At 41.0% G+C, this 144,179-nt stretch overlaps 1 protein-coding gene and 1 long non-coding RNA gene across 2 annotated transcripts; one reads left to right on the top strand and one right to left on the bottom strand.

The window, feature by feature from the left end:
* Window positions 1–59,713: 59,713 nt before the first annotated feature.
* ST6GALNAC5 (ST6 N-acetylgalactosaminide alpha-2,6-sialyltransferase 5) lies at window positions 59,714–138,399 on the top strand. The gene is made up of 5 exons (XM_028733056.2): window positions 59,714–59,993; window positions 61,224–61,508; window positions 122,513–122,922; window positions 130,272–130,379; window positions 136,745–138,399. The coding sequence occupies exons 1-5, from the start codon at window positions 59,979–59,981 to the stop codon at window positions 136,974–136,976; spliced, it is 1,050 nt and encodes a 349-aa protein (XP_028588889.2). The 5' UTR covers window positions 59,714–59,978; the 3' UTR covers window positions 136,977–138,399.
* LOC114598838 (uncharacterized) lies at window positions 123,614–137,117 on the bottom strand. The gene is made up of 5 exons (XR_013392884.1): window positions 137,014–137,117; window positions 135,979–136,043; window positions 132,121–132,218; window positions 127,998–128,092; window positions 123,614–126,294 (listed from the first exon to the last, which is right to left on the bottom strand). It is a non-coding gene; the product is annotated as an uncharacterized LOC114598838 (long non-coding RNA).
* Window positions 138,400–144,179: the final 5,780 nt, after the last annotated feature.

Below are 144,179 nucleotides of genomic sequence, written 5' to 3'. Positions count from 1 at the left end.
GGGAATGAATACTAATAGCACAATATAGTCTTCTGGATAAAATACATGCTCCTTGTTTTCATAGTTCAATACGGTTTTCTCTGTCTACATTCCTTCTGTATATAGCACCAGAATAAACGTCATGGATCCACCTGCTATTTATGTAACAAATTTTAATTACGGAAATGATTTCATGCTGTTGTGGGGGGGAAGGCAACCCTTTACAAACATGGGCAGAGGTTCCTAGGCATGCATAAATGAAAGCATCTTTTTAAAGCCCTTTTATAAAATGTTGGTTTTTGAACATTTTTGTGCTATTCAGGAGTCTAGCTACATTTTCTCTTCTCATCCTGCAGACTGTTTAATAAGAATATACACACTTCCAAATGACACAGCATTCATCTGCTTTATTGAAGGTATGTTTCTGGCTGACCACAAAAGTCTCCAGTCTAAGGCTTAACATGAGTTTTGGGTTACATTTTGCAGTGTTAGGCCTTATAACAAGTCAGACCGTTGCTCCATCTAGCACCATATTGTCTACACTGACTAGCAATAACCCTACAAGATTTCGGACCAAGACTCTCCCAGCCCTACCTGGAGATGGTAGGGATTGGACCTGGGACCTTTTGCATCCAAAGCATGTTACTCAACCACTTTGCCTTTGAGCTTCATAGTAAGGAGAACCTTACAACCACCTACCTCTTTGAGAAAAACATTTTTTGCTGTCTATATTGCAGTCCCCAAGATAGATGCTACCACAACTGGACCAGGGAAGAAGAAAAGAAACCAGTCTGGTGTGTGCCCCTGTGCCTTCAATAGCAGCTTGATCTGCCAAAACACTCCTCTTTGTATACTTGCATTATTTAATCCAGTGGTTCCCAGTTAGCTAAGTACCGTTTTACAAAAGCCATGTCATGGACCCCTACTTTTGGAATGGTTTATATCTCTGTTGTAGTTTTTGTTATATGAATGGGTGGGTTCCATGGACCCCCGTGGGTCACCAATTGGGAACCACTGATCTAATCTGCAACTGAAATCCTACAAATAACAAAGCTACTGGTATTTTTAGAAGAGGGTGGGTGATGGTGCCTCTGGCAATAAGTATTAGAAGGCTGGCCTTGACACAGAGAAGGCCATGCTAGTCCATGTGAGACTGTGCTTGGATGGCCCTAATGCAGGCATGGGGAACCTGTGACCCTCTAGTTCTTAGACTGCAATTCCCATCATCCCACACTCACTCCTGGTCTAATTTATAAGGCCAGGCTGTGTAACTATAATAAATATGAAGTGCTCACTAGAAACATGCTGTACTTGGTTGATTGCTTTCTTTCCTTCATTGTGTTTTTAATATCCTTGCCTGAGTGGAGATTTGAACCCAAGTCTGTTTAGTACAAGGGACGCGGGTGGCGCTGTGGGTTAAACCACAGAGCCTAGGACTTGCTGATCAGAAGGTCGTGGTTCGAATCCCCACGACGGGGTGAGCTCCCGTTGCTCGGTCCCTGCTTCTGCCAACCTAGCAGTTTGAAAGCACAAAGTGCAAATAGATAAATAAGTACCGTTCCAGTGGGAAGGTAAACAGCGTTTCTGTGCGCTGCTCTGGTTCACCAGAAGCGGCTTAATCATGCTGGCCACATGACCCGGAAGCTGTACGCCGGCTCCCTCGGCCAATAAAGCGAGATGAACGATGCAACCCCAGAGTCGGCCACGACTGGACCTAATGGTCAGGGGTCCCTTTACCTTTTACCTTTTTAGTACAAGTCCGCAATGACTAATTGCTATTGGCATGCTGTGTGTGTGTGTGTGTGTGTGTGTGTATCCTTGGTAGAAGAAAATAAATGATGGCATGCTGCTGGGATACTAACTCTTGCAAGAAATATGGTTGTATGTACATTGGAAGATTAAAAGTGCAGCCATTAGAATCAATTTAGTTAATGCACTGGTACCAAGTAAGATTTTTCTTCAGCAACTCCCACTGCTAAGCCCGTTCTGCCTACTCCATGATGGGCTACATCCAGCAACAATTGAGGGTACACATCATGGCATATGCGTATATGTACTGGAAAATGTTGTAATGAAATTATAAACTGCTGTGATAGTTTAGGGTCTAAAGAGCTTCTTTCCTTTGCTTTCAAAAGCACCCTTTAAAAATATTATCATTCTGCAGCAGCATTTTCTCAACTCTTTATCTTGTAAATGCTTTTGGACACACAGACCATGGGATTAATTATATATCGTGAGCAACAATTCATGAATATTTAACACTCTCATTTATTCTTAATGAAGAATTATGCATTTTGACAGTGTTATTTAATGTGTTTTAAGGAAATACTGCTCATTACCTTTCCATTTTTTATTTTAGATTTGTGGAATGGAATCAGAATAATAAGGGGGATAGATGGAGCAGTTATTTTAAATGTCATTGTTCCTCTGTTTGTTTTTCAATATTTCTTTTATTCAAATATCTCCTCATTTGGGGGGGGAAGACAGAGTTATGACGCTTCTGTCTGTTTAAGTCATAACTCAGCGCTATTATATTAAATCATGAATCTTCCAGGCACAGTTAGGCAAATCAGTTTAAATAACAATACAGTTTTGGAGTCTAACTTGGGATTCTGTCCGCTAAAAACAACAACTAAGAACAACAGCCAGCTCTCTCGTTGATGCCTGTATCAGAGAGAGAAATGTCATGGTGGGAGAGAGAAAACGATAGACTAAATTCTAGAACCATGATCATGAATGGCCCAAAGAGATTTCCATGCCAGGGGCAAAGCAAAGGGCAAGATGGCACCCCATCATCCCCATTCATAATCTACCTAGGCTGGCAGTTGAATTTTATTTAATCTCTTCCAGGGCAAAAGCACCACACCTGAAGACAGCAACCTAGCTTCAGGTGCAAAGCAAGTTGTGTGGTGCACAATAGTCTGACTTCCAACAGAGATGAGGAGGGAAGCTCATGAGGAATAGGTGGGAAGGCTATCTGGTATCTGCTGTCTGAAGTGGCTGGCTCACTCTGCCTAATGTTAGGGCCAGTCCTAACAGTGATTACCTAAGTGTCATGGTGAGGAAACACCAGCCAGGATGGTGCACACAAACCACAGATCAAAAGAGCCCCACATTGAAACCATCAGTCAGATTGAAAGTAATATAATTATCTAAATGGAGGTTTGAACTTTGACTCACTTTTAATAGGGTTTCTTTCTAAAGAGATTCTGGCTGAATTAAATTACCTGAGTTCTAAACAATCCTCAGACTGTATCTATGCTTATATCTATGTACAGAAAGAGAAAGAAAGACCTGTGGTGCAGGGAGAATGAGGCAGCTGGCATCCAAAACCAGGAACAGCATTTGAGAGCTTCACATTCAACAGGCAAACTCTGCATTGTAAAGCCTCATGACCTGACCTAAAGAATATCACCAGCCACTGCTACCCAATTGGCATACTGCCTTTTCCTGCTCCACTTGGACACTGCAAAATTAGCCACCAGGCAGCCAGTCTGGTTCCAATTTGTGAAGGCAAACTACTTCCTACATGCAGCTCTACAATTTCAGGGAAAGCGTGTTTGGATCTCAATTATGTTTCCCAGGCTATTTGCTGCTGAAATCGCTGCACTCTGTGCTTCCATTTTGATAAGGAAGGAAAGCAATAATAAAAAAAATCCAATCTTTTACCACTTTTGCCATAGGGGAAATCTTGAATTTGTGGAAGGGGGTGACTGATTATATGCATCACGAAACAAAATGCATAATTAAACAGCAGCAACTCTCTAAACATAATCTACTCTTCTTCTGAGGAGCTGAAAGCACTGATGTTCCACCATCACTAAGTATTAAAAGTTCCTTCTTGCAATCAGCCTGGAAGCTTGCCAGATAAAAAGGTATTTGCTGAACAGACATAAAAGAAACAGCTTAATCTCCCCAGTGCCACACCTCTGTATGAGCCCAGAAAAGGATCTTATAAAAGAATTGCCTGCATATGTATGCAGAGAGCAGTCAATGCTATACTTAGAGGAAAGCATCCCATCTGTCCTACTTGGTGGAAATGTCTTCTCTGTAAGCTTGCAGGAAAACATCAAAGAAAGATTAAACTTGTCTTTTCTCCCCATCACTTTGATGGTTTGAAGTTTGCCTGTGTGTCTTTTCTGCATGCCCTTCTTTAAAAAAAAATTACCGCAAAGAGAATAGCAATGATAAAAGATACTTTTCTGAAAAAGCGAAACAGGGAGCTCCACTGATCTTTTGCTTATAATAAAAGCAAAAAAGCACTATAGTCTCCAAAGAAATAATTTTTAAAACATTTAAAGAGGGCCAGCTGAATTGCATCCTAGAGGAATACACTGGTTCATTCTCACATCCTCTATAATTTTTGGGAAATGCTGGGAGTTCAGGAGATGCTGCAGAAAACAGGCAAGTGCCCCCAGTCTTCAAAAAGGAGGATTCAGGTAACCATAGGATGGACAATCTGACAGTTTCTGGCTAGCATGCCAAAATGGAACAGGATTCTGCAGTAAGTAGTACATTCCTGCTTTCTACATGGATTAATATGTATTTTGACAAAGATGCTAAAACTCTGGAAGATGCTATAATGCAAGCAATTTGTAAGCAACTTGATAACAACAAAGTGACTTCCAGAAGCCAGAATGGATTTGTCAAGAATAAATTCTGCCAGACTAACCTTATCTCTCTTTTCCACTAAGCTAGTAGCTTAGTGGATTGTAGGAATGTTATGGGTGTAATTTATCTTGATTTCATCAAAGCATTTGACAGAGTTCCATGTAATATTTTTGTTAACAAACTCTTTGAATGTGGCTTAGATTAGAATACAATCAAGCAGATTCAAAGTTGGTTATGAAACCCCACCCAATGAATATGCATCAGTGGTTCTGTCTTGGCAATAGTGAAAGTGACCTTGAGATGGCATTTGGTTACAAACATAAGCCAACAGTGTGATGCAGCAGCAAAAACAAAACAAAAAACCACCCCAACCCTAATGCAATTTTAGACTTAATTAATATAACTGTAGTTTTCAAGTAACAAGGAATAATAATTTAGTCCTCACTAGTCAGACACCATCTTGAATTCTGTGTTCAGCTCTTGGTCAGTGCATATTGAGAAAGCAGACACATTGGCTTTGAGGCGAGCAATGAAGATTGCCATGTGTATAGAAAACATATCCTATGAGGAAGTCAGTTTGAAGGAAGTGGATATGTAAAGCCTTAAAAGGAGAAAACTTAGTGTGGACACGATAACACTCCTCAAATACCAGAAAGCCTTATTCCCTACTACATCAAAGCCTACCCTCAAAGGCAAGGACTAGATCTGATGAATTTGCTCTTAATAGTCACAGCTGTTTGATAATGGACATCTAGAGTTTCCCTTATCGGAGGTCTTTAAACAAGGGCTGGACATCTTTCTATTGAAGGTCTGAATTTCCAGGGTCAAGCAGTATTGGACTAAATAGCCTATGAGACCCCCTCCACCTCTGTGCTGTGAAAGAATATCCCTTGAGCTCTGTTGCTTTATTTGTAGTGTTTTGCTGTGTGGTGTTAAATATAAATGTATAATTTATTGTTAACTTGTTTTCATTTGTATACCACCCTTCATCTGTAGATTTCAGAGCAATTCACAACAACATAAATGGTATGTATCACTCAGCATATGGCAAGAGTTTTCAGTGCTTATGCAGCCTCCAATACCCTTGGCATTAACCTACCTGCATTGCAGGGGTTGGGCCAGATGATCCTCAGGGTCCCTTCCAACTCTACAATTTGACATTTCTATTATTCTAACAATTACGACTCCACATCTTTGCCAATCAGAATCTGGCTGAAGATCTTACTTTATTGAACTGGAGACACTGAGTACTTTTTTGGGGGGGGGTAGTTTTCTTTATAAAGATTTGGAAGCTCATGTATTTGTAGCCATGAAAGTCTCCATCTCTAGGGTATTCTTCCCTTAGCTACTAAATTCCATCCTAATTGATGGTTTTTCTTCCCCTCGAGAGGTGTTAATGAAGTTACTAAAATCTCTTAATAAGAAATTGTTTGAGTTAATAAAGGACATAACTGTCCAAGCATTGCCAGATTTTTTTAAAAAATGTTATCCTTAAAAATCTTCTCCCAATGAATTTGATAGATGATTTGTGACCCCGGGGTATGTGGGTGGGTATGCAAAGTTTCTTTGGGTGGCATATTATTGCACAGCTCTCAGGTGAAGCGGACAGCAGCAGAACATGTAACTTTGCAGCTAATTGTAAATTATTTAGATTTGTCGCAGGTTTAATAGGGGCCGAGCATTTTGTAGCTTCTATGAGCTTTTGTTAAAAGAGCTTTTAATTGGGCCACAGCCAAGGGAACTGCAAGTTTACAAGTACATTTTATGTTGCTTAGCGTTGATCCAGATGGCCTGTGTGATATGCCTTCTGCATTAAACATAGGATCTTTCCCCCACAGGAGCCTTAACACCATGATTAACACACAGGCAAGCTCCTTACACCTCCCAGCTTGATAACTACATAAATAAGTGAGATCCATCAGCAATGGATCCATAATCTGATGTCTCAGTTCTGTTACTTCATCAGGAGTAGATCCATGGTCCAGCTGCAATGTCTGCTGCTTCAGCATGCGGTTAGGTAAAGACCTTCAAATATGCTGTAAGCATTAGTCCTGCTATAAGGAGAACTAAGCATACATTCCCAAGAGGAGGACTGCCAGGCATAAGCAGCTTGGCTAGTTACATGCTTTCACCTGTGCTAGCAAGCACTGCCTACATTTCTTTTAAAGCAACAGTACACCACATTAGCAACTCTAGATTATATTACTATAATGGGCTGCACATGGCAGTGCCTTTGAAGCCCAGTCAAAACTGGTTCGTAGTAAGGCACCCAGATGGTTAACAGGCTTATTATAATGAACGTGTTTCACCTGTGCTGAACATTCTGTAGAGGCTTCCAGTTTGTTTCCAGGTGCAAACTGAAGTGCTAATTTAAACCAAGAAATTCCTGAAATGGCTTGGGGCAAGGAAACCTATCTACCTCAGAACCTATCTTCTGGCTGCTCCTAGCATCTGAAGTAAGGTAGGTGGCAAAAAATAATAATAAAATTCATCCAGTCCTAAGGGAAATGAACAACAACAACAGTAGTCGCCGCCCTGTGAGCAATTACCACAGAGGCTTCTGCAGGACCTTGTTGTCCTGAGGGGAGCAAAGAAGCAGTTTTGCCACCTTCTAAACAAACAGTTATTGTAATTAAAACAAAAATGGTGCTTATGACTTTGAAAGTCTTATGAAAGCCACTTCATGAGGTCTGCTGGAAAAGCAGTATATAAATAAACAAATACATTAAAATAAAAGGGTAGAGGCCTTCTCAGCAATAGCCTGTGTCATATATTCCTAAACAAGGTCAACCTGGCTGTTGGCATTCAGATATCAGGTCAATATGGTTCAGCAGTTGAGGTAATTGTATTCTGGTTGTACCACTCTTGTTTGTTTGTTTGTTTGTTTGGTTGGTTGGTTGGTTGGTTGGTTTTATTGTTGCTATTTGGACTGTGCTATTTGCTGCTTCCACAGACAGTGTTAATGGCTGCGAGTTGTATCTAAAATAGTGCTGTGTAACATGTCCTGTCAACACAAGGAAAGTGTTCTTGTGGGAGTGGAGATACTTGCCCTGAGGAGACATGATAGCTAGATACCTCACATTGTTTCATACATTGATTGTAAGTGGTGTTGGATAGACAGAAAAGCTGAATAAACAGTTAGCAAGAGAGCTGCCTGACTAGACATCTTTCTTGTGTATGTTCAGGAAGATATCTAAATCAGGGGAGCAGCAGGAGAAGACTCCTGGTGGAAATTCTGCATCGATGGTCCAGTTGTTATTCAAAATAATGGACTCTGACATTGGTCGATTTTACATATTAGAAATATTTTTAGATCTGTATCTTAGTGATGGCCTAGGGGACCTGTGAATTTCCAATATTGTTGGACTCCAACTCCCAACTTACATAACATGGCCAATAGTCAAAATATGGAAGGCCACAGGTTTTTCCTGTTTCTGCTTTCTCATTGCATCCTTACTTTTCTTTGAGGCGTACATGATGGCATGTATGGGATTCACAGGTCATCTCCTATCTAGTACTGGCAAGATCCATAACTGCTTAGCTTCAGGAAGGCTGTTGTGTCATATGTTTGTGCATAATTATTATTATGAGGGGACCTTAGGCAAAATACTCTCTGGTGTGGGCTTCTTTAGGCTTATCTGGCAGTGGTGGCAATTGCAACACTCTGGTGGCAGAAAAGAGCCACCATTTAAATCTGAATGAGCTTCGATCAAGTGTTACTGTGCCATGCTAAATGCAACCAGGTGAGCCCAGACTGGCTCCCAGTGGGGGTCAATGGGGCCATTGGGGAGACCAATTGACTCCTCCTCCTTATCTTACATGGACATAAGCAAGGAGGGCAGAAAGACAAATTAGGATGCTCCTCTGCAATACACCCACCCACTGATGTCAGACACATAGGACCACCTGCTGCAGGATAGAAACATGCTGGGATTTACTGCAGAAATAGGATGCTACAGCATTCAGGGCAGATTAAAGCTGGCTTTGGGGAAAGTATAACAAATGGTAGTGTTTCATAGGAAACTACAGGATAGAACTAAATAATCACTGATGTGTACATTGATTAAAAAATCAGTGATGGGGGCACACTGGAACCAGAATAATGTGTATATGCCCTATGCCTGGCTTCATATGTGGTTGCCCAGAGGCGTGGAAACTCAAGCAAAATGGAGATCTGGAATGTAATAAACTTTGGTCCCAAATGAGAGCTGGAATAATTCTCCTTGGTTTTATACTTCCCTGTGGGAAGGTGAAGCTCTTCTTCTCAGAACTGGCTACAGAAATAGAGGGAACAGCATCAGGAGCATACTTTGAGTACTCAATTAACATCTGTGCCCCTGCATCCGACAATTAGTCATTGAACTGAAGCCAAGACAAAAGACAACTCTAGTTAGCGTCCATTTTACAAAGTGAAATCTAATTACTCAAATGTATGGAAGTCAATAAAGAATACAACACGTCAGAAAATGTGTAATGAAATATGACCTCCTTGTGCACATTATCCCGATTGTATTCTGTCCCATTGACATGTCAGTGGAAATGCTAATGAAGAACTATAACAAACTTGATAACTGTCATTTTATTTCAAAGGTTCTTTTTGCAAAAGCATGTGGTCTCCCTATACCATTCCTTTTCAGATGTATTCATTCAGGAAATGGCCCTAAAACCTTAGCCAGGGGTGGCACAGGAAACCTAGTCAATGTGGAAAGAGTGAGTGCTTTCCAAATTCTCTAGGTCCAAACACAAACCCCCCAACATCATGGATACATACTGTATCTCAGGTGCCTTCAAGCTAGGAGCCAGATCTGGGAAAACCAGTGTAATTTAGAGAATATTAGGGAATTAATTCATTCCTAACTTTAGTGTTCCTCCGTTTGGTAATTGTGAACTGTTTGGGAATGACATGTTTTCAAGGAAACTAACTTTGGGCTTCATCCAGGGTTTGCAGGCTGTGCCCTAAGAATGTGTGACATGGGACCATTACATTCAAAATTATTTCTGTAAGCAATAATCATGATAGTTTGCAGGTATTATCGTGACTGCAGTGACCAGCATTAGTTGTTTCTTTGAAGGCTTCCAAGTGGTGCAAGCCAATTATGTTCAAAATTATTTCTGTCATTCAAACAAATTAAATGCTTCTGGGTATTTATTATACTGATTGCAGGAACTGGCATAATTTGTTGCTTTGAGGAGCACATGAAATGTTTTGAGCCTTTGGCTTGAGGCATTCTTGATTTCTATTTCTTACTTTTATGGTAAATTTGTGCCCAAATATAGAAAATACTTTTTTATCTTTTGTAGGTTGAGGACAACCTCAGTAGAATTGACTCAGTTGCAGATTCAAACAGGCATTTTCTAAGTACATAACAAATAATTTTTGTTATAATTTTTTAGTGATTAATTATATGGAAATGATTCACCTAGTCATGGAAAATGCTAACAGTTGTCAGGTTTGTGTAAACAAGTAAATATGTACCTTGCTGAAAATACGTCTCAGGAAAATATGCCAATTACATCATACATATATTTTCATTTATTTTATGGTACAAACAAGCTCATGTTGTTGCTTGACTACCAATATTTTCATTAACAAAAGACAAAGGTGATTAGGATTCTTGTCCTATGCACACTTACCTGTGTGTAACCCAATAGGTCTACATATATTGCAACATAGGAGACTATACTCAGAGCTTTCTAAACTGATATTATGAGTAGACAGGGGTATTAGATTGTTTAAATCAGGATAACTTGATCAAAATGCTGGCCAGCTTTCCAAATACATTTTTATAGATTTCAAAAATGTAAATAAGGGTAGCTTGATCAAAATTCTGGCCTGTCTTTCAAAATACATCGTTATGGGTTTTTAAAATGTAAGCATATGTTTTGATTAGGTGCCCATTCGTATTGATTTTTATAAGGGAAAACTACTACCCACATTCTAATACCGACCTCCAAAAATGACACTTAATATCTGGTAGAAATTATTCTAGTATAAGAGTTTGGAGGGTGCAGAATATAAATATTTAAAAGAAGGCATATAACAGTGAACATATACTCTCAAAAGGAGGATACATAGCACAGTGTTATTCTATAGGGTCAAGAAGATAAAAGATTGCATATATTCATCCTGCACAGGGAAGTTTGTACTGTTTCTGAAAGTAAGGAACATGACAAGCAAAACAAGCAAACAAACCCAACAACTTTGAAACTCCCTGAAGTATACTAAACTATCAAAACAATAAGGAGGAATAGGTGGACGTTGTAAAATGACACAGAATGAAAATTTGATTTCATTTGGGTTATTGCCTATTGCATGGCATGGGCTGGGTTGAGATGCACTCAAGGGAAATCCCAATGAGATGTAGCGTTAAGACCACTCCAATCAGCTGCTAAATATCATCAGTGCGACTCAGAGATCCAGCTGACAGAGCATTTATTCTGCCAGTTAAATACTTGATGCTTGAAGAAAGGAGTTGGAAAATTACATTTTGGGTGTCGGTTATATCTCAAGGGAAGGAGCTGTGCTATGAAATGAAAACTCTGTGTTATTAAATAGGAAATTGGCCCTTTGCACTCTGAAATTTTAGGATGTTTATCAAGAGAATCCAGAAGAAGGCTGTGCATGAGGAAGACACACTGAGAGCGACGGGTACTTTGCACACTCCATTGGTCCAGGGAGACTGAGACAAAATTTGTTAAGCCTAGAGAATGATGGAAGGCTCATTTTGCTGGGCTGTATGTCTCCTAAGCACATCCATTTTTCAAAGTGAAAAATGTAGCCTAACCATAACAGGCTTTTAAATTAGTCTGGAGACAAACCTCCTCCTCCTTTTTTTTTTTTTTTACACATGGAACAGTTCTTCTGAAAAATAGAAATCTAGTTCCTCAGCTCAACAAGGTTCCAGTGAAGTGAAACAGGGATTTAGCCAAGCATCTAGGTCTGTATATATTTTTGGAAGCAAGTCCCCCGAAAATTCAATTTGCAAGTGTGCATAAGCAAGAATGCATTGTTTGTACTCTATAAAAATTGGGTATTTACTAGTATTGTTGTTATTATGTTTTATTACCCACCCTTCACCAGCAGGTCCCAGCAGCAATTACGATTCAGAATTAAAGCAGATTAAAATCACAGGAATAGGGTGTACCTGGATTTTATACTATTTTAGGTCACTTTGTTGCTACAGCACCTGATTCTTTATTTCAGAATGATTGTTATTTCGCAATGTGTCTATTTAGAGGCAGATAAGAAGAGAAGCATGGTGGCTATCCAGAATTGCAACAAGGATTTCCAATTGAGTTTTCTGGAAGCCATATTGTTCCACTCTACTTCCTGGTATTAGTTACAGTGCCCACACATTCACTTTATTGCTATCACCTTTGTACTTTGAATGGATTATCATTTTAAAAACAGATGTGTTGTTTTGTAGAAAGCTGAAGAGCAAACACTCTGTAGCCTTTGTATTCAAATTTCATTATTCTGCAGCATGCAGTCTGCAAATAGGCTTTAAAGTCAAGTTTGTTTAAAAAAAACCAACAAAGATGCCAGCTGCAGCTTATCCAGTGGGACATTTTTGCTTGGTGTTTATAGAGATATATATTATTTTCTATATCTCTTTTTAAAGTACATCTACCATTGAAGGAAATCTTCAGTGTGTCTCCTTTCCCTTTTGAAGCCCCCTTCATTATAAACAGAGTGAAGACCGGAATGGGAGTTTATAGCCGCTTTCAACCCTACAATTCTATGTACAGCGGTACCTCGGGATGCGAACGGGATCTGTTCCGGAGCCCCGTTCGCATCCCGAAGCGAACGTAACCCGTGTCCGCGCGTCTGCGCGTGCGAGGGTCACATTTCGGCACTTCTGCGCATGCGTGTGACGTCATTTTGATGGTCTGCACATGCACGCAGCGAAACCCAGAAGTAACGCACTCCATTACTTCCGTGTTGCCGCGGAGCGCAACCCAAATTTGCCTAACCCGAAGCGCATTCATCCCGAGGTATGGCTGTACACTTATCTGCAAGTAAACCCCACCCCACCCCCGTCATTATTATTACATTTGTATGCCACTCTTCTTGCAGGTAGCATTCACAACAGGTTAATTGTGAGCTTAGAATGTGCTACAGTCGGGCACGCCAGCTCCTAGAGGCAGAGGTGTCTTCGGTCCCCTCAATATCAGCTGTTGAGGAGGCTGAGCGTTGGACCTAGTATGGTGCAGTTCAGCAGCTGGCTCCTCCTGAGCACAAGAGAGGAAACCATGCCATGGCACCTCTGGTTAGAGTGACTGGCTCAAAGTTGCTTAGTGAGCTTTATTACTCAGCAGGTATTTGAACCCAGCCTAAGCCTGGCACTATATTCATTAAACCATACTCACACACTTTTCAACCTACACGGTCATGGAAGTCACATGCTATATATGTGTTTTCATCTAAATATTTTCAAACCCAGCAGAGGTGTTTGTGATTATTAATTGCACAGAAATAATTTCAGGGAAAGTCTGATGGTCACCATCAGAGATCATTCTGCAGGTACCACCTCCAATGAGGTGTTAAGATGGCTACACAAGAAATGGTCTTTCCTGTAGTGGCTCCCACCTCTGAAATACTCCCCTTGCAAAGGCATTCCATTGACATCTTTTTGTCACCAGACCAAGACTTTTTTCTACACCCATGTATGTTAGTCTTGATTTCACTCTCCTGTGGTGGCTGGTTTTTATTCAGTCTGCTGTTTTAAGGCGATCAGTTTGGCTATTTGGAGTTTTAATGTGTGGTCACTTTTAGATGACTGTTAGTGTTCAGTTTCAGTACTAACTTGTTTATTATGTAAGCCACCTTTAGACCTTTGGGTATAAAGTGACAGATAATCCAAAGAATGATGATAATGATGGTGGTGGTAGCAGCAGTGGCTGGGTAGGGAGAAAGCACTGGTATTTATGCTGGATCATGCAGCTGAAGCATGACTTATGCAGTTATGACTGTGAAAGGTAATAGTAACGAGCAGGGGATGCAGGTATCAGCAAATTGCATTAATGCAGCAACAGGTTTGAGTAACACATTCAAGGTCAAGAAGGTTTGCATCTTGGAAGCAAGAGAATAGGAAAGCCTTAAAATGCTTACAAGCCAGCTATAAGTGTCACAACTGATGCTTGTTATGAAAATTAATCTGTCTAACTGTGGTCTAGGGAAAGTGCCTTGAGCAACATAAACTATTCCTTTGAACAGCATATCCGTGATACACCAGACAACCTGAGACCTGAGCTTGAACCTTGAAACCAGCTTGTCTCGATAAATGTTTCAGCTCAGCTCTGCTACTGCGCTAGAAGTGGGTGTGACAGCTTCCATTTATCTCTGTTTCTGCAGAGGGAAAGCATTATTCTGAAATATTCAAAAACAGAGAAGTAGAGCAGGCAAGATGAATGCTGATGGATGGAAACTTTGTTGTTGTATATGAATGTTTATTTCCTCCTGATTGTGTAGGCCGGTATGGCTTGTTCTGAAGTGTGTGTGTATGCATGAGCATTGGAAATAAGGCAGTATAAACAGCAGTTGTCATTCATATTCACAAATGCTCTGTGAGTGGACCTTTGGCCTGGCATCTATGGGGAATTTGACAGACACAATCTGCTTCAGTCCCAGCATTGTTCAGAAAAATTGCTATAACACTAATTAATTAACAGCCTTAATAAGTTGATTAAGAATGTCCTGGAGGACTCCTGGTTTTATTAGTCTCCTGTTTTATAGTTAAAACCTTCCCTGTTGCTATATCATAATAACTTCCTAAACATCTCATGCAGTCAACCATAAGAAATTGTTGACCAAGCGTTCATATGAATTCTTATGAATTAGTGCTATTCACATATACAGAGAAGTTGTATTGTCCCAACACAGGGAGTGTTTGTAATTCCAGCACATGCTAGCTGGGAGATGTAATCCAAAATATCTAGGGACACCAGGCTGGTGAAGACTAGTGCAAACCATATATTTTCCTGCAATATTGGTTGTGTCCTTTTAATGAAATTTGGTAACAGTAAAAGTAACCTACTAGAAAGGACTATGGCATTAAAAAAATACACTTTTGGACAATAGGAGACCTGCTCAGTGTATGGGAATAACACTAATTCATATGATTTTTCTTGCTGGCACATGCTACCTGGGGCTGGTGGTACTTGTAGTTCAATACATCTGGGGAGCCATTTTACTTGTTGGAACAATAATGTACAAAGTGCAGGTTTCCAGACAGCCTGTAAGTAAACAGCAAATTTTTTGGAAATGTATTGCTATAACAATCAAGGAAAGGCCCTTGAAGCCAAACCTGGTAATTAGAAGCATAATTGTCTATGAAAATACAGTGGTAACATTGGGTTAAGAACTTAATTCGTTCCGGAGGTCCGTTCTTAACCTAAAACTGTTCTTAACCTGAGGTACCACTTTAGCTAATGGGGCTTCCTGCTGCCGCCATGTGATTTCTGTTCTCATCCTGAAGCAAAGTTCTTAACCCGAGGTACTATTTCTGGGTTAGCGGAGTCTGTAACCTGAAGCCTCTGTAACCCGAGGTACCACTGTAGTGCTTCTGCTCTTGACCATCATGGATATCGATCAATGAAAGAAGTATCCTCCACAGAGTATAGCCATGGCTGTTGCCACCTTTTTTATAATTTATCAGACTAGAGGAAGATTGGCTAGTTTTTCTACAGTTCAGTGGCCAGGGCCATTTCTGCACAAATCCCTTGTGTCTCCTGGATTTCCCCAAATCTGTCCCTATGGTCAGCTGTTCCAGGAGTTTCAAATGGAGATGAATGCTCCTAAAACTCCAGAGTAAAGTTCTGAATGTTCATAATTTTTTCTACTGCTAGAATTCCTTTTCATTCCATGGCTAAATCCTCACTCTTAAAGCATTTTAAAAGTGGGGCTGCGTATAAACACTACTTCAAAGGCAACATTTATTTATCACTAATCTCCCTTAACATGCTTCAACTGCAGGAAACCAGCATATTTGAGGGGTCTGTTGGAATACTTCCTTTCCCTTGAATGCTATAAATCATTCCCTTCGAGTGATGTTTAACTAATACTCTTTATTAGCGATAAATGAGCAGATAGCCAAAACCTGATTGCAGCAGAAATGCTCCCTCTCCCTCTCCCCCCTCCTTTTGACAGTTCTCATTTCAAAGCAGAGAACCCCAGGCTATGTTTATTTACTACTTTGAGCACAAATCTATTCCCAGCAGATGACAATGGAGGCTAACATCCTGCCTTAATGAAAATTTGCATGGCATAGTTTCTTTTCACTTTACCTTATTAATCGCCCTCCTGGATGTTCAGTTTGTTGCTGTTTTCCAATGCACACATCATTACTAATCAAACAGGTTATGCCTCTCAAGTATACTCAGGGCTATGTCTCCAAACAAGTGAGCCTGTGCTGAATGTGTAAAAAGGGCATGCACCCAGCTATAAAATCCAAGTGGTTAGAGTCACATTGGCAGCATAAAGCAAACACAAACCTACCCTGCTTTTAAAAACTGACACAAAGGCAAAATGATCAATTGTCTGGAAGCCACTCTGAGTGTCTGGGGGGAACTCAGTCAGATGGGCGGTGTACAGTTGTTGTTGTTGTTGTTGTTGTTGTTGTTGTTGTTGTCTGTGTTACACATTATGCAGCAACAAACACAGCAAACGCAGATTTGCCATGGTGGCAAATGCCACCATTTAATTGATTGCCAGATCTCACCGTGTTAGCTGCAGGCTGCTACAGACCTACAGGAAGTCCAATGAGATGTGTTATAATGAGGTGAACTGTGGTCTTTCCCTTCCTTGGATTCTGTTTGGGAGAGCACGCATTCTCGCTCAGATCACAACATAAAAAGTCAAAAGTGCAGTATTTTCCTTAAGGTCACAGTTCTCCATTGATTTCAAGATACTTCTGTTATTCTGTGTGTCTCTTAACCCACAATTATGGAATATTAACAGAAATATATCAACTCCTATTCCTCCTCTCATGCCATGCAATGTAACATTTGCACTGCTGCAACAGAGCAATATGCCTCCTCATAGAGAATATTAGTAGCTATTGGTCATGACAGGGAAATAGGATCCCCCCAATCAGAGGTAGTAGGCCTTTGTTTCAAGAAGCTGGTGACAAACAAGGAACATAGGAACATATGGCTGAACGTATCCTTTCAACTCGACAGCTCAGGGAAGTTACATAGCTTTAAAAATCATATAAAATCAACTCCTTTACCGGTTTCCTCCATTACAACACTATTTTGCCCTTGAAAAAGGGACTCCAGGAAGTGCCCAGAGGTGACAATTGCTGAGCTGATTGTTCGCCAAGGAAAGCCTAATCCCACCACCAGACTTGCCTAGGGGTCCAGACATGCAAAGGTAGTTCTGTTGTACTTTGGGTGGTGGGACTTCAGAGGTGTTTGCCTATGCTAATCTTATACCTGGGTCTTGCCCTGACATGTCTGCTTATGCAAATCTTGTACCAAAGACTTGTCTGGACATGTTTGCCAAGGTTGAACTTTCTACCCCTCCCCTTTGGTGACATGTCAGTGATGTAAAGATGATGTATCAATGATTCTGCATGAACTGTATTCTGGGATATTGTGGGAAGTTTTAAAAGTCAATGTCGCCCCATGCTCTGGGTTCTTACTGCTGTTGGAACCTGTTGCACAACAATAAAAGATCTAAGTCTACTGACTGCTGTTTTGCTCCAAATTGCCTGGCTGGAATTTCCTTCTTTTACTGACTGCATGGACCCATGGGGGATTTGTACCCTGATGAGCTGGGCTGTTGAGTAGTCTCCCAACCCAGAATTTTCTTTAACAGAGACAAGGGTCTCTTCTGGAGATGCTGGGAGTTGAACTTGGAATCTTTTGCATGGGAAACAGATGCTCTGACTTTGAGCTACAACATTGCCTTTATGCCTTGCCTGGAGTTTCCAAAGGTATCTTGCAGTTTACTGTTGGAAACAGGATGCTAATTTGGTTGGCCTTGGCTTGATCTAATGAAACATCTATTCTCCTGCCTTCCTCTGAGTTCCTATTTGCTGTCATTGCAAGTCCTAATAGCACACGTCATTCGGATATTTAATGGGCTAAATAAAAATATACTTGGCTCACTAATGTAGGACATCAGTGGGCTTTATAATGGTTTGGGGCTTCTCATTTGTCTTTGCTTGAAATGAGAAACTGAAGCCATTTTATATTTTTGTGGGTCTATCTGAAAATTTCCCTGAACACTGTTTGGTGGCTTCTGCTACTGCTTTTACATCTTTGTTGTCTGTATTTGCTTGTAAATCTTTCCATTTTACAGGCTAGGGATAATTTAAGCCTGAAAAAGAATATCTGAAAATATATTACTTTTAAATAGTAAGATTCATCACATCTAAGCCTCGATGCCCGATCATCAAAAAGACCCGCTTTTATTTCTGAAAAGATCCATTCTGTCAGAGTAAACAGAATGCATTATTCCCCTTTAATAGCCATTTTTAAGCATGCTTCTGTATTACTTTTCTTCCACAGCTGTATTGCAATAAGCCTTAGAGTAATTGCCAGTTCTCTTCTCTAATAGGTTCATTATTCTTTTGCCATAATTGCAGCCATTAAACGACCAATTGTTAAATTTCCACTCCTACATTTACTTAGCACTCCATTTTATAATAGGGTATATCATTACGGTACCCCAGTGGCCACAGCAATTGTTCAAAGCGTTTCTGAAAAGTCAATGAGATCCTTTTGAAATACGTCAGGATTTCTGATTTCCAAGTAATCCGTCTCTACTCTTCCCTCTCCCCTTCTCTGTATAGTTGTCTTTTTTTAGCCTTTCCTAAGATAGCAACTGTATTTAGGCAGTTTTTCTGAAAGCAAAGGAAGCTGACCTATTCAGGAAGATATAATGGTGTGATTCCCATATATCTCAAGCACTAGTTCCTTACCTTTAGGTAATGATTCATACATAACAAGGTGATGGAGCAAAGATTTAGCCAAAGAAATTAACACTTATGGCTTAATGGCTTTTTGAGGGCTTTGATTTATCTTTTCCCATGTTAAATTTGCTGGGCTTTCATCTGCACAGTAAGAGTGATCTAGCTACTGGCATTAGTTACAGTCATGGCAACAAAATGATCCATTTTATGACTCTTGCAATGTTGTTCAAAATTCTGAGACAAGCCAAATCGCTTATGTCAGGATTGGTGCACGTTTGTTGCTTTAGAGTAGTAGATTTTCGAGCATATCAGTAACAGAAATATTTTAAGGAAGGCATAAAGACACTTTAGATGAACATTTTGTTTAGAGCTATTAGCATAGCATTTCTTTGTTTTGCGTTACAGGGAGTGTTTCTCTGTTAGCAACTTCAGCTGTATATAATATATTAGCATTACACTTTTGGGGGGCAAGGCACAGTATCTTATCTGTACACTTGGTGGCTTTGTGGCACATTTCTTGACCTAGCATGTTTACTGTGACTGGGATTTGAGTAGTATTTTGGTCAAAACTTCTGTTATCATTTGCATGTATTATATCTGATGGACTACACCCTCTGTGTAAGCTTTTAAATGGGTTTGATATGATGTGCTATGTTATATCTACATTCTGCTTATTAGTGTGATGACATTTTAGGTTCTAGAATGAATAAAGCTGACCCAACTATTATCAAAGAATAAAAATAAAAGCATGCATGCTCAGGGAATCAAAACAGACAATAGAAGCAGATCCTGTTGCCTCAGAATCCTGATTTGTCATAGGCAACCATTCCCAAGTAAGAGTGTCATGGAAGCCCACAGAGTGAACTCAGTTTCTGTAGTCTGGAAGAACCTACAGCAAGTGTGCCCTCCAGATGTGTACCTTGGGCCCTCCAGATGTGGCTGAACTACAACTCCCATCAGCCCCAGCAAACAAGAGTTGAGATAGATGTTTTGGTGTTCTCTGTGTGTGTCCTCATCTTGTCTCAAAATTGCTTGCTGATCATAGATAGCAAGAAAAAAAGGCAGGCAGGAGAAATCTCATCCCAACTGATGCTGTTACATCAAACAAGTATTTTGTCATGTGGGAAACCTCAGGCTGGCACAGAATAAATCCCGCTCAAAATCATTTTGACACTTTATCCCTCAAATTGCACTGTTTTCATCTTTAAAAGTTATATAGACTGCTTTTCCAGCAAAACGCTTCCCATCTGATAAAGATTAGGCTGAAGTAGCCCTATGCTCCCCCCCCCCCCGTGAATGAGTTAATAGAAATAATATATCTATGGTTCATTTTCTAGTGAATCCTGACCCTTCATAAGTAAAGTGAGGGCATGCCCACATAAAATATGGAGAGTACAAGATCCATCATTATAATGCATTTGTTACGTGAAAGAAAAGGCAGTCAGCCCTTGTCAAATTGCTGAGGTTTGGCTTCAGCAGAAATTATTCTGGGAAGCATAGACTGTGAATATCGTCACATACTTGTTAGAGGAAATTTGGAGGATACAACCTGTCCTCATTGGCAGAGGTGTATAAATTATCCAACTCTCATGTCAAGGTACCGTTTGGCAAACCCATGCAGTAATCATGCTTGCTCATGTCCCTAGAAGTTTGGAATACTTGGGAGCCTGAAAAACCCTCACCCTTTCTTCCATAAAACAGGTTAATAGGGTAGGAGACCTAGAGGTTAAGAAACTGCTTCAGGTGGAAGCTAACACAAAAGAGCCACCAGGAGGGCTACATCTGTCTGCTAACTATTTGCATTCACAAAGCCTGTTAGGCCATTTTCTTCTTAATAGAAAGAATTTACTTTGACCCTGTAGGCTATAATTTCTGGATACTCTGAATAGATTGTTACAAAAGAAGGATGGTTTTAACCCACTTATAAGCATCTGTGTTTCTCAGCTGACTTCTAAAGCTGCAGATAAGATACAGCAGAATTGCTCCAAACTTATACACACACACACAGACACACACACCTGCAGCCACCCCAAGGACGAATGAACAGCTCCTGTCTCTCATCAGAATGCCAAGTGTTAGATTCAATTTTCAAAACTATTCCTCAACCTAAGGGAAAGAGTTGACATGGTAGGTAATAGAATCGCACATTTGGGTGGTTGTAATTTAGATAACTTCCATCATTTCCTTGTGCTATTTATACGTAAAGAAAAACCTTTGCATTTAAAAAATGTCGGGTGACTGGAAACAGCTTACAAACATCAGAAGGAATTAAAAAGCACATTAAACACTCAGCCACAGAGATATGGTCTCTTCCACAAAAGCAGACATGACTGTGGCAAAAGGGATCTATTATTGTTAATATAATTTGCTATTATTATTACACATTCATTTTTATCATTCTTTGGCCCCATTGCATCATGTTGTCTCATGTCTATTTCCATCTTACTTATTCTTTCCTCGCTCTTTTTCTGCTTAGGTTTCCAGCATTCTTTTATCTGCTGCATCCTTTGAAAACACACAACCCTTCTTAGTATCCCATTTCCTTTCTTTCTTTTTCATCCCTTTCTCTGAGTTCATGATATTAAGATTCTTAATCTAGCAAGGCAGTTAACATACTAAGACCATTTAGAAGCCACTGTCCTCCCCCCCCCAAAAAAAACCCACCCATAATGACATGTGAGTATCCAAGGCCCCAAATTATTTGCATATGTTCTTGTGCCGCATCAAATCCACAACATGTCAAGCCCTTGGGTCCAGGTTACCTGAGGGAACACCTTCCCCTGTATTGACCCATTTGGTAAGTTCATCAGAGGAGGCCTTAATGGTCATAACCTGCAGATTATCATTTTCACATACAATCATACTGTGTGGTGTGCAGGCACAGGGGAGAGACGGTAGAATGGCATCTGCTGGCAATGTCCCTGATATCTGTATATTGATTAGAACATCAGCACAGAGCATGCACCCATTACAGACATATGCACAATATGCTCTATATACTGTGAGATTCCAGGCACAGAACTTATACACAGTGGTACCTCAGTTTACGAACTGTCCTGTTTATGAACTATTCGATCTACGAACTCCACAAAACCAGAAGTAGTGTCCTGGTTTGCGAACTCTACCTCGGTCTACGAACAGAAGCCAAATGGTGAAGGGCACTAGGGTGGGAGGCCACATTAGGGAAAGCGGGCCTCAGTTTAAGAACAGATTTGGTTAAAGAATGGACTTCAGAAACGGATTAAGTTCGTAAACCAAGGTACCTGTACAGAATTCTGCAGCTGACATGTGATGGTTCAGGGTAGGGCCAGCAAATACAGCTCTGGCTTTTTCGTCCATGCATTGATTGTATGTGGTTACATTATTGGAACAAGACTTGTGTATAGTCCCAGGTCCTGGGTCATGGCCATAAGGAACGTGTCAAGAACACTTCTGCTCTCTACTTATACTGTCCTGAGTCCCAAGGGGGAGAAATGGGGCATAAATTTAATGAATGAATAAATAAATATAAGCATCACGCAGAAGCATTTTTAGCAGGCTGTTTGGAAGGTAATGTAGTTTTTCTTTGGATCATCCCAGTCACTTCATAGATCAGTCAAAAGTCCAGATTTCTAACATGGATGATACATAACTGGACCCTGGAATCTTTTGTTTAAATTTTTTTTTGTATGCCTTTTTAAAAATCCAACTACACACTTTGTTCACATTAGGATTTTTAGTGAGCAACATTATTTTGAAATCTGATACATACCCTTTTTAAGAGTGATCTGTCTCTGCCAGAGGTGGGGATCCTTTCATCATGTAGATGTCATTAGACTCAAACTCACATCATCCCTAGCCAGCATGGTCAAAGGTCAGGAGGGTGCCTGGTTCCCCATTCTGCTCATTGCCAATCCAACTTAAGGGAGCATGCATTTGCTATATTTCCCAAATAGGTCATAGTGACAGGTGTAAAAAAATACTTTATTTTCTTTCAAAAAAAATTCAGTCAAAATGTCTTCTAGAGTTTCCTTCTTCTGAGTCTTTCATATACTGGAAAATATAATACGAGGGGGCAGGGGAATGAGAATAGATTAAGAGGGTGGAAAACTTTTATTGAGTTAAGGTTTTCAGCTCTGTCCACACTATTACAAAAATATTTAATTGAATCCCTGTGTTTTCTTTAATGTGTCCATTTACATTTCTTTCCTTTCTTTAGCCAGACCTGGATTCCTTATTCTTCTCACGTTTTCCGGTCTTTTAGGATTCAGCACACAGCCGATAGGAGCAGATAGATTTATCAAGAACATTTGATTGTAGGTTCATGAAAGTGGTTCTTAAGAAGAAGCCCTTTTTAGTGCTGATTAGGTCAGCATTAAAACATGAACACTGAAGCAAAGTTTGCTCAAGAAAATGGTGTCTAGGCTTTACTACCAAGAGCAAATGTGTGTTGTCTAAACCTTCCATCGAAAATGTTTTGGGTTGAATCTAGTCTTGCCCTTCTGGGAACAGAAGGGCTCATTGACTTCACTAAAAGAACCCAGATCCAGTGAAGGCTCCCACTGAAGGAAGTGAGGGGGGCAGTTTTCACAAATTCCCCCTCACCATGCAACTCCCAGTGCCATTTTACATGCTGTTGTATGGGCTCCTCTACCTCTCCACAACCAGGAACAGCTTTTTAAGGAGCAATGGGACTACAGGGAAAGGCAAAATTAGAGAATCACCCCCATGCCCACCTTTTTCCAGTGCAAGCAGAATTCCACTGATCACAGGTCTGCATCTAACCCTTTATCTCCAAATAAAGTTAAATGCATCATAAGGTGAGCAGTCCCATTCACAACCAACGCTACCATGCGCAAATAATTTTGGAGGTTCATTTGCATGTTTTGTAGCACCTTTTTTGTCTTGTTCTCCTTCAGCTTCTAAAATTGTCATGGCTCTCTGGAGAAGGTGATGAAATCTGAAGAATTAATATTGCTGATGGTTAACAGCCCAGATAATTTCTAGTTAAATTCATATATCTCCATGGCTTGTCATACTAACACATTCAAAAGGCTAAATGGGTTTTCTATGAGTTACCCATCCAGCATTTGTATCTTGCAGATTATTTGAATGAAAGATGTAGGAGGGCAAAATAGGGAGGTAATTGGTTGGGGGGCGGATCTTTAAGCCAACTGAAAAAAATATGGCAACTATGTGTTAAGTATAATTGTTTTGACTGCACACTGAAATTGAGAATGTCTGTATGTATATTGTTGTTGTTGTTTAGTCGTTTAGTCGTGTCCGACTCTTCGTAACCCCATGGACCAGAGCACACCAGGCACTTCTGTCTTCCACTGCCTCCCGCAGTTTGGTCAAACTCATGCTGGTAGCTTCGAGAACACCATCCAACCATCTCGTCCTCTGTCGTCCCCTTCTCCAACATCAGGGTCTTTTCCAGGGAGTCTTCTCTTCTCATGAGGTGGCCAAAGTATTGGAGCCTCAGCTTCAGGATCTGTCCTTCCAGTGAGCACTCAGGGCTGATTTCCTTAAGAATGGAGAGGTTTGATCTTCTTGCAGTCCATGGGACTCTCAAGAGTCTCCTCCAGCACCATAATTCAAAAGCATCAATTCTTCGGCAATCGGCCTTCTTTATGGTCCAGCTGTCACTTTCATACATCGCTACTTAGTATGTATATTACTAAGAGTTTAACATGGAAATTTCCATTCAAGTTAAAGAAGATCAAGAAAACCTCTCTTAAGTGTTTAACAGGTTGATGATTAACTGTAGATGTTCTCTGCTCTGTCATGTGCCTGAGTTAGATCACATGAAAGAGAATTACCTTCTATGCCTATGTTAATCTATGGGTGTCCATTTTGTGTGAATGAGCAACCAAATGCGAAGGATGTGATAACAGGCTTCTCCTGGAATAATCAGCCTGATTATTCTCCTGGAATAATCAGCCTGGAATGCAAGCTAATGGAGTCTGTGTGTGGAGAGATGGGCCTCTGATTTTTGGTGTGTTAGAATTATTTTGGATTTTGTAAGAAGCTGGGTCTGTGCTGGACATGCACAATATATTGCCTGCAGCTGTTTTGGACATATCGCTATTGCTTTTGTTCTGTTTTGAAGAAAGTTCTGCAAGTAAAGCTTTGAATAACATTTATGGGTCTGGACAACTTCTGGACAACTTTTATTCTAAAAGAACTCTGCTTTTATGCATCCAGTTGCTTCACGCTGAGCAATATATTAATATCTGCAACAACTGCTACCCAGTTAAAAGAAGATAGGAACATAAATAGATCCCTGCAAGATATGACCAAAGATCCAACTTTGTTTTCAATGGAAACAATTCACTTTAAATATCTATCTTTATGCTTTCATAGCAAAATCAGTTGGCTTTGTGTGTGTGGCTCAGATTCCAACATTATGTGGTCACATTGAGTGGGGGAGCAGAACTGTATGTACCTGATACCTAGCATCCATTATAAGAGCCCCCACATATGCAGCTGTTCTAAGTGGGAATAAGCAGGACATGGAGGGCGGACATTGCCATAGCAGAACGTTGACTGGCCTACAAGCAGTCAGGCATATGTAACACAGTTCCCTCCTCAAACACTAATGAAGTGTCTAAATAAGGCTTCTGTTTACCCATGAATCATTATGAAGAGCTTGTCATATCTTTTTACACTGGGCTGATGTGATAAACATAATCATCAACTGTACATTTCATTATTAAGTTTGCGACATAGAATGTTTTAAGTGACCAGCCTCCCAACACGTTTCCAGAACCTGCATGCAGTGTTATTAGAGTTATTGATGGTAGAACTTGTCTCAGTTTTATGAACCTTTACTACTGTGAGTGTTTCATGCTGCAATTATAGTTTTATGTGGAATTCTTATTTAGGTGCATGATTGTTTACCAGTCCCAGTCTTATGCACAGCTAATTTAATGTGCTTTCTTTTGGTTTGTATATGTGAAACAGCGTCAGTTCACTGCAGTTTCACAGCAGGCACAGATAACAGTTGGGTGCTAAAAAAGAGTTGTCTTTTAATCTAAGGATAAATTGGTTTCATAATACGGTTAAAAGCTTTGAATTTGGGAAAGTAATTACAATGCTGTAGAAATTGAAAACATGGCTAGCAGATATAAAGGTACAAATGTTGAAACTCTCAGCAAGGTGCCTGCACATATGTGTACATAAAATATATAATTTTGATAATTTTTGTAAAAAGAATTGGTTTCATGTTGTTGTCATGTCAAATGCCAGGCTATTTTTATCACATCACGCAGTGACTACCACAGTGTAGATACAGCCTATAGAACTGGCAGCTAATTGCACATATTATTTTGTGTGAAATCATTGGTAGTAGCTGAAGCAAATGATTGAACTTTGCCTTTACATCAGGTTTATTCTAGGTGTGCTTAGAAACAGTACCGAATTAGGAAGATCATCAGATTCTCTTCTTTTCTATGTATCATCATCAACATATTGTCAATTGCATTCGTTAGCAAGAAGGGAAAGATACAGAATGCATCTTAATTTTTCCCCATTTCCCATTATGAATTGCTTTTCAATTGGAGTCAGAGAGAGAAAATATTGTCTGTGCTTGCAGTCATACTTTTGACAAATTCTTCTTCTAACTTGTAAGCAGAGCAACTTCGTATTTGGAGAGGATATGAAACTCCACAGTGGGTCTGCCCTTGCTTGTTCCAAAACCATTACAGTGACATTCCTGGCTGTGAATGTGTTTTCACTCCTGCTGTTGTATCTCCCCCCACCCCCAACAGTGAACCAACATATCAACTATAGCTTTAGAGAATAGCATGTATTAAGCTGGTTTACAACACAGGCACAACCATATTAAGCAGCTATTTTATGTATTCCTTACTTTACTATTTCTTTGGCTAGGCCTTGTCTGTCAGGAAAAAAATGTCATTCACTAAATGACAACAGGTTGCTATTTATTTCTCTGTGTCATCCAAAAGCAATCATTCAAAAAAAGAACTAAGATGATCTTCTTAAGGCAAAAATGTTTTCAGAGATGAAAGCTGGCACGGCCAATTTGTTACCACAAAACACAGTGGCAGGGTGGAGGGGAGGCCAAAGCGCTTGACTATTTGGTGAATGGGCTTGTTTTCCTTTTGCATTGTGTATCAATAAAATAATATCTTGTGCAAGCAGGTTTCTTCTCAAGTCTTAGGATTGTGTTGTTGCCCTAGCTTTCTTTGATAACCATCTGCAACAGACGCAAAACTGAAAAAGTGGGGAAATGAAGCAAAAGAGACATTGCACTAATGCTTCAGGGATGTTATCTGTACGGGTCAGTAATCATTGCCTCTGCCTGTTTAAAGAACCAACAGGGCAATACAGAGAGTCTTTGATTCTATTATATTATACAACTAGGAGTATTATGGCTGTAAAGGGAAAGAGTGACAAAAGGTGGACATAGAACAAAAGCCAGCAACTGAAAATCATTCACATTTACCTAACCACATCTGATATACAGTGAAGACCAAAGAAGAAGAAGAAACTAAACTAAAATGCCCTCTCCACCCCCAGTGGTTAAAGATGTGCTTATTTAGCAAATATTTCAATTACTAGGCGCCTCTTTTTTTCCTCTTTTAATTTAATTGGCTTGCTTCTCAAGGCTCCAACAGATGAGAAAAGTTTTCCTTCAGTGCAGCCTGGGAGTCTGCCAAATCCAATATAGCCCAGAGGTGGGGAAGTTGTGCCCCATGAAATGCTGCAGGACTCCAGCTCCCATCACTGCTGACCATTGGCCATGCTGGCTGGAGATGGTGACAAGTTCTCTGTACCTAGAGGGTGACAAATTCCCCACTCCTGAAGTTAATGGTGATTTCTTATCTGCCCTGCACCATGAAGTTCCCAGGCAAATTACAATAATATTACAATACAATATTAAAATCAGTTAAAACCATTTACAATCAGGAGAACAGAGAAGCTCATTCCATATATCTCTATATCTATAGCTTGACCTCACACCCTAAGGCACACTCCTCTATTGTCTCCCGAGACAGATGGATGCCAATACATCTATCCTCTATCTATCCATCTATCCATCTATCTATCTAATCTCTCTCTTTCTCTCTCTCTCTCTCTCTCTCTCTCTCTCTCTCTCTCTCATCTATCTATCTATCTAATCTATCATCTATCTCGGGTATCAAGGCTAGGGTAAAGAGGTGTGTCTTCATCAGCATATGAATGAAGGTGCCAGGCACACTCTATAGAGAGGCAATTCTCTACACTCTATAACCCCTCAACTAGATCTTGTTTTGTTTTTGGTTTTTAGCATATGTAATAGAATTCAAGCTAACATTAAAATATATAGTAGAACAGATTTTATCCAAGGCAAGTGTCATTATTGGTACTAATGGTGCTAATGCCTTCTTCATATATTAGGATGAGGAACAGAATACTCTAATGTATTTTGCACCAGGTATTTTGCCACTTCATTTTGGCTAATAAGTGGATCTTTAGGAGTGGATGGTTAGCGGTCAAATTTCTCTGAATCAGGACCTTTTCTCTTATGAGAGCTGGCATGCTACATTACTAAGGGGTGACTGATAATTTAGCAAGCTGATACCTAATGAGCTTTTAAGTAGTAAGTGATTCGTAAGAAGGAAATGCATAGTCTTCTTTTTGCAAAGTCGTCTCCTCAACCCAGTTATTCCCACATGCCTATAGTGGCCCTTAACACTTGCTGCTAGGCACCAGAAGAGCCATCCACATGAATCTCTGATGAGCCAGGATTTACTTGGTTGACATGTGAAGAAGCCTCAATACTCTTATCATTCCACATCCCCTTTGACCCATATCTGAAGTAGTGTCAGGCAATGCCAGTAAATGCAATCCTTGTTAATTCTGCCATCCTAAAGCAAGGTGAGTGTGTTAAATAAGTTACATAATAATAAGTTTTCCAAAGATGGTGATTTGGTTCTCAAATCACTGAATTGTTCCATATAACGGCCCCTCCAGAGAACCTGTTTATTGAGTAGTCATCCTATTTGTTTACACAGAGGTTAGACTATGTCTGGTCTTTACTCAGTGTTCGTCCTGATATGTTTCCCAGGCAGTTATTTGGCAATGTGCATTCATTCTGATTTGCTTGCAGCTTGTTTATACATCTTCCCATTAATCCATTTCTTTGTCTCGCACATTTCAGTGCATCACGCTGTCGCTTCCCTAGCCACAAAAAGTCCATTACCTTTATTTATGTATTTTAAGAGTTGATTTGTTGCACTAGGGGTCCACTTTAATTGCACAAATCAAAATCTGTAGCATGAGCATGTGGTGTATTCTTCCTGCAAAACAGTGAGGAGTTGGGATACACAATAAACCAAAAAAAGTTGTGTTTTGTTTAAAATTCATTCACTTTGATGAATTATTCCAGGAGTATAGCAAGTGCCTGAATGCAAGCACTATTGAAAAACGGAAATTGAAGTTTCTTGGGCACTTTGTGCCTTTTCTTAAAGTTCCCTGCATGTTTTAGACCTACTTGGAGTCTTTGCCTCAATTTTTGCTGTCTTGTGTTTTGGTGATGGTATATATTTCCGAGTCTATTTTGTTAGCTATTCTGCCTTCTTTCCTTGTTTAAAGCTGAATATTAACATTTTTACAGTAGATTACAGAAGTTTTCTCATCTCTTTCGGTCTGTGTTTTCTGGCACTTTGCAAAAGCTGTGAAGGTTTTGTGTCTGAGTGGTTGAAATATTCAACCACTTAAAAATCTATCATTTATATTTACTGGCACTGACTTTAACTTATGAATTACAAATAAGATTCAATTTTACTGTAGAAATATGCCTTGATAACAATGCAGCTGAGTTACTTGTGGTTGTTATTAAAGTGCTTACAGCAGACAACAAGGATTTTTTATTATTATTATTCTAAACATTGCAGTCTAGTGCAGCTACTCAGAAGTAAGTTCACTGAGCTCTATAGAACTTATACGTAGGTATATATGCAGTGCATATAGATCTAGATCTAGATATATAATTTGATGTGCATTTGAACTCTTTAGGGACTTCTTTTCAAGCAGCCAGTGAAGGATTTCTTCAGAATTCATTTGCTCTGTTGGCCTTACTAAGGACTGAAATAATGTGTTCAGTAGACAGAGATACGAATTCAGGGGAAATGGTGGAAAGGAAATTTATTGGTTTACACATGCACCAAATATTTATCAGTTTTAGTTCTAGTGGAACTCCTCTTATTTGGTGGAGAAACATTCACTTCTCCTCCAAGGGAAACCAGCAAAGGAAGCTTTAAAACAAACGAAGAAGTTACCTCTGTAGATTCTAAACAACAGGTGTTTCACTCTGGCCTTCAAATTGTCTAGAACTGCTCCCCTAAATGTATTTATTTCATTAAATTTACATTTTTATTGATTGGGGGGGGCGACACACACCTCAAAGCAGTTTACAAAAAAAAGATACTGGTACAACAATGAAATTATTACTTTAAAATTTTTACAACCATAATTTAAATTATACAAAAAGTTTAAACTGCAACTTAAAACTCATACAATTTTTCCTAAACATTTAGGTAGGCTTGTCTAAATGTCAATCATTGCTACAATTTCATTTGTTGGCTAAAAGCAATGAAAGGCAGAGATAGCTACTTTCTAGCCAAACAAATGAGCCTGGCAACCCAACCCTCTGATTGGCAGCTGTGGGCCACTGCCACATCCGCAGCTCCTCCACTCTTGCCAGCTAGGGTGGAAGGTGGGGAGAGTAAGGAAAATGCCTCTTTACTGTATCACTTCTCAAGCCGTTGTCACATGTACATGACAGCAGCACAGCTGACTCAAAATCCAGCCCTTCGCCACCCCTGAAATGCCCTTTTTGGAATTTTCACCCGAGTAGCCACCCATTCTTTAGGCAGCTACATTAGGGTGCTCCTCCATGGCAGGGCTGCTTTACCAACTTCCCACAGGATATTAGCAGAGCCAGGGATAACTCTGCTCCATCCAAATCCCCTCCAACTTGTTGGACCACTGTTTTGGTCCAGTAACCTAAGAGGGAGCCAATGCCTTTTCCTGCATCTCTCCTCCTTTCCGCTCACTAAAATTAAGTGTATCTCATAATGTTATCTGTTCTCCTACTTTTTAAAAAAATGAAACCTGGGAAATGAAGGGTTATGGGTGGCCATCCACTAAGTTTTACTCAGAGTAGACACTTTGAAAATTAATGAACGTAAGTAAGTTAAGTCTATTGATCTCAATAGACCTGTGCTGAGTAAAACCACCCATTGGTTCATCCAGAGGGGGGAATTCCCCTTCCCTTCTGGACATTCAAGGCCAGCAGATGTCCCAGTGCTGTAGTCACAAGAAACGTGAACTGGTGTTCATGTTGCCACACTGCAGACTCCTTGATACTGTAGTCACTATTAGCACAGTGCAGACACCACACCTGATTCCTTTAATTAGGCTGTGTTTACAAAAGAAAAAATTCTACAGGTTTACTTGTCATCAGCAGTAGAAAAACTAGGTTCCAAAACATCAGCAGCACATTTCTGTGCCTGAAGTGAAAAGGGAAATTTCCTAACAAACATGTCCAAATCATGCTGCTCCCCAGGCATGGCGCCTGCTGTAAGAGAATATCAAGGAGCAGGTAAAAGTTAAAGTCTCTCCTATAGTAGATGAGAGTTCTCAAGAAAGCATAACAATTTTAAGACCTGGAGACATGGAGAATTCAAAACTGATATTCTAGCAACACTGCTTGCTTATCTTTTGGTTATCAGTGTATTATACAAATGAGACATGCATGGTGTTTTGTGGATTTCGATATTCCTGGATTTGAAATGCAATTTCTTACATATCAGATCTCTAATAGATTGTAATCCTTGTATGTATCTTGATCCTCTCTGCAGCTATGCACCCCAATGGAACTGCACAGATATTAGTAACCTAAGAGGGAACCAATGTCTTTCCCTGCATCTCTCCTCCTTTCTGCTCACTAAAATTAAGTGTATCTCATAATGTTATCTGTCACACTCCCACCATAACATGAGCTGGGATATGGAGTCTAATCTTAAAGATTAAGCTGGGAGGCCTTCATTCAGCAACGTTAATAAGCACAGGCATCGTTTCTCGTTAAACTGGGAGTCGAAACATGCAGTGAAGCACAATTACTTGTCAACAATGAAGATATGAAACACAATGCTTTGGTTAATTTCTCCCCACTCCCCAACCCCACCTGCATTGTTGCCCAACAAGGCTGCCTTTCTAAGACTCCAGGTAAATAGACTGGTATATAGACTGATGACTTGGAAAGCTTCATGCGGCCAAGATGGTATGGCACAAAACTGGTTTGCTGCTATAGTGTGTCCTGGGTGCATCCACAACAATAAAGAGTCTTCTGACATTTAGAGGCTAACATGCAGTTGTAGAGATAGTAGTAGTAGTAGTAATAGTAATAGTAATAGTAATAGTAATAATTTATTATTTTTACCCCACCCATCTGACTGGGTTGCCCTAGCCACTCTGGGTATATATATAAACCAGCATATATATAAACATGACAACTGTAAGCAGTAAGGTGAATTGTAGTTGGCAATCCAGTTGCTAGTCCAGTTGCTAGGAGGAACAGAAGGGTCTCCTTCTGTTCCTCCTCCAGCTTCACAGCTTGCTAGTCAAATGGAAAGTGATGTATGGCTCAAGTTGCCTTTGCAAAAAGAGTAAGGTGGCAATCCTGTCCTCACTTACCTGACAGCAAACCTCATTGGATTCAAGAGGATTTAATCTTGAGTAGATATGGTTAGGATTGTACTGTAAGTTTGGGGAGGGGTCCTCAGTGCTTGACCAAGTCATGTACTGGTTGCGCTCAGATTTGTATCTACATAGTGATTATTGCTACTAGTTTCTGTACACCTACAATTTATCCTTAACAAGAATGTATTTCACACATGTCAATCAATGCCTTGCAAAAGGCCGTTTAAAGCATGACGTTTCTTTTCACCGTTTCGTTTCTTCCTGCCCTCTCATCATATTGAATGTCAATCATTTTTTACGACTACAATTCATTTTTATTCTATTGTTATACTACACATCAAATGTCAGTGATGTAGACCAAGTCAAAATAGTTCCTTGCTACTGTTGCAGAAATGGCCTTCAGCTCCAGAAAATATGAATTTATTAGAGTGATGTATGGGTCAGTTGGTTGCTTTGAATTAGCAATATGGAATGTACAGTACCAATCAGGGCAAAGAATTTCTGATCATGCAAATAACTACGGGAAATTATAAGTGTTTGGCCTAGTATGACTACTAATGTTGAACAGTGTAATCAGACAGTTTTGCTATAGTTCTCCCCCGCGTTAATGCACTTTCTTGAGGAAAGGGGCATTGAGAGGCTTCCTCACTTGTGATATGGAAAGGTTTCCTAGATATAGCTGATTACTTTCCCCTCTTCTTTAACTTTCTGATGAAACATTGGTTCATCTGGTTCAGTATTACCTACAGTGGTCTGGTTCTCATGTTATGGTAAGCCAGACCATGACTTACCATGACCATGCAAATGTTCTGGCTCCTAAAGGAGAGTTCACATTCACTTTGTTTCTCCCTGAGCTTTTCAGGTCAGCACAGGATGGCAGCTAAGCCAAAGTTTTGCTTCGCTTGTTGTCCAAACCATGGACCATGGTTAAGGTCTCTTCTTAACCGTGACCAGTAAACAAAGGTCAAACCTTCACTATGCTGACCTGAAATGCTTGGGGAGGAGCAATGTCACTGGTATTTCAGCCTTGGAAGCCATGCTTGGAGATGCTAAGGACTGAATCTGGAACCTTGCATATAAAGCATGTGATCTACCACTGGGCCACGTCCAGTGGTAACTCTCTCATATGAGGTAACTCTCTCATATGGGCCAGGAGAGTGGTAGAAGAAGGTTACAAACAGTTGGAGAAACACATAGTAGCAGGCTGTAAATATGAAACATTATTTATAGAAATTACAGTTGCATTCTTTCAAATATATTCCCTTTTTCTAGACTCCTAGGTTACACCACATAGCTGAAACAATCCACATCCAGTCACTATTCTTTTTGCTTATTGCATTCTATGCAACTATCTTTCTGCCACAGCACCCAAGGTGATTTACAATTTTAAAGTATTAGACTAAGCAAATGCTGCAAACTATCATCAGGCCAATTCAAGGAGCTGATGGCACTAGTTCCCTGACCTGGGCTTCTGATTTCCCTCAGGATTTTCAGTAGCCACAGGGAAGGTTAAGACAGGGATGTCCCAATGATTATCTTAGGTCACTGAAAATCCATTCAGGAGCTGGTAATTATGTGCTCCCTGGTCTGGCCTTATTGCATGCTTAGATCTTTGGCTGCACATGAATTTGATCACTGGGCATGTCAGTTTTAGGTAAACCTTAAAACTCTCTCCATTCCACCTCCCATTTGTGCACCGTATTGTTTTAAAAAATGTGGTGCCAGTAATGGCAAATGTTTTGGGCAAGAAGGATCAGAAGCACCTCCAATGCCCAAACATCTCCTTGTAGTGATTCCTCCAAATCAGTTTAACTGGGAGGGATACAGTATCTGGAAGTTGAAGAAACTGGAAGGCATGGAAGAAGTGGGCGTCCCAAAAGAGGCTTCAGGGGTATCTTCCCATTTGCTTTGGGTTGTGTGTCTGTCACCATCTCAGAATCAGTGCCGTATGTGCAGGTAGTAATGCCATGCTAGGCACTTGTGAACTTGCAGCAATGCACCTTGGAGATGTACCAAGGAGGCTTCAAGGTATTTTATCCATTCTAGTCTATGGAGCAAAAGGAAAGAAGAGATGGCAACATGTGTTGCAAGGGGTATTACTTTTCTGTTTTGAATCCAACCCAAAAAAAGGGGGGGTGAAATTGGCAGGCACAAATACAGTGGTACCTCGGGTTAAGTACTTAATTCGTTCCGGAGGTCCATTTTTAACCTGGAACTGTTCTTAACCTGAAGCACCACTATAGCCAATGGGGCCTCCTGCTGCTGCCAAGCCGCCGGAGCATGATTTCTGTTCTCATCCTGAAGCAAAGTTCTTAACCTGAGGTACTATTTCTGGGTTAGCGGGAGTCTGTAACCTGAAGTGTCTGTAACCTGAAGCATATGTAACTCAAGGTACCACTGTACCAGCATGAATCCTGTGTGAATACATCTTACACCAGAATTCTCTAGAACATTTTTGTTTCAGGTTACATTGAAAAGAGGATGGAGAGAACAATCGCAGCACTTGCATTAATAAGTATCATGCTTAATATGCTAACAGCATAATTATGCATATGGAAGTCTTTGTATTTTCAATTCCTACAAGGATTTTAATGGAAGGGGGAATTGAGCCCATAAGAGTATAAAATAGCTTATTAGCTTGTTTTTCTGTGCTTTTCCTAGACATAAAAATCCATGCTTAACATTATTAAGAACAGATTTTATCCTAATGGGGGCTAGGAGCGTCTTCATTGCCAGCCTCTTATTTAGACATTTGCTATGTTTCCACCTTACAGAATTGTTAGTAAAAACCTACAAAATGAGACAAACTATATAGGTGGCATTTAGTTCTGCTTTCACATTGGTAATCCTTTAAACAAAAACTAGATCCAAGCAATGCTCCCAATATGATTGCCATTTATTTGTTATCTTTGTTCAAGGTCTACCAAGCAATTTCGAAACCCCATGGTAAGGTAACTAATTAATTTTTGCACACAACATTTTAAATAAGGCACTTATAACAAGTGGTTTGCTGAAAGCCGTTTTGTTTAGCTATTGTATTGTAAAGCCATCAGTGAGCTTCCACTCCACCCCCACCCCCTGAATCAAGCTAATAAAATGTCATCACAAATTTTAAAAGAAAGAGCTGTAACATCTTTTTCAAGGCTGGGTCATTTTAGGCTTTGGGAACGCTTTGAGCACTTAAACCAATCATATTTACCTGCTTAGTTCCCTGAAAAACCATAAGTGTTATCTTGTCTTCCTACGAACAATGAATCGGGTTACTACCAACACTCTACTCTTAGTAGGTGATTGTTCAGTCAGTTGAGTATTAACTCCTTTTATTACTTCATGTTTCATTTACAAGTAATATGCTTTTTGCCACTGCGTAAACGAAGAACAGACAGTTCAATGTTGTTGTCTTGGCAGGAATTTCATTGTGTTTCTTCATACCTACTCTTATGTCTAGTATCAAGGTGTCCTTTGGAAAATGTATCCCAGCACCATTGTGGACTATTGGAATGGAGCGTTAACTGGATTAGTGCATTGGTTGTTAACATTAATGTAGAAGTTTAATAATTTGAATGGAAAATGTAATCATATAGGGGTCACATGGGAAGGTCTGGGGATCAGAGGTGGGGAACATGTTTTGCATGTAGAAGTTCAGTCTCTGGCCTCTCTGAATGTCAGTGTTGCAGTTAGGTAATTTTAGGAGCCAGACTTGGCCATCTTACGAGGTCCTGCTCTTAATGTGGTAATGTGCATTTACTTCAAAGTGTCCTGCTGTATTTAGGGACATTCCTGCTCCTTCTTTCTATGGGGAGCCCTGGATCTCTACCCCACAATCCTTCCCTGATGGCACTACTGCTGTATGCAAAAGAGTCTTGGGTGGCAGGGCTCAGAAACGGAACTGAGTCAATGTAAGGCAACTTAATATTACTCAATAACTCAAAGGGAGGTTCAGCCATGAGTTGACAATGTTGGAATATTCACAATTAATGGGCAAGGTGGGATGAAAGGCTCAGCCAAAAGCAGGAGCCGGAATCTCTGGTTCTCCAGAATCTGTTGGACTCCCATTGCCAATCATCCCCAGCCCACGTGACAGGCGATGGGAACTGCAGTCCAACAACATCTGGAGAGCCACTGATTCCCCGTCCCTGACCTGAAATTCCCCAATTAACTTTCTATACTACCATTAAACAAATGCCAGTACTAATACCTTTATTTAGAGCCTTTAGCTTGCACGTGTTAAAATACAATGTACATTAACAGGCAAAGTATCAGGTTACATTTCTTATGTGTAGGCTAAAAATGCTACGTACTGTAGGCTTCATTTTCATTTAGTGTAGGCAAGTTGATGGCCTTAACTGTGATCCAGAATTCCCATTACTGTATTTTACAGTTCATTTATTGATCCCAATTTCGGATTTAAAAAGCCAAATTGGACATGGAATCTTTATTGCAGCTGCCTTTCCTCTTCACCAGGTTCTTCTCTTACTTCAACAGCTTGTTGAGCTCAAGCAGTGTATAGAGCTCCTTGTTGCAGGCTGGCTGCAACAGTAGGGACTGCAACATTTTGTCACCAGTCCGCGCTTGTCAATTGTATAAGCTGCTTTCTAAAATTGCATCACACAGTAGCATAGCCAAGAAAAAGAATTCTGGGCAGGGCTATACAAATGGAAGCAGGCATCTTCTTTAGGTAAAAAGGGAAAGGTAAAGGGACCCCTGACCATTAGGTCCAGTCGTGACCGACTCTGGGGTTGCGGCGCTCATCTCGCTCTATAGGCCGAGGGAGCCAGCGTTTGTCCGCAGACAGCTTCCAGGTCATGTGGCCAGCATGACTAAGCCGCTTCTGGCAAACCAGAGCAGCGCACGGAAACACTGTTTACCTTCCCGCTGGAGCGGTACCTATTTATCTACTTGCACTTTGACGTGCTTTCAAACTGCTAGGTGGGCAGGAGCCGGGACCGAACAATGGGAGCTCACCCCATCACGGGGATTCGAACCGCCGACCTTCTGATCGGCAAGCCCTAGGCTCTGTGGTTTAACCCACAGCGCCACCCGCATCCCTGCGGGAAAGCATACAGTCAGACAATCCACAATTTTTGATTTATTTATTTTCTACACTGTTTGGTTGTAAAACAAAACAAAACAAAAATGGGGGTCATTTATGCAGGTTTCTGGTTTTGTGGAAATCGGAGGCGTCAAGAAATATAATATGTCTAAGGCCACACTTTGTTCAGTGGAAATAGGTACAAACAAGGCTTCAAAAGAAATTAACCATTGAGGCAGTAGCAGGCCGTGGAAAGTGGAGTAGCAGGAACAAATTGTCTGTTACTTCCAAGTGGTGTGATTTGGAGCCCAGAATCCCCCAGCGTATTAGAGTGTCTCTGTGCCAGGTAAACTGGAATTTACAGGGGGAAAGCATTTAGACTGGTGTTGTTTGAGGGTAACGCCATGTGGACTAAGCACATTAAATAGGAACATAAACAACTGCAAAGCTGATGGTGTTTCTGAAATATTGATTTCCAAAGGGTGAGTGGGCATAGGTGGAGGAAAGCAGCACTCACAAGATCCGTTACCTGACATGAGATTCCCAGAGAGAGGCACCCAACTCCTGAAGATGCTTCAGCCTTCAATTAATTCTGTGCATGCCCACTATTTTGAAACTGCTTCTGTTGATCTCCACAACAGAGAGAGGGGTATTAATTAGCCCCTTTCCTAAATGGAAGTAGGGATGGGGGTGCACCTTCCCAAAGACTAATGAATTACACTTGAGAGGACTCTGGATATCTGCTAACAATTAGCTCCCAATGAAGAAATATCCAGCAGCCATTCTGGTCTATTTGCATGCAATCTCCTGGGCCATTAACAAGCTAGCATCCATTGCAGCATTAATAATCCCTACAGTGCAGTATCTTTCTTAATCAGTAGGTGGAGTGGGACAGTGTTCTGGATAGATACTGCCGGTAGACTCTGTTTAGAATGTGAGATGCCACTATGTCGCTTCCATCTGTATTGCAATAAAATTCTGCTGGCATCTGTTTTCTATTCCTGAAATGGATGCTTTACCAATCACATTAGGAAGACGATAATGATCACAATATACAATCAAGACATTTTTTTTATTTAAAAAAATGCCTCTACATCTCCAAGCATGGCTTTTCCACCAATGAGTGAAAGAAAATAGGGCCACAGCATTCTTAAATCATGCTCTGATATTGTTTATGATCGATTGTAATTACTGGAAAGAGTAGGGGTTGTATACTTTTACAGCTACAAATTATTTTAAGTTAGTGAACATTTTAAAAACCCTGTAAATACAAATTAATGAAACAGAAAGCCAAATACTATACATAACTTCCCTCAGTTGTGCATCCCATTCGCTAGAAGGGAAAGGAAAAGAATGGGATCAATAAATGCTTTTAAAATAGGATGAATTAGAAAAGTGGTGAAGTATTTAGCCCAGATCAAATCACCACCTGTGGATGTACATGGGGGACTTTTAGGTTCCTGAATGCCTTAATCCTTTTAACTTCCTTCTTGGAAGGTGAGGGAAACCTGGAGACTGGCACTTACGAGGCCCAGTGAGTTGCTTCAGCAGATACCCCCTCTTACCACCAGCACCGCTACCATCAGCATGTGTGTGTGAAAGTGTTTTCAGTAAGTTTTCTGCCACTCAACCTATTATAGTTTTCATTCAAATGCAGTTTTATTACATGGCCATTTACACATTGGGAGATAATTTCATAACGCTGGGAAATAGACCACTCTGTTCTTTCATTCTGCCATCCATATTTTAAACTAGTATTGACATAGTCAGAATTGGATCCTAATCAATCAGTCTGTTGTTCAAGTAATGACTTAAAATGCAAGGTTTGCTCTAATTATCCACCCTTGTGTACTTGCTGCATTATTATCAGATCAGCATGGGTTTATTAAACTAATGTATGTAGTTTTATTCAGGGCTGTTTTCAGCATGTATAGGTCACAGAGTATAAATATCTACCTGCTCAGCCACATCACCATAAAAAGGACATTGACAGGGCTGCCTCAGGTCCCAGCTCACAAGAGACCAACGCCAAGTCCAGTTTATATACAAAGATGTTTATTGAAGTGTATTGTACGCTCCACAGCCGAGGCGCGCAGCCCCACGTCTGTTACGCTTAGATCGCTGAAGTCCCCTCTGAGTCAGTCCCGCCTCTGCACCACTTTAAGAGGCTTGTGCTGCTCCACCTCTTCCTTTCTTTCCTTTTCCGCAGGGTCTTCCTGCCCCCTGGGGTTTCGCCCCTCCTGGATTCCCCTGACGCGGAATCCCCAGACAGCTCTTCCCCCCTCCTGCGTGCTTTGGGACCTGGCTCCTCCTCCGGGCTCCCTGTTCTTCCGCGCGCCTCCACATTTGAACTTGGCGCGTGTTCGCAACCTCTAACCTTCCTCTTGACAGTTACACTACTCCCTGCACTACTCCCCTCCCCTTCCGGGAGGATGTCTTGCTCCGATCTCCCCTCCCTCTCTGCTTTCGGACCTGCTTCCCCTGTCACTCTGGAATCTCCACCCCCTTCACTGCGCTCTGGTGGAGAAGCCGGTCCCGACTCCCAGCCCCCACTTTGGGTTCCCCCGCTGGTCCCCTGCTCCTGACGAGTCCCCCCTGTGACTCCCCTTGGCCTGACCACAGGCACCCCCTTCTGGGAATCCTCCGATTCACTTGAAAGACTCATGGAATCCCTCAAGTCATTGTCATCCTCTTCCTCGCTGCCCTGGGATTCTTCCCCCTTGCTCTCCGTCTCCTCCCTCACCTGTGCCTCTGTCCCTGAACCCCTGACAGACATATATACATATTTTTCATAAAAGTAACCCTCACATTTATGATAAATTCAGTGATGGTAGAATCAAATATTCCTTAGCAGCCTTGTGACTGAAATGTTATGAACCGGCTGTTTCATAGTTCATTTGATAGGAACGTTTGGAATTTCAGATCTGTCCATTTTCATTTCTTTCAGTTTCTCATTTTTCCAGTCTGAAGGTCAGTTCTCAGCATCTCCAGATCAGTTTGTGATTGATTGATTGATTGATTGATTGTGTGACTGCAGTACATTGTTTATTGCTTTCATTTTATGGATCAATGGTCTCGTTAGACAGTAAATTTCATATTAAATTGCTGTTTTAGGGGTTGTTTTTAAAAGTCTGGAACGGATTAATCTCTTTTGCATTACTTTCTATGGGAAAGCATGCTTGGTTTTGGAACACTTTGGTTTTGGAATGGACTTCCAGAACGGATTAAGTTTGAGAGCCAAGGTACCACTGTAGAATGCTTTTTAGGGTGTGTGTTATTGTCACTAATATACAGTATTCATGCTTGAGCATGTTTTGCCCCAGTGTGTGTGTTTTTGCACACATTATTTGGTTGGAGAACTGTGCTGCAAAATTCAGAGAAGTGAGGATTTCAAAGGACAGCTCTGCATTGTTTCAGAAAGTGTTTCCATCAGTGCATTGTTTCAGAATTTCTCCCTCCCCACCCCCATCCCTGTGGAAATGCTTTTTTTTTCTTTTTTCATTTTCAACCACCACCATTTGAAAACCTGGGAAGTGTGCACTAAAACTGCATGTTGAAATTTCTACATGCTTCTCTTTTAACATGCTGCTTTGTAAAGGACTGTGACAGCAATTCTGAACAAACTGTGGAGAAATTAATACTGAACAGTGTGACTGCCTTCTGAGTAAACATACATAGGATTACCTTGTAAATTTGCCTGCCTTAAGTATTGTAACTAGCATTTACTTGGCTACAAATGTTTAGCATTGATAGTAAGTCAGTCCTTAGCACAGTGATGCACAAACGTTTTATAATAATAATAATTATAATTATAAATTACTAAACCCCGCCAATCTGGCTGGGTTTCCCCAGCCACTCTGGGCGGCTCCCAACAAAAGATTAAAAATACATTAAAACATCAGTCATTAAAAACTTCCCTAAACAGGGCTGCCTTCAGATGTCTTCTAAACGTCAGATAGTTGTTTATTTCCACTACTGAGAAGGCGCTCTGCCTGGTTCCCTGTAATTTGGCTTCTCGCAGTGAGGGAACCGCCAGAAGGCCCTTGGCACTAGACCTCAGTGTTCGGGTTAAACGATGGGGGTGGAGACGCTCCTTCAGGTATACTGGGCCGAGGCCATTTAGGGCTTCAAAGGTCAGCACCAACACTTTGAATTGTGCTTGGAAACATACTGAGAGCCAATGTAGGTCTTTCAAGACCAGTGTAATGTGGTCTTGGTTAGTGGATTTACCAAAGTGCCCTTCGCAGCTACAATCAGTTTCTAAACCAAATGTAAGATCTGATCCAGTGGTATAAGCTGGGCAATTGCTGCTGCCACTCTGGGCAACCTGTCCAAGTGATTTCAGAATCTGATCTGAAATACCATTTGTAAATCGTTGCCATGAATATGACGGAGCAAACTAAAAGATCAGAAGTAGCCACTGGCCCTTCCACAACTGAGACTCCTGGTATATACTACAACTTATAGCTAGAAAAGCCCTCTGCTCACCTTCCTCTCCCCATCCATCACCATGCTCCAGGTTAGGGGCAAGGGGAACCTTTGTCCCTCAGGTGTTGCTGAACTACAGCTCCCATCAGCCCCAACAAGCATACCCAATGGTCTAAGGCGAGAGGAGTTCGAGTTCAGCAACATCTGGGGAGCCAAAGGTTCCCCAAACCTGCTCTGGGCAAACTTATAGGAGCAGTGGACAGTCAGAGTGTGTAAGTCAGTTCATCTTATAGTTTGAGATTGTCAGCAGTTTCCATTTATTAGTTTTTAATTGTTTTGCAAAGCTGATCTGCCTTGAAGCACCAGAAGCAATTAACTCACAGCATATGCTAATAGCATGACACTATAGAAAAAGGTTGCAGGAAAACTCAAAAGTTTCCAAAATAATCTCAGCAAGCAGATTGCAAAACAACATCAACATAGACACTGGGCACCCATTGCTGAAGATGATTTCATCACATTGCTTTCATAGCTATAAATTCTTAGAAATAAAGGTGTTCCTGGTGGAACTGCTGACATTCCCTTAAAACCATGGTGGCCTGATCTAATTAAAGCAGGCCAATTGGGTAAAAAGAAATTTGTTGTTCAGCCAAGGCTCATTAAGATAGGTCATGTGGTCCAGTATGCATGGAGACACAGTTATTTAGTGAGTAGCAGATACCATGAAATAATTTCATTAAAATAAGAGGACAGTTTTAGAGCGATGTGCTTTTGAAGTGAAATGTAAGATATTGTTTAAGGTCACAGGCACTTATCTCTACAAGGCCAACTTTTTCCAACCTCCTCTTGTAAAATCTCTGTAAAGATTAAACAGAAATGCTGCCAAAAATAAAAATTTTATTGAGTACACCAGAGTTTGAACCTTCCCAGCACCAGTCCAAAATGTGTGTGTGGGAAATGACAGATGACTTCATATTGCTTGTCAGGACAAAATATGGCTTTCTTTTGTTTAAATCCCACAGTGGATTTTCTGTTGTTCAGAACTGGCAAAGCTGTTGTCATTGTCAGTGTGGCTCCAGCCGGCATTTCCTTGACAGGGTGCATAAATATCTTGAAAGATCAGTTTTGCCCTCTTGCTAATCGTTATGTGCTTGTGTGTTTGACAGTAGAGCAAGGCTGTGTGGGTGGGGATTGAAGCTGCCATTCCCTGTTAAGGTTGATATGGTTGTAACAAGCATGTGACTCAGTTGTTCCTTTCAGCATACTCTTTGTTTTCTGCTCTTCTCTGCTGCCAGCTTTCAGTATCTGAAGGGTGCTCTGAAGAATGACCACTTATTCAGTTCTGCATATAATGCTTTGATGACATGGCCACATGATCGAAACTGCAAGCTGGAACTTTGGGCGTTTTCCAGAAGATCTCAAAAAATAAAATTGATGTGGCTGTCCACACACAAAGTAAACAGACAGAAGCATTTTTAAAATGATTAGCAAGGAAATATGGACATTGTCAGAAAACAAAATAATGTCAGAGACTGGAGACTTGTATGCGCTTCCTCCTCTCTGTGAAACTGCAAGTGAGCCAGGCCTTAAAGCATACCTTCCAACCTTTCTCAGATGAAAATAGGGACATCCTATTCCATACCCTCCCACATTTCTCTGAAGAAAATGGGAATAGGAATTCTTTTGGGGATAACACAGGAAGGATTATCCCCTAAATTATAGGTGTACACCAGGGGTAGGGAACTCCATTTCCTCATGGGCTACCTTTTGAGGGCTAAAGATCTGTGGTGGGCAGGACCAATGATAAGAGTGGGTGAAGCAATGTTACATTTTAGCCACACAAAAACTGGAGGTTTCTACACATGTTTGCTGTGTACACATAGCTTTCCCTACAACCACCATATTCTTATCAGACAGATAAGAGGCATTAACACAATTCAAGGACACATTTCAGCCAAACAAAAGCAGGGTGGCCACTGGGAGAGTGCCAAGGCCCAAATAGGGAGCTACACTTGTCCCTTGAGGCTGAGGTTTCCCACCCTGCTATGCGCTTAAACTCCTACAGGCACACCTAAAAATCACAACGTGTGAAAACTCAATCTAGTAGAGGATTTAGCCTATCTATATTTATGTAACTGGAACACAAAAGAGTTTTGTTAAATGTCACAAGCGTTAGGTTAACCAACATTTTGCCTAGAAGTAGCAGTGGTTCTGACCATTCCTGCATAACTATACCGGGATCTACAGAAGCCTGCAAAGACTTCTATAAAGCAGAACTAAACACTAGAAGAAATCTATAGGAATTTGCATGCCTTGCAATTCAAGATTTGGCTATTTCATTGGGAGCTCTTAGAAAGAGCCAGTTGCAAAGGTTGGCAGATACATGGCATTGCGAGCAAGAGACATAAATAGCAAGAGCTTAGCTGACACATTTTTATTATTCGATTCAGAAATGTGTCACACCTACTTCTACGTCCTATGGAGAGGGAATATGTGCACAAACTGGCAGCATGTACTCATATGTGCAAATTGTATTCTGCATATGCATCAACAGATGTTCAGGAATATATGGGCATTTAAATAGCATTCATTATTGGTCCATTATGCTAAGCTCTTATTAACATAAAGTGAAAACAGAAAAGATGATAAGCAGAGATACACCCTCCCTTGAGGCAATAGCAGGATGCATTTCAGTCAATCACAAGTGGGAAAGTAAGCATTGCTGAGGCACCTTTATATTTTGATCCCCCAGATGCAAGCTCAGAAACTGCCATATATTCGAGTAAAGTTACTTCTGGTTTCATGGAACATTATTTATATGGCAAATAAATAATGGCTAGCCACACTGTTTTTCTTGGGGGAACCTGATATAAAGTGTGAGGGAACAACCCTTAACAATGTGTTGCTTCTTTCTACATATACTTTCTACCCAGTGATCTAATTAGCATTATTTTGGATTTGCTTTGGAAGCATGCCAAGCAAATCATGTTTGCATGCTTTGGGGTGTCATTAAATCAGCTCTACTTTGTCCCCCTGTGTTGAGTTGAAAGTTTTAAAGATTTTTGATAGATACTCAGCATTTCTATACAGAATGTTGTTATTGGTATCCAGAACACCACCATCAATAGGGCGTCTATTGATTTGCATAGGACAGGCATGGCCAAACTTGGCCCTCCAGATGTTTTGCATCTACAATTCCCATCATCCTTGACTACTGGTCCTGTTAGCTAGGGATGATGGGAGTTGTAGTCCCAAAACATCTGGAGGGCCAAGTTTGGCCATGCCTGGCATAGGCCAAAGATAGATAGATAGATGATAGATAGATAGATAGATGATAGATAGATAGATAGATAGATAGATAGATAGATAGATAGATAGATGATAGATATATCTTACACCTTCATATGAAGTATTGATATCAGCGCATTCAAAAACAGGTCTAGTGGGGCTTGAGGAATTGCAGCCTTGGATCTTAAACCCAAGGGTGGGGAACCACTGGCCCTCTAAAAGGCTCCCATTAGACCCAGGCAGCATGAGCAATAATCAAGGGTGATGGGAGTTGTAGTCCAACCATATCTGGAGGCCACAGGTTCCCCATCCCTTTCTCAAACCCTACCAAGGCATTGGTATTGACTTGACAATAGATTGTTCACAATAGGTTTTGGGTTGTTGTGATTTCATGATCTTTCATTAATCTGTAGATTCTTCAGAGCTAACATATGAGTTCAGTTAATTCACTGGCTTGATTTGTGGTGTTGCAATTTAAACGTTGCAGTGAAAAGGCAATATGATGCCTTATTCAACTAAATGGTCAATTGTAGCATCACTTAAGCAAGTTCAAGCAATTTATTGTGATTTATTATGGTTGCAGACCAGTAAAATTCAATACAAAGGTAAGGGACAGAACATTTTAAAACAAATAAAAACAATTATAAATTTTTCTTCTCTCAAAAAGCCAGCAAGTTGTGTGTGTGTTTTTAAATAATCTACATAGAAACACTTTAAGATCCTTTTCAGTCAATCAGATTTCTCAATACTATGAAAGCACACAAATTCAAAATATCATATATATAATATTCATTCTCAAATATAACTCATGACTTTGAAATCGCCTGCATAATTCAGCTTTGTTCTGTAGAGCAAGCAATGCGATCTGACTTTATGCAACATTGGTTGAGACTTCATAGCACAGCTCTTTCCGTTCTTTCGTGTAATTAGATGTAGGGGTAACATACAGTGACTAAGAAAGCACAAGCCAGGCAAGCTGGGATCCTTGAAATGGACTATGTTGTATATGTGAAACAGGTGAAGAAATTGGCTGCAGAGGTTCCAGATTTTGCAACAAAATGATAGCTTATCCTTGCCATAAGTCAAATAGATTGTTAAAATAGAAGAGAGGAGATAGTTGTCAGGATGGGTTAGATCAAAGACTTACTGCAGACGGCAGCAATAAATTGGGAGGGTTATCTCAAGATGCCAGAGATGGCATGTTTCTCAGCCAACCACTGTCCAGAATCGAGCAAAAAGAAAGAGAGAGATGTTTCCTAAAGAGAGATTATAAGGCTAGAAGTCTCCCAACTACCTACCTTCTCACCCACCTACATGTAGCTGTCACTGTAAACCAAGAAAGAGGGTTACCAACAAACAACAACAACCACCCTGGGTCTTTCATGAAAAACTGGTGTTAGCCACAGGGCTCCAGTTAGCACATATCATTTGACATTGTATATACTCATTTATTTATACATCTAAATCACTTGGAGCTGAACCACTAAAACAAACTAGCTGAACAAGAAAACAACAAAAACAAAAGGTTCCACTGCCTCCCACCGCCTACAGCAATATGGATTTGATAGATGACTGCTCTGCTCATTTTCATTCTGAGCTAAGCCTGGCTCTCCAATGCCATCAATATCATCAGTGTTGTTACTGCAACTGCTGACTGAAGTTGATGCAATAACTATTAATTAGGTGACTCTGTCCTTTTGCAAAAGCACAGCCAAGCCTGTGTAGTTTCTCCTGGAGTTTACTTTAAGCCATTGTGGCTTGTAGACGTCTCAGAAGGAACAGAGAAGTTGTGAATCTCCTCCTCCTCCTCGGACTCTCAGCTTTTGATACCATCGCAACCATGGTACCCTTCTGGACTGTCTGTAGGAGATGGGCCTCGGGGGGACTTTTCTGCAGTGCTTCTAGTCTTATCAGGGAGTGTGCCAGAAGATAGTATTTACTGGGAGTTTCTCATCCCCTTGGCTCTTGGACTATGGAGTGCTGGTGGATTTGTCTCCGATGCTATTTCACAATGCTATTTTTGTTAAATCATATATACACTGTGTTGAATTGAGTGTTAGTCAGACTTAGAGTAGTCCCATTGATTTGTTAGGTCTGTTCTAAGTCTGGATCCAACTCATTGGTTTAGGTTTATTAAATTTATTAGACACCTTTATCTTAAAAAAAAAAAGACTCCAAGCTTCTTACAGCAATTCAGTTATCTAAAAGTGAAAAAAATGAACACAACAGCAACATCCACAATACACTAAAAATCAAAACCCACCATTACTAATGAGAAACCACTAGGAATAATCGATTAGCATGATGCCAGTATTTAAAAACCATCCAGTCCCATCACATACTTAAGACTAGAGGAATCCCTTAACCCTGGTATCAAACAGATGATAATGTTGGTGCCAGGAGGAGATCCCTGCTGGGGCTGGCCATGCCCCTTAGCTGATGCATTATCGGGGTGAGTCTGAAGGAACCAATAGGTATGCCCAAGGGCACAAAGTGAGGGAAGGCTGGTTTAGTTGTTTAGCTTTACAGGTGCATTAGCCACATCATTCCTGATTTCTCTTCATCCTTCACCTGCACTTACCCTAGTTTTATTTGCACTTAGCAGCAGCAGAATCTGGGATAGGCCTAACCCAGGCATGGCCAAACTTGGCCCTCCAGATATTTTGGGACTACAACTTCCATCACCCCTAGCTAACAGGACCAGTGGTCAGGGATGATGGGAATTGTAGTCCCAAAACATCTGGAGGGCCAAGTCTGGCTAATACTGTTGGGCCTCTCCCTTGGCTAAAACACCAGGATGAAAAAGTAAAGAACAGACCTTTCTCCACCTGACCTCATTCCTTTTGTTTGTAGTACGTGGCGATGCATTTTAACATTACAGTACACAGTTTTTTTGTTTTTTATAATGGTTTTATTTTATGTGATATATTTTGTGTGTCTCTGTGTGTGTTGTGCTGTGCTCCGGGATTATTTTTAACGAAGAGCAGGCTAGAAATTCTCTCAATAAATATGTGAAAAGAATGTCACCGTTCTTGTAAGGTAGGAGCTATGCCTGCTGTTTTATCTGGCTGCTCCTGACAAGACCAGGTCCGGGGCATTGTGGATGATAAGAATAATTAACTGTACTACATGGGGTGGCAGATAGAGAAAGACTTACAACCAGCCCACAGCTATTTTCCTTCATCTCTAAGATCTTTGATTTGGTACCTCTCTGCACTTTATGCCTTGAAAGTTTTCCTTAAATGTGTCATTATCTCCTGGATAAATGGCTGCATCTCCCAGGGAAAGAGCACTATGAAAATCAGTGGTTTTGTCTTTTAGTGCATTGTGCTGCTGTGGCAGCTCCACTTAATTATCTTGTTGGGAATGGTTTATTTGCAATAGGAAAGAGACCATTGTGGCTGGGCATCCTTGGCCCGACTCCCTCTGAAAATAAAAACAGAAACAATATTGTGTCATTAGTATGCATCCTTGTTCAGAAAACTGTCACTGGTGGAATACATTTATGGGATTTTTTTAAAAAAAAAAATTCCATCATAGTAAAAGAGTAACTGCCATTCAATTCTGCGAAATGCTTTCTCAGCGTCAAAAGATGCTATTACCACTGGGCTGGCATCATCTTTCATCTTAAAGACGACATTAAATAAGCGTAGCAAATTCGTGCAGGCGAACCTTCTGCACTAAACATAAAATAAAACCCCATGTTGTTCAGGATGAATTATTTTAATACTTATGCTTTGGCTCAATTGGCCAATAACTTTTCCAATTGATTAAAACCTACATTTCAAAGGAAAAAGGGGCCTGAAAGACCCATATTCCTATAAGCTTTGGTCTGCTTTGAATATTGTTGTCATCAGCACAGCAATGCAGCTTGGGCAACATCTGTTGGTCAGTACCCGATTTGCATAGTCCAGTGCTATGAAAGCAATGATGAATGTGAATACTTACTTCCAAGGGAAGTATCCTTTGTGGAAACAAAAGGTGAAAGATTTTTGAATTCTGTAGAAATGGGAAAGAGGTTCAATTAAGTTCGCAAAGTTACCTAATTTTCACTTTCTGAAACAAGTCACAGCCATCCTTCAAAATGTGCACCTTCACAGGAAAATGTTGATTAATTTTCATGTGGGTGCTTATTAAATCACAAAGTGACGTGAAAATGTTAGAAGTGAATTTCCCCCACAACTCGCAACTCCCACCATTTTTGCCAAATTGTGCCCTTTGCACCCCACTGAAAGTTTCATATTTAATTTATTGATCATATCCTACTTTCTCATCACGAGGAAGGAAATCACAATGGATGACATCACAAATGATAAGGAGGCTGGGTCCCATCTGCCTCCTCTGTAATTCAACCGCTCTATGTTCCAGTTCCTCCACCTCATGAAGAGGATTGATGGCTAGCTCGATGTACAAAAAGCCCTATGAAATGAAATGCACCAGGGTTTTAAGCATCCCCATCCACCAGACGTTTTGATATGAACAACATGTTAACTGTGCTTTTTGTTACTGTTTTTGGCAGCAGCTGTTATTTTCCCCTTGATTTTTTGCTCTGCTTCTGTTTTCATCTGTTGGTATATTTTGATTAAAATGAGGAGCAGTCTTCAATAAGCTAAGTTTAGACTCAGATATGAATTTCTTAAGGTCAGAAAAAGCTGCAGGTTCTTTGCATTTGGCTCAGGTGACGTATACAGTGCACTCAGTTTTTAGTACACAAACTGTGATTGTTAGCTACTTATAATCTACAAAAAACAACCCAATTACAGGACATAGTAACTGAATCTTCTGCTTAAAATGGGCAGAAAAAGCACTAGATATGTTGAGTGAACTTTGTCCAGTATCTGAGGCAAGTATATTTCTAGGGCTTGATTTGAATATAAATGCTTGACCTACCTTCTCGGGCATAGTTTCTCAAGTGTGGATGATGTTTAGCTACCATATTCCCATTGCAAGAAGTCATATGACTCTGGTAAACACAGAGGATTGTTTTCCAAGCAGAAGTGCTCCATGCTGCAATGTTTTGTCGCAGAGTCCTACCTGTACTAAAAATATTTCCATGCCATCTCTCAAGGTGGCACACAGAAAAGATAAAAGCACCTTAAAATAAAACAACATAAAAATAAGCATGGTGAACAAAACAATGATTCAGCTGAGGGAATGGGACAAACAAAAAACAAAACAAAACAATTACTGCAGTTATTCATATCTTCGGAAATCTGGGGAAGCAGGTGATAGAATTCTTCATAGCATTTAGCAGAATGATAGCAGCTGATTACATGAACACAGCCCTGCCCTTGAAGAGAATATCTGCTGGCATTTCCCAATGTGGCACCTTTTCATCTTTTGACAACCAAGCTGCAAATACAGCACACAACATTGCAGACTGAACCATGTCCACTTAGAATTAAGTTCTGTTGAATTCAATGGAGCTTGTTCCCAGATGAATTGGGTTAGGATTTATAGTTTAAATCCACCTTTCTTTTAAAGGACTCTAGGCTCGGCTATTCCTATTTGAACTACAGTCTCCCTCATCCCAGCACCTCTCTGATTTCTACCCTATACAACACTAAATCCCTTCCACCTGATTTCAGATTTCAGAACCTGACACCACTATGAGATTTTCTTCCTTCCGTGTGTGACAGAAATTACACCGTTCATGCTTAATCCCGTTTTAAATAGTATTTTTGGCCTTCTGGCCTTCTGTGATGATGTCTAAGATCTTTTTTATCCATCACACACCGCTACAACTCTTCCTATCACATACAACGTCCCCTTCGTGATTCACATTCTCTCTCCCTATTTTAGTGTCCTATTTTCTAGTGTTAAAAAATAGCCTTTGTTCAGTAACAGTCGCATATTACAAACACCAAAAAAGAACAGCACACGCCGTTTTTGTCATTTGAAAGCCCTGCAATAATTAATTAATTAAATGTTACCTCCGCATACCTTTTAGTTTAGCTCCTTTGTGCTGACACTCTCCAACACAGCTGGATGGCACTTTATTTTTCCTTTGAGTCTGGCTATTTTGTTTTCTCCCAGTACAGTATTATCTCCTTTATCAAAGTAGCCAGGGAAATGTTGCTGTCTTTGGATAATGCTAAGGAATATCTGTCACAAGGCACTCTTCAATGAAGCCAGAGGAGACCAGGAAGCTTTCAGACACAAGCTGGGCAGATTCCCTGTGGCATAGTCACTATCTATGCCTAGGATGGGGAACCTTTGTGGCCTGGGGGTCATGTCTTTATCTCTCTCCATGCTGTGGACCAGGGGTAGGCAACCTCAGGCCTGTGGGCCAGATGTGGCCCAATCACCTTCTCAATCTGGCCCGCGGATGGTCCGGGAATCAGCGTGTTTTTACATGAGTAGAATGTGTGCTTTTATTTAAAATGCATCTCTGGGTTATTTGTGGGGCATAGGAATTCAGTCATTTTTCTTTTCAAAATATAGTCCAGTCCACCACGTGGTCTGAGGGAATGTGGACTGGCCCACGGCTGAAAAAGGTTGCTGACCCCTGCTGTGGACCAACTTTGACAAGTGGGTGGGACCCACTGATTTCCCTCTATAAGTATTCAACACCTACAGGCATTGGTGTTGATCTTGTTGGTAGTATAATAATAATAATAATAATAATAATAATAATAATAATAATAATAATAAATTATTTATACCCCACCCATCTGGCTGGGTTTCCCCAGCCCCTCTGGGCAGCTTCCAACAAAATATTAAAATGCAATAGTCTATAAAACATTAAAAGCCTTCAGATGTTTTCTAAAAGTCTGGTAGTTGTTTTTCTCTTTGACATCTGGTGGTCACAGTTTTGAGAACGTGTATGTGAAGAAACAAAAAATTAGGAATCTGAAGCCATGGCAGGAGATTTTAGTTCGCTATTTGCCTGCACCTTGACTTCCCATGCAAACTGATATGTACCCATGGATCTCTTAGTTATTGTGTTTTACACCTTGGAGAGATCCAATGCACATGCACATTTCTTTGCACATGTAGACATTTAAATGATTGGGGAACCTGTTGCAGGTGAGCTGAAGATTCATTTCTATCAAGTATTCCCCTAGTCTTGTTATTAAGCATAAAGCCTGGCTCCAATGATGTACCATAACCAGGCTGTACCTGATTGTTACTGATAGAAACAATGCAATATGATACAGTTGTATCCCAAAGTGACTCATTGTCTCCCCTCTGCCTTGCTGATATGGCTCCAAACAGTCCTGCAAGGCTGATGTACATTGTGCTATGTCCACATTTATGCCAACCCTGGGAAATCTACAAGTTTCACATTTTCACTATCTGTGGGATACAAAATAACTGGGTTTGTTTTACTTAATCCTATGCCTCGCATCTCTAATATGAGGAATATATTGCTTTCAGATTATAATTATGGGTGTGGGCTCCTCTGGAGGATCCTGGCATCATTGGCTGTCATTGGGTTGCTCCACTGGTCAAAATCCTCAGTATCTAGTGTGGCGAATGAATGAGAAGGAGAGTTGCTATCTATACATATTACACAGGAACAAGTGTGGGGTTACTCCCTGGACACTGCGGACATCAGCGGCTTACCTCCACACTATCCAGTCTGCAAATGTGTGTTTACACAGTGCTGGCTGCCTCCCCTCCCCCCCCCCACAGCTACTTCCTGATGCTTACAAGGCAAACTTCTGGCTGTTTTGCTTGGTGAAGCATCTTACTGGCCACCACTGACAGCTACAGTACATAGAAGACCTTGAGGCCCGCTCTATCCCATAAAGCTAAATCACGCCCACCCTACAGTATAAGGAGAGTAACTATTGATTCCTTAGCTGCCTATGCCCCTTTACCTCTTGTTTGTGAGAAGAGCAGCAATATACTTTTGGCCAAAATTCAAGAGCAGAGTTATCCAAGAGTTGCACTGCTTTCTGTCACACAGACTCCTCTTGCTTACAAAATAAGTACTCCTGCATGTGTCAAGACAACAAAATAACACCAAGTCCCTCCAAGCCTCAAACACACACAAAACTCAATGACAAAACAAAAACAATTGCTAGGCTGATTTCGAAGCTATTTGATGGGTCTCTGACGTGCCCCTGCTTGGATTTCACAGAAACAAGATCCACTTCTTGTCAGTCTTGTGGTTCAGCCTGTCATCGTAAGTGATGTTTGTGTTTCTGTAAGTAACAGCAGGAGAACTCCCTCTGGGCTATCAACTAATACATAAGGCACCGAAAACTGCACCATAATATATTTTTATCTTTTAGTCCTTTCTCATGGTTTATTAATGCCTTCTTCTATGCATATTAGTTAGATGAGCCTACCCTCTTAATGCTAATTTTATTTCAAGTGCAACATTGTTCTAGAATATTTCTTAGACAAAATAGGGGGGGGGGGGGGACAAAGACAAATGCAGGCCGCAAATCACAATCTGCTACAGACAAAGCACTGTTTACAATCCCTTCTTTTGAACATCCCCATATATTTCTGAAACAGCTGTCCAATAATTTGCAAAAATTGCAACATTTCACTTTGCTTTTATTAATTCTGTAGCATTCCATTAAATTAGCTAATTTTCTAGGTGGAGAATTTATTCCTTTGTCTTCAGCAAATTTACTTAAACTCATACACATACACAAATGCAAATGTCTGTATCTTTGAAATAGTAATAGGAAAAGAATAGGCTTGCCTTCTGCACTACAGTGACATCATTTATTTATATTCAAAATGTTTAAAAAGGAATGCCCTTATCCCAGATGTTTAAAATGCAGAAGATACGACTTTGTTAAACCAGGTCTATGTTTTTGAAAGAGACAAGCAACATGCATATTGTTTATTCATTGGTGGGTTTCTTCTATACTGCTTGAAAATATTTGTTCTCATACCTTTATGTATACCTTTATGTATACTGCCTAGAATAAGGAGAACCCCAGGAAAAGAAATGTACTAAAATGGCCAAGTCAGCAGATCTTATCATGCCTTCCCCCCCTGCATTTTCATTTGCACTTCTTCCTTCTCGGCAATATTTCATTCTTTAGCTGTTTGCTTCTGTCAGAAGTTCAAAGACAGCCCAATTTCATAAAAGGGAGATAGTATTGATTGATCCAGCATATTGCTTCCACCACCCCCTTTTGACCAGTTCTTGATGCACATTCCCAATTTTGAAAAGCATTTCATGAATCAGTGTGCAGTTTTTTAAAAATCTATAGAATGAGCTCATTACCATGCTAGTTGCTGAATATTTTCCACTGGTTGCGTTTGCAATGCAAAGCTGATTTCACTAACCTTTTATCTCTGCAAAAAGGAAAAAAGTTAATCTATAAATAAAATATACAATGTATAGCTCAGTCGGTAGAACATGAGACTGTTAATCTCAGAGTTGTAGGTTTGAGCCCCATATTAGGCAAAAGATTCCTGCATTTGCAGGGGCTGTGGACTAGATGACACTTGTTATCCCTTCCAACTCTTTATAAACTTGTTGTGAGAGGCCCAAGAGTCTTATTGGGATGTGGATTCATAGATTGCAGCCCATAGCCAACTGCACCCCCAGGTTGATAGCATTGGCCAGTATGAGCAGCTCCCTCCATTTGCTGTCTTGAGACACTCTTTCTCCCTGATCTCTCATAGGCAGACTGTGCTCCTCCACTGTCAAAAGTAGAGTGTCTCCTGTCTGTGTTCTGATAAATTCCTTGTAGGTGTAAGCAATAATCTCATAGCTTGTTTTAACTCAGTTCTATGTGACCCCACCCTTTGTCTTTCTGCTTTGCGTCCCCAAAATACCAGTTTATCCCCCCAATCACTAAAAACAATGAAAAAGAGAACAAAATAATACAACAATGCAAAATGCTGCAACTGTGAAGGATTTATCTCCCTCCGTAGTTTGTAGGGGTTTTTTTTTAATGTCATAACAAAATCATCTATAGCTTGGTGATTCCACATCCATTTATCCTCTGATCTTCCCTGTTTTAATGTACATTCAAGTCCCACAGAGAGGGGATGGGGCGGGGTGCGATCCCATCTAGCATAGGAAATTATATTATAAATACAGGTGAGCCAGAGTAATATATGTTGCCCCAGAGTATTAGCACCGTTAAAAAACACAACAACCTGAAAATTAAAAAGTGCCTCACAGAGACGCAAAACAGTTAAACCTCTAAGAGAAAGATGTCATGAAAGGAGGAGAATGAAGCTGAACAGCTGTAGACTCTGCATGGCAATAGCTTGAAGGCATTCTGAACGCAGAGGACAGATGCTGACAGGCTTACTCTGGGAGTATTATGGGGAGAGCATTTGCATGCTCAAAAGTGGAAGCCCTGGTTACTCAACAGGAGTACGGCAAACAAATATGTCCATTTGAGCAACCACAAACAAGGACAGTTTTTTAAATATATAATTCATATCTTGCACAGATAGCGTCCAGATCAAGGTAGCACTCTATTCTGCCTTGGTCAGAATCCCACCTGGGGGTTCTGGGCACCACAGTTTAAGAAGGTTGTTGGAAGCTGGAATGTATTCAGAGGAGGGTGACCAAGATTATCAAGGGTTCTGGAAACTAAGATTTGTAAGGAATGGTTGAGGGCGTTGGTTATGCTTAGCCTGTAGAAGAGAAGACCAAGGGGTGATGTGATATAGTCATTTTCAAATACCTGAAGGCATGTCCCATGTTAGATGGAGTAAGCTTGTTCTTTGCTGCTCCAGAGGGCAGGGCCAGAACAAATGTGCTTAAATTACAAGAAAGAATATTCCCACATTAGGATGGAATTTGTGATGGTAACAGCTGTTCAACAGTGGAATGGACTACTTCAGAAAGTGGTGGACTCTCCCTCATTGGAGGTCTTTAAGCAGAATTTGGATGACCATCTGTCAGCTGTGATTCCTGAGGTGCAAGGGGTTGGCCTACATGACTCTTGGGGTCCCTTCCAACTCTACAATTCTGTGATGATTCTGTTAACACATAGCACCACTGAAACTGCTTTGCTTTGGAAATATTGCAATGGCGTGGTTGAATTTTACAAAACAATTCTGCAATTTTTCAAAAATAAAAACCCCACCACTGATGCATGGTGTGTGGGCTGATATATGGTGATCATTTTCAGATATGGTGGCATTTAGTGCATGCACAGCTATATGTACTATGTGCATAGTATAAAACGCATCACACAGGAACTCGCACAGGAACTCATGTTACATATCCTGTAACAGCCCCAAATTTACACCATTTGTGGACATACATGTAGTGATCATTTTCATCTATGTCTGCTGTGCCATGCTGAAACAGAAGCATCATTATAACCAATTGTGCATGCAGACATGTGTGCAATACCACATGCCTCCATGCCTGAAAATTATCACTATATATTAGTCGGTAACTGGGGTAAATTTGAAGATTCTCTTGAAAACAACATGACTGATCAAGTGTGCCATTGCACTACTGCCTCTCAGAGGCACTGAGGAAGAAAGGCAGCCTGGAGCAGTCACTCTGGAACTTGCAGCAGTTCTGAGGTTAAAGGGGGGGGGGGCAGGAAGATCCCAAGATCACCTTCACTTCAAAAGCAGATCTGATGTTTGGGAGGACAGTGCCTGTTTCTTCTTGTGGTATCAGGGCCATTACTCAGTTTAAAAAACCCAGTTGGGCCCAAGATTCAGGAGTTCTGAAGAGTGATGGATTAGTGTCTCAGAATCGGTCACCCCATCCATCACCACTAGTGTGCCTTCTGTTAGTGCCAAAAAGTCATCCAGACAGTTCTGGGCATTGAGACTTTCTCCCGCTATGACTGTCACCTTAATGTTACCACTGGAGCTGATAAGATCTGGACCCACCTAGTGCCTAAATGACAGACCAGCCAGGAATCCCAATTGCACTTCTCTGATCTCCATGAATGGGATGGATACCAGTGTTGGGAGCGAGCCCAGTCCCTCCACAGGCTTGCACACTCCACCTTTTATCTCCTCCTTGGCACAGTTACAAGGTGGCGGCAGAAGCTTTTGCTTCTGATGTTGATTGATTAGAGTTCAGCATTGCATCCAAAACCTAAACAGTGGTTAATTGTAGCTATGATTTGTTGATGCAAGTCAGATTCATAAATGATGGTGTGAAATTGGTTTGTTCTAACAAACCATAGTTAAGATTAACCACCCTTAGCTGAGTTCAGGTGACACAGCAAGCTTCAGATAATCTCAAACAGAAGCAAAAGCTTATTAACTCCTCCTCTTCCTCTGGATGATGGGGAACCCAGAGAATGCAAGGCCCAGGAGACACTAGACTCATTACCAACATGATAGACTATGGCACCTGTAGTCCTTCATATGTTGTTGGATCCCAACATCTATCACTTCTAGCAAGCCAATGCAGGTAATGGCCTGGGCTGATGGGAATCAGCATCTAGCAGCATCTTGAGGTCCTTAGGCTCCCCATCCCTGAACCTTGGCTTTTCATGACACCTGAAAGCAGCCAATGTGGATCTGTGACATACAGTTCTTAATACAGTAATGGGTAAAATGGCCTAGGATGTCAAGCAAGATTGCTGATCAGAAACTATTTGCATAAGGGATAATGGGTATAAAGCAAGGAGTAATTATTTATGTCTCCCATGCATTTAAAACAAGAAATTACAAGTGCTATGAATCACTTTGCACTGAATCTAGCAAGTTAGTTGAACTCTTATAAAAATGCTTTATTGACTTGTTCCAAACTCAATTAAGTGTTTATGAACTCAGTCTATTCTGCTACTTGCTGCAAATTTAATTATTTTTGTGGAATGTATCTGTTCATTTTTCCATGTAATACATATATGTGCACACCAGTACTGTAAAATAAACAGCTACAGAGCTAAAAAGCTTAATTTTTGTGACTTTAAATTGAAATTAGGTTAACTTGGCTCTTTTCTAATTGGCTTTAAAAATTTCCCTTGATACACTATGTCTACACATAAAAAACCACTGTAGAATTTACATTACACTATCTGTTTGTAACAGCACCTGTCATGGCTGCCAAGGGTTATGTCTATGATCATCATGGCAATCTAATTAAATATATGCGTATCAGACAACTGGACATGATTCAAGGCAAGCTCAACATTAAATTACAAAATTTAGATGGGCCACTTAATCAATAGACTCAGCAACTAGCTCTAGCTATCACCCCAACTCATAAGCTTGATGGCTTGGTTAGACATACTGTGTAACAGATGTCCAACATACATCCATGAGCCTTAATCATAAATATGATGCTTTCATTTTGGCATGGGATATAGGAAAAGTTCCTCAGATGCCAGCAACCTGCTTGCTCATAGCAGGGGGGTGGGGAGTACTTTTAAAATGCATGAGCTGTCTTTTGTAGCCTGTTACAGGAAGACTTGGAAACCACCATTAATTTTGCTTTAAATAATCCATCAAGATGGTCCTTTGTTCTGATAATCTGAGTTTCAAGTGAGACCACATGACAAAGAATTACCAAGACCTGATGAGGTTCTTTTCATATTGCTTCTCCTCTCTATTGGTTCTCTTCAGTTCTAAACCACAAATTGAGTAAATGGCAAAAAAAAAAAAAAACAACCCAGTGCCGACAATCTTCTTTGAAATAAGATAAAATGTGTTTACTACCTGATCGTTTTAGTATTGTACACTTCTGATAATCAGTTTTACTTTCTTCTTTTAAAAAAAATCCTTAAGTGCTACTTTTGCAACAGACTAGTGATTGTATTTGTTCCACCGCTAGTCCATGAGTGAATTAGTAAAGATGAAAAATGGATTTCAGAGACAATTTCAGCCTTGAAAAGATACCATTTGCAACTATGGATAGGTTAGCTTGCTGATACTTTTCTCCTAAATACTGAATAGATATAGGTTAGATGGGAAGATATATATTACAGTGTGATGGTTATGTGCAATTTGGAGAGAATGTGTACATAATTAAGACATGCATATTTATCTAAAGTATCATAGTGTCATTTTAATCACTTCTTAAGAAAACAACTTGAAAGGTGCAAGGAATGTGAGCAAGGAAAGTATGAAATTCAGTTTACTTTACTAAAGTTTTATACCAATGAAATTTGAATCATTAATAAAGAAGAAGAAAAAGCCCCAGGGAAAGAAAATGGGACACATAAAATAAGCAAAACCATTTTATTAATAGAGAAAGCTATAATCTAAAATTAGTACAAAGCAAACATATTAAAGATTATGCTAGGCTATGTGATATGAAAAGCAACCAAATATGCTTTATGAATGACTGGAAGGAAGGTAGGATATGTGATATGGATAACTGGCTCACAGACATAAGACCTAGAAAACATTTAAACTGTAGTTAAATTATCAAGCACTATGAAAAGATAATGGAACTGTTCACAAAAGAGTTGCTTGGAAAACATAACAAAAGCCTAGTGAGAGATAGAGAGACAGAATTAATGGCCAGAAAACTACAGGCACTTAGGTCTTTAAGAGGGAAATGATTAGGTAGAGAATAGTGCTTTAAACAGGAATTTTGAAGAAGATAATTGCTGGTATTATCAGCCTGCAAGTACGCCTTGTATTTTTTAAATATATATATTGGTCAGGAAAGGATCGTTCACTGATCGAATATGCCATTGTAGAGTTTGTGAGTGCAAATTTAGGATTCCTTTTCCCGTCTCCTGGAGCGATCTTTTCCCCTCTCCACAAATCGGAAGAAAGTAGGCACCTGATTTTCACCTAGGGTTAATAAAAGCTAAACGTAAACTGTTAAAATTCTACCTATGCTGAGCCCGAGAAGGGGCTGTGAGCCGGCGCGGCTTAGGACCCAGAAGGCCCCGCCAGGCGGCAGTTGTGTAGATCACTGGGAGACTCTAAAAGGGTCCAGTTTTAATTCTCTCTCTAATCTCTGCAACAGCCGCGCTTCCCACAACAGCTCAAGGTTGGGCTGATCCCGACTGTGGCTTTGGATTTTTTTATCCCCGCTCCCAATCCCCGGCGGAAACCGCATTAACCGGCTCCTTCGCAATGGAAACCCTCGAGGAAAAAGTGGCTTCAGTCGCTCGAGCCTGAGATCGCGGTATCTAAAGGAGAGGGGCACGAAAATGAAGACGCTGATGGTAAGTCAGTTTCGCAGGAACTAAAAATGGTCCCAGATTACTCTCCCCCCCCCCCCCGCCTCCGGTCCTTAGGAACTGTGAAGCGAAACCACCAGACCTGGCTGGGAGTTGTCGGGGGAGACAGACAAGAGAGACCCCAGCCTTCCTTTGGGTCGGGTGATTTCAGCCTCTGTGCAGCTTGCCCTATTTATTTATTATGGGCATTTTTGCTCCATGGGCAATTTTGCAAGGGGGTCCTGGGCTGAAACCTTGTCAAGGAAGAGAAGCAAAGGAACTTCCCGCCTGCCTTATTTTTAAATAGCAAATAGGTTCACATGCCATGATGATGGCTGTTGGTGTTCAGCTGAACCGACTTGCCTTGCAAGGAGGGATCTCGGGCGCTTAGGGCAATAATCACGGGCAGGCACTGCTCTCTCTCCCACCTAAAAAAATGCAAAACGTGGGAGCAGTGGGAATGGCAGCGAAAGGGTAAGCCGGGAAAGTGAGAGGAGGATAAGAGAGAGGGGCTTAGGAAGGCAGGGGTGGGGGTCAAATTCAGGAGGTAGCTGCACTTTTCAAGAGGCTTCTCTGCTTTGGAACTTGCAGGGGCTGGAAATAGACGGTTCCACCCCTCCTCACCCCGGCTTCTTCCGCCACCCCAGAGATTAAAATGGTAGCGCTGAGTGGCACCCGCCCGTTCTCAGCAACCTGCAGGGATCTCTCCATAGAGAGGAGACCCAAGCCCTTCCAGAAGAAGTTAAAACTTGCAAAGGCTACCAAGACGCGGAGCTGCATTCTCCTCACACCCATCCGCATCCCCGCCATAAAAAAAAAAGACAGGGGAAACTTGCAAAAAAGGGCTGCCTCACATGAGTAGACTGGCGCGGGTGTGCAGAGAGAGAGAGAGACGCCGAGCTTTTATTGACAACAATCAGAACTCCTCCAACAGTGGCGGGTTGCAAAGGCGAGGCGGGAAGCGGCGAGGCGCGCGCGGGCGGGCGGGGAAGGAGAGCGGCGGGGAAGCGGGAGACCTGGAGGGGCGGCGACTGAGCCGCGAGGGACCCCGGCGACGGTGAGCCGCCCGCGCGCAACGCCTCCTGGCCGCCGCCGCTGCCGTTTCCCGCTCCGCCATCTCCACCACGTCCGGCCTCGGGCCCCGCAGCGCTCCGCTCGCCGCCTGCCTGGTGGGGAGCGCCCTCTCCCCTGCGCGCGGCGGGTTCTCTCAGCGTGTCTCCTTGTCCCCCTTTTCAGCGCCATGGGCTGGCTGTGTCTTTAGCGCTCACCACCATGTGCACTAGCTTGTTGCTCATGTATGGTAGCATCGGAGGCGGAGGCGCTGGTAGTGGCGGCGGCGGCGGCGGCGGCAGTAGCGGCGACGGAAGCCCGAAAGAGCAAAGTCAACCGCAGCAGCAGCAGCAGCAGGTGGCGGTGACGGCAAGCCAGAAGCCGGAGAGCCCTCAGCAACTGGGCGGCAGCGGGCAGAGGCGCCTCCCCGACCGCCCCTTGGAAGGCTACATCGGGGTCCTGGACCACAAGGTGAGCGCAGGTGGCGAGGTGGGGGGGGGCAGGAGGCGAAGGGCGGACAAGGGCGCCGAAGGGAGAGCTCCTCTGGCTCCTCTGGGGCCCTTGGCTTGGGCCGACTGATGAAAGTTCTCCGGCAAAAAGGGGTGTGTATAGACATTTCTGTTCCATGAACTATGGGGAAATAGCATGGGAGTTAAAGTAAGGTAAAGGGACCCGTGACCATTAGGTCCAGTTGTGACCGACTTTGGGGTTGTGGCGCTCATCTTGCTTTATTGGCCGAGGGAGCCGGCGTACAGCTTCTGGGTCACGTGGCCAGCATGATTAAGCTGCTTCTGGCGAACCAGAGCAGTGTACGGAAACGCCATTCACCTTCCTGCCGGAGTGGTAGCTATTTATCTACTTGCACTTCGACGTGCTTTCAAACTGATAGGTTGGCAGGAGCAGGGACCAAGCAACAGGAGCTCACCCCGTTGCAGGGATTCGAACCTTCAACCTTCTGATCAGCAAGTCCTGGGCTCTGTGGTTTAACCCACAGCGCCACCCACGTCCGGGAATTAAGGAGGCCTGTACAATAAGAGCCACGCTCTTCTCAGAGGCACTGAGAGTGGAGTGCCCCATGGACATATAGCCCTGTGGGATGTTTTTAGGGGTCACGTTGCCATTCAAAAGGCTGCCCTTTATTGCAGGGGCAATCAGTCCAAATTATTCTGTAGATCCCTTTGGATCACTTTCTGTGGGGGGGAAACAAAAAGCAGCAAATACATGTTGTTAACAATAATAATGAATTCATATAGAATCCTATAGAAAGGACCACAAGGGTCATCGAGTCCCACCCTCTGCGATGCAGAGATCTTTTGCCCAACGTGGGGCTCAAAGAGATGAACGTGGGGCTTGAGATGAAGAGGCTTGTGCTGTTCCAGCTGAGCCAGTTTTATTTTATTAATATTGCCTGATGGGATATCTCAGAGCAAACACCACATACTGTCTATTGCTCGTTAAGAGAGAAACGTTTCTTTTTTAAAAAAATATACTTAACATATTTTGAAGAATGAATGGAAAATGTATATAATTAATAAATGTAAAACTCAGTAAAGGATAATAACAGAAAGAGAGAGAGAGAGAGAGGAATGTTTCATTTGTATACAGTGGGTGGTATCCTAACTAAGGCTGCAATCCAAATCCCAAAGGAGGCATTGGATTGCGTGAAGATGTCCCCCCTCTTGTTTCTGCTGGCTCAACTAGCGTCCCATGTGTGGGTAAGCAGAAGGCCTACTGGTGTCTCTGCCAGCAGAGCCCAGCAGAAAGCCCCCAAATGGGCTGGAAATCCCAGCTGGATTCCCAGCTGATTCCACAGCCAGTGCCAACCAGCACAGAGCCTAATTTGGGCCCAATGGCTGTGCCGTCTTCCACTGTTGCCACCATGAGTGGATAAATTCAATGGGTCTGTTCCCTGTATGACTTAGTCAGATACCACCCACTGGTTTCACAACTGGGAAGTGTCTTAACAGTGAGTTCTATTACACTGGGAGCTTTTCCAGACAAAAAAAAATTGGCGTGGCCTAAATTATCAGAATCAAACAGATAAACAGGCTTTAATCACTCCCTTTTGCAGAAGTGTTTTCGTGAAAAGGGCACTACCTTCAGAAAGAATTCCTTCCTTTAAAGTAAGCTCCATCTGCCAGTTTGTAGGTCTACCTATAATGGGCAACTTCTGCTTCTTAGCAGATCAAAGTCTCTAACATTGGTTTTGAAGGCTTTGCAGACCCCACAGAATCAATATTCTCAAGGGCAAAGGAAAGATAGTTGGCTTTTTAAAAATAAAAATAAAAATGGTGCATACAAATTTCAACCTCTCCATTGGGCCTTGGATACATGATACTGATGATGCAATGCTGTGCATGCTTTGTGTGTACTATACAAACCTATTTGCAGAAGTAAAATTTGGTGATGTAGATAAGTTCAGAATGACACTCTTGTCAGTAGTAATATTTGCTACAGAGGATACTTTCAAGACTGATAGTCTCTAATTGCGTTCTGAAGCAAAGGTGACAAAAGTATGGTTTTCTTAATGCAGCAAGAAGTGTGGGAAGAGGTCCCAAATTATTGTGGTGTAATGGGATTTAAATGTATATTGTGTGTGGAAAAACCGGATAAAATATGTGCACACAAGCACATGCCTCCTAGGACTTCACAGTAAATTCTTAGCCTGCAATAAGCTACTATGTCACCAAGAAGGCTTTGAGCCTGCCTTCTCTATTTCTACCTGCAGAGAGCTGGGTGTTGTCATTGCTTTAACACATGGGGGCAGTTCAGACAGGTAGTCTGAAGACCATTCTGTTCCATACAGGAAGAGCAAGTGCTCTTTGTGCACATTTCAGGTGGCTGTGCAGAGTAAATAGGCAAGATTTTACTGTGATTTTGGTAGTAAGCATTGTAGTAATTGTTGTCCTTTGGTTGTTTTTAAAATCATACATCTACTGATAGGAGTTACTTAAAAAGCATGATTAAGCGATACAGGAGATGAAGTATGGATTAATTTGAGATTTAAAAAAATTAATTACTGCACCTTTCTAATATAAGGCTATGGCCCCTGTGTACAGTTCTCTTGAAATAAATGCTTTACAAGTCAACAAAATTTAGGTAAGGGTGCTTCAGGACTGGAGCCCTTCAGCACTGCTGAGGCATTGCTTTTCTATAACTAGCTAGGAGTAGAGCTGAGACATAGGGCTGGAATTCAACATCATCCTATGTGAGTGTCCCATCCGTCAATCCTCCTGCTCCATGCTGTTCTGGGAGTTCTCCCATAACTGCCACAAGCCCATTCTGGCAGGCGCCAGAGGGTGTTGTGGGACGGAGGGGGGTGGGAGAAGCCCCATTGTGCAAGGAGGAGCCCTCATGCAAGATTTGCACAGATAGGACTCATTGGGTGAATCCTGCCCAAAGGTTCCACACACTGCTTAATAGAGTGCTTTATTATCCAGCAATGCCATTCCCAACGGCAACCCAGAAGACTGCTTTCTAATGCCTACTACTCACAAGTAAGTTCTTGTTGTCAGTAAAGCTCAGTTTTCATGCTAATAAACGGTTTTATTGCGCCAGGTTTTTGAGGACTGAGTGACAAATAGCCCCTGGCTTATCACTTGAATGAAGTCCGTCTCAGTTGGTCCCCACGTCGGTTTCTTTTTCCTGTGGTAGAAGAAGTCTTTAATTACTGATTTCTTGTCATTTAAATCATTATTTATTTTTTAATGGTGCCTTTAATAAAGCATTTTAAAAAAGAAAAGAGAACAGAAGAGTAGAAGCCACCACAGGACATTCTGCAATTTACGTTGCAGTCTTAAGCACTCTTACTAGGAAGCTCAATGGGGCTTCCTTCAGAGTATACATAATGAAGTTTATTCTGTTAGAGAGACTATTCAATGAGCAAATCTGAAGCTATTTATTTCAGGAGTCCTCCACCACGCATCAACAGAAAGCAATAAAGCTGGCTGAAGATGCAAAGAGGAAGCATTCAGTGTAAAAGCACAAAATCCCAGAAAGACTTCAAATACTGTGCCTACCTACTGGACAGACTTTCTTACATATGGCATACGGCTATTTAGTTATCCGGTTGCAAGAATTGTGTTCTACCCATAAGCAGGTCTAATAACATCGGGGAAGCAATGGACTAACAATGACAACATGTGAATGCTCTATGAAAAGTGTATAAACAACAACTAGAAATTCCACAGAAGAGAGCAATTTTGGAAATACAGTGTATTTAGGAACAAGGTGTTGAAGGTTGTGTCTGACAGCAGTACTAAAAGATACGTAGAAAACTTTGCAGTTTCTATCACAACTTCACCTGAATTTTTTTTTAACATTGTATTTTCTCTTTCCACGCATCATACATAATTCCTATGGGATCTGTTCATGACTATGTGTCAAAAGTAAACAGCTTCCTCCCTTCCTTTCTTAGTAGGTTCAAACACTATATATAGCCTTGATTTGATGAAAGCAGGGTTGTTCTTTCAAGAAAGAAGTATCAGCGCAATTTTCAGATAATTTAACAAAAACAAAATGAAGTTGACAGCAGTAACAAATACAGAAGATAATGTTGGTCACTTGCAGATAAATACCATGTACAGAACTTGAATGAAAAGACAGTTCAGTATTACTCATAATACATGGAAAAATAAATAAAGGGATCTGGTTCAAGTGACTTGCTTTTTCTAGTTGTAATGAGATATTTCACTACCGACTTAACATTTGGAAACTGGAAGAAGGGAATTTTTTTCTATAGAAATAGTTGAAGGAAAACCTCCAAGTTTTAACTGGTCTGAAGACTTAGAATATGTTGCTTTCAGAGAGCATGATGACTAGCATAATTTAATGGTACCACACTGATATATATATATATATATATATATAGCTCTGTTCCAGTAACAAGAAGCCGAAAGCACCAGCCTGAAGATGACGAGTGAGACCTCGTCGAAACGTCGCCTAGACACCCCAACTTTTACACGGGAAGACACCCGAGGACACCAAAACCTGCATTCCTATACCCGTGAAAATCTACGAAAGCATATATATATATATATATATATACACACACACACACACACACACACACACACACACACACACACATATCTGCATGCATATGCTATATATATCTATATCTCTCTATATATATTTAATGAAGAGTAGTTCTGCAAATAGTTTGAAATCTCCATAGTCTCCAGTACAGAACATACTTGGGGACATAATTACTTTGTATAATTGAAGCAAGAGAGAAAAGGTTATTGCTGTTGTAGAACAAAAATAATAATAATTCTCTTCTATGGAGAACTTTTTGTAACAGATGGAATCTGTTGAGGGTTGCTGCTTCATCTCTTGTGATACAAGATAAGGCCATGAGGGAATGTATCTGGTACTCAATTTAAGCTTTACATCAGTTACTTCTGCTCATTATGTTGGTGTATGTAGTTTTCAAATATCTTTCTTTAAAAAGCCAGGTATGCTTTGTTATCAAGTAAGCCTGCAATCTTTTGTTCACTTTCCTAAGAGTAGCACCCATTGAAAGTTCACAGTCAAAGGGCTTGTGCTGAGCATATAGATAGTAATGGAGCATTTGCTGTTCAATATCCACCAACAGGAGTCTTGGGGTGGAATTCAATGTATCATTAAGCGGGGCTATGCATGAGCAGACCATGGTCTGCTAGTGCAACAGAACTTTCTCCCCTCTGTTCCCCCTAAGTCCCCACCCCCTAAAGTTCCAGGGGTTTCCCCAGAACTTTGGAATAGGAGGCAATCTGGATGGTTAAAGATTACCATTTTTGCTCTGAAAGGTGAAGTAGTTGGATCAGCTGTATGATCCCTTTGTTCTAGAATAGGCTGTCCAAAGGTTTCTATTCTATATAAGACGATGGAGATTACCACTTACCATGAAAGCTTGAAATAACAAGTTTTTACTTTCAAACACATCACAATTTAATCAGAATTAATCTAACATTCTAAAAAGCATTGCATGGAGGGGAACAGGTCAAATAATCAAGTTAGTGATTAAACTATCTTTTGTTTAGCATTAAAAGGTTAACTATGCAATCGTGTGCATGGATATGCAGAAGTAATTCCTTCCCTTCAGTTTCCTGGGACTTACTGTCTAGAAGTGTGCAGAGGACTGGTTAAGTATCCAGTCGCTGCATCCATTTACAGAGGAAATCTGGGGGTTCTTTCATTAATGTAACAGTTCCTCTTGACCAAATAATGCAAGCAAATCATATAGTGTTGGGAAACAGCATTGCTTGAAGGAAGAATCACAACAAACCAGTGATTGGTTTGTGCATGCTCACAAACTCATTTTGGATTCTGCTGTGCGCAGGAAAATAACAATTGGCTTTCTGTATGGATGAACCAATGCACAGTACTGCTGAGAGCTGGGAACAAATCACTACTAGCCTCTATTGACAACTATGATTCAGGATGTGAATGCGCATCCAAGAGAACAGAGAGGCTACCAGATCTTGGATGAGGAGGATCAGTCACCCAGGTGTGAGGAGGCATGCTGCTAAAAAAGATAAGAGAGAATATATATATATATATATATATATATATATATATATATATATATATATATATATGTATATATGTCTACTTCAGATTGATGCTCAGCAGACAAGCCTGAAGGGTCAAATGATACAATAAGCCATTAGTTGTACATATAATCCTTGTGGGTAGTTCTGGTTTCCATAAAGGTCATTGATGTTACCATACAGTTACTCTACAACCTTGAGATTGAAGCCAAATATCTAGATGGACAGGTTCATTTGCATATCACATCAAACTAGCCTTTACCAGTCTGATGCCCCCCAGATGTTTTGGCCTATAACTCCCCCCAAGTTTGCACTACGACTCCCATGCATGAGCTGTAATAAAACATCTGGGCAGTGTCAGGTTGGCAAAGGCTACATTAAACCATAGTTAAAATGAACTCAAGTTTAATGTGAATGAGCAGTGTTCAGTTCACGGTTTATTGCAGAGAAATAAACCACGAGTTTGTTTTGTCCCCAGCAGAGCAGGGAAGAGAAATTTGGAAACTCACATTAAACATCATTCAGATGTTGACTGCGCATGTTGTGTGTGTTCTTTGTTCCCAGCAGCATTAACTATTTCTCTGAGCTTGAAAAATTGCATCACCGGTTCATTTCATTCTGATGATTCTTGTTTAAACTTTCAGTGTGCATTAAGTGATAACATTCTATCTGTATCACAAAGCAGTGGAACAAAGATAGAAAATGGTACCTTTTGCTCCATGCCAGATTGCTAGTTTCTTGCAAGCAGCTGTCAGTCTTGACTTGGCACCAGCTCTGTTTGTAATCCCTTGAAGTACTTTATCCCTTATTGCTACTAACTATGTATCAATTAGCTCAACATGTTGTGCATTTAAAATTCCACATCATTATGTATTTACTGTGGGAAAATATAGGAACTTATTGTCTTATTGAGATACTTTTACTGTGCTTTTTTTGGGAGGGGGATAGTTTGACTATAAAGGTGTGAAGCTTTGCCCCAGCAAAAAAAGCTGCTTTGAATGTGACCAGAAGGCTGGAACTAGGCATGTTGGACAGTTCTTTCACTCTGCAAACAATACGTAATTGATTACATTTCCCCCCATTTCCATTGCATTTCCTTTGTATTGAAATGAATGGGGTGGAATAACACAATGCTAACACGTAATTAATTACATAATTGCGCCACAGTGGACAGTGAGACAAATAATATAGTTTTTTGCAGGAAACAAACTGCATTCGAACAGAAACAGTGCTGCATGTTATGCATACAGAGCAGAATGGAAAGTGATGCCTTCCTACATCCCTGGCTGGAATGCCATATTATTAAGGCCCAGTGATGCGCTTGAGACGGTAAACATACTAAAGAGATGTGCTGTGGTCAGAAATATGCTCACTTCTCTCTGATAGAACTGGGCACATTGGTACCAGTCCATGGAGCAAGCCAGTTTGTGGAATTCAGAGACTCAGAAAGGGAATTCAAGACAAGCAAGGTGGCAGGACGCATAAGTAACAGCAGCAAGATGAAGTAGCGGCCTCAGTTTACTGAGACCTAAGAGCAAGGCTAATCCCTGAGGTTCTACATAATGTAGGGGCTGGTCCCCATTTCTCTTTCTGCTGCTGTGTGGCTAGAATTTAATCTCAAGCACTTGCTGCTAGGGTGGAAAAGTTCCGTACTACTGTCCTCCAGCAGCAATAACTTATTTAATCAAAAAGTGCAGTAGTGCTATATATATGTGAACTTAATCGGCTAGTTACAGCTACTCAGCCTCTGGCCACATCATACATCCCGGGCATAATGCTATCCTACATAAATTCATAATCTTTGATGCGGCTTACTCATCACCCACACCTGCCCACAAGTATGGGAGCATACTAGTCACTAGAATTGTAAAAAGATCAAAAGGTTTAAATTGCCTCAAAAATTGACAACTCTGCAAATGCATCAAAATTGCCCAAAAAATTATTTTGCATGAGTATTAGCTAGGTCTTCTGTCTCTGTGTAGTGCAGATGTCTTTTACTTACTTACACACACACACACACACACACACACAGACACACACACACACACACACACACACAGAGAGACACACTATACCCCCAGTAAGAACTAAAGCATGTTAAGGAGACATAGCTGGCTTTTAATGCGATCAGCTGAAATAGAAATTCCTTCACCCAATAGCATTTTGCTGAACGAAAAATGTGGGCTTTAGCTTTTAGTATCTTTTTGTCACTGGCTTTCTGCTTTAACCTGCCCTACATTGCTCAGTGACACATGCAGATAATGGTGCCCATGAAACAAAGGTGGCATTGATATTAAGGACCATGGTGTATTAATTTAGCTCCTAATTAGTGTAATCAACTCAACTGAGCTTTGGTGCTGATATAAGCTGATGTGACAGCACAAAGGCCACTTTCAAGGTGAGGCTGGATATTGCATTGTCTTTGCTTCTGTCCTACACAGGGTCTCTTCATTTCCTGCTCTTCCTGTTTAATTATGGAATAATTATGGAATGTTCTTATAGAGAACACTATTAAAAATGGCCAACATTCTTCAGCAATCTTGCATACAGCAATCATGTACATTTCTCCTCAGAAGTATGTATGAGTGGATTCAATGAGCTTACTCCCATGTAAGTGGCTACAGGGTTGCAGTCTGTATATTTGGGGGGGGGGGGGGAATCTTCACATTTATGCGTGATACTGTGGCTCAGAGAGAGAGAACTGGGATATCTTTTTAGCAGCACAGTGGAAACCTTTAGGGTAGAAAAAAAATGGGTGTGGGCTGTTCAGCTCTGTGGTGCTTTCACAGCAGCATTGCTGAATAATGCCAAAGGTTGCAGGGCCAGCCCTAACATTAGGCAGAGTGAAGTGCAGTTCATTGCCTCAGGCAGTTGATTTCCAGTGTCATGAAAAGGAAATGAATATATTATAATGTTTTTTTTTTTTTTACTGCCATAGAGAGGGACTTATGATATTTTATGTCTCAAGTGCCAAATGGCTTGACTGGCCTTGATTTGTGATGTGGCAGGGGTGGAGCGAGGACACCATTTTATGCTTAGCCTCAGCCAGCAAAATGTTTTGAGTCAGCCCTAGGAACCTGAAATGTTGCAGCTGTTCAAACGATAGTTTTCTCGACTGTGATTCACAGAAATGCTAATACAGTATGTAATAAAGAGTAAGTGTTACGTGGGGGTTTTTTTTGAAGCAGCATTCTTAATTGCAGTATCAGATTGGGTATTTTTGTGGAAGGGAGAAGGCATCTTCCTATCGATGTTGAGTCAAGGGAAGTTGTAAAGAGAAAATATATAGCAGAAGTGGTAAAGGTGCATTTAATAGACTTTTTTATGCCATCTCCTTTTTGATAAGAAGACTTAACAACGTGACTTAGGAGTTTTGCTCTTCTGAAGGTCCTTTGGAAGCACAAGGGCAGATGGAAGATGTAGTCAAAACAGCTTGATGAAATAGGCTATTTGATAAGAAATAGCCTAGAAGACGGAGAGGATACTGTCTCACAGCAAATTATGAATTGTGAACATGCCTTGCTTATTTCTTATAGACTGTAAAATTTGCCTTGCCAGCCATGTCAAGTAACCTCTGGTTTCCAGTCTGTTCAAGTGTGTTATTAGTACATGTTAGATTTGCTCTGGTTTTAGTACCCATAAAATAAATATTTTTTAACATCCACCCTTTCCCTTATATTAAATTTGAATACATTTTGCCCTTTGGTTACAGGAAGGTCAGGAGTAGATGAAACAGTTGTAATAACACTGGATAGCACATTAGTCCTTGCAGTTCCCTCTAAGGGAAAATAAAATCCAGCAACCGAAGAGCTGTGGAAAACATGTACATCTATATATGAGGCACAGTGTATATAGGGACCTTTAGGGAAAAGTGTTGTACTTGGGAAATTGTTTAGTAAGAAATAATCAGGTATAAAAGGACATAGCGCTTCTGGAGATGGCATTTGTTATCAGGAACATGTTCTCCTCCAGTCCTCCAAATAGTGATAAAACATTTTGCCCTGTTGCTCGCGGCTCCAGAATGTGTTTCTCAACTTGTTTCTCCTTATTTCTCTTCTCCTCTCTTCTGCCTCCCCCTGCCTTCCTACACAACTTTATAATTTCATCGTCTGTGTACAAAACCTCTCTCCTGTTCCGGTGAAATTCACCTCCATTATGTTGCAGGAAAGCACAGGATAGCTTTTTTAAGCCTGTGGCCAGCATTTGCCTTCCTTCTTTTTTTATTATTTTATGCCGGGACTCTTAATGTACCAAGCCAAAAATGTAATCCTCCAGGGATGTGATAAACCTCCAGTTTTTGCTCCCTGTCAGGGGCTGGGATGGGCTATGTTTGGCTTAGTGGATAACAAGTTGCACAGGTCTGTTATAAATACAGACCTTATGAACTTTCCTTATTTCTTCCAAAGCTCCTAGAGTGCACAAGAATTACTTGATTGTCACAAATTGCTGCTGGCCTTTGGCAGTTGCAACTGTATAGTTAAAAGGGATGAAGACTTTGAAGGTGTCTCGAAACTACAACTAACCCAGAATGCAGCAGCTAGACTGGTGACTGGGGAGCAGCTGCCGGGACCATATAACACTGGTCCTAAAGGATCTACTGGCTCCCAGTACATTTCCTAGCACAATTCAAAGTGTTTGTGTTGACTTTTAAAGCTCTAAATGTCCTCACCCCTGTATACCTGAAGGAGCGTCTCCACCTTCATTGTCCAGCCTGGACAATGAGGTCCAGCTCCGAGGGTCTTCTGGTGGTTCCTTCACTGTGAGATGTGAAGCTACAGGGAACAAGGCAGAGGGGCTTCTTGGTAGTGGCACCCTCCCTGTGGAATGCCCTCCCATCAGATCTCAAGCAGATGAACAACTATTTGACTTTTAGAAGACATCTGAAGGCAGCCCAGTACTGGGAAGTTTTTAATGGTTGATATATTATTGCATTTTTAATATTTTGCTGGGGGCCACCCTGAGTAGCAGGGACAACCCAGTCAGATGGAGACATGTTGTTGTTACCAAAAATGCAAGAAATTTCATTTGAAATTGTATGAGTTTTGATTCATTTATTAGTTGACGTGTTTCAATAAAATTGGTATTTCAGAAGGAAAAAAACATGCTTTCTTTGCTTTTAGACAATGCTTGCATATTTCATAACATACATCTTTTCCTGCTTGGCAGGGGGTTGGACTCGATGGCCCTTGTGGTCTCTTCCAACTCTATGATTCTATGATTCTATGATCTTTCTTTAGAAAAACATTTCCCTCCTCTTACAGACAGGATGTTGCTTGCCAATTTTTGCATGTACATGTATTTTAAAAATGAATAAAACAGCTTGCCAATTAATCAGGGCATTCTTATCAGTTTTTCTTAATTAATTAAGCAAACCAATTAATTGCTGCTGCCCTAATGAAAGCATCTTGTTGGATGTGGTGATACGTGGAAGGGACACATGCATTAACCTTCTGATATTTTCAGCTCCTCTTGGTAGCAGCTACAGAGATCATATTTTAGTTTTTGCATGTATTTCACAGGATAGCATTATTGTATTTATTTTCAAATATGACTTCATTTTCTGTGTCTCTTAAGGTTTTGTGTGTGTGTGTGTGTGTGTGTGTGTGTGTGTGTGTGTGTGTGTTATGCATGACTGTATTATGTCTTATTTATGTTACGGTAAGTGAAAAACAGTGTTTTCAAGAATAATTCATACTTTTAACTTTCTCTTGCCATGATAATCTTGGAAAGTCTAACAGATGGGAAGGGAAGATTAATGCCACTTGAAAGCCGCAGATTTAAAGGAGGCTACATTAAACACAGTCTCGGAAGCTCTTAACAGACACTTTTAAAAATTGTTCCATGTGATGAGGTGAAGTCCATGGAAATTGTTTGTCTGGGTTGGGGGGAAGGTGGTAATCTTAGAGAATATTTAAGGTAATGTGTCTGACAAGAGTAATATGAAATTGTGTGTTCCTCTTATATCCTGATACAAAGGTAGTTTTATTTTTTGTGTGAACTCAGAATAATTCTTTTGAAGCAAACTTTACAAAGTAGTATAATTTTTCTTCCTATCCCCTCCCTCACCCCGCCAGCTAAATATTTCCACAATGGATGTAATATTTCCATCTTGGTCTCTAGAGCCATATTTCCCTTGTCTTTAGAAGTAAAAGTATAGAGCATTATATTATACTGTGTATATTAAAGTTGTTCTCCATACGTGGGAAGTTTTATGAACCTTCAGGATAAAGTTAAGCTTCTCTTTCAAGCATGTTACTATGACAAGAGTGTTAATCTTCTACTGTCGCAGCCAGGGCTTGCTGTGGTCTTAGTCTAAGCAGATGTAAGTGCAAATAAATTAAAAGGAATCAGCCTCTCAGATATTTATGTTTTACCTTATTCTAAAGAGCAAAGGATAAAAAGGGGGGTGCTGTACCAGATATCCTCTATAAGAAGGCTGAAGCTTATACTCAGCTGCATCATAAGTGCTTTTATGTCTCTACCTTTGGAAGATGAAACTAAATTTTCAACAACAACAAAATCCATGAAAATGAGATGTACACTTGGGGACAGGAAAATCATAACACATTCTGCTTTTCCCTAATTAAAATTCCATGGAGTTGTCTCCAGTATGTTCGTGTTTTATTACATCAGTAATTACTCTTACTTTTTCCTTCCAAATTGCACATTAAGCCACTAAGGAAGAACGCATTGCAGTTACAGTGAATATTTGAACAACGTGTTATAATATTCACACAACCCTTCCCAAGTTATAGGAGTGGTTTGCATGAAAATGTTAGATATAGAGTTAAAGATTAAGCTTTCAATTTATGGACATAATAGGGCATGATATAGTGAATGTTTGCCTTCCTTAGGCATATGCGTATTGCATATTTAAGGCTCAAGTGAGTAAACATAGCATTCTTACCTGTAATGACCCATTCCATAACTTCAGTGTCTTAAAATTTAATTTTCTTTAAAGATGACACCTACAAATGCACCACCATTTCCCCCCCCCCCTACACTACAATGGAATATCTGAGGAACTGGAGCAGTTCTGACTAACCAGGCCAACAAGTGGACAGCTCCTCTCTCTTCCCACATGAACATATAGAGATGGATCGCCTACATAGGTATAAATTGCAAGGGATTTTAAGGAAGTCACCCAGGTGGTCCCATGCAATTTGCATGTACATGCAAGGTAATTGATGATCCTTTTCTACGTGTACAAGCAGGGACAATGGAGTTCGAGATGGCCTTCTGGGTGGGCAAAGAGGAGCCCTACCCTCAACCTACCTGAAAACTCTAGATTACCTTGAAAATTGTAGTGTATGGTTGGCTGCTTTTATTTTGTTCTAAACTATTGTTTTTCTTGTTGTAACCCTTCCTGGGGCTTTATGCTGAAAGATTGGTAAGGAGAATGATGATGGTGGTGGTGGAAACCTGCATACACAAGAATTTAATTGCTCTGTTGTAGGATCTACCTAAGATTTGCAGCCTTCCAATTCTGCTTGGCTGCAAACTCAATGGCACATGATGGGTGTAATACCTTTTAAGATCTTCCTCCCCTTCTGTTAGCTTATCCTATGGGTTTTCCCAGTGCCCTCTAATGGAGCTTGCACAGGCAGTGAGGGCCAGCCTAGGCTGTTCCTTCAAACTGTCTTATTATTTGTGGCCCACAACCTGGCGTGCTCAGCAACTGGCGCTCTCCACTTCCAATTACGCAAATGTTCTGAAGGCATGCAACCCGCTGCTTGTCGCTCAGTCATTCTCTTTTTACTAATTCTTCCAAGGTTTGACCACAAGGCAGGTGCACAAATGTTAAGGTCACCCTGCAATGTTGGCTGTCTTCAATTTCCCATAGTGCCTCCATTAGCTTTCCTTCCCATGCTATCTGCACTGATAGTTCATGCACGGTTACTTGCTTACAGTCCTGGCCTTTTTGTCACAACGGTAGCACACAGCTGTGGCACTAAATGAGTGGTGTCGGGGTGATAGCCTGCTACCGAGGGAGCATGGAATCCCACCATTTTCATACTTTACACTATTGCTGAGTTGCAACCCTGGAGGTTTACTAAAAGGTCAGTGCTTTCCTTCATAAGCCACTGACCTTTCTTCTTGATTATCTTTGTGAATTGCTGCTGTCTTTGGGTTAATAGAACTTTGTAATCAAGGGCTGAGACTGGGGGCCATGAGTAGAGGTGACAGATTGCTGATGTGTGGTAAACACAGGGAAACAGACAGTGGCATTGACATTATGGAAATGTAAACAATAACAACCCCTCCCTAGGAATACAGAGGAGTGCACCATAGATGGATTCAGCTTTTTTGAGATTTTGCCAGAGATAAATGTAATATCTGCTGGTAAATATCATTGCACAGGGCTTGCCTTAATCTGTCACTCAGCTCAGGGGCAACGCATTTTGTATATTCAGTAAGGCAGGTTTCTTCCTTGAGCTTCATATTTCTATTTCTTTATGGGCCACTGAGAATAGGCAGAGGTATTTTCTTTCCAATATTGTCCTGGTGCAGTAAGTAAGAACAAAGCTAAATTGGATCACTTTTGTGGAACTCTTCTTTGCACGACAATTGTCTATAATGCAGTTAACCCAGTTTAGTCTCAGTACTTGCTTGAAGGAGGTGGCCACATTAAAGCCAAGTGAGAATGGGATATGTACTACGTGTGATGGCTTTCTTATGGAATTGTGGTATTCTAGTATATGGGGGTGGCATGCGCTGCCCCACTTGGCTTGTGCACAGAGTTGCAGTAGTACTGTGGTGTTCATTGGCACTGTATCACAGATGAGTCAGAAGATGTGAGTGGAAAGAAAAGAGTCCTGGTAAAAATTGGGTGAGGATGTCAGAAGCTCTTCCGTTTTTAAATAAACACAGCTTGTTCTTCCATTGTTAACCAACCAAGTGTGCTTAATCTGAACTATGGTTTGTTGTGAAGCTTGTTTCAACAAGCCATAGTCAAAATGAACCATGGTTTAGGGTTCAGGTGTATTGCTGAAGTGTCATTAATAATAATTTTTAAAAATAGTGTTTCCAATTTCCTGCTCACAGTCTTGGAGGGGTGGTGGAGTGTATGAACCTGAGACTTGCTAACCTGAGACTTGATATGGCTATCTCCCATGATTATAAACCATGCTTGATCATCATGCCATAACTGGCCCAACTAATAATAGAGGAGTGGATAACTAAAAGCCAAGTATTAATGAGCCTCCCATCACTTATCGGTCATCATGTAAACATAACCCTGAGAGTGTAAACAAGTTATCCTGGGAAACTCAGAAAATCTTATCTGTAACCACACCTTCTTGCTGGGAAAAACTGCCACAACTGATTTTCTGCCTGCCATGTAACCACTGAACAAGAGTCCTTCCAGACAATCCTATCCATAAAACCTGTTGTTTTCATACAAACAGAATGTAGTAGATTCTGATTCATTTATGTGCAGGCATAAAGTGGCAATTTAATGTATGCATCAGGTGTTGCTAATATTGTTCGTTCTTCCTTTCAGGCCCCATTTTTCAACACTTTCATTCTTTAAGTCCTCAGGATAGATTGAACTTAATAGCCAAATAAATAAATAAAATTCCTAAAGGGTCTGTTGAGAAACAGCAACAAAATGGAATACTATCAGCACCTTCACCTTATGGGAAATTTAACAGCTCCCATGCTGAATACTTATTTCCCTGTCTTAAGCAATTTGCTCAAGCATTTCTCTAAGCTCTCACTGGGGACATGTGCTTGTTGGACCAGCACTGATCACAGGACACAACTCCCGAACAACACTTGGTGATAAGTAGTTGTTGAGAACACAGCAGTAATAAAGCCTTTGTGTTGTTGTAATTGACAAAAACCATTTTGTCTCATTTACAACCCAAATGAAATGAAATTTGAGGGTTTTTTCTTACTGAATATTAGACAAACAGGAAATACTTGTTTTGTAAATATTGCTATTTTGTATTAGCCAATATGCTGCTTATGGTGCCACCCTAAACATGTCTACTTAGAAGTAAGTCCTACTGATGTCAGTAAGTACTTTTTAATATGTGAGCCACGATGCAGAATGCATATTTTCAACCATGTAAAGAGTCCTACAGCAGATTGATAAACACACAAAAGTAGGGAAGGTTGTGAAACACTTGGCACCTAGCTGTAGCACCTAGCTGGTAGACCACATTTGGCTCAGTATGTAGGTGTTTTCCACCATATTACACGGGAGGCAAGCAGCAACACAGGATTGAAAAGGGACTGTGCCCTGCTATTTCATGTTACCTGCTTTCTGGGAATGCCACAAACTTTTGCCTGTGGCCTATGCCACAGCTGGCCCTCCGTGAGCATTCTTGTTACTTCTCCTTCTTAGCTGGTGAACTTACTGACTTGCCAACAGCCATCTAGTGAGTCCATGGCAGACCTGGGATCTGGCCACCCAGTTCCATTTAAGTTAGAGTTGTTTCATTGGCTTTATTCCTGTGCAGCTAAAGATCTCAAATAGTTCTAGTGACTCTGTATTACTGCTGATTCTCCACCACTGTTATAGACCAGGGACATCCAACTCCCAAAAGACTGCAATCTACTCACAGAATAAAAAACTGGCAGTGATCTACGCCTTTTTTTTGGGGGGGGGGGGTCAGATCTAAGTTGTTGAGCTTTTTTTTAGAGGGGGAGGTCAAAAATGTTGAGCTTTCTTTCAGGCGCTGGGATCCTCTTTCCCACACACAAGCGAAAAAGAGACCACGGTTGACCCAAACCTCCCAGGAATCAACCAGTCGATCACAGTCAACCAGCTGGACACCCCTGTTATAGACTGATGTATTGGGAATTCTTTGTTTTATTCCTTCCCCATATAGCCAGTTGGCCATTGATTTTATTAGGAGCTTAGCTAATCCAAATGTACTGGATAGTAGCTATCACTATACAACACTGAACAGTTGCCTGAATTTCCCAACTTAGTGTTAGCTGGGGTTGTTGTTTTTTTGTAACCAGCTGCTGTATTTTCAACCTAGAAGTAGGTTAGGTGAAGCAACCTTGTTAAAGATTGCATTACTTGATACAGCTTTGCTCTTGCAATGATACATTGATCAGGCAAACTCAGGAAGCCAAAATGCAATCCTATACATACAGAATGGGTAACTTCCAGCTCTTGCCCAGATATGGCCTTACCCATGGCTTTCTACCTGGTCCAACTTTCCCTCACATCCACACCCTTCCTCTCTTTCCAAACTTTGTAAGGTAAATATTATTTGTTTTGTATGGAAGCCAGACAATGCAATGTTACAGTTGTTTCTAAATAAGTAAAGGAAACTAAAATTACTTCAGCATAGCTGAAAAAGAGTCATTCTGCCTTAGAAGTGTCGAGAAAGGAACATAAAATAATGTGGCTTTTATCAGATCCTGTAGGCCAGTGTTTCCCAAACCTGGGTCTCCAGCTGTTTTGGACTACAATTCCCATCATCCCTGACTATTGGTTCTGCTAGCTAGCGATGATGGTAGTTGCAGTCCAAAAATAGCTGGAGACCTAAATTTGGAAAACCCTGCTGGTAGGCACTTGTCTGTGACAGCTCAAGCCATAGCGTTCAACTATGTTTTACTCAGAGTCATGTTCATTAATTTCAGCGGAACTACTCTGATTAAAATTTAGTGGAACATCACCTGCAGCAAGCTATCTGCATTGTTATCTTAGCTGTATTTGTTACCATTGCTTTCTTTTTGTTTAGGGGGCTGGGAGCATTTTTGTGTGTGTGGAACAGTCAAAACAGTTTTGGGGACAGAGAATCAGTGATTAGCCAAAACCTCATTATTCCTCTATGCTGTCTTGAAAGGGCAGGTGACACATGCAACAGGAAATCCTTCTCTTTCAAGCAGCCAAGAGAAGCTGAGGAAACAGGCTTTGTCTCCCTAAGAAAAAAAGAATATAATTTAATCACATGATAAGCTAATTAACTGAAGCGCTAAAGTCCTATTGTAGGTAAAGCCATTGTATTTTTAACATGAAGTAAATCCTACGGTTTGCTTTGGCCGAGAAATATACGGTCAAGCTGCAGTTGCCTAAGCTGTGGAACAACTTTTAAAACGCTTTGGGGGGAAATAAGCCCAAAACCCAGCACTTAAAAATGCATTATTGTATGTATACAGATGCTAGAAAGAGGTGTAAAAAGGTAACAACAAAAACAGATACTGTAATTTACTGTAATTTATTTTTATGGCATTTTTAGCATGTGCATATATTTTCATCCTCCTATGCTGATGTGGAGCTTGGAATAGAACACTTCTGTATTATCTTTGATTAACCGGGTCTTTCTTCTTCCTCAGCCTTGTAGAAAACAAAGTTAGACCATCCTTTTCCTCCAACCTCCGGCTGTTTGCGTGGTGTGGCAGCCACATTGTTTTGATGATTTCCCCACTGCAACCACATCAGAGATATTGTGGCATGTGTGGAAACTGCCTGGTCAACACCAAATTTATGCACCCATGTATCTCAGGATCTCAGTGGCACCTTCATAGTCAGGATAATGTTTCAATCGATACCTTATCTCCAGAATCTGGGGGGGGGGGGGAACCGTATTCTTTTCCTCGATGTGCAATCCTCTTCATGGGGCAGTGTTTGTATAGAGGTTCTCAAGCGAAGGGTTTGCGTATTCATGCATTTCAACGCGTTGCGTATTCCCGCATTCCAATGGCCTTTGGGAACTCAGAGCATCTGCTGTGCATGCAGAAGCTCCCAGCTTCAGTCCCTGGAATCTCCAGGTTGGAAAAGCTTCCAGAATGAGATCCCTGAGAGGTGCTGCCAGTCTGAGCTAGATACACAATGGTCTGACTAGTATAAAGCAGCTTCTTACATTCATAGAAGGTTTTATTTTGGTTTGTCTTAAATGAAGATACATGCACTATGTTCATACCATACCTTTTACTGTTATGCCATTTATTTCCTTAACTGGCAATATGCTGAAAATTGTGCATGGAAGAGTTCTAAAAGGTCATCATCTTCATCTTAATTTCAATAATCTTATTTTCACTCCTGGTTAATCATGATAGCAGGTGATGATAGGGCATGATTTACAATGCATATTTGGAAATCAATGCAACATTTTTTTTCCAAAAAGCCAAGCCTGCTTGAATGCAAAGCTTTATTTTAAAAACAAAAACAAAAGATGAAAACAGGAGCCATTTTCCATTAGTATTCATGTCATGCTATATGTATTGCATTGGCTGTTTAATATAATTTATCCGACATGGTACATTGAACCCTGTTGAAATCAATGAGAAATGATGATAGGACCACTTATTGTACACATTTGTTGACATTTAGAGTTTTGAGTTGATGAGTATTATCACTTGATATGCATTCATAATAAACAAAAGATGATTTCTGGGACAGATAGGTGTTTGCCTCCATGTAGTTTGGAACAAAGTTGCAAAGATACTGACAATGGGTAGGGGCTCTGGAGTTGTAAAACCTATTTATGGGGAGCTCAAGAAATGTGTATTTAAAAAGGAACACAATGTGCATGCCAAATATTGGTATATAAACACCTTGCACATAGCTGTAAATGCCTTATTGCTTCTAGTGAATAAAAATTCCTCCTTGCGATCCAGTATAGCCCTTCCACTGCCCTGTGTAGCTGCAACTGATGTGTAGCTCCATTTTGTTGCCCAGAATGGGATATATAGCAGCCAGCTGCCACTACTCTGTTCTGTTTCTTTGTCTCCTGATTGAAAGAAGCTGAGAATGCTCAAGCTTGAGTAGCCATCAATGCCTACTAGTCACAGTGGCTAGGTGCTACCTCTGCTATAGGAGGCAGCATGTCTCTGAATGCCAGTTGCTGGGAATCACAAGTGATGAGAGTGCTGTTGAATTTGGGTCCTGCCTGAAGGCATCCTTTAGGCATTTGGCAGGCCACTGAGAGAGCAAGATGCTGGATTAGATGGGCCCATTGGCTAAACCCAGCAGGCTCTTCTTACGTGTGTTGTGTTTTCTTGAGACTGCTCTCAGCTGTTCAGGTGAGTTTTGGAACCTGGTGCAGGATTCTCTTTCAGACCTTTGTAAGCCAGAATACTATACATAGAATATTTTGTAATCGGAATTGCTTGCCTACAGTCTAGGAAATAGTCTCAGTTCCTGGGAATGTTGATGAGTAGTTTGTGCCTGCACTATTTGACACAGTTTGCTTGTATGGGAAGCTTGCCCGCCACAATTCTCTTGATAAAACTTGGTTTTGTGAATAGGTCTTTAGACTGAAGAAACCAAGAGGAGGACAGAAACATCTCCAGGGGAAGGGAATTCATCCCCCACCACTGGTACCATGTGCTATGTGTATTGGGTTCCGATATCTGACCAGTTGTACAATACAGTGGTACCTCGGGTTAAGTACTTAATTCGTTCCTGAGGTCCGTACTTAACCTGAAGCATCACTTTAGCTAATGGGGCCTGCTGCTGCCGCCGCGCCGCTGGAGCACGATTTCTGTTCTCATCCTGAAGCAAAGTTCTTAACCTGAAGTACTATTTCTGGATTAGCGGAGTCTGTAACCTGAAGCGTATGTAACCTGAAGCATATGTAACCTGAGGTACCACTGTACTATTTATAGATTTGAGTTTTAATGGGCAGCTTAATGAGACCTTCATGAGCTTTTTAAAAGACTTTAAACGTTTTGGTGGAAATAACATTTGCAGCCATTTAAGGGTTCTCAAAACAGCCCAGTTTCACCTCTTACCTTGCAACTGCAGTTTATGGCAAATTTTGTTGCTCTTTACTCTTACTTATATAGCCACATTTTATTCTGTTGGTCCCTGTTCTCTGCATGGATTTAATTTTGTCAGAACCTCTCAGACTGAAATGGATAGAACCACCATAGGGGAGGGCTGTGAGACTCCCACAGACTGGAGTATGTGTTCAAACCAAGAGCAGAAAATTCTCTTCTGTATAACCATAGCTATAAATGACACACTCTCTCCCCTTGGTTCTCACCAAATCAAAGAACTCAGTTGTATACGCCTTTCCCCATCAGTGGGCTCCATATGCCACAGAACCCACCACAATCTGTTCTGGGCCCCAAGAACAAAGACCAGCAGTGAATCTGAGCAGAAGCAACCATTGAAAGGTGGAATAGTGGTAGCATCCATTCCCAGAGCTCTGCTTATGAGGATGAGATCCTGACTTAGGTGCTTCCAGGATGACTCCACTGGTGCAATAAGAAGAGTGAAGCTACACGCTACAAGAACTCTCAGTTTGCCTGGTTGGTGCCGTTGTGACCATCTATAATGCCCAGTACCCTTTTGTGGCAACCCCTCTGGATAGTTCACCTGCTATTTCAGCATTCGTTTTCTAGAAACTGCCTTTCCTCCCCCATTCCTCCCTTCCTTCTCTGTCGCATTCACCAGCTTGACATTTTCATGATTTGTTAGATCACCTGCTTTTGTTTGCACGAAAAGGGATTAGCATTTCCCATCAAGTCAGTGCCATCTTTTCTGTTGTTCTTAAAAAAAATAAATGCTTTGGGGGGGGGGGAGTGAATGTGTCTTTCTATCCTACCCTTTTTATATTTTAGTCAATCTGGGAGTTCAGAATTATGACGGGGTCTTTACAGTAAGCTGGAATGCCAAGCAGCAGGACTATCTGCCTCCACCTCTGGAAAGCGCAAAGATTTCCTCTGGTTAATTGGCCTGTATTACAAAGGTACTTGCAAACTCTTGAGCAAACAAAAACACAAAACTCAACCATTTCAGGTGAAGGCCAACCACAAGCCAGGCACCCCAGGAGGTAAATGAGTTGTTAAACTTTATGAAGGCACACAGCAGGAATTGGGAAAGAGTGCATAGTAACGTAAAGGTTATATTCTCTGGGATCATCTTGCAGTAGTGTCTGGAGTTAGTACTGATCCCTCCTCAGGCACTTTCCTTTTGATAGCCAACCTTTTCTTGCCTGCCATGTTTGCTCTGCTGATGTGCTGGGTGCTTCTTTCATCCCCTTTTGTGTCTTAACCTGTTTTTGATGTAAGGAGGGGAGGGGGAAGGGAAGCTGGAGAATTTCATTCTGCTTCCTCGCACACTTTAGAGAAATGCTTGAATTCGTAGGCAGCTCTTCCTTTCAAAACAACCTAGGATCGTTATCCCTTTCTGAAGTTTCCTCTGTGATTAGCCAATACATGCGCAGACACATTGCAAAGCAATTGTTCTTCATTGGATTTTGAATCTGATTGTTGTGCATTCAGACATACGCTCTGTCCTAAATCTGCATAAGCATGAAGGGAGAGGCAAGATGATTACAGATCTATGTTGTTAAAAACTTCATTGTGCAAGATGCAAACTGTTAGATATATTTTGTTGACAGGGTTGTGTTTTTTTTAAGGATCTCATTAGATTTTAATGAGTGGTTAGAGTCCTTTGCTGAACTACTCCATGGTGGCTTTTTCATGATAACCAGGTGGCTCACTGAAAGAATCTTATCTTAAAACACAGAGCACAATCTAGTTGCTTTCTTCTCCCTGGCTACATAACATACCACTCTGCTCCTCTTTCTGTGTACAAAGAGTTGCCCTTGCAATGCCTCATAGGGTGCAGACTTTATTGTGCTCCTAGTTTTTATTATTTTAAAATGTCAGTTTATTTGGGCATCATCAGAATTTTGGGAACATTTATTATGATAACATAAAGAAGAAAGGCATGGTTATCTCACACTTAAAGCATTAAGAATTAAGATGAACACTTCAAATGAAATATTTTAGAATACTTCAGAAAATTCCTTGTTCCTTGCTGCAGAAATGTTCTATCCTGAAAGCATCCTTAAATATTCTTTCCTAGGTCACAGAACTTAGAGGTGGATGTAGATAATTATTCAAAAAATCAGTTGCACAGCTTTTGTTATTAATACGGAGAAATACATTTTGCAGAGTGTTGGATGAAGTTTTGATTGCTGACACTCTTGGTTTGTTTGCATGCATGTTTGTAAGCTAATATAATGTTTTGGCAAGAGTAATGAATATTTCTGTATGCATATAATTAATTCCATTAAGAATAACACATTTTGCAAATGATACAGAAGATACAGAAAAACTGAGAACACAGTGAATATTATGGTTCCCATTAGCAGGATAAATAGGCAGCCAGTATTTTCTTAGTTTTTCATAAAAGCTAGTAAATAACCTATTTGATAATGGGCCATTCCTCTTTTTGATTAGTATAATCCACCAAGCAGTGATTCAGCGTGAACCCCATTCATTTAATCGGGGCTCACAATGTCAGTGAATTGTGATCTTCAATTTATAATTGTTATTTAGCATTGGGGTAAAAAAAGGTTTTGAATATGTAAAGTGCATTGCTTCCTCTGTTTAGAAATTAAAGGCAGCATAAACAGGAAAGATGCTTATTTCATTTTGAGACAAAATTATTTCTCTGATAAATATTCAGCATTATTTAATGCTTTCTTGACTAACCATGCAATCCTCGCCACGTCTCCTGAAGTAAGTCCTGTTGAATTCCATGGAGTGTGCTTCCAGATAAGTGCAGTTAGGATTACTGCCTTAATCTGATTCCATTTATATGACAGAAATACAAATATTAATCTTTTGTCTTGTAGGCTACATCAGTATGTCTCAATGTGAGGGGTATCCTAGTCCACTTCATTACCCACTCACCAAACTAACTATTGGGAAATTTAAAAATGGCTGTACTTAGATTTCCTTATTTATAGATCAAATTTGCAGGCAAATTAGCCTCTCTATAGTAGATAAATATTGTGGAATTACAGTCAAATGGATCCAGAGTTTCTATCACTTTTAAAGTTTTGGTAACATTTGCAGGTGAGGTCGCCCCTTCTGAGGTTGTTTACTCTGCCTCCTTACCATCTAGCCCGTCTATACCTCCCAGTAAGCACTACTGGTGCTGCTGATGGGAGGTCAGTTTCACAGTGGCACCCCTCCCTGCTGATTGCTCCATGGAGGTAGAATATAGTCTTATCCTCCATGAATTTGTCAAATCCTCTTTTAGGTTACTTAAGTAGATGACCATTTCCTGACGTATGGCAAACCTGTGGTTCTATTACCATTACAATTCTATTTGAAAGTACCGTATTTTTTGCTCTATAAGACTCACTTTTTCCCTCCTAAAAAGTAAGGGGAAATGTGTGTGCATCTTATGGAGAGAATGCAGGCTGTGCAGCTATCACAGAAGCCAGAACAGCAAGAGGGATTGCTGCTTTCACTGCGCAGCGATCCCTCTTACTGTTCTGGCTTCTGAGATTCAGAATTTTTTTTAGTCTTGTTTTCCTCCTCCAAAAGCTAGGTGCGTCTTGTGGTCTGTTGCGTCTTATAGAGCGAAAAATATGGTACGTCCCTCTGAGTTCTATGTAACTTACTCCCAAGTGTTCATAAGACTGAAGCCTAAAAGTTTAATTATTCCTATATTTGTCTTCCAAAGAATAATGCCACATTAAATAATTTACCCCATTGAATTTTGGAGTAAATTGCTTGGGATTTTTAAAACAATGAGAAATGTAAAAACAAATTCCAAGGCCCTATTTATTTCTGCAGTACAACATCCTCCAGTAGAAATGGTGCTGTATACTGGTATACTGGTTTTTTCTTTCCTTTTCTTGACAACAGTGCAGTAGCTATGCATCCCTTTGAGTATTCCTCCACCATGCATAAGGAGGACAGAATGTTGCAAGATGTTGCAAACACTGACCCATAATTGTATTCATTTCCCAGCAGGATGTGCCTTCTCACCATCAGCCATTATTGGCTTCAGTGAATGAACTGACTAGACATTTTTGGACTTGGTTCAAGCAGCACCATCAGTTGCATTGAATAGTTGCCAGCGTGAAGAATGGGCTATGATTAACAAGTAAAGTCCTCTAGTCCCCAAAGATGAGGAAGCATGTGGCTAACCTGGAACATAGAAAATACTCCCTTTGCTTAAAATATTACACATGTGCTTGATTACCTTCCTGGCTTTGGGACTATAATGATGAGTGATGAGCTGTTTGTTTTGCTAGGATAATGTAACCATTGTTCATCATCCCATGGTGAGTGTAGATTGCCTTGATCCACTGCAGAGCAGTTTAAAGGAAGTCCAGGTTTTCCATTGGAACAAGAGACTATTGAGACCATAAACATTCAGGGCCTTTTATTAGTTCTCTTTACACATGGTAAAATACAAAAAAGGTGGGTAATCAATGCCTGAAGCAAGTGAGGGGAGGAAAAATCCCCAGAATTAAAAAAAGCGCTCTCCCTCTTCCTGGCTTTTCTTGTTTTGTACAATAAGAACATCATTTCAAAGTATGCAAATACGCTTAGTATCTTCTGCATAGTAATAATTAATTTGTTTTGATGTGCTGTTGTAAGCTTAGAGAAGAAGGAAATCAATCTATCAAATCCATAGCTGTTCTTTAAACAAACAAAATTGAAGAGTATCCGTATGCACTGATTGAATGAGGGTGGAGAGCACAGAAATTTATTTGAAAGCTGGTTAAAATCTAGTTACTGCAATTCAGCTCCTTGGGCAAAATATCATTGACCTTCCTTTTTCCACAAAATTAATATTGTGATTGCTAGTGAAAAAGGAATGTGTACAGTGCAGTGGACTTAGAGTCAATATGAAAAAGAAGAAATGCTGCTTCTTAGAAACAGCAAAATCAACACAGTAGAGTTTATATACATACCCTTTTGCATCTGCTGCTTTGATGCTTGAACTTGCTTGCACTGTGCAGTAAACAAAAAGAGCATGCCAAGAAATGACATGATTATACAAAAGAAGAAGAGCTAAAGATAACTCTGTAGCATTTTGATAAGAATGGAACAAAATGCCAGTTTGCTAAGAAATCGGATGGGTTTTGGGGGGGAAAGATATCATATTGCGGTAGTTGAGTTAGCTCCAGCCTGCATGAGGTAATTGGGGGGGGGGGACCCTTTTAAGTTAAGATTAAAAAATAAAAAAACTGGTTCTTACTGATTCCTTAGACACACATCTGAAGGAAACACTGGAATTCAGAAAACTGAATTGCTAAGGAGCACCATTATGTCATCTAAAAGCAATCTGGATTGGAGAGGTCTGACAGTCTTGTGCTTTAACAGTTGTAAACTGTGCTTCCCAAAGTGAATTCCCAAAGTGAATGTGCCAGTGAAACTGAAATTTTGCTAGCAGACTATGTGAATCATTTTAAAGAAGTGCAAAGTGTGTGGGGTGTGGGTGTTTAATAGTCTTTATGTTGTCTTATTCTGTCCAGTGCTGTATTCATACCAGCAGATTTCTTCTCGGAACTAATTTTTTGTCCTGTTGGGTTCTTCTTCTATGCATCTGCTGCAGTCAGTGCAGGCAAACAGCAGCACAGGAATTACTGTCATCAGTATTCATGAACAGATTATTAGCAGGAAAATGCTCTAAGCCATGGGTAGGTAGGCAAACTAAGGCCCGGGGGCCAGATCCAGCCTGCAGACGGTCCGGGAATCAGTGTGTTTTTACATGAGTAGAATGTGTCCTTTTATTTAAAATGCATCTCTGGGTTATTTGTGGGGCATAGGAATCTGTTCATATTTTTTTTCAAAATATAGTCTGGCCCCCCACAAGGTATGAGGGACAGTGGACTGGCCCCCTGCTGAAAAAGTTTGCTGACCCCTGCTCTAAGCCTCTACTTGTATGTAGCAGGTTGCAGCATTTCCTCATAGAACTGTTGGCAGAAGGGAAGGCTATCATCACCTCTCTCCAGCAGATCTTCATTTGGGGAAGGATTCCAGCCTGAAACTTTGGTCTCTCCTCCCCTGATAATACAAAATATTGCTGCCTAGAGAATGTGTAGAAAATACGCTCTTGCTTATCTGCAAGCCGCTGTGCTGTGTGAAATGTGAGGTTCCACAGACTTGAGTTCTTAAGTGAGACTTGATCAAGTTGGGGCTCTTCCAATGGCAGTATCTGAAATATGAGGGTCAGTTTATATACCGCTGCCACCAAATGGAGGCAGAATAACATTGTATTGTGAAATGCACAGTGGTGATATTCAGATGGCTCACCATGTGATGACCAGATTAGCAAGTGCACTCTATATGACGGCAATAGACAGGGGCAAGCGGTGTGGAAGTTCCAATGGGTTTCTGTTTCATTATTGGGTAACAGGATAAATTATTCTGTTTGATTCTAAGGAGCGCAGCCAAGCCCGTTTGGACCCTCTATCTCCCTGAGATGACTTTTCAAAACTTGGCCATATTTAACAAGGTAAAACCATGCCTTAGAAGTAGATGCTTTCACAATTTATACCCTTCCTATTTCCAGTCGTTCAAGATGAGCATCCCATGGTTACTCTGATGCCATCTTTGTGTCATGCACATGAAAGCAAATGCATAGTGCAATGATGGCAGACAGATTGTGAACTGTCCATGTACTCAGGAATAAATTTGACCTCTTGCTCAGCCACATATCACCTTGATGCCTTTCCACTTTGTTGGCTGCATTGTTTATCTTTAAAAGTCATGGGAGACTTCACTGGATTGGGTTTTTTTTGGAGCAGGTAAAATAAATGTGGAATATTATAGGCTGCAACTCACTAGGTACTTCTACTTCAAATATCAGATTTTCACCCACAGCTGGTGCCTGTCCCCTAAAAGTAGTGAAGCACTGAGAGTAGATGCAGCTACTGGCCCTGAGCAACATTTTCATCCACAGCTTATAAAAAAAAAAAAAAAACCATCTCTGGGTGAAGATCTGGCAACCCTAATTTCACCTGAAGTGTTTCACTTTAGATGGTATTATGCCCTCAATAGGTCTCACCAAGCTTGAGTGCAAACACTCCAATGTGAATATGCTTGTGGACCACAGTATTAGAGACTTGAAGCATAATTGCAGTAGCACAGTGACTGCACAATGCACAGAAATAATAGGTTCAAATGCATGTTCATTTTTTTAATGAATATTGCGCCTAGATAGTATGCACAAACTTGCCCACTGACACATAACTGATCTCCAGCCACTCACTTTTGGTGGTTGACAAACATACCATAGAATGATAAAATCATAGAGTTGTAGAGTTCGAAAGGACACTAAGGATCATCAAGTCCAACCCACCTACAGTGCAGGAATATGTAGTTGTCCCATATGGGGATCGAACCTTTAACCTTGGCATTATCAGCACCACACTCTAACCAACTGAGCTATCCAGCTGCATCCCAATCTTTCCAAACAAAGAGCTAAGACTGTTTCTATAGAACTGAAATATGTAGGGTTCAACTTGCAGCATACATCACATAATATAGCATTATTCATGTCACAATGTGCTCCTTCTGGGGTAGTTTGTCCACCTTTTGTCCCCATCCTGCACTCAGCTCTCACGTGTGGCTCCTAGAAACTGTCAGCATGCTACAGCAGCCACACCCCAGGAAATGACTTTGAGTGGCCGGCTAAACCAGGTAAGGATAGCCAATGTATCTCAAACCCTTGGTGAGTTAGGGACTTCCTGTGCATGCAAAGACAGACTGGTGGATTGAGAAAACGAGACCAATAGTGGGTCCAACTGCCAAGAAGGAAGTTTCCGCATGTATTGTAGAGGGAAGTGAGGTGCAGATGGGACTCGTCGACCTGGAAAGTAACCTAGCTAGGAGAAGGAAAACTCTGATCCCAGACTTCTGCCTTGCTGATATCTGCAGGAGAAGAAAAGGCTAAGAAGTAAACCCTACACAAATCTGGAGTCGAGTCCTGCAAGCCAAGCTGGTGACAAACGTGTTGCTCTGTTTTCCTTTGGTCTTGTTTTCTGGTCAGCCCACGACCTCCATACACACTGTTCAGGCTTGTACCCCAGGAAGGTCACTTCAGTGCTGCTAACACAACAGTTTTACTGCATCCCCAGAGGCACACTGGTCTCTCGAGACAGATGCCAGCAACATGTATCTATGTAAGCTGTAAAACTTTCCACTCTAAAAAATAATAATCCTTATAGTCCAACACAGTTTGTGCGAAACATTCAGTGTAGTACATTAGGGCTATGACCCTGAAGTAATTGAGTTCTGCCTGAATAATTAATGTAGGGCCAGGGTCATCCATCAATCTTTGTTTTGGTTGTGGTGTGATTCTGTGTGTGTCTGCGTGTGTTTAAGTAAAGCAAAGTGTTTGGAAGGACTTGGCCCAAAATCTGCCTAATAACTTTCAATGAAATTCAAGATTGTCTGTGGTGCTTTACATTAATATCAAGTAATTATCTCAAACTAGGATGAAATAAGGGTCAAGACTGGTTCTAACTAATAAAGATGGAGTGCTTCCTACTTTGTTCAATGTGTTAATGCAAAACTATGTTGGAAAGAAAAGAGGCAGAAATGTACTTTGTAGTAAGTGCTAATATGAATTTTGATTATTGGTTCTTTGGATCTGTAATTTTCTTATGAGTTTCTGCAACCCTGCCCCTAGTGATGCAGCAGTAAAACCGCTAGCACATTTATGAAGCTAAGCAGGGTCTGGTATGGTTTCAAATTGGATAGGGGGTCGTGTGTTGAGTTGCCTTCATTGCAAGGGTTGGACTACATGACCCTCAAGGTACCTTCCAACTCCATGATTTTATTATTTCAAGTTATTCCCATGCTATTTACCGTATTTTTCGCACGATTGGACACACCGGACCATAGGACGCACCTAGTTTTTTGGGGGGGAAATAAAGGAAAAAAAATTTGGGGGGGGGAAATAAAGGAAAAAACTCCTGCAAGGCTCCCCACTCTGCGGGTGTATGCCTGGCGCGAGGGGCGCTCTGCTTCAGGGCGCCCCACCCGCCAGGCAGCAGGCTGCTATCCACAGCGTGGGGAGCCCTGTGGGGAACTCCTGCAAGCCTCCCCACGCTGCGGATGTGTTCCCGAAGCGCCTGGAGCTCTGCTTTCAGGGCGCCCGGCGCTCCGGGAAGCAGGCTGCTATCCGCAGCCTAGACATGGCTAGCGGAGCGCTAATCCCGAAGCCCCAAGCTTCAGGATTAGCGCGGCGCTTCGCTAGCCCTGGGAGAGCCACGCAACGTCGCGGGGTTCTCCCAGGGCTAGCGAGACCTTGCCGGCACCCAGAAGCTTGGGGCGCGCTGAGCTCCACGCGCCCCAAGCTTCGGGATTAGCGCGGCGCTTCGCTAGCCCTGGGAGAGCCACGCAACGTCGCGGGGCTCTCCTAGGGCTAGCGAGACCTTGCCGGCACCCAGAAGCTTGGGGCGCGCTGAGCTCCGCGCGCCCCAAGCTTCGGGATTAATGCAGCGCTCCGCTAGCCGCGGCTAGCGGATAGCTTCCTGAAGCCTGGAGAGCGAGAGGGGTCGGTGCGCACCGACCCCTCTCACTCTCCAGGCTTCAGCGAAAGCCTGCATTCGCTCCATAGGACGCACACACATTTTCCCTTGCTTTTTAGGAGGGAAAAAGTGCGTCCTATGGTGCGAAAAATACGGTAGTTCAGAATGCAAATTTCAAACTGTACCAGTTTGCTTCTTTTGGTGGGTTGTTTTATTATGTTTATGTTCTGCAAGCTTGCACATGGGTGGTAGCCAACCAAGTCATACTGAGTACAGACCCACTGAAATCAGTGGACTTAGCTTAAGTCTGTTGTCTTGAATGGGTCTACTCAGAGTATGACTTAATTGGACAACACCTACTATTTCTGTATCATGTTGAAGTCTTAAATTGGTGATATTTAATATTAATCTCTAAACCTAGCATGGGACTTGAGGTTGGATCCAGAAAACTTTGATCAGAACATAATGGACTTCTATACCTTTCCCACTACAATCTCCACTCCTGAATGCTGGGAGGGGGGTGACTAAAGCAGAACAGGAAAATCAATAGAACTTGGAAGTTGCACAAGAACCTATTTTCTCTTGAGAAAGGCACCTTCAAATTTATTTTATTTTATTTTGAAAGCCTTCTATCATGCCTTAAAAATTTAAAAAAAAAACATTCAAAGTGGCAAACAAGTCCAAACATACAAAAACAACAACAAAAACAACACCCACATCAACCCCAGTTGGAACCATTAATGTCTTAAGAATCAGTCCTTCAATAGGTTAAAAAATATCAACAACAAAGTTTTTGCTAAATCTTACCAAATTTGAGATTTTGCTATTGAGCATTTTCATCGACCTTCAGTATTTATATGAAGCCCAGATGATGAAAATTTGAATGATATGCTAATATTACAAAGGAAAAGTCATCTAAGCAGATCTGGGAAACTAGCCCACTTTGTGAAATAGTGCACACATTCATATCCACTCAGATAAATAAAACTATTAATTGCTAACCAGCCTAGACTTTGATTTCTGGCTCCGAAAGAAGTATGCTGATACATGATTTATCACCCCTTTTGCTTTTGGAATGGCTCTTTAAATTAGTATTCCAATCTAGATGTATTCCATCTCTCCCCCACCCCCTTTCTCAGAATGGATTCTGTAAATCCAAAGGCAAACTATTCCATCCTTTATTTATGTTTCTTTGTTTTATCACATAGCAGTATGCTTTAGAGCCCAGAACTGCATCAAAATAATTCATACAGAAAAGTTTGGTTCAGGGCTGTTTTATTTTCCCAACCGCAGTCTTTTAAAATTGCAGTAGAACAACTGTGAATATTTGTGTGTGTTTTCAGGATGCCTTGTTTAAAGAGGGTGGGAATATAACAGAGAACCTAGCAGCCCACCTTCAGTTCAGAAGCCACATCTCAAGGGCATTTGAAGGGAGAGCAGCAGTCTTAGCTAGAGAGCGTATGTAACGGAGATTAATTTATTGTAGGTACTTTCTTCTGAATACCTTTAAACAAGCAGAGCTTGTGTGTTTTACCGAAACATTTCATCCACTGAAGGGTAACGCAATTCATCCGAACATTTATGAGAGGAAAATAATAACACCCACATCCCAAACAGTGGTTTTTCAATATTTGTGCATTGTGGTTTTTCCAAGTCATACATGCAATATTTAGCATTCTTTGCATTGTATAAGTAAATTGCTAATTTTAACAAGCAGCCATGGGAAGCCGCTAGGTACACTAGTTTAAGGTAATTAAATATGAAACTGAATGATCTGCTGGTTTTCTCTCTGCATTAAAAGTAGCAATTTTGAGACAGCCAAAAACTTGTTAATCCTGCTACTTTTCTCCCATGACTGCACCTGATCACAGCCACTGTTCCTCTCTTTTATTTATTGATTCATTCTGAACGAAGCATTAAGGATCACATACTTGATATGATGCTGCTGCATGTGTAAGTATCGTGAAGGGAACGTAAAGTCTATTTAGAGTGAAGGTATACTAGTCACATGGACTGTCCTTTTCACAGCTCTTTTGCAACTATTGCAAAAATAAAAAAGACCAACAAGGACGCCCTGTTCAGTGGCGGAGCTTCATGCTCCGGCACCAGGGGGCGAAGAGCAAGCAGGGGCATGGCTGGTGCGTGTCTCAGGGGCGTGGTGCACATCCTGGGGGTGTGGCGCCCAGCGCTGGCGGGGGAGGCAGCTGCGCTGTCACCCCACTGGGATAGCGCTGCCGGGGATGGTGCGCTCCCCCCGCTCTCCTCTTCCTTCTCCAGTGGTCCTGTTTTAATTCTGACAAAATCAACCCTTTCAGCTCAGCCCTAGGATTTACTGCTCATATAGTGGTATTTGAAAAGTCTGTCTTGTTTTGTATCTTGAGAGTGTTTTACATTGTAAACCAGGGATTGGTTCCTTCCGTGAGCCGGATCACGTGTGCGATTTCTGGCGCCATGGAAGTAAGTCCCTGTGCCGCGCTGCGCCTGTTTAGCACAGCGCGGGGACTCGCTGAGTGGGCGGCTTGGTTCAGGGTGGACTCGTGGGCCATCTAAACAACCCCTTGTGGCCCATGGGCTTTAGGTTGCTGACCCCTGTTGTAAACATTTCAGTTCATAGAAAGGAAATTCTGCATTCTGAAGGGAGATAAACTTGGAATAACGGCATATATTCTGATTAATGTTCAAAATAACTTGATTATATTAGGTACAAAGTGACCTATCCTAGTCTCTGGCATAACAAACCGAAGCCTATTGGTGCATTTGGAACTGGAACATTTAGTATGAAGGTATAAAATTAAGCCTTTCTTTTTATTCAGGAAGGGAATGTGGTGAACTGTTTCAGCTGAATGTGAATACTCATGAGGAACTCCAACCATCTTCTAGGAATTTCAAGGGAAAGCCTTGGACTTCCTTGGAAAAATTTCACAGATTTTGCACAAGCAGAAAACTCCAAATTCAAATTTGCTCAAGTGTCACTTCAGGCAGAATTTGGTTGTGATCAAACGTAATGACCCTTTCATGGAGATATTGCACATCTTATTCCTTAAATTTCCATACACGTTTTACCCAAGTGTCTCCCTGAGTCACCTTGAATTTAACTTTTGTTAAAGTTTGGTGGTGACTGTATATGTGGAAAAAAAAGTTCTGAAAAAGAAAAAGCCTTTACTTTGTGCCTCTTACAGATTACTAGCAGCCTCACACCTGCTGTCGCTTGGGAATTCTAAGAAACAAAAAAATTGGTGCAATTTTGCAATCAATGCAGTTTTGAAAGGTTCAACCTGCCATCTTGATTCCAAATGACATCCAATCAGACTAAAACTTGCGGCTTGATCTCAGGAATCGTTGTGCAAAGTTTGGTTATGATATCTTAAGAAGTGTCCAAATGGACGGCAAGCAGATCAACAACTTTCCAAAATATACTGTAGTTCCTGATGTGTATATTTGATGTGTTTGTTAAAATGTTTGTTTATGTTTACAAAAAAGAAAGAAAGAAAGAAAGAAAGATGTGAAGCTTGCTCAGAGTTCATTTACCTGTGGGTTCAGTGACAGGCATGATCATTTTCTTTACCCTGTTTTCTCTTTTGCTATTTCAAATTTCACTCATGGGATTTTGTGAACAGTTTCTAAAAACCTTTATTGCATCCAGTCTCCCAGAATTTCACTTGCAAACTGGCAGCTTGTGTCATTTCTTTGGTTGCCACCAATGGCAGATGGAGCTTGCGGGTATACGGAGATGGTATGAAAATTGGATTTGAACAATTGCTGCTGGTTATTGGACGAGCTCCAGTGGGTTGTACTGTGAAGGAGTTTGGATCTTACTGGTTAATTGATAGAAGCAATTGTATCAACGCTGCATACTAGTAGTTATGCAGCAAGTGCTTAACTTAATAATAATACCAAGTTAGCATGTAGCGTTGAACAAGCCTACAGTTAAATCTCTCGGCTTTTTCTTTCCTTTCCTTTTTGGATGGCGTTTTTAAATTGCTTTCTAAAAATTACCTTCTGTCGATTAAGGTCTGCCTATGCATTTAAAACTGTAGTGGTGAGCAGAAAAGGAGAAAAAGGATGAACTGCTTAAGGATTTGAGTTTTTGCCTTTCACTTTGATAATTGTAATATTTGACAACTCCTACTAATTATGGTTTTCTTTTTGGTTTGTTTTTGTTTTTCATTTATTTGACTTGTGCTTGTCTTTTGGCTTAGTCCTTTCATAATTTGCCCCTTACAGTGCTAAATATCTGTGTTCATTTTGTATTCTTTGTTTATATTTTTATGTGTTTTAATGAAATGAGTGAGAATGACAAATTGTATACAAATATGTGTGCAGTCTTACTGTCTTCTAGTACATTTTATTTGAAGAGCTGTCTGATTTAAGAAGACCTATAAGAAGGGAGAGCAGAGGCCTTAGGATAGCAGACTAAGCAGGCACACAGGTCACATGCTTGTTTAAATTACAGTTACTATCTGTAAACTTGCATCTAGATATAAATTCACCCTCTTTTGACCTTTTTGTGTGTGATGTATTTTAGCTTTCTTTCTTTCTTTCTTTCTTTCTTTCTTTCTTTCTTTCTTTCTTTCTTTCTTTCTTTTTGCAGTGCATGTGTCCATCCAACCCCATACCAAGCAAAAGCCTCCTTTGATATTTTAGCTCTTTCTATTCAGTGTACAGTGGTACCTCGTGTTAAGAACTTAATTCGTTCTGGATGTCTGTTCTTAACCTGAAACTGTTCTTAACCTGAAGCACCACTTTAGCTAATGGGGCCTCCTGCTGCTGCTGTGCCGCTGCTGCACGATTTCTGATAGAATTGCAATTATGTGCTTCAAGGGTTTTGGAATGCAATTAAAAAAATTGTAGGCAAGTGGTCAGCCAGCCTGAAATATTTGGGGCTGATTTTGATTGGGACCATTGTGTATAGGAAAGGGTTAAATACTCTCCTCTCCTCTTACTGCACTCCCCCCCCCCCCAATTGTGATGGCTGAGTGTGGGGCAAAGTGCGCATGTTGGGGGAGAGAAAACAAACAGATACAAAAGTGAGTGAACGAAGTATGGTTATTTCACAGTAAATGCTCAGTGTGGAAGCAGCCTCAGTGTGGCAAACTTGGTTCTTAAGATACTGTCTTGGAGGAAAATAACAGGCTTTTTATCTCCTGTCCTTGACCAATGCAACAGCTCTAAAGTTTAACTCTCCTGAGATCAAGTCTCCCTTCTGTCTCCATTGGGAACCCTAGCAAGTAATTTCCCCAGATAACAGCCAAAAACTCAATTAAACTTAGATTAAAGAACAGAAGGATTTATTGGCTTTTTACGGGGTAGAGCGAGGGAAGGAAAATAAAAGATGGTAGATATTAAACTGCCTAAAGAGGGGAAGCAGACTACCCCATCACTAGCATTCCTCTTTGGCTTATGAAATAATTAGGAGATTTGTAGCTAGTTTACTGCAGAACAGAAAAGGCTTGGCTCTGTCAGAACTGCAAACGGAATGACATGCCTTTGTGAGGCTGTGAATGAGCTAGAGTAACCTAATTCTTTGACCCAAGGGTGTCAAAAATTTTTTTTCTGGGATGCCACACTTTGTTCTGGTTTGCAGCCAGACATCCTTTGGGAAAGAAGACAGGAGCTCAGTGTTTTCATTCTCCATCCTCCTATAAACAACTACAATAATATTGTTATGAGTTGCAGGGTAGGGTTGGGGATAGGCTGTATGCTTGACCCCGCCCCCCTTCTAATTCCTAGCTCCAACATGGATTCAATTCCTAGATAACCCAGCCAGCCCTAGCTGTCAGGGAAGCAAGACCCTCTTCAGGTGTTAATGCTGTGAGCCCCTCCATCATAGGCTCAGGTTATATATGTGTGTGTAAATAAACCATTGGGACGCGGGTGGCGCTGTGGGTAAAAGCCTCAGCGCCTAGGGCTTGCCGATCGAAAGGTCGGCGGTTCGAATCCCCGCGGCGGGGTGCGCTCCCGTTGTTCGGTCCCAGCGCCTGCCAACCTAGCAGTTCGAAAGCACCCCTGGGTGCAAGTAGATAAATAGGGACCGCTTACTAGCGGGAAGGTAAACGGCGTTTCCGTGTGCTGCGCTGGCTCCACTCCAGATGCAGCTTGTCACGCTGGCCACGTGACCCGGAAGTGTCTCTGGACAGCGCTGGCCCCCGGCCTCTTGAGTGAGATGGGCGCACAACCCCAGAGTCTGGCAAGACTGGCCCGTGCGGGCAGGGGTACCTTTACCTTTAAATAAACCATATATCCTAAAGACACCATAGTCTCCACTGTTCCTTATTCTGAAGGAAACACAGAACCTGGGCAAGCTCCTGAAACCCCTGGAATCTCATACTGCTAGGAGATTGGGGGCAGGGGCATACAACAATATCATAATCGACTTCCCACTGTATTCTCTTTATTATCCAAAAGGCTGTATTCTTTATCTTTTTATCTATCTATTGAAATGGGCAAACCAAATAACACAGGGGTCAGCAGAATTATTGAGCAGCTTTAGATCATTTTCCTGTGAGACCACATTCATGTCTTCTGTTATTTTTTTACCATTTTTATTATTATTTTATTACTGTTGCTGTTAAGAATTTATAACCTGTTTTTCATTGATTATATCATTCCACAGCAGGGAGGGAACAATTAAATAAAATAATTATAAAAATATACAGAAAAAATAATATGCAAAAAATAGCAAATCCCTAAAAAGCACTCTAATAAATGCCATAACATATTAAGAAGTCCATCATAAAAGCAAACAAAATTAAACTACACCAAAGACAAGAATTAAAATTTCCAATTTAACCAAATACCTGGGCAAAAAAAAAAAGTGACTGAAACAACCAAATGATTTTTGCAGCAGTTCTATCACCTCTTTAATCCAGGGCAGCCCACTCATTCCCCTTCTGACTCTCGCACAAGGAGGGCTGCATGCAGTGCTAACACACTCTCATTCTACCCAGGCTTTCCTCACCCTGAGTGGCATGAACATGCTTTGTCCACAAGCATCCACAGTGAAAACCTCCCACCCCTTTTGCCACAAAGCCCCCTTGGCCGAATCCAGAACTTCAGCTTTCCTATGCTGAGAGTGTCTTGGTTCTCAGTGACTTCCATGGAGCTCTGTCAAAGAACTTCTTTGTGTCTTTGTTACGTGGCCTTGGTGAGTAATTTTTGCTTAGGAGGCTATTTTAAGTGAGCATTATTAGCCTACCGTTCATGGCCCACGAGAAGGAGTATCATTGTCCATAATGAGCCATAGATTGGACATAAAAGGGGGAGAAAAGGGCATAAGAGGCAAACTTAATGTGTTTGAACGGGTGCATGGGAAGCACAGAAAGAAAACAGGGAGAGGCTCCAGCCCAAATCACTCCTGGCTCTGTCCCACCTCCATGCTGCTGTGCAGCTCCTAAAAAGATTTCCTACAAGGAAATGCTGCCTTCAGGCTGACATAAGTCCCCTACTGTAGATATGTTGGAGTGGTTTTATTGGGGGTTAAACAAGTGTGATATCAAGTGCCCTTTCTGTCCCCTTTCTCTCTTTGCTGCTGATCCTTGATACCAGCCCAAGTGGAGACAATATTAAGCACAATATATTTCAAGAGCCTATTTGCTGGTGTAGCATGTTTTGCTATTATTTAATTATGATTTCATGTTGTTGTTGTTGCAACAGAAGCAATGTAATTGAGGATAAGCACATCTTAAGTGTCATTTATTTTACCTGTATACACACACACACACACACGCTACATTTCACATATTGGAAATCACAATGCCAGGATGCAGTTTCTTATTTTCAGCTGCACCTTCTAAATCACAAAAGGATTTGAATGCCATTGGCTATAACCTATTTTTCCCCTCAGTATATATACATGGATATTTACAGTTACTTTAATAGAATATGTAGTCAGAAAACTGCAAATTAGTGTCCAGCTACTGCAGAGCAGTTTGAATCCCCACGACAGGGTGAGCTCCTGTTGCTCTGTTCCTGCTCCTGCCAACCTAGCAGTTTGAAAGCACAAAGTGCAAGTAGATAAATAGGTACCGCTCCGGCGGGAAGGTAAACCGCGTTTCTGTGCACTTCTCTGGTTCACCAGAAGTGGCTTAGTCATGCTGGCCACATGGCCCGGAAGCTGTACGCCGGCTCCCTCAGTCAGTAAAGCGAGATGAGGGCCGCAACCACAGAGTCATGGGGTCCCTTTACCCTTTACCTTTACTGCAGAGCTTAAGAGTAAAGTTTCTGTAAAGCAATGGAATTGCAATATTCCACTCTTTAAAAAAAAAGGAAGAAGGAAACTCAACTGAATATTTGTGCTCATGTTCTATATTCAGACACAGGTTCAGTTGTGCAAGGAAGTAACAACTTGTGAAACTGTTTTTAACTTAGCATGGGTGGTGTAACCAGGCTCAACCAAATTGAAAAATGCCTGCAAGGACAGACATTCAGAACTGCCTAGCAGGTGGTAAGATTCAAGATTCAGATTTGTTAAGTGTTCTCTACGCAAATTGCATTATAGCTCCATCTTCACTTGTGCTTCTGAGTGCTTTGTTGAATGGAGACCTAGTGAGAAACAGCCCTAGTCCCCATTTTGTCAAGGTGTTTTCATTTCAAACACAAAGCATTTATACAAAAAGTCTTTGTTAACATTGCCATTTACAGCACAGTTTTATGTATGTCTACCCAGAACTAAGACCCATTGAATTCAACAGTGCTTACTTCCCATATAAGTTGATATAGGAATGCAACCTCAGGACTCTTGTGATCTTTCCCAAACTTGAATTCATGATCCCCACCCCTATCTCACAGCCTATTCTGGCATAATTATGACTTTACCCTAGAGTATCTTGGTTTGGAATTATTTTTGTTTGTATTGTTATGAATTTGTGGTTGCCAGACCTCTCTAATCCTTGGATCCAATAAGTGTTAGAATTTAACCAAAGCTTGGGGTGTTAAGCTGAGTGCTAGCAAGTGTTAAAAGGTAATGGGCCATTAAGAGAACCAAATGATCAAAGGGATTCTTCTAGACAGAAACTGGAGTGGGGAGCTCCCTTAGCAGATAAAGGCATAGTTCAAAGTGGAGAGGTTAGGAGAGATGTGACCTAGAAGGAAAGCAGCAAATTGGAGAGAGAGAGAGAGGGAGAGAGGCTTCAAACTCTTGGCTATCAGAGAAACAAGGGGTGTTGATGCTGTGAACCCCTCAATCATAGGCTCAGGTTGTATACATCTGTAAGTAAACCATATATTCTTCACTGTGCCTCATTTCCAAAAGGAAACCCGAACCTTGGGTAAGTATCTGGAATCCTGTACCATTCAGAGATTGGGATGGTGTGCAACAGTTTTATTGATTGATTGATTGATTGATTGATTGATTGATTGACTGATTGATTGGCAGTGATCCAGTGGATGGGTTAAGCACAGCTAGGACATCCCTGTAATTTTGCTAGTCACATTTCATTGCTTTTCTGTTGACTAGTAAGTGGCAACCCAGCCCATAATATGGAGTTTGGGAGCTCTTAAGCCTCACTTCAGTTTTCAGAACTGAAGCCATATGAGATACAAATAAGGAAATAAAAATGGCTGTTCTTCATTAGAGCTACTGTGGCACCCATCTAGGATTATGTGTTGGACTTGAACCAAGGAGATCTGGATTCATATCCTTGCTAAGCCAAGAAACTTACTAGGTGATCTTGAGCCTATCCGAACTCAGAGATTTATTGGGAAGCTTAAATAGGGTAACTTATTTCAGACACTCGAAAAAAGAGTGGTATGCAAATATGATAAATACTATTTCTTGAGCATCTAAAAAAAATCAATATAAAACAGATAATAAAAAAAGCAGCAGAGCCCTGCCTGTAGGTTTGCAATATAAATAAAAACATCCTGCGATTGAATGTCTGTGGTAGTGCAGGGGAGGAATGGAGGAGGGGTCACGCCTCTAGACCCATGCATTCTGTTTGATGATATCCTTAAGTCAGTGAATGCTGCAACATCAAGCCAGTAATTCACAGTCTGTGAAACAAGATCACATTTTCAGCTGGAATTTCAATCAGGCACATTTATATAAAACAGAGAGAGCTTCTGGATGGCATGTTTTGCTTGCTGATGTATTTGGTTGGTATCTAAAGTGACTGGAGATTTATAATTCCCCATTAGTACCTTTGGATCAAAGAGGAATGGTGGAGTACTTATTTACTTTTCTAGGTCAGGCTCCTGATGTCAGAGTTTAATGAATTTATGCAAAACAGGAGCTAAAGAAGATTAATGTCTTCGTGGTGGAATGTCCAATCAAGTTATTTTAACACTTGGTTGATGCACTTCTCTTCTCTTCTCTTCTCTTCTCTTCTCTTCTCTTCTCTTCTCTTCTCTTCTCTTCTCTTCCCTTCCCTTCCCTTCCCTTCCCTTCCCTTCCCTTCCCTTCCCTTCCCTTCCCTTCTCCTCCCCTTTTTTGTATGTATAAGTCCCATGCACTGACATTTCCAGCTAGAAGGTCTTGGGTACTAGGGCTGAGAAATATCTCTGCCTTGGGACATTTTTGCGATGTGGATAATTTGACCAGTAGACTTCTTGCTATTGGAAAGTGCCATGTGTTCATTTAGTAGCCATATTCAAGTGTTCAAGTTAAAGCATAGTGAGAGATTGGAACCATGCAAGTGTATCCCACCTCTTTCACTTGTATGGCTCTGCCCCACACACTGTTGGTTGTTCCTCACAAGTTAGCACTATGGTTTTCATGGAGGTGTAGGCATGGTCACCCCTTCTGAAAGGATGAAGCCTGAATATTTCAAAACGATAGCTGCAGTGGTTCTCTCACAAAGGTGGACTTTTGCCATTTTGGGGTGATTACCTGCTCACCAGCAGCAACTCTGTTACCCCAAAGGGCAATGACTTTGTTACCCTAAGGGTGATGGATGGGCTTCTGGATTTTTGGAGATACTGCTTCCAGAAAGAGAAGAGAGAGAGAGGTTTTAATCCTTCCCCAAATGATTGGAGTGTCCCAGGAAAATAATTCACTGTAATTAAACACTAAACCTGTCTGTAAAAATTAATGATCTTTCCACCTCTCCCCTCCCCTCCTAAGCTCAGGGCAGTACCCCAGTCAGCTTGCTTGCTTGCTTTTTGGAGAGCCAAGGCCAAAAAGGCACTTAGAAGCTTAGGGAATCCCTCACCCACTTTCAGACAGCTTATGAATGGCTCAGTTCAATGATGAAAGGTAAGAACCTTCCTCAAATCAACCCAATTTGCCTCATAATTCAGGAAAAACACAGATCCAATACACATCCCTAATCAGGGCCTTTTTCCAGCTGGAACTCGCCAGAACTCAGTTCCGGCACCTCTGAGATGGGCACCATTGTCATTCTAAGAGAACAAGGGAGGTGTTCGTGGTGAGTTCTGGCACCTCTTTTTATAGAAAAAGAGCACTGCCCCTAATACATTTGAACATTTACATTGGGCTAATAAGTTCATGGACTGAACTTAAACTGCCTTCATGGTTAGAGGCTGTTTGCTTCCAAGTACTAGTTTCTGGAAACCACAGGAGGGGACAGTACTATTCCCCTGAGGTCCTGCTTGCAGGCTTCCCATAGGCCTCTAGTTAGCCACTGAAAGAACAAGAAGTTGGGCTAGATGGGCCACTGATCCAACAGGCTTCTTCTTATATTCTTCAGTTCCACAGTGGGGGGGAAATGTGGGGTTTTTCCTAGTTCACCAAACAAATGGATTTATAAAGAGATCTGTGCTAGCTCAGAATAGGGAAAGTTTCCATTTTGATTTCTATAATTTCAAGTTTTCACTAGTTCGCATATGTGGATGCTGTCATATATCCTACATATGAACCTCCTTGTGGCCATGTAGAAGCAGTAGTTTGTGAACCAAAAATTGTATTCAGTTGCAGCAAGGACTGAATTGTGGCAGCTCTGAAAAGGACTGTGGCAGCCTCGCTTTCACCAGCTTCACCCTTCACAATGACCATGGCTAAGTGCAGTTATAAGGACATTCATCTGTGGAAATGAACCATTGGTCTTTCGTGTGTGTGAACCAGCCCTTGTTAATTAAGTGATTAGGAGTTACCAGCGACAGAACACTCTGAGCACTCAGTTAATTTCCTTGTACGTTATCCTCACTAAGTATGAAGCATTGTTTCTTCCCTAGAAGACATTTAATTTTCATGGTTTCTGTTTCTTCTGATCCCTAGCTATACGGAAACTTGATTAGAAACGTGATATACTTCTATTGTCGTGAGTTTTAAAAGGCACAAGCAGAACACAACTCAAACCAACTCAGTTTGGCCCAAGCGACCAAAATTTCACAGCTGAAAGGTATGAGCACATGAGAAACGGTAGTGGAAATATTGCTGGCCAGTATGATTTCAAAGTCACCATTTGAGAAGCAAATATATTGCTGTTTCTGACATGGTTGCTCATATGAAAGACATAGTGAAATTTAAATCTCTTGGGCCATCTGTGTGCCCGGTGAAAGGGACAGTGGAAATTTTCAGGTTTTGCTTTAGATCACTGCAAACTGTTGCCTACGCTGGTAATGGAATCTGAAGGTTGGTTTTCATGTTAAGCACCCTGCACAGAAGCCTCTGAAGCAGCCCTGATCCGGTATGATCAAGTAACTTCATTGTATATAAGTGGTATATAAATTGTTAAAAGTAAATAAAGATTAGCATATGGATTAGTCTTATTTATGGATTTCTGCTATTGTGTAAATTTCCCACCCCATAGCCAGATGCCAAGACTGGCGGTGGTATGGACACTCGCCAACTGATAATGGCAATCTGTATATTAAATCTTTCTAGGAAATTATATCCACCAGAGTGGAACGCTCATTATGCAGAGGCTATTTGGAGCAAGCTATGTGTTAGGAGTATAAGGAGCAGACCGGTCCTTAGATCTTGATCTCTTTATGGGCTGGGAGAAGAAGGGAGAGAGAATCAGCTTTACAAAAGGGAATATTCTTTTGCAGTTTTTTTCCCCCGGCACTGTGTTTTCTTCCAGCAAGAACTCAGAGCTGCCCTTGGCGCTGTGTCAACTTAAACAGTGTTGCAGAGCCTGTCCTGAAGCATATATCACTGGATACCTGTCACATTAGGAAGCTTGAGTGAATTTCTTAGAGCCACTGAGGGTAAAAGGTGAAACTTGCCAGGATTATGTGTTGCAAATGAATCCCACTTTTGTGGTTTGGTTCAGGCCAGCACTACACTGATGGGATGAATGTACACCACACAAGATGGATGCATACGTTATTTGTTTAAAATTATGTTAAAAATTAGGCACATTTAATTTTATGTAGCATTGGTTAATGAAGTGTTACTGCTGTCAGAACCTGACCTTGTTCAATGCCATAGACAAATTGGGATGGTTAAATCTGCATTCTTCAAGGGGCTGTCTCTGGGTCAGTTTAGAAGCATGTTTGCTTTTCTTCTCCATTCAATTGGCTCATGATTGGACAAAAATCATCACCAATAATAATAATAATAATAATTTATAACGTAAACTATTCCTGAACACCTTGCTCAGCCATCTCTTAGGATCACCCTGCCAATCAAAGGGTTGCCTAGATTTTCCATGGCTGTATCAATCTGTCTTGTGTCCTGAGAAACTATTTCTGAATATTTTCAACTAGTGCCAATATTCCCGATGGGCATCATTATGTTGTTTTGCTTCTCTGGCAGCGTAGGAAACATGAAGCTCTTTTGTCATAAAAGAAAGCATCCAATCTTGAGCTTATTAGATGGAAGTAAGGCCTATTTAAATTGATGGGACTTGCATAGATGTTATAGGCTGTATCCACAAGATGACAAGCAGGAGGAAAATAGCCTGTGGTGTTTTTGCACACTCTTGCTCAGGAGTTCATGCAGTGCTTTGATATGTAGGTTGAATGGTAGTTCTCATGCTTCCACTTGCACAAGCAGAAAAAGCCTATTTGGATCTCATTTCTTTCCTTCTTTTTGCACAAGGCTCTAATGCAGGATGTAAAGCAGTTCTTCCAGGAGTGGAAGGCACCTTTCTGTGTGCCTAAGAATACGCTTTGATCCAACAATCTTCTTTTAGGAATAGGGTGTTAGAAGCAGCCTGGGAGATTTTTTGAGAAGGATGGATAGTGTCCTGTAGGGAACTACTGAAAGTCTAGAATGGATGATGGAATGTGATAGAGAGAAGTAAAAAGTGAAATCTCTGCTTCATTGATTCAGCACTTGCTACTGGAAGAAAAGGCCTCTCTCATTATGCTATGTTCATTTCCATATGCAAGATTTTAAAACATGATATAATAATTGTTTATATACTTCTCACAGGCTGAAAACTGCAGCTCAAGAAAATCCGTTTAGAATATAGTGGGTTCCCCCCTTCTTTTCTTTTTTCTGAGCTGCAGATATCCTCTGAAATACCTGGATTCTTTTTCTTTATCCTTTGTATCCTATTTTATCCAGACTGCTAAGCAATTGTCATTTTTATAGCATTTGATGTGCAACTTCAGCCAAACGAAAAACTTGGTACTTATTAAAACCATTAGACAAGAAAAGCAAGGCTGGTAGTTTGAGGATTTGATGTGTAAAAACTATTCAAGGATAACATAGATGCTTATATATTTAAATAGGTATTGTGTAAAGAATGTGTGCACACATATATAAAGTACTCATGCATGCTATACCTCAGAATAAAGTGAACAGAATTCAGAATTTTCCTATCTCAGAGGGCTTGTATGCCCATTATTTAATCATTATTGCTGAATGGCCCGTAATCATTTTCATAAATGTTACAATCTTGGCAGCTTTACTCTTCTCAGATGAGATAAGTTGAGTAATATTTAGATTTTTATTTTTTTTAAAGAAGTGAACTTGTCTGTGGGAGGTTTATATAGAGTTTGCTTTGGAAAAGCTTTCAAGAGTTCTGCTGCCAAGGCAGAAGCAGAATTGCTGCCTCTTTTATCAGCCATACTGGTTACTGTAGTCAATCTATATAGAAAGCAAATTTCAAGCCTTCTGTATCATTGTCCCAGTGTTCTCTCACATTCTTGTGTGACCAAGAAACAAAACCCTGAGGATATGACAAGGCTTGATTCCTAATGGCTAAGAGTCACAAAAGGCAAGAAGGAGCTCTGTGCCTCACCCCAACTATGTCTTAGGTACAGCCCTTTATTATCTTTCATGTTTTATCAACTTTGGTTGCTAAGACAGCTGCAGTCATTTCTGGATAGGGATAGCTTGACCACAGTTGTCCGTGTATTGGTAGCCTCGCGGTTAGATTACTGCAATGTACTGTATGTGGGGCTGCCTTTGAGGAAGGCTACAGTTGGTGCAGAACACAACTTGTGAGGGTTGTTTGTGGGGGCAAACTCCTGCAAACATAGAACACGTTGCCTGCAGGATTTGTACTGGCTTCCAGTTCACAGTGCTGGTACTAACATATAAGGTTACTTGGGAGACAGCCATGTCTCTTGCATATCTAGTAGATAGCTGAGGTCTATGGGAGAGTCTCCTGCAAGTTCTAAAGATCTCAGAAGCCCATTCTGAAGTTTTAGTGTGATCTGTACTTTCCAGGAACAACTGAAGACATTTTTGTTCCTGGCTGGATAAATGGGTTTTTACCACATATAACCTGAGGAGGTGATCAGCAGCTTTAGCATTCTTCCTGAATCCTGGCAAACTGTGGCTAGTCTTAAGATGGGAGTTGTAGTCCCAAAACATCTGGAGGGCCGAGTTTGCCTATGCCTGTTTTAAGGAATTAAACATTCAGTTTGTCTAGCTTCAGACACAATATCAAGCTGTGATTAGTGGAAGTGAAAACGCCTCACAGCCATGCTACATGAGCAGAGAAGAGAGGGGAGCTGATGAGCTTAAGTTTCATTCATGTAACACTAAACCAGAGTGTTACACTAAACCAACACAGTTTTGGGGTAAATACTCTTTAGTCTTCCATCTGAATCTAGTTGAAGTCACTAATACTAGAAGAGTGGGTAACATCAGTTACAACAAAGTCAGATACACCCCTCTGTTAAAATCCAATAGTATGTGTTGCAAAGTGCTTGAGATTTCAGACTTCTAAATTTTACTTTCTTATTCCATGCACAATTATATTTTGATGGCAAGGCATAAGAATCATAAAAACACAGGAAAAGCAATCAACGCTGCAGCTTCACTATGACTGTCGTTTCGTGATGGTGCCATGATTTGGCTTGAGGACATTGTGCAGAATCCCTGATTTTCATGCCTTTAACTAATTATTCAGTCAAGGATTTGGCAAGTTAGTCGATAGAAAGCTCATGTACAGTAAATAAAAATTGATCACACCTCAATTCCCATCAGTAGTTGGGCTGAATGGTGATAGAATTATGCGAGGGTCATTTTTAAGTCATACTTGGGGAGAAACATCCCTTGCTGTGTTGCATAATCCATACTAATCACTGAGGGAGAGTGTCTTTTCATGTTAGTTTATGAATATTTGTAGCCTTTAAATGAGGGGTGAAACTAATCCTCACTCCATAATTGATGCTTCTTAGTAGACCCATAATTGCCTAGCCTTGTCAGACTGTCCTCATGTGGTGGTGCTGTGATTTTTAAACTTGGTGATCATTACAGATAGTTTACTTTCCCATCTATTAGAGATTCAGCCATAATATAGCAGGAGTTCTCACTTAGAGCTCTTGGAATATGTCAGACTGCCTTTTGGATAAGCTTGTAGAATGTGTTCTTTTTTGGTGATTTACTGGCAATTAGTTAGAGGCGCTTGACAGATTTATTATTCTCCTTCAAAGGGTGATGAATAAAGAACACATAATATTAAAGCCAGGTTTTCTGCCTATACTTATTCCAAACAGGTTCACACTGTTTCAGATAATTCATCTGCTTAATGCAGGGTCTTGAGAATAGACAATATGATACAGCTACAAGCAAAATAGATAGTGTGGAAGTAGCATACATTCTACCCCAGTGGAGCATAAGGTTGTGTCCAGTGTTGGCCATACTGTATCACCTTTGAAATCAATGGGCGTGACTAATTTAGGTCCATCAATTTCTGTGGCTCTACTCTTGAGTACAATCTTGTTGGATACAGGGACAATGTAAACAAACAAAGTTTAGCATCACCACGGAAAAGGCCTGACCTCAGAAAATGGGTTCACGTAGAGAAGAATCTCTGAAGGTGACCCCAATTGAAAGACAGTTTCAGGTGGGAGAAGGTGGTAGCATTTAAGGCTTAGAAGAGTTTTGAACAGTGAAATTAGAAAAGAAGACGACAAACACAGAAACTCAAGTTCAAAGGCTAAAAAATTAGAAAAGATACATTAAATTTCTTGTAGCTCCATTGCTCCAGCCCAAATTTTCACTTCTCAGGGAGCAGGTGGGGAGAGGATTAGGCTATAAGAATGTGCATAGCTAAGTGGCTTCTGCTGGCATCATTTCATTTCAGTGCTATTTATTTGAGCTATAGAGCAAAAGTAGTGCATTTTTTGATATAATATAGATGTCTATTTTCACTCTCTTAATGATAAAACATTAGGATATAGATATTTCTTTAAATCCTGTATGCAGTTCATACGATTCTCCCTCTTGTATAACGGCTCAGCTTCATCTACATGGTACATTCCTGCCTGATGTTTTTTTCTTGGTTCGTTTTTTCTCTCTCTCTCCTCTCTCATTGTGAATATTCTTTTCTCTTCTCTGATTGCTTTTTCTCCTTAGATCATTACTCTTGGTTGATAGCTTCAGGTTATCACTGTATCCTATCTCCCTCTCCAATAAGCTCATGATTGATACTAATCTTCCTCCTGGGATGCATTTATCGGATGCTGGATGGAAACTACTCTCTAAATCTTAGCATTATATCTACTGACAATTTACAAGGTTGCACCCTACATTACCATCAGGTGGCTTTGCCAGGGGCCGGTGGGTGGAGGGAGAGAAGCACCAGCACATTGCAGTCATAGCTTTATTGGAAAGATGTGCTTCTTATGCTAAAAAGTTGCATTGTTTCATTTGTGTTTGATTCAAGTTTAAATTTTATAGATTAAGCAAGATGCTCCTTTCTTCATATCCTAGTATCATAAATTTGTACAGTTAGAAGGCACCCCGCCCCTTGGATCATCTGATTAAGCCTTCGAATCGCATTACCTAATCTCTCCTTTCCCAGATGCATGTCTAGCCTTTCCCTAAAAGGCATCAGAAGGATATTCCACAGTGTAGCTAGCTCACCACCTTACTTCCTTTATTAGTGGCTCTTTTTAACTCAGATATTTTTTGTCATAATGCTGAAACCAAGCCTTCCTAGTGTGGTGTAGTGGTTAAGAGCGGTGTACTCCTATACCGCTTCCCCGCTCCTCCACATGCAGCTGCTGGGTGACCTTGGGCTAGTCACACTTCTCTGAAGTCTCTCAGCCTCACTCGCCTCACAGAGTGTTTGTTGTGGGGGAGGAAGGGAAAGGAGATTGTTAGCCGCTTTGAGACTCCTTAAGGGGAGTGAAAGGCGGGATATCAAGTCCAAACTCCTCCTCCTCCTCTTCCTATTATAAAATGTGCATGCCCAGATACAATAAGAGAGACTCTGAATACATTGCTGATGTGATTGAGGCATCCTGCGATTCTCAACTAACCCAACTGATCTGGCGGGATGCATCATTGAATGCAAAGGGTAACGTGTAATTGCGGACCCTCCAAGTGTCCCTATTTTCCAGGGGCAGTCTCAGATTTATAGAAGCTGTCCCAGTTTCTGATTTGATCCCAGAATGTCATGTTTGTCCTCAGGACATCCCTATTTTCATTGGAGAAAATGTTGGAGGGCATGGAGTAATCTAATCCCTGAGCCATCTGAAGGCAGCCCTGTAAAGGGAAGCTTTTTAAATTTAATGTTTCATTATGTTTTGATATATGTTGGAAGCCACCCAGAGTGGCTGGGGTAACCCAGTAAGATGCCTGGGATATAAATAGTATTATTATTATTTTATTATTATGGATGAATAGGGCGTTCCTATTTTCATCAGAGGAATGTTGGAGGGTATGTAATTGCATTCAGAACCAACAATTTTTTATGTGTAAACCCAGCCACATCAGAACCATTGTTTCTTTTCTGGTTCTGTTTCCCTTCTTGGTAAACAGCTGCTTTCCCGTGTGTTTCTGGTGGTATTCTTCTGAATATTTAAAAAGGTAGCCTCTTTCAGGAACCAAGTTGCATATTTCCAGAGAGGAGATGCATTTTAATTATTCTAATGAAAGGTTTAACTAGCAGGCAAACCCTTGAAAAGGAGTTAATGTGGCGGAAAACCCTTTCCCTAAGCAAATGACTTTTCATTGTTTAACAATACTTTTTTTAAAAGAAAGGGAGAAAAAAAGAAATTACTGCATTGAAAGCTTTATGGAGCATACCATTTTTTATCACCTTGACATAAGGGTCATGTTCTATAACCAGTAAATATTTGTAGTGAGATAATTCAAACTGGCTGGGATTGTAGAATGAATTTTCAGAAGATGCAATTATAACGAGCCTGTCGCCAAAGCCTGAAGGCATTCATAGAAAGTGCAAAATCAACCATATATCAAAATGGAAGACTGTGATCACTCCTGGGTTGAGTAAGAAGCCAATCAACACATTTATTGTTAGATAGCAAAATCAGTATCCATTTGTGTAATCAGGTTAATTAGTGTTCTATAGGAAAGAAGAAATGGTGAAATTAGCATTTTTAATGTGCAGTCAGAGAAATACAAAGGAATAGTGGGGTCTTAATTACACATTCTTCTAAAAGTATGGCTGCTAGAGCTGTTCAAAATGTATATATAAATATTAGCATTGTGAAAAACACTATTCCTAAACTCTGCTATTTGGTGGCAAATGTGACATTTGCAAATTAAATCGTATTAGACAGAATCTGCAAAATCTCAGGACCGCAAGTATGATAGATGCTGGATTCTGACCACAGAGGGGTATTCTCCACAGAATACACAATAGTATATTTTGATATTATCCAGTATTTCTACAAAGTACAGTTTTGGCTGATCCATAAGAGAGTGTGAAAAGGGAAAAATTTGCTGATGAAGAGGTTAAAGATTCTAGAAGAATAAATTAATGTGTTCACAGTTTTTAGATTGGGGGCGGGTGTGACTACGGGTGGAGTTCAACGTCACACCAAGGCGATTGTTCCATTAGCTAGCACCGGCATTTCCACTAGCAAGATGGGACAATATTCTTTCTCCACTAGTGTTTTTGTGACTCTTGGTAGCAAACAGAATGGCCATTTCAAAGTGGAGCGCAGGTTGCTTTTTCAAACTCCCCAAGGAGCCTATTTCTCAGGCCCATCAGTGACAACAGACACACCCCACCTTTTGTCCTGGCTGACACAAGGCTGCACGACTTCAATTCAGTGATGGATCTGTCTCTCCTCCTCTCTGAACCAGTCTTAGTGGATTATACAAATCCATGAAAGTTGGTGGGAGATATGTTTACGGATTACTGTTAGTCACAATATCTATATGGAATTCCCAGATTAACAAAGGAAATGTACCACATAATGTCAAATTTAGAGGGACAAGGAAGATTAATTGCCTTCATGCTCTGCTTACGGCTTCTTGGAAGCAACTGACTGTGCAGCATCAGAAAGAGGATGTTTGGACTTCTGATCTGATCCAGAAGGGCTCTTCTTATGTTTTTATGTGTTTAGGATTGTAGTTGACAAAAGATCTCTTGACAGTTGTTGAAGGCAAAAGACAGAAAATCCAAAGTCGGAAAATGCAATGCATGACATGGAAGAATGAAAAAAAACCCTGACTATACACAATGTTAAGCTGTAATAAATCAACAGTTATCATTCAGGCGAAAGATACTGGGGGCATTATAGCTAGCTCAATGAGAAGAAAAAATAAACTGAGTCTGCTGCAGCTGTCAGAAAGGAAAACTGAATGCTCCAGATCTATTAAGAATGGGTTAGAAAATAATACAGAAACATGGTCTACATATAAATTGATGGTGCCCCTCTTTTCAGAGTCTGGGGAAAAAAAACTTTAAAGCTTTAAAGAGTCACACATGGAGAATAAATTGAAGCCATGAAAGTTCTCAAATTTCTGTTTAATAATTCATCAAAGCATTTCCCTTTAATATCTATCGTCTTATGAATGGACAATAGATGGAATTCAACAGAGATTGTTCCATCAGTGCAATCATTTCTGCTTGCATGATGGAACAAATGCACTGTTGGGCCAATCTGTCCTCCTTTCGGTGTTCTGGGGGTTTCCCTACATACCCACCCCAGCCAACTGGGAGGAGCATGCAAAGCAGGAGGAGGGAAGCCTTGTTGCACTAGCAGAATGCCTTGTATGGGCTTCCAGTAGCAGGACCTGTTACAGTGGTACCTCTGGTTACGAACTCTTCTGGTTACAAACTCCGCCAACCCAGAAGTAGCTGTTCCTGGTTGCGAACTTTGCCCCAGGATGCGAATGGAAATTGTGCGGCGGAGGCATGTGCACAGCAGGAGGCCCCATTAGTGAAAGCGCGCCTCGGGATAAGAACGATTTCAGCTTAAGAACGGACCTCCGGAATGAATTAAGTTCATAACCAGAGGTATCACTGTAGCTGAATCTGGGCAAGTTATTCAGTACCAAACTGCAGATTTGACTTTCTTCTTCTTCTTCTTCTGAGGATAGATAGATGATAGGTAGGTAGGTAGGTAGGTAGGTAGGTAGGTAAAGCTTCCACAATTCAAAGGCAATGTGTGTATGTGTAAAAGAGAGAATCTGTCATTGAGTGTGTGCCTCTATGGGATGTACAGCTTTTTATCACCCTGGCCCCACCTTTAAGGAAAGAAGTGTCATCTTCCTTGGGAAACAAAAAAGGAGGCTAGTAAAGGTAAAGGGACCCCTGACCGTTAGGTCCAGTTGTGACCGACTCTGGGGTTGCGGCGCTCATCTCGCTTTATTGGCTGAGGGAGCCGGCGTACAGCTTCCGGGTCATGTGGCCAGCATGACTAAGCCGCTTCTGGCGAACCAGAGGAGCGCACGGAAACGCCATTTACCTTCCCGCTGGAACGGTACCTATTTATCTACTTGCACTTTGACGTGCTTTCGAACTGCTAGGTTGTCAGGAGCAGGGACCGAGCAACGGGAGCTCACCCCGTCGCCGGGATTCGAACCGCCGACCTTCTGATCGGCAAGTCCTAGGCTCTGTGGTTTAACCCACAGCACCACCTGCGTCCCTCTAAAAAAAAAGGAGGCTAGAGGGGTCTTAAAGCAGGGGTGGGGAATCTCAGGCCTGGGAGCTTCTCCAGACCTCTCTGCCTGGCCCATGAGACTCTTCCTAAGCCCCCCTTCCCAGCCCTGTTCCATACCTTCCCCAGATGAGAATGGAGGTGTGTGCCTTCTAAACCTCATGGCTGGAATGTAGCCTGCTGTACAAGTTTCGCATCCACTGTTATGCCCACTTTTGCCTCTAGCCAGCCCACCACTGCGAGTTTTCCCATCAGGGTTCCTCACCCCTGCATTAAAGGCTAACAAATTTATTATGGTTTCTGGTGGAGTGGAATCTATTCTGTTGAAGCTTGTGCCATAATGAATCTGCTCTGGGTTTAAAACTCCTTTAACGCTTACAAAAACAACCTCCTCCTCCTTTTGTCTAAAGTGAACTAACACGCTTACCTGTCTAGGCATTGTGATCTTCTGTGTTGTTATATTGACTGCCTACTGAGGCCGTATTCTGCATTTGGATTTTCTTCCTTTATCCATCCAAATAAGATTAGGAATGGAGAAGAGACTTTGGATAAGTTCTCGGTGTTCTGTCCCTTTGCTCTTGCAGTACGTGTTGCATTGGATAAAGATTGCTTAGTCTGTTCTTGTATTATTGGCAAGACCTTAAAAGTAGGAGTGGCTCTGTCCTGTCGATTCCAGGGATAGAAATTCCAAGGCCTGAATGCCTTCCGGCCCATGAGCAAATCAAAATTTCCCTTTTGCAAAATCGTAAGAGAATAATCAGTATTTCTGTACACCTTGCACAGTGATCCAAATCTAGATAGCTTAGATCATGGTGGGGAAACCATTCTAAGCCTGAGAGCTGCATTCCAGAGTTTGTGTGGTGTAGTGGTTAGAGTGTTGGACTAGGACCCAGGAGACCAGGGTTTGAATCCCCACTCAGACATGAGGCTCACACTCAGCCTAAACTACCTCAGAGGGTTGCTGTGAGAATAAAATGGGGAAAGAGGAGATCTATGTTAACACCTTGAATTATTTGGAGGAATGGTGGTATATAAATGTAATAAAACAAACAAACAAATTTCCTCATGGGCCAGCTTCCAAGGAGCACCTGCCATGGGTGGGTAGATCCAGGGGCGAAAGTGGATGGGGCAAAAGATGTGACTCTTACTCTTGAAAAGAAGCCTACATTCTGGCCACAGAAAAGTTAGAGGTTTCTACACATATACAAGTCTCCCTGTCTTACCCTGTCTCTATCCAGACAAGCAAGAGGCATTATCACAGGTGAAGGGTGTGGCTTGGAGTTTTCTGCAGGTCCTGAAGGGTTATATTTGGCGCCTGGGAGTGAGGTTCTTCCACCCCTTGCTAGATATCAGCCAGTATAACTCTTCAAGAGGGAAACTCATTAAGTTCTGTGGCTGTTTTGTGCTCTTAGATGCTTTAGTAGATGGACTAGGCAGTTATTTTGGTATTTTAATTCGGCATTAAAAAAGCTTGTTACTTTCAGCTTTGCAGCAGAGCATATTCCTGTTGAATTTCATGCAATTCACTTTAATGTGTATGAGAGCCATTCTTCCTCTACATAAAGCTTAAAAATTTACAGCCCATAGGGCAGCAGGCCGTCAATATAGAACAGAACAGTGGTATTCAAGTTTATTAATTTTTTTGCAGTGGTGGAATACTTCACTTTAAACAAAACTTGGGTGGAAGTTTTGCAGTAAAATCTTTTTCATTATTTTTTTTAAGAGGAGGGTGTGCAAGAGTTATTGGGAAAGCAAGCAAGGGAAAGCCAGTCAGAGCAGCAACTACAGTGGTACCTCGGGTTAAGAACTTAATTTGTTCTGGAGGTCCGTTCTTAACCTGAAACTGTTCTTAACCTGAAGCACCACTTTAGCTAATGGGGCCTCCTGCTGCCACTGTGCTGCCGCTGCATGATTTCTGTTCTCACCCTGAAGCAAAGTTCTTAACCTGAAGCACTATTTCTGGGTGAGCGGAGTCTGTAACCTGAAGCGTATGTAACCTGAAGTGTATGTAACCCGAGGTACCACTGTATTCTGCTGCCTCGCTCCTCCCCCTTTTGTTAACCAGCAGTGATGAATGGCATTGAGAAGCCAGGTAAGCAACACTGGCTTCCTCGACATTAGTGATTTAACCCTTGGGAAGTGCAGTTAGAGAAGGAAAGAAGGAGAAGAGATTCCTAGTACAATTACTTGAGTAGTGCATTTAATACCCATGGCTGCAGTTCAATTGAAATCACATATTGTGTGTGCTTGTTCACATTTACACCTTTATTATTTATGGAACCCTTTAGGCAGCTTAGCAGAATCTCAAGGTCCCACAGAATACAGTTTGGGAAATGTTGCCTATTCACAAAACAATCTTCCTTCAATTAACAGTTGGCTAGACAGAAGTACGGTAAGTTGAGTGAATTTGCTATGACTTTCTCGGATGTTCCCAGTCCTAACAAGTTACTGTGTAAATGAAGATAGTCTATCCTTTTTTAGCCTTTGCCCCTTTAAATTGTATTTTAAATATTCAGAGCCTAGTACTTTTGAATAAAAGTTCACATGTTTTATTCAGAAAATAAGACCACAACAGAGCACAGCTGTTAGAAATTGTAATCAGCAATGCAACTGTTAAAAGACAAAACTGACATAGGAAGTTACACTATACCCAGTGAACACTAAATAGCTGTTTATTTCTGCATAACTTCAGTCACAGACATGCAAGTTTTAAATGCAAGCTGGATGCAAGATACCTATGTATTTTATTTTATTTTTTTTGCTTAAGCCTGCAATTCCCCCCTTTACTCCCTGTCTCCAGCTGGGTTATTACTGGTGCATGTGTCTTTATTTTATTAAATATCTGTATGCCCCCTTTTGTGCTGAATTACACCAAGGGAAGCCTACAGGAAAGAAAAAACAACTTATATATAACACATGTTAAATGCACAAAATGAACACACTTGTTAAACAAAAGTCAACAGTGGGAACCAAGGGATTAATAGTCTCAAATACAGATGCTCAGAATATACCAAACACCCTCTGAAATAAAACAGCTTACTGCTGGAAAACCGTAAGGGGCAGAACACACTGAAAATACCCCTCCAAAGTAATTCCTACCAGGCCTCAAACAATGAAGGGACCTGAAATCAAGTTAAGCAATTGTTTGATTTATATGAACCACTGCAGTTCCCCTTAACCCAGGCCACTGAGGATAGGGCTATCATGAACATTCACATAGCAGTGCTCATAAAAGTGAGAATTGCTACTTGAATGCTCACAATTAGCATCAAAGTGAGCAGGGGCCCCTGATGGAAATACCTATAGTGTCAGTTTCCCCACTGAAGATTTTGGATTGCCAGCCCTAGTCCTCAAGGGGAATAGCTACTTTGGGGAATACCTATTATCTTGCCTTGTCCTGCCTCAAGGTAAGCTTCTGGGCCTTTGGAACATGGGAATGGGAAACGGCGGTGGGCCCTTTGTGGGTGCTCAGTGTGAGCATTGGTTAATGATTGGATTTAATAGCTGCAAAGCTCTCATCCCTGGAATGATCTCAGAGGATCAGAAGCTTTTCGGCCAAGTCCTAAAGTTTGAGACTTTACAGGTCAAAACCTGCACTTTAGTTGGACCTGGAAACCAATTGGAAGCCAGTGGAAGTGTTCAGAATTGGTAGTATTTCCTCTCTATTGCCCACTTCTGGCAAGAGCCTCGTGGCTACATTCTATGTCATTTGTAGTTTTTGAGAGCTACATTTGTTGTTTTAAAGTCTCCTTGCAGAATGTGTTATTGTAATGAAGTCTAGATGTGACCAGAGCATGAATTACCATGGGTAGGTTATGTAGGAGTATACAGGTGAGAGATAGTTGGTTGTTCTTGTCTAAAACACATCAGCATTTCTTTTTCCAAAAATGTTGCTCTATTTATTTTCTTTTTTGGAATGTAGAGTCTTTGGTGGTTGATTCAAGATAAAAATGGATACATTCTTGATGAGTAGGCAAAGATCTAGTAGGAATTAGTTTCGACAAAAAACACACCTTATTGTGTGTCTATTCTTAATTGAGTCAAGTCTGGTAGCAGTTACATTTTCCTTAACCTGACTAGCATTTCATCTTGCCTTTTCAAGTATTGTGATAAAGTAGTTAGCTTACCTTTCTACCTTTTGGTTGGCAATCCATCAAAGTAACATGTATGATGTGCACATTTCATTTGGAATCACAGGTCACAAATGGCACAAATATTCCAATCCACTGCCATACCTCCCTTAGGAGTGTAGAAATTTTTTATTTGTGAATGCAAACAGACCTGGGTCTGTTAAGAATGCTGAGACTATAAAGATATTCTGCCAGCATGTAAATGGATTAATTCACCACAAGACTTTAGTTTTGTTTTAAATTTTGTTACAGAAAAGCCATTGAATGTTTTCATACAGAAATATTTATTGAATTGTAATGTATGAACACATATGGGTAGCAGTGTTTTACATTTTTAATTTTTTTAGCATTTTAAGAAATACTGAGAAGACAAGCAAGTGCTTTGCCAAAAAAGGACGAGATGAGGCTTGCTTTCTGCTCAATGAAGCAATGCCACTGATTCCTGCTAATTTTAACCATGGAACATTGGTTTTATAAACAGTTTCATACATATATGTCTCTCATACACTAAGTGATGTGTCACCCTGCTGACTTCAGCTCTTTTCCTGTGAAGAACTGTAAGGGGCACATGAGATTAATATATGGAGACACACTAGCTGTGTGTCTAATGACACATAGATAATTCACTGCCACAGGAAATCACGGGAGCTAATTTTCATAATGTAGTAAGAGCCTTCTGTCAGGCACAGAATGTACTTAGTACCTTCCAAGACCAAGCTTTTAATGCTTAATATGGAATAGCAGCTTTCCATTTGGCTGCATATCCCCAGGAAAGCAAAAAACAAACCATGCAACTAGTTAACTAGGGATGTCAGAGAATCCTGAAGGAAATGGGAGCGGAAGTTGCCAATGTTTGCTTATTCATCCGATGTCTGGAATAGAACTCGAGCCAGTGAATATGATCAGTATTCCCTCTTGGTTTGCAAATATGTACATGCACAGGACTCCCCCCCCCCCCCATTTGCACTGTTCTTTCTTTGCACTGAAATGAACGGTGGGGAGTAACACAACAATAACACATTTGATTGCATAAAATTCTGCCACAGTGGGCAGCGAGAACCGTGTCAGAACCTGAACTGTAGAATGGAGGTGGAACAGAAACAGCGTTGCATGCAATAAGCATGGGGTTGGATCCTTCTTGCATATCCACTCGGAACTCATGAACTTACATGCCCATAAAGCAAAACTGTAGGCTAGTCAACCAGATCAACTTTTTGGGAGCTCTTTTGTGGCCCTTCAGATGTCAAGGAGGGGTGCTTGCTTGGACTACAAACTAGGCCTTTGAGGAAGGGCCATAGCTCAGTGGGTAGGGTATCTACTTTGCATGCAGAAAGTCACAGGCTCAAACCCAGGTGGAGGATTACGGATGGGAGAGATCCCTTTCTGAAATCCCGGAAAGCCACTCACTACCATTCAGTGTAGACAGACCAATGGTCTGACTCAATCAATAAAAGGCAGCTTCCTCTGTCCCTATTAAGTATGGAGATCTGGTGGGAATACTCTTCTCACCTTAATTTTAGACCTTTGTTTGAAGGGCTCTGTCTCTTCTCTCTCATCTGCCAAACTAGACAACTCTCTCTTTCAGATTTCCCTCTACCTTGAGCTGTGTTTACTTCTTGGAAAAACAGTAACACTATTTCTGTTCACCAGTATGTCAGGATATTATTTTGTACTGTAAGATATGTAGGGTGTGTGAAGATCTGGGCCAGTCCAATAAGGCACAGTTATATACTTCCAAGAGGCTTGCTGATTTCATTGGACTTCAGCATGCCTAATTCAACTGGATTATCGTTTACAGTTACATCCAGTAGAAGGGATGTAAATGTTGGGAGGCTTGATCTTGATGAATTATCAATGGCATGTTTTAAGAAATATCCTTTAAATCAAATACTAGCTAAATAGTTCAGTTGGTAGAGAGCACGAGACTCATAATCTCAGGGTTGTGAATTCAAGTCCCACGTTGGGCAAAAGATCCTTCCATTGCAGGGGGCTGGACTAGATTACCCTTGTGGCCCCTTTCAACTTTGTGATTCTATGAAATGCCTCTTTTAGGAAGGCTGCAAAAGACCGTTTGGCAAGAACTCAAATTTTACTTACCATTTGGTAAGAACTCAATTTTTGGGGTGGCAGTCTAAGTTGGCTTTGAAGAGGCTTGGTTAAAACTGCATACACACTTCCAAGAAAACCAAATGAAGTTCATCCAAATCAAAAGTTAAGCCTTTTTAAGCCTCTATGAATAAAATGGCAGAGGTTTAAGCATGTGTTTAAATATCTCTCATTGAAATCATTAGAAGTTACAGTAAAATTATATGCATGTGTATCCAAATGTAAGTGCTAATGAGTTTAGTGAAGCTTACTCCTAGTTAAGTGTGTATAGTATTTTAGCTTTAAAAGTGGTTGAATCTGACCCTAAAACAAAATGTCCCATTGGACCTATAGATAATGGGTTTATTTTAATACTCCTAATTTAGAAAAGGGAAATTTTATCTAAACACTTCTAGCTTATTGCAAAAGAATTGGCCAATTATCCATGATCTAGTCCACCAAAATAGCCAGGTGGTACAATAAAAAAAACAGAGCTAAATCTAGGACAGTATTAGAAACACAGTGGCATTCTTAACTACAGTGCAAGGACTACTCTTCCCTGAAGGATTAAATACTTGCTACATATTCTCATGTCCTGCAGTAAAATGTAACATCACAGTTGACAAGTTATTGCTATTTTATTGGCACCACTTACTCTAAGGCAATTGGACATAATAACTCAGAATACTTTATATGCTTTTTGACATTTCTTCTGTCCCTGCTGCTGTAGATGAGACTAACCGATACTTCAGAGCTTTGGGAACTCATTTAACACTGGAAGAAAATATGTGAATGCATTCCATTTTTGTATACCAGCTTCCAGATGCAGTTATATACAGAAAAACTGCCTAATGAATCACCTAGCTCCTGACTTGAGTCACAATATGTCATACCCAGGGCTGTGCTTTCACGTGTTATATATTTCCTTAATCTCTCTCTCTCTCTCTCTCTCTCTCTCTCTCTCTCTCTCTCTCTCTCTCTCTCTGTCACACACACACACACACACACACAGAGAGAGAGAGAGAGAGAGAGAGACCCCTTATTTGCTCTCTTTGTTTCTAAGGGAGGAATTCAATGTTCTATGTCAAACATTCAATCAGCACAAGCATTTCAGCTTGCCAAATGAAATGGTCCAGCTCTCTTGACAGACACCCCCTCTGAGCTAGTTGTGTAGGAGGGAAGCCCTGTTGCACAAGCAGAAGTCCTTGTGTGGACTTTGCTTTTGCTGATGGGGCTCCTTAGGTGAATCCCAACCCTTTAAGTTCGGGATCACTGGGAATATGATGAAACTGCGATGATACATAGCCTGTATTATAGCATCAGAGAGGCTGCAAACAAAGCTAGCTCAGAGTAAGGGCAGTGCGCTAGTTGCCTGAAATGCTGCTGAAAGATGTAGGCACTGTTTTTGTATGTGAAGAATGCTCCCCTTTTAGGTCAGCCATTCCTAACAGATCCTTCCTACTTTTTTCTGGAAAAAAATCCAAAGAAGGAAGTTCTACAATTACTAAAAAGTTCCTTCATAGTGAGTTGAGTCCTATGATTTAATCTTAATTTGCACTGTGTAATTTAAGATGATTGCCGATTATCTGCTCAGTAGGGAAGTAGCTTTGCACCTTTTTAAAAATATTAACATTTACACCGGTTTTCTGATTTTTTTTGTTCCGGAAGTGCATTTCCCCACTACATTCTACAGATCAGACAGTAGGAAATTATTGCGTTCACCATACTGAACATTGGACAAACTGGTTATTCTTCTCAAATTCTAACTGGAGGTGCTGGTTGTCATTATGGGCATGATGATTAGGCAAGGATTAGCTGGAAACTGAGGCTTCTACCTCAATATCCACTATTATACTGACAAGTGGAAGGTCTCCTGTCAAACAAGATGACCAGGAGGGGAGGGAGATGCTCAAACTTGAACCTGCAGAAAACATTGTCAATCACAGATCCCAAACGCTGCACTACTAAATGTGCAACATTGCACATAAAAACATCCATGCCCATGTTTGACCACCCTGGATTTTTCAAAATGTCAGGGGGTTTTGTGTGTGTGTGTGGCTGTAGGAGGAAAACCGGTATGGTGAGGGAAATAAACTGGATTAGTGCTAGAACAATGATTTCTTGTAAACCCCCAGAAAACAACTTCAAGCAGTAAGGATAGCAATATAAAAGCTATATCTGTCAAGCTATGTGTCTACTCAAGAAGGGAAGGGCTCACTCTGCATAATTATATTGGAAGCCTACCATTTGTATTCAGTCGTTTCTCTTTCTCAAGCTTCTTCTCATTTTCTTTACCTCTCAGAGGATTTGGGTGTATATTGTATACTGAGACATATCTTTCCCCGCAGCCTTTGAAAATGCACTGTGCAAGCTGTGCCCTAGTAACAAGCTCTGGACACCTCTTGCGAAGCCAACAAGGGAAGAAGATTGACCAGACAGAGTGCGTAATACGAATGAACGATGCACCCACACGGGGATTTGTAAAAGATGTTGGAAACAAGACGAGTCTGCGAGTCATAGCTCACTCCAGTATGCAGAGAATTTTGCGAAATCGCCATGAACTGTTAAATATGAGCCAAGGGACTGTATTTATTTTCTGGGGTCCAGGCAGCAACATGAGGAGAGATGGAAAAGGATTAATTTATAACAATCTGCAACTGATGAATCAGATACTACCTCAGTTAAAAGTATACATGATATCCCGGCACAAGATGCTTCAAATTGATGATCTCTTCAAGCGGGAAACCGGAAAAGACAGGTAAGAAGCGACTGCATGAGAATATATTGGAGAGCCACTGCTATTGTTTTAGTAGAATGTCAGGTCTGTTGATCATAAGTTCATCAATGGGATCACACTACAGAATATGCTTGCCTTCCCTTAGCTTCCAATAACCTGTTGCATTATTTCATTTTATGCATCAAATAATAATGCTTGGCTTTTGCAGCATAAGCAACAAACATGCAATCAAATAATTTATTTTCCCATCAGTTTTTAATACTAAAAACCAGTGTGTGCCAAATACTGTCAGCAAACAGAACTGCAGAGTAGCACAGAAAGAACATTGATGCTGAATTTAAATCTCACTTTAGGTAATATACCTGAAAGCAGATTTTTACTGGTTTTGAAAAATCAGAATTGATGGGTTTTGCTTTATGGAGCCTATGCTGCCATTCTGTGAATTATAATGGCTACTTATTGAATATAAGCATTCTTGGAACATTGCAGCTGTAAAGCTTCTTGTAAAACAAATACACATTATTCATACATTAGGTGCCTCTAAAGTGTGCCTTCTTATACTTCCATCTTTGAAAGGCCAAGTTATTATGATACTTAGCTCTTTATGAGCCTATTTATGGCTTGCAAACAGATCTTCAAATCATTTTTTTATTAAAAAAAAAGGTGACTAATATGTTTCTCTAGATAGGGCTGGAAATGATATCACCCCTCCTTCCAAAGATGCATTTATTTTTATTAGTTATTTACTCATTACATAGTAAAAACATAATGACAGCATAAGCACCACTTAATGCATTTATGTATAAATTAAGAGCTCACTTTAGAAAGAAGTAAATCTATCTAATAAAGTTATCTGCACTTTCCATTTCAAAATACCGTTATCCGCAATGGAAGTCTTTTGAGGCACACTGCTAAGGGAAAATATGATTTTCATATCCCAATCTGCTGTATGCTTGGAAAAGTTCTTCATTTTAAAAGTGAACACACCTTCCTATCCTTTTGAAAATCCTGGACCTTCAAGTTTTGCTGTTCTGAGCAGCTTTTATGTGAATGAGGTTGTTGGCCTGTCATGTAAATGTTGTTGCTCTGAATGTGTGGTATTATGTTGGGTGGTTTAATGACTTTATATTTTTTAAAAGTGTGAATCACCTTGGGAGGATCTGAATTTTGTAGATCACAAAGTAGGGTATGCTAGTGAGCACCATAAGTTAGATCTGTGGGAACAAAGAGACTACCTGAGAAAATGTGTCTAGGAGTAAGTTAGCGGCACTGAAGCTCTAGGCTCTCTCTCCCAATTCTTATTGGCTATAATACAATCATAGATTTGTAGAGTAGGAAGGGACTCCACGGCTCATCTAATCCAACCCCCTGCCATGCAGGAATCTCAACTTGAATCGTACATGACAGATGGCCATCCAACCTCAGCTTAAAAACCTCAAAGGAAGGACAGTCAGTTCTTCTGTCAAACAGCTGTTCAGAAAGTTCTTCCTGATGTTTAGTTAGAATCTGTTTTCTTGTAACTTGAAGCCACTGGCTTCCTCCATCTTCCATGTGACAGCCCTTTAGATATTTGAAGATGGCTATCATATCTCCTCTCAGTCTCCACATACCCAACTCCCTCAACTTATTCCTCATAAGGCTTGGCTTCCAGATCCTTTATCGCCTGGGTCACCCTCTTCTGCACACGTTCCAGCTTGTCAATATCCTCCTTAGACTGTGGTGCTCAGAACTGAACACAGTTTTCAGATGTGTTCTGACCAAGGCAGAATAAAGGAGGACTATTATTTCCCTTGACTATTACTTCCACTATACTTCTGTTGATGCTGCCTAGAATAGCAATTAGCTTTCTTTCTTTCTTTCTTTCTGCTGCTGCATCACACTCCTGACTCATCTTAAGCTTGTGGTCTGCTTGGTCCTTTTCACATGTTCTACTGGCAAACCAGTTGCCCCCCATCTTATATCTGTGCAGCTGGTTATTCCTGTCTAAGTGTTGGCCAGGAGGCAAAGTTAGTTGGCATAAAGGCTCTGTTAGTGTTTGACCTCAGGTGGATAGGTGAACGCCTTCAATATTGTACCCAAAAAGCCCCCATTTCAGAGCAAACTAGCATATTCAAAGTCAGCCTAAAACGTGCTGCGCAGAAGGTTTTATTTACAATCTTGGATCAGCTTCCTGACCATTAGTACCTCCGTCTTGCCTGGATTGAGCCTCAGCTTTTAGTCTACATCCAGTCTATCACTGTGTTCAGGCAATGGCTGCCTAGCTCCCTTGGTTTCAGTTGAAAATGAGAGATAAAGCAGGGCAACACATTAGCGTATTAATGGCACGCAACCCCAAATGACCCCAGCTAGGGGCTTCACGTAGATTTTTAAAGTACAAGGGGTAAAACTGAGCCCCGAAGGATCTCACAGAATAAGGGGCTAAAGCAATACTCTTCCAGCACCATGTTCTGGGAAATTCTAACCATTTAGGACCATTGCTCTATATTCCCATACTAGTATACTGTGAGCAACTAAATGTTGAATGCTACCAAGTGGTCCAGCAGAACCAACAGGGTTGCAATCCCCTTGTACAGCTCCTGGCATAAGTAAACACCAAGGCTATTTTAGCCCCCAAACCACACCTGAACCTAGATGTAGAAATATCCAAAATGTTTTCCTTCAACTAAGAAAGTCTGAATTTGAGCTGGAGTTGACATACACATGACAACACTTAACTATATTGAAACTAGTACTCTAGAATTACTGCATAATAAAGAAAGGTTGAGTTAAAAGGAAATTGGGAGAAAAAAAGCTATTGTGACTAACATACTACCCTAATTAATATAGGTTCATTTTGGAAAGGTTTTAACAAGCACGAGGTTGCCACAATAAATTGTAAATATCAGACTGCATAGGTACAATAGCTGACACCTCAGTTTCTATAATAATCTTTAGAACTGTGATTGAAAAGACTGATGCATTATGCCCTGTTAAAAACATTTAGAAAATAACAGCCATTAAATGGGACAGCAAATGACAGGCTGAAGAACAATATACTTTTCTATTACGAACTAACTGTACTTGAGAATAAGTTTATAATTGAATAAAAGTCCATTAAGAAAATATGATTCAGAACCAATATTACAGTAATTAGATAAAAGAAGCATAAATGAAATAACTGCAGGAAGAGCATTTCCATAGAGATTATAAATGAGATTTTGATAGAGCAGAAAGGCCTTTAATTGTAATTTAGTATGCTCCACAGAATTATCAGGACAGTGTGTTACTTCATCACATAAAAGAGTATATGATTTCCTCAATAAGCACATGTCATGTCTTCATTTTCTTTCTTTACAACGTAGTAGGTGTAAAAGCAGGAGACAGTCTTTTGTAAGAACCCTTTTTCAGTTCTTTCTGAAAGAAACACAAAGCAGAGTAACCTTTACTTTGTTTTTTATGCTATAAAACCAATTTTAAAACTGGTCCTTCCAGATTTACATTCTTTATCTTGTTGGACTTTTCACCCATTATTTTCCATTAGGATTTATTAATAATCATCACCTGCCCTTCCTTTTGTAAGAGCCCACAGTAGCTAATAATGCTTTTTTCTAGCTAGTGAAATTATGAATTCTGCCATAAGTAACAAGCAGAATAATAAGACAGTTATTCTACTCAGATATGCTGTTGTTTTTTACACTCTGCTCAGCATACCTCTTTGTAGATAATTGCCGTAATGCAGCATGGACAAATCACATGCAGAAGAATGTTTGCACATCACTTTTCTGAATCCAGGCTAACATACATTTAAGAAGTGTTATGGTTTATGGTTCTGGTTTTTGGTTGAATTAATCTAGAACATCACCTTCACCCACAATGTGTTACCAGAACTAACAATTTTTTCTTTGAAGTGAGGGGGCAGGGTGGTGTACAAATTGTGCAATGTCTACCAGTGTACATGAAGTCTACAGACCTTCACACATTTTAAAGGTCTTGTTCAGATCCTTATCACCCTATGGTTTAATAAGGTGTTTCTGTGTTAACTAGAAATGTGTGGGGAACAGATGCATGAGGTCACCTGAGATAGAAGATTCACATTCCTTTGTGTAGCACAAAATAAAGGTCCAGGTGGTTTAATTCCTGGCATCTCCAGGTAGATGTGGAAATAACTTTTGTTGAAACCGTGGAGAAACACTGACAGTCAGGGTAGACAATACTCTTCTAGATGGGCCCAGTGGTGTGACCAGTAGTATTATGTAAGGCAGGGACATCCAACTCCCAATACTAACAAAATAAAAAAAATGGCAGTGATCTACCCATTGTCATTGATGGACCAAAGTTGTTGAGCTTATTTTAGGAAGCCACAGTTGTTCCCTCCTCCCTTTGGGGGGGGGAGATCACTGATGGGCCAAAGATCTACCAGGAACACCCCGTGATCTACCAGTAGATCATGATCTACCGTATTTTTCGCACCATAGGATGCACTTTTCCTCCTCCAAAAATGAAGGGGAAATGTGTGTGCGTCCTATGGTGCGAATGCAGGCTTTCGCTGAAGCCTGGAGAGTGAGAGGGGTCGGTGCACACTGACCCCTCACGCTCTCCAGGCTTCGCACACCTCTCCGCAAGCAGCGGGAGCCCAGCGCTGGGCTCCCGCTGCTTGCGGAGACTTGCCTGCATGCTGAAGCCTGCGCGCGCTCAGCTCAGCGCGTCCAGGCTTCGCGGATCTCTCCGCAAGCAGCGGGAGCGCTCCCACTACTTGCGGAGAGTTGCCGGCATGCCGAAGCCTGCGCGCGCTGAGATCAGCGCGTCCAGGCTTCGCGGACCTCTCCGCAAGCAGCGGGAGCGCTCCCGCTGCTTGCGGAGAGTTGCCGGCATGCTGAAGCCTGCGCGCGCTCAGCTCAGCGCGTCCAGGCTTCGCGGACCTCTCCGCAAGCAGTGGGAGCACTCCCACGGCTTGCAGAGAGCTGCCTGTTTGGGGGCTGGGGTCAGGGGAAGCTCGAGCTTCCCCCGCCCCAGCCCTGCGCCTGGGGGGAAAATAATTTTTTCCCCTTTATTTCCCCCCAAAAAAACTGGCTGCGCCCTATGGTCTGGTGCGCCCTATGGTGCGAAAAATACGGTACCTGTTGGACATGCCTGACGTAAGGCACCGGGTGGGTTTGGAGTGGCAGTTTGCCATGTTCATGTTGATGGAGTCATTTTTAGAGGAGTCTTGGCTCTGAAAGTGATAAGAAGATACAATCTGCTTTTTTTGGTTGGTGGCATGCTATAGGGAATTTGTCAGAACAGGTTTAGGCTTGTCAGTATCAGGGGTTAAACAAATAGTCAACAGATGGCAAATGAAACCTTGCTCTTCAGTAATAGAGGTATGTTGGCCCAATCATGCATACATCTAGAGGAATATATACAATGTCTATAACTTAACCCATTATATAGTGATGCTAAGCTGGAAAATAGTTATTCTCAGCTTTGTTGACTAAAAAGCCTGTTTAGCAGTAGTTCTTTAGCTCTTCTGATTTTTTTAAAAAATAGAAGAAGAATAGCTCATTGAAACCCACCTTTTCAAGTAAGTGCTGCTTCTAACTAGCTCAAAGGGTTGGCGAGGAGTTGTCTTCTTATGGAACACTTCACCTTAGCTTTCTTCCTGGTTAGTTTTTCATATGCAGGGTTTTATGATGAAAGTAAGCTCATGCTACATTTCAGGAGTAGGGAATATAATATAAATGATGCCTGTGAGACAGACAGACTACTAACCTGAGCCTACTTCCTTCTGAGGAAGCAAGCCTCTGTCTGGGATATACCAAGTTAAATTGCAGATATGGACTAACATGATTGCTCTCCCCCCCCCACCGCCCGCCTGCACTCCAAGGTAGTACACCTGAGTCACAAGCTTAGCACTTCAATGATAACTAGATCCAAGACAACTCAGAGTCCAAGGACTCGCATCCCTGTCGTGTTTTCACATGGATACAAAGAGTTCAGATATAATACTGATTTCTTACTCATTCTTACATTTGAAGTAGCACTAATCATTTACATCGGTCCTTGGACTCCTTTCAGTAAGAAAAATTGGCATATGTGACTTCCCCTTGAGAACTTCAATCACTAGTTTAAAATCCTCACAGTTTGTAGATGCTCTGTAAGCTAGGAAATTAGTCATTCAATTAATATGCTATCTGTTCTGGGAAGAATCTTATGAATAAGTGTATCCTTTTTGAGAGGAAGTGTGAAAGCTTGATCTTGTTAGGTTATTAAAGCACATCTGATTCATTATTCTGAAAGCAGAGGCACTGAGATTTCCTGGTGAGAACTGCAGGATATTTGGTAGCCATGAAAACAAAACCCTAACGTAGTGGATTAAGCATGTTTAGAATGCTTAAACGTGTTTGGGCTAAAATTTGGTTTTACCATCACAGTCTTAAACACATACACTTGAGAGTTGATAGGAATAAAAAATTAAGGAGTATCTGCACTTATCACAGGGAAGGAGAAGCCATCAAATACAACAAAGATTTGCATTTGTCACATGCAAGGTGGCTCTTTTCCACCATTTTTGCTTTGATAAGGTTTATGTGGAACTGGTTCTCAAACATATTGCAATCACAGTTCAACAGCCAAGAAAATATTTGCTGCTCATAAGGTGATTAGGGAGTTTGACACAGGTGGGACACTTTCTCAAGACCCTGTTACAAATGGAGCTCATCATGGAAGATAATATCCTGGGTCATAAGATCAGTACAGCTGTGATTGCTTGAAGTATGTAGCCATATTGCTACAATGACATCCTGTGCTAGTCAAGTAGAGTAGGGCTCCTTATCTTTTCTAGTACCATTTGCTGCTGTCAGTTTTAAGTATCAGTTGCAACATTGTCCACATAGTTGCTTCATTAGTAGCATTAGTAGCATGGTGAATAACATCACTGCACAGCAGCAGAATTGTTTATTATGTTACTTAAGCATAATGCCTCAAGTTACCTTGAAACATCGCTTCAGTGCAATGGGATTGTTATGTTGCAGGATCCGTATATTGCACCCTGACTTAAAATGTGTATGTACATCCAGTAATTCTTAGATTAACTAGGTGAAGTTATGAAGATTGTTCCTTCCTGTTAATCAGCAGGAATAATGCAAATACAGGGTTTTAAGGTGACTATTATTCAACAAAACGCTAAGGTAAATACTTCTCTTTGCAGTATTATAATGAAAAATGCAATTTCTAAATATAGTTGTTCGCAACTAGGACATAAGTTTATTGCATGGTGGGGGAGTATATATAAAGAATGTGGCTGCCCAATGTTTATAACCTTTTAATATATAACTTTAAAAACCTGCCGTATCGTGGATATCTGTCACAAGTGTTATTTGTCAGCCTAGGATCTTTATTGTTTTTGCTTTCAGGAAGAAGTCAAACACTTGGCTGAGCACTGGTTGGTTTACAATGAGCATCGCATTAGAACTATGTGACAGGATAGACGTCTATGGCATGGTGTCACCAGATTTCTGCAGGTAAATTTTAATCTGGATTTATGATTAGCTTGCAAAATTCAGTGCTATAGATAAATATATGAGTCTATTTTATACTATCCATAAAACGTGTATGATTTTCCTGAGGCCGTTAATTAGCAGTCCCATGATTGGGTTCTGAAAACAACAAACAGCATTTAATTACACAGCATAAAATATTAAGTTTTTGTTTGTACTGTGAGAGAGAATTAATCCACATCTTGTTAGTTTCTTTTAGGCTCTGAATATTTATCAGCTAAACGTAATGCTGTAACTGGCATGAAATTAATCTTGGGGTGGGGGGAGAGGAGGAAAGCACTGGGAAATATTAATTTAAAAGATTTTGCAAACATTTTTTTCTTAGTGAAGAAGCAGAGTGAATAGTGTGTGTGTGTGTGTGTGTGTGTATGCACACACGTTTACAAAAAGTGGGAATTCAGTTGCATATGACCTCTTCACTTGGATTGCTGTGCCCTTTAGATACTTCATGTGTCCAGGGAACAATTCAGGGGTTGGGGAGATTGATTCATGCAGAGAGAAATTTTGAGAAGTCTACCTCACACCATTCCCACCCTCAAACCTCTGCGAGTGGAAGAGATGTGGCTTCTGTCTCATATCTGCCAAATGCATGAAGGAATTTGGTGTGAGCTGAGCCTTAGCAGATCTTGCTGAATACTCAACATTCAGGATGCTCTGTTGGGTAGGAATTATGTTAAAATAAAAGATTTCATTTACTTCTATTCCCTACGTCACCCCAAAGGTGACAACATTATCACTGTCATTCTCCACTGACTTAACCTTGATTGCCAGGGACAGATTAAATAAACGTATCTTAAGATGCTTCTCAAAGTTTTGGTTATACTCAGCTCTGGAACTGTCTTTCAGAGGTCTGAGTCACTGAGAATGCCTCTCTCGTTACCTGCCCTCTTAGTGAATGAAATAAATGAAAACCTGTTGGGTAGGGAGAGGCAGAGACAAATAAAATCCTAAATCTTTTACCATGCTTGTCTGTAATGTATACTTGTGTTTAATCATAAAGATTCAGGGTTTATTTTCTCCACTGAGGCAACATGATTGCTTCCTCCCAGAAGTAGTGCAATAACATTGTGCAAGTTCTGACAGCTGAATGGAAGAGACACTTGAGTTGCCTTTTCTTCTCCCCATCACTGCTGCTGTAAACACTGCTATATTTCTGTGCACTATTGATGCAAGATCTGGCTATTGGATGATGCCATTTTAGGGAACTAGAGTACATTTTACAAACAGCCCTTTGTAAACGTCTCCCAGCTGTGATATTAATAAGCACGTTAACTCTGACAATGCACTGATTAATGTCCAGTATCACAGAGCAGTAAAACAGCATCTGCTATAATATATTAATAAATGAGGATGACTATCAACTTCCTCATATAAATTGCTCATGCATTTCATTTGCTAGCATGAAAATTTAATTGCAAAGTGTGGGAGTTAGCACATCATTCTTAATCTGGGTTATTCACACTGGAGAGATAAAATCATTAAAAGTTATCCAAACTCAGTTTGAAGGTGTTTGGGACTGGAGTAATAATCATCTGGCCCAAGAGACATGAGAGATCCCAGCCTACATAATGCTCTGCATTTTCAGATGGATGAGGGTGGATCAGTGGTACAGACGAGATCTCCTAGTAGGGCCATTTCCACTAACTAGCAATGTAGAAGCATAAAATAGTGAAAGTGCTTTCTGTTTATTTGGAAGATCACTTACTTATTCCTTTGTTGTAGGATATCCACATGCTACTTCCATCTCAAACATTGTTCTTAGCTGCTATTTCTCCATCATCCCACATGTAATTCTTAGTTGAGCTAGAAATTACAAGAAGCACAAAACCGCTATCACTCAGTGGTTTTTTCCTTATAATGTGTAGTATAACACAATACATGATGTTCCCACCAGTGCAGTGATTTTGCATACAACACAAATGCCAGGATAGAGAGGACAAAGAAGGGGTGGTTTTGTATTTCTTAAAACACCTACTTCTGCCCTTCCTTATAGGATCTGGTTGCAGATTACCAGCTAGATATGGATGGGTGGCAGTAATTCCAGTAGCCCTCCTGAATAGGTTATTAGTAATAGCAGAGTTGACAGGGCAAACTACTTGCTTAGCGCCATTCATGTGACACAGCACTGCACATCTTCTTGCTAGAAATGAATTGCACACGCACACACAGTTTCACAAATGTGCAAAGAACTCTCTTGTCTACTGGAGATCACATCTAAAGGGTGATCCATGCACAGAACCACAGTGCAAGCTTTCTGAATCAGAACATCGATATCTACATTTATGGCATCAAACTAGGGCATTATTATTATTTTACTTTTTAATATACTGATTTTTTTGTCGTGTTAAACTAAAATGAAAATCTTACATTAATTTAATCCAGAAACTCACAGCCTATTTTTGACACGTTTTAAAATAATTAAATGCATATATACCCATTTTCACTCCAAAGTAGGGCTTTTGTAGATAAAGTTCTAGTAATACATTTTTCCAGCGGAGTTGTCTAAGTTATAAAATGCATATATTCAGAAAAGCAATTTTTAATATTTGTATAAAATTAATGCCACTGTTGTGTAATGGAAAACTAGACAGAATGAATTAAAAACACTAATCTAAATGGAAAGCAGCAATGTTAAGAATACACATGATACTGAGAGTGGCCGAGTAACAAAATGAGGAACTGCTTTGCACAGTTATTGCACAGTTGAAGTGTTATGTAATAACAGATCAAAGCAGTATAGCTTTATAAATATTGCCTTTTGTGTCTATTTTGCATGTGCTGTTAACTGAATTCCTTTTTTATGTGTGCAGTACTGCTGCATGTTACCGTATTTTCCGTCCCATAGGACGCACCAATTTTTTGGGGGGAGGGAATAAAGGAAAATTTTTTTCCCTTTATTTCCCCCCAAAACCAGGTAGGGGAACAGTGGGATGGTGGCACTGTGCCTCCCCGCTGTCCCCCAAGCTTGTGGGGCTGGTCGATGTCTGCCCAGCGCGAGGGGCGCTCTGCTTCAGGGCGCCCCACGTGCGGGGCGGCAGGCTGCGGACACCTGCGTGAAGCACGGGGCGTCCTACGGAGGGCGCCCCGTGCTCCGCGCTGCCGCCCGCAAGCCGTGAACGCCCGGCGGGGAGTTCCCCCGGGTGCGCAAGGCTTGCGGACAGCTGCGTGAAGTGTGGGGCGTCCTACGGAGGGCGCCCCGTGCTCCGCGCTGTCGGCTGCTGCCTGCAAGCCGTGGCATCGCTCTGGGAGCTTGCAGGGCTGGAGGAGGGGAGGAGCAGGCTTCTCTCCCCCCCCCCGCCAGCCTTCTAACCAAGTCAGGGGACAGCAGGAAAGGCGCACTGCGCCTCCCGCTGTCCCCCGAGTTTGCGGGGCTGGCGATGGGGAGGAGCAGGCTTCTCCCCCCCGCCAGCCTTCTAAGCAAGTCGGGGGACAGCAGGAAAGGCGCGCTGCGCCTCCCGCTGTCCCCCGAGCTTGTGGGGCTGGCGGTGAGGCTCTCTCGAAGCCTGGAGAGCGAGAGGGGTCGGTGCGCACCAACCCCTCTCGCTCTCCAGGCTTCAGCGAAAGCCTGCATTCGCCCCATAGGACGCACACACATTTCCCCTTCATTTTTGGAGGGGAAAAAGTGCATCCTATAGGGTGAAAAATACGGTACACTGCAAAAAGAGAGTCCAACTGTAGATATTTTTAACTGCTACACTCCCACTTGCCTTGAAACCTACAATAGATGGCAATGCACAAGAACACAAAGAGGAGCCCTGCAGGATCAGGCCAGCGGCTCATGTAGTCCAGCTGTCTAGTCTCTCAGTGGCCAACCGCATGCCTATGGGAAGCTCAGAAGCACAGCCTGAGCACTACAACATTCTCCTAAACTTATGCTTCTCTGCAACTGGCATATTGCCTCCCACAGTGGACGCAGAACATAGAAATCACTGTTATTAGCTGTTACCCACTCCAAATCCAGTCCATGTATAACTGGCTAATATATTTTAAGTTTTTCTCCTTGTGGCATGTCCCAGCAGGGGATGTGGTGCCTCTGAGAACCCAGCATGCATCTGTGTAGAAGCTGACATGCAAATGCAACTCTGGCCTCCAGGAAGCAACTACTGTGACCAAGATGGCTGAAAAATGTAGTGCCCTGATTACAGAAAAAGCTTCCAGGAGGCAGGGCCATGTAACATTTCCAGTGGTGGAACACACAATTTGCACGCATAAGGCACCAGATTCAATTCTCACCATTTCCAAGCAGATATGAGAAAGGCTCCTGTTAAAAAACTAGGAGAGCCACTGCCAGTCAATAGCAAGCTAAATGAGCTGACTCCGTGGACAGGCTTCCTCAACCTCAACCTCAGCCCTCCAGATGTTTTGAGACTACAATTCCCATCATCCCTGACCACTGGCCCTGCTAGCTAGGGATCATGGGAGTTGTAGGCCAAAAATATCTGGAGGGCCGAGGTTGAGGAAGCCTGCTGTAGAAGGCTGCTTCCTATGTTCTCTGTGCAAATGTACTCCTGTGAGTGGTTGGCATGCACCGCACAGAGAACCCTCCAAATACATGGACCAGTCCTGACAGAATCCTGAAAAAATATGCATCCTTCCCACTGCCTAGCATGCAACAGCCACAAGATGCACCTGTGGTGTCAAAACGGTGAATGAAAGGATCTTTTCTCGCTTGGAAACAAGACACAAAACAGAAGTTTAAGACATTACCAGTCCTCAGTTTCTTATTGCAGAACCAGTCATTTCCTTAGCTTCTCAAAACAGACTGATAAAACACTAGCAAAGTTCCCACAAACATGCAGTCCTTCCAAAAGTGACCCAAAACTTTCTATAAACCTTCACATCTGAGTTTAACACCCTTCCTTATTTTAATAATTGCAAGGTGTTTAGTCACTCATCCTGGTTTAGAGGATTTTTGTAAGGAAGGAGGTAGAAAAAGTCACATTTTCCCCAACAGAACAGAACTGTTGTAATGCAGTACTTTTGTTTAGGTAATGTGTCCCCTTTTGACTGCCAGATTTTATCATCCAGTACATAATTTGTATGTTTGTAGCAAAAATTACAAATAGCACCTCCAGTATTGCATTGACAACATAGCTTAAAACAGGCATCCCCAACCTTCGGCCCTCCAGATGTTTTGGACTACAATTCCCAACATCCCTGACCACTGGTCCTGTTGGCTAGGGATCATGGGAGTTGTAGGCCAAAACTTCTGGAGGGCCACAGGTTGGGGGTGCCTGGCTTAAAACACAACACCCCAAATGCTGAAGTCTAACTTCCCAAGGATTCTGTGCACTTGTATGTTAAAAGATGACCAATTCAATTTTAGGAAGCCTTGTAAAGGGAAAGCAGGCCAGAATAATTGGTCTACAGGCAGCTCATTTAGTAGTTGTGTGTAGTAGGATAGATGTGGAACTGGTGCCCAGCAAATCTTCCGTTGTGGTCACTTGTACATTTTATTTTGCCAGATTGGTTTTTGTGTTGTCTTGTTTTTGTTTGCTTAAATTGGACATGACTTCGGTAAGGTGGAGAAAACTATAAAAGCAAACAAGTACAGGTCACTCACTATTTCTTCTTTGTTGAAATGGTGCTGGAATTAAATGCAGGCACTTTTCTTCCAAGAACCTACAGCTGACACAGAGAGGAAATGCATTTTAACCAATTCATGGCTAAAATTATTTGGGCAGATCTTCTAAATGCTGTGCCCTAAATTATACACACCCCACAGGATAGCATGGGATGGAGGTTATGTTTCTTTTTCTTCCTAGGACAGTAGTTAGCTGTTTTAATGTTCACATACAGAAATAATAAAATAACTACTGCTAAATTAAATTTTCTTTGTAAACAACTTCCATTCCCATTAAAAATCACGTAACAATGGCTATTGACATCCCACAGCTGGGGCTACAGTGAAATGTGCTTTTATCCTATGTGCCATGCTGGAAGGATTTTCATGCGTTTGAATTGCAGAATCAAAGGGCTGGAGTTGGCTTTCCATTTGGCAGCCTGTTCCTTTGAATGCCTCTGCAGGTTCTTTCTCAAAATCTAAGCTAAACATATACCTATTTCAAGCATCAAGCATCAATGTAACAATGTGGTAAATTCTCCCAGCACACTCAACTGCCTTCTTTTAGAGTAGCAATGTTTTAGTAAGATTCAGGAAAATAATTTAAACACTGCTTAAAATACTATTTTCAAAAAATATTCAAAATTCAGCATGATCTGGGACCAAAAGAAGGAGGACGATTTTGAACCTATCAGTTTATTAATGATAGCATCTCTTTTCAATTGTACACCTGGGCTTTCAATCTTTTTTCTCTTTCCTTCTGCAGGGTTCCTAATCATCCTTCAGTACCTTATCATTATTACGAACCTGTAGGACCTGATGAATGTACAATGTACATTTCACATGAACGGGGAAGAAAGGGCAGTCACCATCGTTTTATCACAGAAAAACGAGTGTTCGAGAATTGGGCCCGGACATTCAATATTCACTTTTTTCAGCCAGACTGGAAACCAGAATCACTTCCTATAACTCATGCTAAGATTAAAATGGTATTCTAAGGAATGAATGCACCAAGTTGTAATCACAATCACTTACTGTATCAGGCTTCAGGGGAACTGAACATTGTATCAGAGCAAGCCAACCTGGAAAAAAGAAAGGTTAACAGGGTTTGCGGATAAAAACTGCTACAATATTCAGGAAGTTATTGCAAAGGAGTACCTAAAATGGACATTTGGTATCCAGTTGTATCTTAATTGAACATTTTAACTTCTGTCCATCAGCCTCACATATGTGTATGTGATTTGTTAAAAAGAGGAGGAAAGGGATGAAGAAACCTGTGGTATAATAAGAATAATTCAAGAGATGTTTAATTCTTTATGTTTTTAAGGCACGTTGCCGCTGGGTTTTCATAGTGACATTTAACAGTTACTTACTTAGTGGAGGTTTTTTAATGCAATCCAGTATTTTTCTATTTCACAATGATATGGTTATTTATCTTTCATAATCCCTCCAAAACTGAGGATTTATATACTGCTGCTGGTTTAAGGCCCAGCTTCTTGTTTATACATTTTCTCTTTGAAATATAAGATGATTCTATCTAGCATGTAATTAATATTTGATCTGGAAGCTATGTGCTTTATTTATTTCTTTTTTTACTCTTGGGCTCTGTTCCAGCATCAAGCCATTTGACAGCAAGCACATCTTTATGTGAAGCTCTAGCAGAGACGGGTGCCCAAAATTACAGTATTACAGTATGCGGCATCACACACACAAATAAAGAGAAATGCAGAGGACCAGTTTAGGGACTTTCCATCTCTCAGTCATTGTTTTTAGTCTTTTTGTATTTCTAGCAACTCACTTTCCATAGTATCACAGCAGTCTGGCCTTGTGCTGCCCTCAGCCTACCTGACCAAAAGGTGTTCTAAGCAAGCTGAGCCACTAACGTGCAGGTATTGGTGTGTTGTTTTTTCACATGCTCTGCGAGCAATTGCTTAGTTTGTTTGTTTTTTCAAATTTATAAAAGCATTTTACAAAAATCATTGTTATGATGATGACAGAAGCTATACAGGCCGACATGGGGGCAGTAATGAAACCAACAAAGGCCAACTGCATCCTTCTCTGGGCATAGCAGAGCCCAGACCTTTGTAAATACAGGGTTTGTGTATAACTAAGTAGCAGCTGAGGGAAGGCAGGTGAACACAGAGGAAGTTTCCACCTCGTCAACCAACTTCATTTAAGTTTTGAGGTGTGGTAAGCAGACTGCATGGTTCAGTGATTGAGTCCAACAAATTCTATGTGGATCTAATGTTGGTCCTGACTCAACATGAATAAAAGGTGCCGGTTTCTTTTGAGATGCACTGGACAATATGAAATTCTTTCAAATCAGACTGAATGGCACTAATAGTTCTGTATGTTGATACTTGCACATTTTGTTTTTGTGGGATTATACCTGGCTGATGAATAAAGAGGATTTCATTTTCAGTGTTATTTGTCCTTTCCCCTCACAAATGCTCAAAGTCAAATCACTTCTTCAAAGGAATTGCCGAGAATTACTTGACCTATTGCATACTGCCATACACCAGTAGTTCAAATGATGAAATCCTTTCACATCACAGGCACTAAAAACAGAGTTAGGTTGCCATCAAGGGGTCAGGTTATTTTAAATTGCTCGGCACTGAAAACCATAATACACAGGAGCCGTGCCTAGGGGTGATGTGAAATTTCTCTTTCTATTTGAGCTGAACTTCAGAATCTGTAGGGATCAAGTGAGTCTTGCTGTATGATTCCCTATTCTTACAGCGTGGGGGGGGGGGGGAGAGAGGATTGCAGTACTGAACCCTAGTGTATACCATCAAGTTCCAGGTCCTCCAGGTGCCATAGAGGAACAGACCACTCTATGACCTTGGTTATATTGAGGGGAATTGTCTCTCTTGCATGCAACTACTTCTGACTACTGAAAATGAAGTGGGGGCTGAGCCATATGTGAGTAGAAATGATACTGCCAGAAAGCCTTCAACATATTGCAAGGGACTGTGAGATTCTGAGTCTCACAGGGTTGAAGAACCCTGGGGGCACATGTGGTTATTTCACCACTCCTTCCTGTTGAAGGTCATGGCCCAGGAAGAAAATACTGGAAGATAAAAACAGGCTGTGCAAATGGTATCATTGGGAAAGATTCAGTTTCTTTGACCATGGTCCCCACTTCCATGGAGGACTTCTTACAAGAGATGGATTGTACCTCACAGTAGCTGGCAAGAATGAGTTTGCTTTAAACTGAATTCCGAGGGGGAGGGAGATAATCAGAGGACACGGGTAACCAAATACTGGGGATACTTAACGGATGTACATACCGGATGTACAGGAAACAGCTAAAATGCAGGAAAGAAACAGGAAGCAACTGGAGGGAATGCCTCATGGTTCAGTTGTCTCTATACTATACTATGCACAGAGCATGGGAAACAAACAAGATGAACTTCAACTATTAAGATATCAAATAACTGGCTAGGGTTTACTGAAACCTGGTGTGATAAGACTTGTGAGTGGAATGTAATAACTGAGGGCTATCACCTATTCAAAAGGAATAGACCAAACATTATATGTAAAGGATGTGTACACCTTTGTCTTGGGGCATGGAAGACATTTGGGTAAAAACTCCTATAGACCTCCAAGCCAGACTGAAGACTTAGATGATGCCTTCCTACAGCAGATTACCAAACATTCAAAAAGGAGATATATAACAGTCACTGAGTGCTTTGACTACCCTGGTATCTACTGGAATGCAAACTGCTAACAATATAAGGTCCAACAAATTCCTCCATTGCCTAGCTGACAGTTTCTAGTGGGTAAGAGATCCCATGGTCGAAATACTTGAGTTCAAGATGGATGGGCATTTCTTAAAGGTGGTATGTTAAAGGTACAATTGCAAACAATGCCAACAAGAAATAAAAGTGGAAGGCATATAAAGAAACTGATGTGGCAGAATAAGGAGCTTTCAGATTAGCTGATATTTAGAAGGAGCATATGTAAAAATGAAAGGAGGAGGAAATCATGTAGAAGTATTCACAAGGAGCCAAAACTTGCAGAAAGAACAAGCTCAGGCTTGAAGCATAGATAGATTACTTTCAGGTTATGAACTCTTGACTTTGACAGCCCATGCTTCTCCAAGAGAAAGAATGGAGTTAGTTAGGGCTGGGTATAAGAACAATGTTTGACAAGCCACACTATATACAGGAGAATGCAGAGTCCTGTATTTGTAAAACAAAATTCCAGAAAAGCAGGAATCTACCCTTGAAAATTGATGTCATGACTTTGGGAGAGTGCTTATTATTATTATTATAAATTGATGTATAGATAATTTTAAATAAATTGCATGGCCTTTTCATCCCCAAGGTGATGTACAACCATAAAGACGCAGCTTTACAATAAACACTAATAAAAACTAAGAATCACATTTAAAAAACAAACTTACAAGCAGCATCAGAAGAAAATGACAATTCATTTAAAACTTGGCAGAATAAATATGTCTGGAACCATCTGTCTTTTCTAAGCATATCTGTTATTATGGAACTGCTTCTTTAAGAAATAGTTGAAGAGGGATCATTGGGAAAGGGAGGGAGGAAAGTAGGTTGTTGTTTTGGTGCCTGACCTGCAGCTTCTATATGCCTTCCAGATGTTGCTGAACTCCCAATTCTTACCATCCCTGACCACTAGCCATATGAACTGGCACTGATGAGGGCTGGAATCCAACTTTAGCTGGAGGCCATCGTGTTGACTAACCCTGATCTATAGGCTATGAACGAGTGCAGTATATTATATAGTCTATACTCCCATCTTCATCAGACTGTTGTCCCATGGCACACTGGAGTGTGTGTGTGTGGGGGGGAGATTTTAGGTTGGCAAAAGTAGTATAATTTTGGGGAGGGGCAGAACCTACAAACCAGACAAGGTAGTGATGCTTTCTCTCCTTTTGCACATTACAAAACCTAAGCCCTGTCACCCAAGTTGTGACTCGGATGCTATCAGCAGCCCAGATACCATTTCCTTTAAAAGCATGGGAATGCCTCTTGTTTCTGCAGAGAACATTCACACTTGCACAATGTATTTGCCACAGTTTTTATTGATTTTTGTTATTGTGTGTGGCTGCTAACAGAAAAGAGGAAGGTGGATTGAATGCTGGATGAAAAAACACTTAATTCCATACCTGCTTGTACTTTAGGCTCCATTAGTGTTTGTGTCGTTAACACAAATACCAAAGCTTCCCTAAATAGAGAACCTGGGATGCTACAGCCTTTTCAGCATAACCTTGAAAGCACCTCTATTAGTTTCTACACTTACGCAAAAGTACAACAAAGATAAAAATAAAAGCTTTGAGAAGTGGAGTTTTTTAAAAAACAGGTCACTATAGTGTGTCTCTGCAGTGATATTATTGTCATTGCTATTGTAATTACCATTCCTAGAAACTCATAATCACATCCAACACCTATAAGAAAGGAACTGCAAAAACTGTTCTCAGAAAGGCTGGAGAACAGAAGAATCTATTTGCCTTGGCCTTGTACAGTATGCCCGCATTTTACACAGACTTAATTTGTGGGATTTCAACTATGTGCAGGCAAATCGGGGAAGTCAGATTGTTGGAAGTCTCATGAGAGCGCCCCTAACACTCCCAGAACCAGGGCACTGAGCAAGCAACACTAAGAGTGTAAAAGCTCTTTCCGTGCTGGGTAAACTTAAGCAGCCCCAATGCAAAAAGAGCTTTAAGCCACACAGGTGTACACTGTAAAAAGTGTGAACTAGATTTTGTACAGGGCCTCCGTTTTCTGGCCTTAGATTTTCTTTGAAAGGAACTCTGTCCTCCTTTCTTAGACCTATACTGGGCACAATCAAATGTGTTGCTAGCACTGCCCTTAATCTGGAAGTCAGACATAGCACATTAAGCAGCTTGGCATAGATATACCATGCATTACTGGCTCTGAATCTTCACTGTCTCTCCAATGTCTCAGGCATGTCAGATGCTGTGAGACTCTTTGGGGTCTATATTGAAGTATGTCAATGGGAATAATTTGTGTTGCTGGTTTGCCTCCTTATCTGCTCCCCTTGGACCTAGTGCAAGTCAAATATATGGCTACACAGAAAATAGAAGAGGTGGAAGTCCCAGAGTTACACGCATCAGCTAATGGGCCATGTACAACACAGTTACTTGGCCTTAGTCTGCCTCTGACAAATGTATGCCATTTCTAAATAGAAGAGCAGTTTTATTGCTTTACCTTGTAAGAAGATCGTACATTTCCCAAGGTTCCCTTCCAGGATAGCTGCAGAAATCGAAATGGCCTTTCACCTTTTCTTCTACTGTAGATTTTATCAATGGCTTGGAGAAAACATTCTTTAGCCTCTTATGAAGAGTGTTCCTGGTTGATCAAAAAGGGTCTTTTTGAGTATCTTCCTTGAGGGGACTAATAACAGGCAGCAAAATATCTGAATGCTTTATCTTTCATACATGCTATGATCGTTCATTATTCACTTGTCAGTGTTAATAAACTGGTTCTAGTGAGGCTGTGATTTTGTATTTTATACTTTGGTCAGTTTACTGCAATAGACAAATTGTTCAAGGTTCTAGCCATATCCTATGGTACTCCATTCCACCCCTTCTCCCCCACCCCCATTTTGTACTCTGTGGCCACTAAGCATGCACAGCCCTCATTGGACTGTTCTGAAATGTAATGTTTTGGCCCCATAAGCTACTTACAGCCCATTCCGTGTTCCATGGTAACTTTGCATACTGTGATGCATCTAGCAACAGTGCCTCTGCTGCTATAGTAGTGTCAACACACACTGCTGTACACGTCCAGTACCCCAGTTTGGTTGCAAAAGATTTCACCAACACTGGAGTCCTTCAGACCTTGAATGCTATATACCTCATTGGAGTGCGCTCACAAGAATATTAGATGTGTTCAATAATAAGCTGCTGGACACTGCAAGCGCCAAAAAAGGAAAAGATTGTGGATGTTACAATCCAATTGCTTTCCATTCTCTGTGCATCAAAGAATCATACCCTCAGACTCATTGAGCATGGATTGCTGCATTTCAATCTAATTGCTTTTCTCACCTCTGTTAATCAGCTTTGCCGGCATACTTACTGCTTTTTCCGTTTCATAAATTGTATTTTAATAACCCACCTAATTGCCTCTTTTCCCTAAGCAGATTATCTTTTCAGAAGGACGTCTTGACTTGTATCTCCACGTCTCCTCAGAATCCATCCAAAGTCTGCTGCTTTTACTCAGCTGGGCAGTTTTTTAGGTAGAACGAGAGGTCTAGATGAGGCCTACAAAGTGGGGATGACAGAATTTAATTGCAAGTGAAACAGGCCTCTATTAAATTCACTGTCAATGTGACAACTTATGTCCATAAAACACATTTATCGTTAGATTTATAAAATATGATAAATGCAAATGGAAAGAAAAAGGAAAAGTGGAATCACTGTCAGATACTTGAATCAATGAATTATACACAGATAGCCCTTTAAAGACTAATTCAATGTAAAAAAAAATGGTGTATCGGTATATTTCATTAAAAAAAAACCTTATCAGAACTTAAATTCCTCTAAAAACTTTGTGCATTTGTTTTTAAAGAAAGCTGAATTTCTAAATGTGAGGTAATTGTTTGCAAAGGATTTCGGGCCAACTATCCTGAGAATGAAGCTTTCTTCTCATCCACAAATCTGACAAAATGGTGTCTTTGATCAACACAGGCTTGCAAGCGTACCTACCTCTAAAAAGGTGAGTTATTTTCCCATTTTCTGACATTTTCTTAAAGATAGTACAGGCAAGGTGGCTCATTTTATGCTCATTGTGGCCTAGAAGAAGCCTGTGATTGTATTCACAATGATTAGATTATCTTGGGTGTCATTCTGACCCAGGTTTTCCTGGCCAAGTATTCTCAGCAACCATCTATTCATAAATTTATCAAGAGATGTAGAAAGAAGGTTATTTCTCACTTCCCGGTAACAGATGAATTGGCCATGCTGAGGAAATTATTTGAACCAAGTTTATCGCTGTCTCCCATTACTGAGCCATCCAGCTTATTGAGGTGTGGGCCAAAGAACTGTGAGTGAAAGGGGGGGGGGAATGTATTGGTGCTGTTCAGTAAGCTCTTCCACAATCCAACAGAGTATTCTCTCAGTGCAGTACACTATGCACCAGGATGTGTTACAGTAAGAGAAGCACCAATTAGGAAAGAGACAGGCTAAAACATATACACACTAGCAC

Source organism: Podarcis muralis, chromosome 5 (assembly GCF_964188315.1).
Source record: "Podarcis muralis chromosome 5, rPodMur119.hap1.1, whole genome shotgun sequence".
NCBI classification, from domain to species: Eukaryota; Metazoa; Chordata; class Lepidosauria; order Squamata; family Lacertidae; genus Podarcis; species Podarcis muralis.
The sequence above is the reverse complement of the archived record's forward strand: the minus strand, read 5'-3'. Positions and strand labels throughout refer to the sequence as shown.

Bases quoted from the DNA above. Each gene is read 5' to 3' on its own strand.
- ST6GALNAC5 (XM_028733056.2), top strand. The intron at 122,923-130,271 runs GTAAGAAGCGAC...TTTTGCTTTCAG, and splicing joins CGGGAAACCGGAAAAGACAG to GAAGAAGTCAAACACTTGGC. The intron at 130,380-136,744 runs GTAAATTTTAAT...TTCCTTCTGCAG, and splicing joins GTGTCACCAGATTTCTGCAG to GGTTCCTAATCATCCTTCAG.